Source organism: Mytilus galloprovincialis, chromosome 1 (assembly GCF_965363235.1).
Source record: "Mytilus galloprovincialis chromosome 1, xbMytGall1.hap1.1, whole genome shotgun sequence".
In the NCBI taxonomy this organism is placed as follows: Eukaryota; Metazoa; Mollusca; class Bivalvia; order Mytilida; family Mytilidae; genus Mytilus; species Mytilus galloprovincialis.
The window spans coordinates 68,934,877-69,079,055 of record NC_134838.1 but is presented as its reverse complement, the minus strand read 5'-3'; the positions used below and the strand labels follow the sequence as shown (position 1 = coordinate 69,079,055).

The following is a 144,179-nucleotide window of genomic DNA, read 5'->3' as shown; positions in this document are numbered from 1 at the left end:
TATGAGTGCCAATGAGACAGCATACCATCCAAGTCACAATTTATCAGAGTAAACCAGTATAGGTGAGTGTACGGTCTTCACCACGGAGCCTTGGCTTATACCTAAAAGAGAGACGAAAGATACCAGAGGGACAGTCAAACTTTTACAAAAAATAATCCTACAACAGTTTGCAACTGTGTATGCCCGCGATTTCGCGGGTGTGATCTAGTCAAAAATAAGCTGACAACGCCATGGCTAACAATGAAAAGGACAAACAGACAAACAATAGTACACATGACACAACATAGAAAACTAAAGAATAAACAAAACGAACCCAATCAAAAAGTAGGGGTGATCTCAGGTGCTCCGGAAGGGTAAACAGATCCTGCATCACATGTGACACCCGTCGTGTTGTTTATGAGTGGCCCCAACAAATGACCAGCCGAGTGTAAACCCATTCAAAGCATTAAAAACTTATACTATTCTACTAACATGGAAAAACAAATACTTAGATATCAAATAATTTTGTAAATGATCAGTATACATAAATACTTAATATTGTTTCTGGTGGTTGTGATTTTGTGTTATGCACTCCAGGATTACTTAAATTTCATTACACTTTATATTAGAGTAATGCCGTGAGAAATACACATTATATTCATTTAAACTCTGACAATTATAGCATGAAATCTATCTTAAATATAAAAATATTAAGAAGGTAGAACTAGGTTAAAGGAAATAACTAGGGATGGCAACAAGTACTCGAGTACTCGGTTACTCGATCGGAAGGCCGAGTACTCCGGTACAGTTTTAGTACTCGGGTACTCATTTGCCTGTTATACATCTTCAGATAGTTCTCTTTATATTTCCGCTCACTTTACTTCTGTAGAAATATCCCCTTCGCAATACTAATTGAAATCAATCAACAACATACAAATATTTATCCTGAGACTACTATTTGTTTCCGAGGGAATGTTTTCATGTTTCTACTTGTTTTTTTAAAACAGTCAAACAGTCTTTTGTCTAAAATTGTTGACCAGATATTATTTATAAATTAGAACAAAATCAAAGTCAAATTGACATTCGGTGAACCCGACGCAACTAATTAGGGACATTTTTAATGGTGTTTGTACACGGATCAACACTTTTATGGATTAATAATTAACTCATCACAAGCCGTAAAAACTTATCTTTGTTTGTTAATAAAGACTTCTATGTAAAGGCCCCTAAGTTAACGTGATTGGTATGAGATGTATATTAAAATAAATTTAATTACTCTGTATTTGAAACTTAACTAATATTGTTTAATTTACAATTTTAAGATATTCGAAATGCGAGAGCGACATTCGAAAATAAACTGACAACATCATGGCTAAAAAAAGAAAACCAAACAAAAGATATTGCAAAAAAAACAAAGAAAAAGTAGGTCAAGTTATTTGATGTTCACTATTGTTGTCGAAGAATAAATGGACAAGTCGTATTATAAAACATACCATCTAAAATTCTTCTCATGAACAGATAATACATACATTGTCTTATTTGTCGGACTTTTTATGCAAATATTTTTGATTTTATTGGAGTTTGCTTCATGAACATGTACACAGACAATAATTGCTGTTATTATAAATAAGGCGGTCGGTTATTCATGTGTAATTGACACACAAAAAACAATAGAGGAGCAAGCTATGTTTGTAGTACGCTTGTCTTTCGTTAATATGTTTAAAAAAGGTGAGAACAAAAATACTGCACCCACCTACACTTTTCACTTTCCAATAGACGTTTAAGATTCATCCGAGTACTCGCGAGTACTCGAGTATCATTACCGAGTATTCGAGTATTAAATTTCAAATCTTTTGACATCACTAGGAATAACTTTCAATAATGTTCATTGATACATTCTAAGCTTCTAGGTTACAGAGATTTTGTCCAATGTGTTTCAGTTAAAAGCTTATTTACTTATCATGATATTTTATGGATAAAGCCTCTTATCTTGATGAATAGCAACAAGATTTGTTACCTTTTCAAATGTAGTAAACAATGATAATAGTGATTTCATAGCAAACAAAAAAAAACTTAAAACTTGGAGTCTGCATGATTTGTTTAATCCTAAAATAAAGCTGTTGAAACCAGTGTTTGTTCCGCTCTCACTATTTTTTCTGCAATGCCGTTGTCATTTTTTTTTTTTAGTTTAAATGTCCCTTTTGTATTTTTTTCTTCTCTTTTATTTATAGCAACACCACATAGTATTTGTGTACATTCAAATATAGGCGCTGAAATAACTTGTTTTGTGTTTGTTTAATGATATTGAAAAGTTAAAACTCCCGAACTGACAGTTGATTTTTATCAGCCGGAGTAATAGACTAGTTCGAGAGGGAAACTTTGTAGATGGCATGCGCGATACAAAGAGATGGTGTCATAAAAACGAGTTGCATAAGTACCGGTCCCAGTCCTGTAAGGGGGAACATTTAATAAAAGAGGGAAGAAAGATACCAAAGGGACAGTCAAACTCACATATCAAAAATAAACTGACAACGCTTGGCTAAAAATGACAGAATACAAACAGACAAACAATAGAACACATGACACAACATAGAAAACTAAAGAATAAGCAACACGAACCCCAGCAAAAACTAGGGGTAACCTCAGGTGCTCCGGAAGGGTGAGCAGATTCTCCCCCACATGTGGCACCCGTCGTGTTGCTTATGTCATAACAAATCCGGTAAATAGTCTAATTCGGTAGGTCACATTAATGAAAGGGAAGGGGATTGCAGTTACGACGTAAGGAACATATCCTATATCATTTGTGAAACGGTTATTCCATAACCGTCAACCAACTTGTGATGGCGTCCGTAAAATTTACGAATGGATGATTTCAATTTTACCATTTGGAACTTTTGGTTTAAAAGCTTCCCTGTGAGCAGCAACCCCCTTTCAAGAAAATCATGATAGGAAATACAAGCACGGGAATAATATATACCCCGTATGCAGGTGCTGCTGGAATGTTGTTGCTTAGAAATAGAAAGTTCACAATTGGAAAGCTGAAATCAACTCTTTTGTCGTTAAGTTCTGTTTTCAACCGACCCTCATTGTCAATTTCTAGATGTAAGTCAAGATATGAGGCCGACTTAACTGAATCTGTTGCATCCTTTATCTCTGGTTCGATGGGATAGATGCGTTCAACATAGTCACCAAATTTTAAATTATTTAGGGAAAGAACGTCATCTATATAGTGAAAAGTAGAGTTAAAGGATATCTTTCTTCTTAGAAGTTCCTGTATGAAGTCAACCTCAAGAAGAGGGGCACAATTGGTTCCCATTCGAATGCCGACAGTCTGTTGAAAAACACGTCCTCCGAACGTATCAAATATGTTGTCGATCAAAAAATCAAGCATCTTGATAAAGTCAGTTTCAGATATTTTTTGTTTGAATCAGAGTGATCCTTTACATAGTAGGATTTATCCCTCCCTAAGACAAGATATCTATATCTACGTTGGCCATTATTTTTTTTGAATCAAAGCAATATCAACTCTTTCAATTTGTCTTTTAGTTTGGAATGTGGAATACTAGTGTAAAGTGTAGAAAAGTCAAAATTGTTAATACTATTGCAAGATGAAAGAGAGTTAGATTGTATGTACTCTAAAAGATCTTTGGAATTTTTTAGTATCCAAATCTGATTCACGCCACCTCTAGAATAGGCAGTTTCACAATAACTTTGAAGCCCGTCTTTGATTGCTGATAAAATAGATGTTAATAATTTAGAAAGAGGTTTCATGGAGCACTTGGAAGACCCACCAATATACCGTTGTTTGTAAGGACACTTATGTAGTTTAGGTATCCAATTCAGTGATGGAAGATCCAGTTCTTCATCTTTGGTTGAAATTCCAAAGGAACATAGAACAGACCTATGATTATCCAGGATTTCCTCTTTGGTAAGTGTCATGAGGGTATATGTTGAGTTTCCAAGTGAAGTGTCAATACCTTATTCGTTTATCAAGCAGTTAATGTAATGAGTTTTACACACAAAAACGATGTTGTTTGGGGCTTTATCTGCAGGGACAACAACATATTTGTCATGGAGGTAGGATAAGTGTTTTGCAATATTTTGTTCTTTATAGATTGACGTAGCATGGGCATTGATAGACCCATTCAGTTTCTTAATTCTGATTTTTATCAACGACTTCACCGCCTTAATCAATTCGAAAAGAGTGTCTACGTCTTCCTTCTCGCGCTAAGCCCATTGTCTGGCATAATCCTCGACTGAATCCATCAAAATGTTAAAGCTGTATTTCCAATTGATGGATTTAGGCTCACGATATTTCGGACCTTTCGATAACACAATAAATCAGTTCTACTCTAAAATTGTTAGTTGTGTAGGCTCATGTATTATAATACAGATCCAAAACACAGAAATTCCTCTTTGTGTAACAAGTATTAACGGTATTGATAAACACGACACCGTAGCAATACATAAAACAATTTTGTCTTGGAAACCACACTAGCTGCTCTTACTGCAAAATAAAAGATGGCAAACTGTTGTATTGTCATGAATACCTTCATCCATTGAGATATTATATAAAATGATTGTGAAATGAAAACGTTAAAAATGCGGAAAACTTCAAAATATTTAAATGGTATATAATTATTCTGTTCAGAGCTTATAAATACCACCCAAAATGGAATCATCTGAAACAGAATACCACTAAGCTCAAATAGAGCTTGGCATATCACAAATATATAATTATTGAAAGTCTTCTCTCTTTTGACAATTTTTACACCATACATATAAAGAACGCAAACGACACAACTACAAGTATGGGAAGTACATAACTAATGTATGTCAGTTCTGTTTGTGTTTTTTTGTTGCTTTGGCGCGTACCACACTCTCTTGTGAAGATCTTTGTGTGTTTGTAAGTGTTCTAAAAACTTCTTCAGTTCCGGAGTAGCTTTATCAACTGATCCTATTTTTATTCTGAAAAGATAATTATAAAAATAGTAAAATTGACAATGAGAAAATTCTCAACCAGATATGAGACCAATAACGTAAAAGTTAACTGTGACGAAACAGAAAATTTCCTTCAAAATATAAGGTCCAATTGGAAGAAATGTTCTGTAATATTATTCAACTGGAACACATATTACAATATTTATCCTTACGGATTAAAAGGTATAGAATATTTGTTAAAACCGTATTGTATATTATAACATTGTTTAAAACTAAATGCCCAAGGGATCTTAAAGCCATTAGGCGGAACGAATACACGTTGACAGTAGACCGTCAATAACGAACAAAATCAACCAATCTAAACAAGAAAACTAATGGCTTAATTCATGAAAACAAATACAATGAACAAAATATAAATATGATATACAACTACAAACGACATCTTATAGACAAATCTGCAAATTGATTTTTTGTTCATTTGACATACGTAATTGAATTTCTCAGCTTTGTGATGTGCCATTTGTAAAGGTTCATCAGTTCACCATAGATTAATCGAAATGTATTTTTAAAAACTACATACAGTTGATAAGATTCTTCATTTATTCCGAATTTGATAATCTAACTACCGTTAAATAAAATATTCAGTGAAAAATGATGTTTTCTCATGTAACGAAATATACATGTACGATTTGTAGCAATTGCATCATATTCTATGGCGCTACCTCTTAATGTTTATTAATAATCGTGAAATGCCATGATAAGGATTTGTGCAGCATCAAACACATACAGATGAGATAGTCTTAATTTTATAAAGTTGGCAGAATATTTAAATATAAAATAGTAACTGCAGTATACCGCTGTTCAAAGTTCTTTAATGAATAAACAACGGTAGTATACTGCTGCTTAATAGTAATAGTAATACATCGATTACGCGAAAACAAATATGGGACACAAAGCAAAACCACCTAAAACACTTCAATAATAAGTGGAAAACAACAGAATCACCGAACTGCGACAACAAACGTAAAAAAACAAAGACATGAGATATCAACTGCCAGTTTCCTGACTTTGTACAGGATATTTTAAGAAAAAAAAACAAGGTTGGTAGATATGCAAGGACGTCAATAGGATAGAAGTTTTCAACACTATGTGTCAAAAAAAGAGAAGAAAGAGTAGGTATAACAATATTTAAATCTACAGAAATAACAGTTCAGTCGTACGAAATTCCGCGTTGTTCAAGATAATATAAATGTGGTTTACTTTAAAGTCATTAACGTTTTTTAGAAACATTACCAGATTAGGTTAGTCATCAAACTGAGGGGAAGCATTACCGGAAAGAGTTTTAAATACGGTAGGAATATAATTTGCTGAAAGATCTAGAGAGGATAAAAACCTATAGAATATCGACAGGAAAACTACATAACTTTGAAATACTTATCATATCTAAAATGACATTTTAGATATCTCAGTAAATAAAGTCTTCACAGATACCAGGATCAAAAATTTAGATTTACGCCAGACGCGCGTTTCGTTTAAAAAAGATTCATCACTGACGCTCAAATCAAAACATTTTTAACTGGCCAAATAGAGTACAAAGTAAAACAACAAAGTTAAAGGCAACAGTAGTATATCGGTGTTCAAAAGTCATGAAACGATTGAGAGAAAACAAATACATGTCACAAACTAAAACCGAGGGAATCACATCAACATCAAGAAACCGGAACAACAGGAACACTGAAGTGCAGCAAAAACAAACGCAAGAATACATAAAAAAACGAACTATTTGATAACAACTGCCATATTCATGACTTGGTACAGAACATTTTAAGGTCAATTCGTTCTTAGAAATCAACTGGTATATACATACTGACAACAATTGTAATAAGGTTCGTGTTGCTTAAGAAATAATTTCTTTATGTCATGCTCTATGTTCATTTTAACATGGGTAGGCATTATATTTGTCGATATTTTACACTGAGCGAGGTGTAAAATGTGGTCAAATATAATACTCATTCATGTTAAAATGAGCATAGAGCATGACATGAAGGAATTATTACGATTCTAATAGGACAAATACAGTATTTTTATAGGTCGAAGCGTATGAAATTACCGTAAAAATGTTTGGCTGTTCCCATTTCTTCTTTGAGGAGTCTGTGCATTGCATTTCATATTTGATAAGTTTAAAAACTACGAGCAGGGTAAATATATGTTGTTTTATAAAAAAATAGATAAGAAAAGTTTATGTTAGCTGCTTCAATGTATGTATATATTTTAAAGGATAACGATGGAACTAACGTTAATATAAACAGTAAGTTCGTGTGCATGTGTCAAACATATTTTGTGCTAATTAGAACACGGCTTTGTTTACAAAGCGTAATAAGGACGTCATATTAGAATTATTCTTTAGTTTCCATATTGTGTGTGCTGTTGTCTGTTTGTCTTTTCATTTTTGGTCGTGGCGTTGTCAGTTTGTTTTTGATTTGTGAGTTTGGCTGTCCCTTTGGTATCTTTCGTCCCTCTTTTGTAAAATACTAAATAGACATTATCATTGATACCAGAACCTATTATTAATAAAATATAACATGAAGAATGCCATGTTTTGGCGAGAGTTAAACTTGATTGAAAAAGTAAGTTTATCTATAACATGAGATTCCAATACGCATTCTTTGTATTGACCATTAAATGCCAGTTATTTGTGGTTTTTTAAGCCATGGTAGGTAGTTACAATTTAAACTCCAATACAAGTGTTAGATTTGTTTGTATTTAATGAATATACAGCTGATAAAAGCAAATAAGGAATTTCAAAATGGTGTGGTAAAAAAAGAGAAGATCTTCGATGACGGCCAACGTGATTACGTAGGCTATCGTTCGGTCTTTAGCTATAAGTATATGCAAAAGTCATGCCACTGTGTGTAAAGTTTCAATTTGATTAAAATCGTAACTTTCACCTTACTGCATTTACATGCGAAAAATCACAAAACATCCAATAAACGGTCAAAGTCATTTTCATTTTTATCAACGAAAAAAAACAAAAATACCATACTCCGATGAAAATTTAAACCACAGCAAATGAATCAGTGGTATATTTAGTAAACCTACCTGTAGAAAATTCACCAGAGAAATTAACTCAAAACAATATTTTGAAGATAATGTGAAATACATTACCTGCCTTACACCTCTTAAAAAACGTTAATCAGTTTCAAAATACTTAAATAGTACACACGAACTCCTATTGGTATTTGTCTCTTTGATGCATAAGGATTTTGGTCTTGTTTACTTCACTGGTACCTGCATGAGATATAGCAGAGTAGAATGGATTGAGTTTGGACTTGATATGCTTGCTGATATGATAAGCAGTTTGTATATAGATTTCAGACTTCTGCTACGTATTAAAAGGAATATTTTATTTTTGTACTAAAGAAATATAAACATGTAAATATGCTCTTCGCTAAATGGTTGTTTTGAATTTCTATAGAAAATATATGTATACAAATATCTATATACAATCAACACTAAAGATGTATTTAGTATATGATGTATAGTTTATCATTGAGAGCCCAATATTTTATTAATTTGACGATAAACGTATGTTTATTTTATCATACAGAGTATAAAAATGTTGCAAAACTCTGTCTAAGATATTTGATAGAAGGTTAAATTAATAATTAAAAACTTGTAAGGTCATTAAAACGAAAAGATATTGAGCCATTATTGGAAAATAGGTCAAAAGAGTAAGTTCGCTAAGGGTTAACATTGACGATTTTGATATTTTGTTCAACAGCCCCTAATACTACAATTTCATGTAGAAATAGTTCATATAGTTATGATATTAATATTACTACAAAATAACATATTTGGCCTAATGTAAACCTTGTCCACATTTTTCATAGTTCAGATACAAAAATATAAAGGTATCTTACATTATTTTTTAATTCTGTAACATGCACGTATTTATCCTCATTTACAAAGTATATTTATATATATATATATTATCGAAAGTCTAGAACGTATAAAACAATACAGTAATTAATTAGAAACATATGATAAACGCGGGTCTCTTATATCATTTTCGTGCACAGACGTTTTACATTAAATTTGTTTATTTTAATGATAATTCATTGGAATTGTAGTTGACACCCGTTATAGAAAAATAAAACCTATATACAAACCTGCGATACACCTTTTCTCTTGAAAAATATTTTCCACTCATCATTTAGGATCATCTGGTTATTTTCGTCTGATATCAAGAATGAAATTTGATAGGATGTGAATAAGAAGATCCTGTAAGCTTTCAACTGAAAAAAAAAATAGATGTTATATCTAATTCGGGATTTTTTTTTAAAGAGATCAAGATTAAAGAACACATCGTCACCTGCATAAGGATTTTGGCCTTGTTTACTTCACTAGTACCTGCATGAGATGTAGCAGAGAAGAATGGGCTGAGAATTTCATATGCTTGCTGATATGATAAGCAGTTTGTATATAGATTTCAGACTTCTACTACGTATTAAAAGGAATGTTTTATTTTTGTACTAAAGAAATATAAACATGTAAAAATGCTCTTCGCTAAATGGTAGTTTTGAATTTCTATAGAAAATATATGTATACAAATATCTATATACAATCAACACTAAAGATGTATTTAGTATATAAAGTATAATTTACGAAAATGTTAGCTTACTGTATTCAAAAAGCTATAACTTTGTCATTTATGAGATATTCAGGCAACTGGAATACTATTAACTTATCATAGATTTCATCCTTAAGATTGTGTTCATCATAAACGGGTTTCATCTTCCAAAAACTCAACCATTCCGCTCGAATTGAAAACAAATAAAAGCCTAATATAGTCCGGAATATATCTAATTCGTAATTTTTTGAAAAAATGGATCAAAATTAAAGAACACGTCGTCAACTCTAACTCAAAATATAACTCATGTAAAGCCAAGTTTGACAGCTTGATCTGTACTGTAATTTTTGGGCCTTTTTGTATTTGTGTAAATTCATATCCTCACTCGCTTTTTAATGCATGAAACATGAAAAATAAATTTGTAATGAAAACGGTTAAACCACACAACAAAAATATAGAATATGTTCCATGTGACCTGAAAAGTATGAATATAAAATTGAGATTGCATTTGTAATTATCATTGAAGAAGGTTCGATTTGTGGCCTTCAATATGTTTGGTAGTCAAAGCAGCTTTTCCAACAATATATTAATGGTCATATAAGTGTTATCTCGAAGAAACCACGAGTACCAGTAAGCAAGCATTTCAGACAGTCGGATCATAAACTTGATAATTTTAGCCACATGAATGTCCTACCGATAGCACAAAACCACTGGCTTAGCGCTCAGGTAGTGTTTTTGGTAAATCTTCTAGATAAAGAAACTAAATGGACCTCATTCAAACTCCATCCAAGTTCTAAAGGTTTGATAAGGTTGCTTATCTATTTTTTATACAATCTGAACGAACTAACACATTTTGACCATTTTGGATGTATACATATGCATCTATGTTTATAAAGTTTAGAGTTTTTGTTTATGAAGTGAACCATTTTCGTTATTTAAAACTTTACCTGTGCTACTATTGAGAATTATGTTTGTCATATGAATGACACTGGGTGGTTTGTTGTTAAATAAAAGCGCATCTGGTGTGATCAACTATAAACTACATATATATGATGAATTTGACACATATTTTTAGAATATTTTGTATATATTCGAGTTTTCATGGATACACCATCGCGATTTGCGGAATAAAATTTAGCCTGGTTACAGGTATCTTTGATTTGGTATCCTACACAGTATTCATTGTGCAATATTCACTTTGGGTTTGTACTTGTATAAACAACACAACGAATGCCACAAGTTGTGTCATGTTTGCTTTTAAAGCACATCAACAATATCAGAAAAGAAGTCCTAGTTAAGAGTAAATTAGAATCAAATGCTGTCAGGATTAATGCTTATTAATCGATAATTTGATCTGAACAACCTTTGTACAAGAGTCAACGAAGTTGTACTTTAAAACTCATTGACAGGTGTGTCAAGAATTGTTTACATAACAAGAGCTGTAATGTCCGAAATGTCCACATGCTTGAGATGTCTTCCATTTTTTAAGATTTACTTGAGTTAAAGTGATGATTTATAAAATTGCTTTTCATTTAAAAAATACAGTTATAATTTTAGGTATGGATTTGTCATCTGTTAAATGGTGTTATACAGGGGTCTTTTACATATTTTTTTCATATTCGCAAATGTCTTCATTTTATGAACAGAGTTTCCTTAATATTTTCGCGGATTTAACGAGAAAGAAAAACTTCCGCAAAAATTTCCCGGTTTAGAGCAGAAAAATAAGCTTCACACCTTTCATGTATATTTGACAAAAATGTAAACTAAGTTTCCTGTTTGGAGTGAAATTTGTTTAATTCGTATGCTTGAAACGTTAAAAAACATGTGTGCCCTTCACTGTATTTGTTATTTATTCTATTTGCAATGTCCTAAGTCAACATTATGTTTGATTTGACCTTCCATCCGTGTGGATAGGAGCGCCATAGATGAACCATATATAATAGAAACACATTATAAGTATGGTATTTTTTATCATTTTTGAACTACTTGGTCGATGACACTTTCGTCCACGAGAAATGTCGACGAAAAACGTCCACGACACCATAAACAAGTTAGTTTTCCGGACTTCAGCAATATCAATAATATGTTTATTTCCAGTAAATTTTCCGATGAAAAAATCTTAAATGACTCGAAACGCTATGATTTGTTTGCCCAGGGAGTAAATAGATACTCTTCAATTTCGTACTTTATTTGACCTTTTAAACAGCTTTTGATTCGAGCGTCAATGATGGGTTTTTTGTTGACGTAACGCGCGTCTGGTGTAAACCAACTTAAATCGTGGTGCATAAACTTGATGAATTTGGCACACATTTAACAAATATTTTGTTTATATCCTAGCTAGCGCAACTTGTGAGTATGATGAAAACAAAAAGCGCGTTTGGTGTAATAAATGTAAGCCTAGTATATTTGATCTTTGATACAACAAATTAAACCCTGTGAGATATTCACCTTTGGTTTATTTTTATATGAAGCAGAGTTCCTTCAGATACCTGACAAAACCAAGAAGATCAAAGAATCAATGTCATTTAATTTCACATTCAGATATATGATGATCTTTCTTCCATTAAAAATCCAAACCTTTCTGATTCGATTCCATTGATATATGCCAAGGACTAGAAAAAGAAACAACTGACACGACTTTCTTCGTCAAATTTTAAGACCTCGAATTTGACATACACGGCTATCTTAGTACCATAATAAATGAAAAACAAGATGATTTAATTTTAAATTTATCAATTTTACCACCTTTGCAGCAATATGCCAACCTCACCTGGGGTATACATTAACCAACTTATTCGGTATTCAAGAGCTTGCAGCTGCTAGTCAGACTTATTAAAAAAACGTCACTAGTGTCTGAGCAGAAAATTGATGAACCAGAAACGTCTCGTCCTTTTTTCTAAAAAGGTTCATCGGAAGGTATCAAAACCTTTTTAACAAATATTCTGGATCAACTTCACAACTATTACATGAAAGTCTTACAGTATAGATTTTGGGTACTGGCGCTGTTTATTATCTAAATAACGTGTTATAGTAGTATTCTTTTATTTGTCTTTTTGAATATTCTTTTGACCATTCAGTCTTTTTATGGTTATATCCCTACTACGAGTCTCAGCACCTATACTTCCATTCGTTGTTTTATTATACTATTGTAAATTTTTGTATACTTGTCTTTCATTTTTACTAAGTGCTTTGTCTGTATAGGTTTTTTTTTTTTGTTTCTTTGTTACATGTTTGTTTGTTTTATAGTAATCAAGATTACATGTATGACACAATATTGACTGTTGTACCCCTATTTTTATCACTTTTACCAATTATATATATTGTTTTTTGTTTAGACATCGTTGTCAATATATGCGACTGTCATCCAAAAAAGAGGTTTACCTAGCTATACAAACAAATTTAATCCACCATTTTCAACATAAGAAAATGCCTATCCCAAGTCAGAAATATGACAGTTGTTATTCACTAGTTTTAGCTATTGATTTTGCAATTTCATTATGGACTTTTCATATTATTTTTTTATTTATCTTGGTGCTTAGTATTTTTGTGATTTTACTTTTTTAGTTCTAACATAAGATACACGACGGGTAACACACGTGGAACAGGATCTCCTTACCACTCCGATGCACTTAAGGGCATCCGATACAGTTTCAAGGGAGTTAACTCTTGGCACGACGTTAAGCATTTGAATTCCCACAAAACGTCACTTTTTGCGGGACGTAATGCGTGTAATTTTACGTAATAAGAAACGTAATGTGGAATTTCGATGCTCCAATTTCTGTTTCTCCCGCATGCTAACTTCTACGTCATTAGTATAAGTGCATTTGATTCTAACAGGATAACAGTCTAATAACATCATAAGAAATAAAACAAATTACTGTTTCTTTGAGATCTTCAATAAAATAATGTAAAGTGAGCAATCTCAAGACGACTGACCCTTTTGGTGTTACTACTATCATGCATGTCAATTATCTTTTTTATTATCATTCATCATCCATGAAATTTTATTGCAGCATAGGAAACCAATGATATTTTAAAACTAATACCGAAAATGTAGGTACACGCCGCTAATATAATAAAAGATAAAAGTTCTTATTTCCTCTTAGTTGCACTTACTTTATCTAACAAAAGGCAGTAGCCAACAATATGTTTATACACCCGTATTTCTTTTACGGGACGTATTATGGTACACAAATGTCCGTCGTAAACATGGAACAGCATATTATCCAAATTTCATTAAACTTAACATGGTTGTTTTTTCAGTCATGATGGTCAAACGATCGGTTTAATTTTTGGTGAACTTTTTCAGGTACAGGACTTTGTAACTAAAACAGATTTTTTTTCACAGTTCGCGCTGTAACTCAAAAACGATTTATGACTACACGGCCGACACTCGGCTAACCGAGAGATTGGTCGGTTAATCTATATTGAGTATGCGGCTATATCGGCGTTTGGTCTGTTAATCGGGTTGGCTAAAGTCTGTTAATCAGGTGTTATCGAGAAAATCATTGAAAGTTCAGCATGTTTCATTGTTTAACTTTCTAATTATATTTTCATCATAAAAAGTATTCATGTCTAACAAAACAATTCAATGTACTGAATTCAGTGGTGTAATTATTATTTTTCTAGCTTCGATGTACGATCTATAAAATGAAAAGGCGGGTTACTCATCAAAATGTTTATACACATTTTACACACATAAAATGTACACAAAATGACACATTGGTTAAATTTACTAGCATTCAATAATTTGAACATCGAAAAAAATTATGTTTGTTAACCATATTGATATCATTGTGTGAAAAATCTACACGAAAATCTGTATTTTGGTGACATAAATCAATCTTTATTTAAAACCTGGTCTGTTAATGGGTCGGATGTATAAAACCCGGTCTGTTAATTGGTCTGTTAAGAGTTATGAATGGCAATAAAAGTATAATTTTATTGCTATATGGGTTGTTATCGGATCAAATGAGTAGGCTCAAGACGAGCGGCTAAAATATACGAAAACAACACATGAGCAATGAAACATAACATATACGATCATAGACGGATACAACACATGAAATTGAAAATTGATAAAATGGTTTCAAAAAGTGTAATATTAAAGTAATAATAATTTCATCCAAGAATGATCGCATATATCATGTTGATTCTGTTGAATTGTCATGAATGACACAAATTTGTCATCTACATTGGTTACCAGTATATAAATCAGAGATAAACGTCGTAATGTAACTAAACGTCAGTAAGTAAAATATATTGGGATGACAAAATATGAAAAATGAAGAAAGAATAATGAGTAAGATCAATAAAATGTTGAAAAAAATGACAAAACAATTTAAAGAATACAGAAATAAACAATACCCCCAATCCGGACCCTCATGGTATACACGAGAATCTGGATGGAAACGCAGAATATATAATAATATATCAGGACAGTAGAGAGTGATACATTGCTAAAAACGAGAGAAAAATAATACTTGTTTAAGAATACACACATGAATTAAACACCGATGGCTGTTGAAACAGTAACGGATTGCGATATACTTATATTGGTGACAAATTCTAGAAGTTTACATGCGGACAACTATGGTGGCAGGTTAATGCCATTTTGCGTTTTAGCGCTTAAGCGTTTTCGCCTTACATATTCTATATGGCGAAAACGCGAAATTGCAAAGTCGAAAATGCGAAACCGATTTCTCGTTTTCGACTTCGCGATTTCGCCTTTTCGCGATTTCGCGTTTTCGCCCTATAGAATATGAAAGGCGAAATCGCGAAAACGCGTAATAGACTTCACCGGCCACCATAGACAACTGTAGTTTTCCTCTGCACTTATGTAGAAAGGAACTAAACGGAATAAAATGAATTGAAACTTAAAATAACCCAATGTAGCTGCATTCGCTCCTTTCCGTTTACTTCTTTAGAGTGATTTGTAAACAACGTATGATTAAGTATCAGAAGAAAAAAAAAACAATTGGATGATGCTGACGAATTAGGGTTTAAAGTCCAGTGACAAATATCATGTTCATTTGTAAATAACATATGATTAAGTAACAGAAGAAAAAAAAACAATTGGATGATGCTGACGAATTAGGGTTTAAAGTCCAGTAACAAATATCATGTTCATATGTGAACGAGAACACGTTATATGCACCCTGTGTTGTATTAGAAAGACACTTTCAGTTGGGGTTGAGAACATGCTACTACGAACAGACAAAAAAATTAAGGCTGATTGAAAACGTCAATAAAAAATTCATGCATATTCAAGAGGCCAATCCATATCACGCTATATTGAAGTGACACACCAATCAATAAAATGCAAAGAAAGTCAAAATAAAAATGCTCTTTCTATGATACTGTGGCACCGTATTGTCATTTTTGTTTACTCAGGAACATCTCATTCTTAAAATTTTCAAGGGGAAAATATAAAGGTAGCAAAATTATTGTCGTGGCTGAATAACTCTTAACCGACACAATTTCAATTGTCCAACCCATTAACAGACTTTATTCCCATAATTTTCACTAAAACGTGGTATTATTCACGTTATTTTACAATTATCAAATATTAGAGTTCTATTTTTTGTCCTTTAAATGATGTCTAAATTTGTTTGTTTCGCCTTTTATTAAACGAATTGCTATGCGTATAAGCATAAATACCACATACTTGCGCGACGCCTTTTAGTTTTACTGAAAACTGCGCAGACTAAGAAATGTTTTTACAAGGGCAAAATGTTCTATGATAGATATCATTTTGTCAGACACTTTTCTTTATTTGATTTGGTTCTTATAACATGTCAAAAATCTGTATATTTAATAGAGTTTAACATTAAATTAAGCGTTTTACTCTTAACAAACGTATAACCAACCCGATTAACAGACCAATCGCCCATATAGCCGCATTCTCAATATAGATTAACCGACCAATCTCTCGGTTAGCCGAGTGTCGGCCGTGGACTATTGCTTAAAAATTTACACACTTCTTAGTTATATTAATCTGAAGATATGTATATACTTTTTGAGGATGATTCAAAATTTGATTTTAGAGTTATTGAGTTTATGACAAAAAGTGGGGGTTTTTACATGTCGCGCCGTATCTCAGAGACTATTTGTAACTATTGCATAAAACTTCACATACTTTTTAGTTAAATTATTCTTAAGATCTGTATACTTTTTCGTGATGACTCTTTAATTCATTTTTGAGTTCTTGAATTTTTATTGAGCTTCAATTTGGGGATCATATAAAACATGTTGTGATATACAAACTTACTATTGAGCAAGAATAATGAACGAGTCAAGATATACTTAGCATGACTTCCTGTACAACCCCCGTGTTATTTTAAAAACATTTATAATGTTTTTTTTCATAACACGACGGGCGTATCATGCGCTCGTAGCGCAGCTGTTTATTTTGTTCTTTATATTTTTGTAAATATATTAGAGAAATGACGGAATGACAGCAAATACAATGCAATTTCCAATATAATCAATGTTTCCAAATGGCATAACTCTTTTAAAGAATACTTGATATGCACTGATTTTCGAACATACGATATCAGTTTTATAAAGAGTTGACAAGAATTGTTCATTTGAAAAATGTAATTAACCCAAAGGACCGGAAGGACAGACAGAGGAATTGACGTGCGATATTTTATGTACGCTCTATGGTGAAAAAAATATATAGTTATTTACCAATAAAATTACGCTATGAAAGAAGGATTTTAATCACAAGTAATCCAATCGTTTTTGCCAAATCAAAAATTTCAAAGTTATAGTTTCATTGTTCGCATGGACAAGAGCATTCTTTAGGAAATTGAAGATTCTCCTTTATACGAGTTTGCTTTTGTTTTCTGACCACATAAAACAGAAGATGTAGTATAATATAATTGCCAATGAGACAACTTTCAACAAGAGACAAACATGACACAGAAATTAACAACTTAAGGGCACTGAACGGTCTTCAACAATGAGCAAAGCCCATACTGCATAGTCAGCTATAAAAGGTCACGAAATGACAATGTAAAGCAATTCAAACGAAAAAAGTAACGGCCTAATGTATGTGCTGCAATTTATTTACAAAAAAAGAAGTTCCGTTTGCAGGATAATGCTGAGTTCACACGTAATTCGAATTCGATTCGCATTAACTAATTCGAATTAGTTTAATTCGCATTCTAAATGTTTGACGTCCTAACGTAAATTCTAATTCGAATTGCAATGCGCGTTAAATTTGATTTACTGTCTAAACGACGTGAACTTTTAATTCGTATCAACAAAAACGGATTTCTCAGTGATTAAAGCGTGAATAAAAGGATTTTAAGAAATATTTGTAATGAAACAGCAGCCCACCAAACAAAACAAAACAAATCTAGAGGTCAACAGACGGTATGAAATAATATACGAGTGTGTACAGTTAATGTACATGTATGTCAAGTTCTAAATTGCCGAGTCTTTAATTCTAAAAGCCGTAAAAATTATCAACAGTCCGTTATAACTTTTCTTGAGATGTTTCTCACTTACACCACAAACAGACAGAGGTATTTGTGATTTTATTTCCGGAAACAATATAACCAATTTATAGATAGTACTTTACAAAGCAATATTTATACATCTGAAAAATGTCGCCGGTAATTTGCAGAGATAACGTCGAAATTGTCTGCCAGCGACGTCGTGGAGTTTAGCGCTAACGTTGAGGTTACAAAGGGGAAACGCAATTTTTAGGATAAATCACGTTTATCATGGAATCAAGCACGGTGACCTATATTTTTTATTTGAGATTTGGAGAAAGCATGACAAAATGCAGTTTATGCAGAAAAATGATAAAAATGACATTTTCAGATACAGTTTATTTATTTATTTATCTACAGATCACCCCTAGTTTTTGGTGGGGTTCGTGTTGTTTATTCTTTAGTTTTCTATGTTGTGTCGTGTGTACTATTGTTTTTCTGTTTGTCTTTTTTATTTTTAGCCATGGCGTTGTCAGTTTGTTTTAGATTTACGAGTTTGACTGTCCCTTTGGTATCTTTCGTCCCTCTTTTATTTCCATTTTTTTAGGTTTAAAAAAATACCACTTTGAGCATCTCGTCCGCAATGTCAAGCAAGGCTTGAATAATTGTATAGTTATTCATGTAGTGGTTTATTGTTTTCCTTTTTGTCACTTATCAGAGCTTCAGATTGAACCCGATCTTAATAATTTACAACGAAAACTATCTACTCCAAAAATTTTATAACATTGCCTAATTGTTTTACAAAATTGCACAAATCCCCAATTTTCAGCCTCAATTTTCTCGAAAACAAGCACGGTGACCTATGTTTTATTTTGCGTTTTATTTTATAACTCGCCAAGGCCTACAACATATTACAAAATTATAAAAAATGACATTTTATCGAGAAACTGTATCGGATGCCCTTAAGATCCCCATTTTGTGTAGGGTTCTTGTTTCTTAGTCTTTTAGTTTTCTCTATGTTGTGTTTTGTGCACATTTTTTTTCTGTTGGTAAATTTTCTATGGCGATATTTTTATAATCCCATGATCGATTCTAACTTTAGATCATTTATACTTGGTTTTGACATAGCGATGTCAGTTTGTTGTTGACAATAAAATCATATGGCAAAAAAACGTAGAACGAACAATAGACAATGACCTAATTTATTCTGAATTACGCCATTTGACAATAGATGTTATGTTCATCATCTTATTATACATGTTTTATGAAACTAACGTGGAACAATTGTTGCACATGATACACAATACAACTTATATCATTTAACGTAAAACAGTATATAATATAGATAAATAGCATTATTTTTAAAGTTAACAGTAGACATTTTCTATATAATAGAACATACGAACATCGTTCTGATGTGAGATACACGAGTCCGTCGATAGAGATACGTTATGAGATACACGTTTTTATTAACAGGCAAAATTAATATGACGTACGAGTGTCATCAGACATTTGATATGAGATGTGTTAGTATGTCTCTAATTAGGTGAAACATTTGTAACTGTATATCATTCGAATATGGTTTGAAGAGTTTATCAACAAAACATAAAAATCAACAGCCTACTCCCACAAAAAAACAGTTTTATTAAAGGAGCACTAGCTACGAGATATATAAAAAATCTAAAGTTTAATTTTTGTTTTTTGTTCAATCAAATATAGTATAGTAATAATGAAAGTGAAATATTGAAATAACAATTCGCTTTTTGTAGCCAAAAAAGTTCAATATTGTCTAATTACGCTAAGAAACATTGATAATTAGTTATTCACTTGCAAGTGAATGAGTCGACCTCTTTAAATCCGTACTGATGTGAACTTTAACATCTAGCTAGAGATTGACAACGCATGCATTGTACGTGTAATGGTTATTTAAAGAAAAAGAATGTCAACAATGAAAGTGAAACTACGGTAAATCAGTTGATTAGTAATTCGATGCACATAAAATCATTCTTATACGGTTAAAAGCAATGAGAAACATCTATTTTTAATCTATAAAATAAAATCAAACAGACCTTTAAAAATCCAATTGCACGTGTTGATTTAATCTATTCATATCTCTATTTATGTTTACATCGCTTATATGGTCATCTGAGGTCAAATCGATAGTTAATCAGATGGCGTCTGGACTAAAATACACAAGAAACGAAAGTATTTATTATCTACCCCATGCTCTGTGAACTGTTTATTTTAGACTTTTGATAGTTTGGATAAATATTTTACATTGTTATAAATCAAATATGAGAATTTGAGTAAAATCAGTGACCATAAATTTGACAGCTAGTGCCCCTTTAAAAAAATATATAAAAACAGTTATGACGCTCTATCTTTTGTCAAGATTTTGCTTGAACCAAAGAGGTATGTTTATTAAAAACCCTTATAGTTTGATACCATGTTTGGTGTACACTATTATTGAATCCCTGTTTTACTTTATAAACATTTGTCAAAAACAAGTAACTTTATTCTTGAATTTAAAATCAAGACACAATTACAATAATTTATCCCAGAAAAGAAAAGAAAATACATAACCAAATTATGTTTTATATTTTTGACATTTTAATCTACTATGTCTGTTTGTTTCGTTCAGACATCGTTCAACATCAGAAAATGCCATTACATAGTCAGCAATATGACAGTTGTTATTTGGGTATTGTTATACTATTGATATTATGCGAATAAGACATAGTAAAAAAGTTAATGATGTGAATACTCAGGATATGATACATCTTAAGTATACTTTGGAATACATTAAATATATAATTATATTAAAAATAAATTTAACTAAATAACTTTCATAAATACTCCAGAAGTTTTTTCAAAAATTTAAGAAAAGCTTGCATAGATATTAACAGTCTGTCAAATTGCGTGTTCTTTACATGATTAATATAATACTTGAATACAGTAATTTAAAACTAAGTTATCATAATTCAATTCACCAAAAATTACGCTGTCTTTATTCAAAAGTATTTTAACTCCAAAAACTAAATACCACCAATCAAAATATTCTCTCCAAAATTGTTTTATTTCTGTATATTCAAAAAAAATATGATTTGTAGTATCTATTTCTTTACAACTGGCACTTCAGAATTTTTGTTAAATTACTTTTTAATTTTATAACAAATGGAATATCGACATGTCATGCATAAAATTGGTATCAATACTATTCTTTGAATACTAAAGTCATATCTTATTTATTTAAGAAAAATACAATAATGATAATGCCATGATACAACGTCTCAACGACAAGAACAAAACATGGACACTCATTTGTTTTATTTTTCTAATTCATCGAAGGCATGACATCAGTGCACGAAATTTGTTTATAAGTGTTTGTCTCATGTCTCTGTTTAAACATAGAAATACAGGTACAACAGTCGTGATGTTCATGAGCTGACAGACGGTTTTCAATACAGAAAGTGCAACAAAAGTATCCTCAATTTCGTTGAATGATACAATTTCTGTTCCAAACGAGTTTAAAACCACGATAAGATCTGCCACAAAATTCGGTAAGCATGTTAAAATAAAAATAAACGAACTAAAGTTTACAGCTTTTGCCAGGTTTTCAAGACTTGTATCTGTACTTTGATTGTTTTGTAACTGTCTTCTGCGAATCCTCCTCTTCTGAATTTGACAAGATAGTCCAACACCAAATCCTATATATGTTACTAACGGAAAGAAATCTTTTAAGACAAAAGTAATTAAATTTCTGTATTCACCGATTATTTGATAGTGAACAATTTTACAATAGTATTCTATGGAACCTGTTTCAGTATTTCTATAATATGCTTTGGCAAATTTCATGTCAAATTTTGTAACAACTGTTAACGGAATTAATAAGCAAGGAACTACAACAATGATTAACAAAATTCTTGTCTTAGACAGAATGCTTTTAGCTCTTACAGAAAAATAAAAGATTGCAAACTGGTGTATTGTCATGGATACCTTCATCCATTGGGATATTATATATAAGGATTGTGGAATGAAAACTGTGAACGTGCGGTACACTTCACAGTATTGAAAAGGTATATACTCATTCTTATCAGAGATAACAAATACAATCCAAAGTGGAATACAGTGAACTGTTACACCAAAAAGGTCAAACAGGGCTTGCAATAATAAAAAAATGTAAGAAAGGAAATTCTTCTCTTCTTTGACAATTGATACCAGGCATATCAGGAAACCAAGCGACACAGCTACCAGTATTGGAAGAACATAAAGAATATATGTAATTTCTGTATCTGAATATTGTTGCTTTGGAGAGTACCACAAATATTTGCGTAGATCTATTTTTGATTCATATATTTTCGCCTGTTCTAGGAAAATTTTAAATTCTTTTGACATCCAGTCTAGAGATCCCATACTCAATCTGAAACGACAAAGTAATATAAATAAGACTATATTTCATCGAGTAGTCATATGTTCATATGCAGATAAAATAAATATATGTATTAGAACTTCAATGATAAACAATGAGAGAAATTCCCAAGTTAGCAATAACACATGGCCAATAGGTATGACAATGAAAACAATAGCAAAAATTTCACAGCAAGCTTTAGATGTTGCAACACAAACCCCAAGTCACACATAATTGTGTTCATTTATTAACTAAATTTGGATGGCGTGCATAAAACATTGTATGGGAAGTTTTCAACTTCACCACTTGGAAAACGTCTTATAAGTAAACTCATCATAGATACCAGGATTAAAATTTTATATTTGCACCATACGCGCGTTTCGTCTGCAAAAGACTCATCAGTGACGCTCGAATCAAACAATGTTAAAAAGGCCAAGTAGAGTACGAAGTTGAAAAGCATTGAGGACCAAAAAATCCTAAAAGTTTAGCCAAATACAGCTAAGGTAATCTATTCCTGAGGTAGAAAAGCCTTAGTATTTCAAAAATTCAAAGTTTTGTAAATGATAACTCTATATCAAGAAAATTATAATAGGAATTATAAAGCTTTGAATATAGTATCAACTAGGAAATAAAAACTCAACATGCAAGCGCTGCTGTAATCATTCTACCAACAAATCATAACTGTTGTTGTTAACTTTAGTTCAAAACTGATCCGCTTTGTCTGTTTTTTTATGTTAGTCAAGATGCATAAAACCATCAACAACTAGAATATTATGCTTTCAAATTTATACGCCAGACGAGCGTATCGTCTTCAAATGACTCATCAGTGGTGCTTCAAGAAAAATAGGAGAAAAGTCGAATCCAATACGAAGATGAAAAGTTGTGCCAAATACGGCTCTCTATGGCAGGAATAGAAAAACCTTAGTGTAGTGATAAATTCAACATGTAAGGTGACCTTAACTGCTTCTATTGTATTTTCATTTCAAGTTCTTTGTGAAAGATACAATTACATAGCCATCAAACTTTGAGTTATTAAGTGAATGGATATACTCTTTATTGCGTAAAGTTTAATCCAACTTAAAAATAGAAGCTCCTGTACAAAGTCTACCTCGGAAGAATAAGGGAGCTAGTCGGCAAGTTGACGGACACACTTGGTTCCAATAGGTAAAAAAGTCCTTTAAATTTATCAAATATGGTTTCAATAAAACAAATCCAGTGTCTAGATGAGGTCCGTTTTGGTTAACTTTGTATGAATAAGTGTGCTTTATTTACAGCGGATGATTTGTCCCTCCCTAAAAACATATTTGTTTCTAAGTTTCTAATTCATCTGTTATGAAATAAAGTTGGAATCATTTTCAATTTTCAAATAGTCATTAGGTTTATAACGTAGAAAGGAAGAAATCAATGGAGCATTCCAAAAGTATAAGCCCAATAAAAAAGAACAATACAGTGACAAAAAAGAAAAAGATCGCAAAAGAAACGCAGAAATAAATAAAACCCTACACAGACAACTTGTACAGTAACGTTAACTTCCTCCCATATTGAATTGCTTCCTTAATCAGAAGTAAAATAACAAAAAAAAAACGAACTCCGCGGAAAATTTACAAGGGAAACTCCCTAATCAAATGGCAAAATCAAAAGCTCAAACACATCAAACGAATGGATAACAACTATCATATCCCTGCCTTGGTACAGGCATTTTCTTATGTAGAATAAACCTGATTTTATAGCTAGCTAAACCTCTCACTTGTCTAACAGTCGCATAAAATTCCATTACATTGAGAACAATGTGTGAACAAAAAAAAACAGACATAATACATGTAATAAGTAAAAAAAAAGTGTATAAAGATTGGTCATTGTTGTAAAAACAAGAATTTATATCTATTTTGGTCTGCTGTTCCAGAAAGGTAAGTTATTCATGTTTCATTATATATACAACTGGGTGTTCCCGCCAAGTCATAGTGAGTAAAAATCCGTTTATAATTCGCATTAGATAATTATAATATTACAATCGAGGAAAAGAGATCGGGATTGTTTTACTTCAGTATTGATAAGTAGCAATATACATGGTCAACTACAATTCAGATATTCTTTGACGGTCAGCAAAATCATTTTATCATCCGTACAAATTTTGAAGGGATGACCTCAAAATTACCATTGGTTTTAATATTATTGCACAAGACAGGGACTGTAAGTATTCAAGTGAATCTTTTTTAGTATCCATATGTAATTCATTTCGCTCCTTAAGTAGAAAGTATCACAGTAACTATAATGCCCAGTTTTGGTTGTTTTTTTTTAATTGATGAAGAGACATACTAAGTTGCCGAAATGCTCACTCGTAGGAGTAAAACTAGTACATTCAATGTTATGTTTTATAGATCATTCGTCAGATCCTGCAATATAAATGTGTTTGTACGAACACGTATTTAATTTCAGTATCCACATATGATTCAAATCGCTCCTAGAATATCCCCATATCATATGTGGATGCAAGTGGCATAACGACAAATCCAGCTCTGCATTTTTATTTCAAATTCCTTATGAAGATTAAACCGACCTATATGTGTTCAGAATTTACTCTTAAGTAAGCGTCATGGAGAATATGATTGTTATTCAAGTAAATTAACATCCTTCCTACAGCAGCCAATATAATGCAATTTACAAACAAGACGTATATTGTAGAGGACAATATAAAAAAGATGTGATGTGATTGCATGAGACAAAAGACAATAGCAATTCCTCACTTTGTTGCAACATGTAAAAATTGTCGCCAAGAAAGGTTTTTTAAATGCACAGTAATACACAGGGATTGTCTAAATGTGCATAAGTCCACTAATGTCAATTCAAACTTTGCTAATGAGTTTCTTGAAGGCGTGTTGTAAAGATTAATGTCCTTTATAATTTGATAACATTTTTAATAAAAGGAAGGTTTTCAAAACACAACTGTAAAAAGATATATGTGTTCTTGCAAAAATTGAAAACAGCGCGTTAAATAATTTCATGCGTCCAGGCGCTTTTCTGGATTCACCTTATTCATGAACGCTCAAAGCCGATTATTTCAAGGCCGAGGATATATAAAAAACCGAACCAATTGAAGAGCAATATGACAAAAAAAATAGCCAAATCCGTCTATAATCAAATTTGTCTGAGGCAGTTTAAACCTTAGTTTCTGTAACTGACTGCTTGCCTAGATGATTACTAAAACCTTTTTATTTTTTATTTTTGTATGTATTTTTTTCTATGTATTCTTCATTTTCAAAAGTTGTTATACAGCAGATTCAGTGTGTTTTACTGTGCTTTGTTCGATATGGATTCGATGTAATTTTGGAAATAATCTCGTTATAAAATAAACATGATTTTTTTGCAGTATGATTTTGGAAATATTTGCCAATTAACTATTGATGAAAAAAAGAGAAATACGACGTCTGTTCTAGTATTTCTTAAGACTTATGAACGATACTAAGATGTGTGTGTTGATATAAGTATTTGAACACAGCGTATTAGATTTTTATTATCACAAAATTCATGAACGTTTTGAGACATTGATGTTCATTTGGCCTTTTCTTGTTGTAGATTTCTAATAATTGATTTTAAGTTTGACGCAACATCTCTGGTGTTTTGGTGGACAACTGTCTCATAGTAAATCATACTTCATGTCGTTTTTCAACTTGGATTAGCTACATTCCCGTTGGCAGTTTATTTTTGACTTATGTCCCTTTGGTATCTTTCTCCTATCTTTTACATTCCAATTCTCTTTTCTTCTTTTATGAAATCACCAAAACCAACATATCGTCAGATTTTTGCATCATATATTGAATTGTTTGTGTGCCAAAATTGTAGCAGGAACAGATATCTCTTCCGGAGGATTTAGATTCACGATTAACAATCTTCATTTTAATGTGTACATGTTTAGATCACGGTAAAAGGCAATGTGTGTTTCTATTTTCTCATCTGGAGGTTTATGATTTTTATCTTTTTTTCCCCAATTTTTAGCTCTTTGAAAAGAGAAGCAATTCGATACTATTTAAGAATATGGATATTTTTTTTCCCTTTTCCTGCTGGTTAATGTGAATCTATGTTATTTATAATACCATTACATGAATGATATCCGACTTGCTAATTATATTATATTACATATACATTTGGAATTATTACAGTTGAACCATATTGAATCTGTCAATTATTTTAAAACAAAATTCATGTATAGCATTGAGATTCAGTTTTACTTTACTTACAATTTGAAAACATTATTCAAATAAATTCGGGTGTCGAAAAAAGTGGCAACGTAAATAATACTTGAACAAACCTTTAACTGCTTTCTGCTCAATGAGTTCCTTTGAATGGTATAACTATATTATGGGTTACTTGATCTTTTATATTATGTTTTGGACAGACGTTTATTCGACAAACGAACAGAAATGTTATATTGTTTAATCAAAACATAATACTTATATCACACCTCAAAAAAATCGTGAAACAGTTTCAGATTACGTATATAATACACACAAATTCATGAGTCACTGTAATTTCCTTTATGGACAAAACTGTTCTTTGATGCATAACCCGAATATTCGTTATATTCATTCCAAGAACTGGTGTACTTTGACCGTAGGAGGGAGCTATTTGAATCGAGTTATTTGATGCATGGTTCCTTCACGGGAAGAATGATTTTGTAGCTACAAATTAAAAAAGGGAATTATAATTGTTAATATGTCAATATGATAATTATTGTATTCTTAGTATTTCCTTTTGATTGTCAACTAGTGCAGACCATATCATTTTACTTTTTAAATTAAGTAATGTGCTAGATATAGTAGTAACAAATAAGAAAATAAGTTTAAAGTTTAAACAATGTTTTGCAAGAGAAATACACACAAGCAAGAACGAAAATGAATCCTATCGTCTCTGGGCTTCTAAAATATTGTAAATTACAAATTTTTCAAGAAAAAAATATCTCACAAACAGGCTTTGAAAATTTTGGCAAAATGCATGCTTCCAAAATGTCGTATGTGAACTTGAACATTTTTGTAAATAGCAGTGAAATAAAAACTTTGACATATCTGGATTATCCAAGAACTTAAATTATTTTCACAGAAATAACGAAATGTACAATTATTTTTTTCCCAAAGTCATTTTACAACGATTTTCAGGTTTTCATACAACATTTTGGAAGCAAACTTTACAAATAACTGACATTGGCAATTTTGTAATATGTCTTATTTCACACATTTTGATTGGTCTAACTCTATGCTATTTTGTAGTACCAAAGATTTCCTCCCGCCCAAACCATTGGTGTCAAAAAGTATTTTTAGCCAAAAAAGTCATATACGACATTTTAGAAACCAAGCGACGCTATCATTACCACTAGAAAAAAAGCTGTTGGGTTGCTTGAAACATACTTTACATCTGCGTTTCAAGACACAATCTAACAAAATTATTGAATGAATAAATGGGAATTTTATTTTTATTTTTAAACAACACAACTAAAAGTTATAACAACATAGTTGTGTCTTATGCAAACAATTAGCCGTTATTGTCAACTCCTCGGAAATGTAATTTGCAACTCGTTGTATCTCCCATTTGATTCGGCATTCCATTCATCCCGCTTATATTTGAACGTTATAGGATATTCCTATGTAAACGAAACACGCGTCTTGGGTAACATATGCTAATACATGGTATTTTTGATAAATTTTTAAAACGACTGTGTCGATACCTCACCTGGTGGAAGTATAACCACCGAGCTAATCGGCAGGCTAGTTGTCAAAACTTCCGCTGTCGACATACAATATCAAAGATTCGTTTATTTCCAGTAAAGATTCCGTTGACAAATCTTGAATGACTCGAAAAACTAAGGACACATTTCCAAAATATTTGTTTTCTATCACTCTCTTCGTATTTAATTTGGCCTTCCATCTGTTTAGATTCTTTCAAGTGAGAGGCTTAGCTAGCTATAAAACCAGGTTCAATCCACCATTTTCTACATAAGAAAAAGCCTGTAACAAGTCAGGGATATGACAGTTGTTATCCATTCGTTTGATGTGTTTGAGCTTTTGATTTTGCCATTTTGATTAGGGACTTTCCGTTTTGAATTTTCGTCGGAGTTCATTAATTTTATGATTTAACTTTTTCACCACTGATGAGTTTGATGAAGTTGATTAGTACAGTTGGCCTAATTACAGTAAGTATGGTATTTTTGATTTAATACCTACAATTTGATCACAAGAAGAGTTTTAACTTTCTTTTTCTGAACCAAACACAAATAAATTTGAAACAAACTAATTTCGGGGCCTTTTATATGTGACTATGCGTTATGGGCTTTGCTCATTATTGAAGGCCGTATAGTAACCTGTAGCTGTTAATTTCTTAGTAATTGTGTCTCTTGTTTTGAGTTATTTCATTGGCAATCATGCCACATCTTCTTTTTTTGTAATGTTATTTTTAAATATGAATGACAACTTTTAATAACAGGTTTATACCTCTGTATCAACATATTTTTGTCAAACGATACACACACCAGTTTTATCATTTAACATATAACTGAATATAAAATCAAATAAATAGCATTACTAAGGATTCATTTATTTTCGTGGGTATCAATTTTCGTGGAATTCGTGAAAACTTGCAAATTCGTGGATACTTGATTTAGTGGTTTCGTCAATCTCTGTATACAAAGCCTATTAAAAATATATTATTCGTTTAACATTTGAATTCGTGCTTCATCTGTACCCACGAAACCCACGAAATAGGTTTCCAACGAATAATAATGAATCGGCAGTATTTTTTTTAAGTTCAAACAGTAAACATCTCCTATATACGATAACACACGACAATCTGATATAAGATACATCTTTATATCGACAGACAAAAATGGATATGAGATACACATGTCTTCAGACAATGTCATACGAGATACATATGTGCAATGTATGTCTTTAAAATTTGTGCTTTAAAATGAAATTCCTCTAGACTGGTCCCCTCCCCTACACAAACAAATACCCCAACTGCAGGATGAAAAATGTAAAATATCTTTTACATCGTTGATGCGTTTCCCTCGGTTTTGGTTAGTAAGCCTCGTTTTGGTTTGTAACCCGGATTTGTTATCACTTGATTTATGACTTTTGAAAATCGGTATACTACTGTTGCCTTTATTTATTGACTAAACATATTTTGATATAATTATATATCTGGGTTCAATTTGATGTTTGCACCAAATAGTAAGAATAATTGCAAGATAATGTGGACTCAGTGTTCCCCTTCATAAAAATTTAGTAACGGGTGCTACATGTGGAGCAAGATCTGCTTATCCTTCCGAATCACCTGAGATCACTCCCAATTTTGTGGGGTTCGTGTTACTTAGTCTTTTTTTCTTTGTTAGTCTATGTAATGTACTATTATTTGTCTGTTTGTCTTTGTCTTTTTCTTTTTTAGCCATGGCGTTGTAAGTTTATTTTCGATCTGTGAGTTTGAATGTCCCCCTGGTATATTTCACCCCTCATATAGTAAAAATTGAGTAGACCTTTCGCAGAATATTCCTTACTATAATACAATCTGTAAATATGGCAATATATATATAAAAAAAACAATACTAGCAAATCGCACAAATAAATAGTATGAATAATACTCGTGGAACTCAAGTTATATTCCATCTCATAAAGAAGAATACGTAAAAAAAAAACGATATGCTTCAACGTTTCAACGACAAGACAAAAATAAACGTTCAATTGTTTATTTTCTTAGCGTAGGTACGGTACCAATGTACGAAATTTATTCATTAGCGTTTGCCTCATCTCTCTGTTTAAACTTAGAAATACAAGCACAACAGCCGTAATATTCATAAGCTGACAGACGGTTTTCAATACAAAAAGTGAAAGAAAAGTGTTCTTAATTTCGTTGAATGATATTTGTTCTGTTCCGAACGAGTTATAAACCGCAATCAGATCTCCCGTAAAACTAGGTAAGCTGGTTAAAACAAAAATAAACGCACTAAAGCTATTAGCTCTAGCCAGGTTTTCAAGACTTGTATCTGTACTTTGATTGTTTTGTAACCGTCTTCTTAGAATCATCTTCTTTTGAATTTGGTAAGATAGTCCAACACCAAATACTATATATGTTACTAAGGGGAGGAAATCGTTTACGACAAAAATAATTAAAATTCTGTATTCCCCGATTATTTGATAGTGTACAATCTTACAATAGTATTCTATGGAACTTGTTTCAGTATTTTTATAATATGCTTTGGCAAATTTCATGTCAAAGTTTGCAACAACTGTTAACGTAATCAATAAGCAAGTGACTACAACAATGCTTAATACAATTCTTGTCTTAGAAACCATGCTTTTAGCTCTTATGGAACAAAAGATTGCAAACTGGTGTACTGTCATAAACACCTTCATCCATTGTGATATTATCTATAAGGATTGTGGAATGAAAACTGTGAAGGTGCGGTACACTTCACAGTATTGAAAAGTTATATAATCATTTTTGTTAGAGATTAAAAATAACAAATGAATTGAAATATTTTGAACTATTATACCCAAAAGGTCAAACAGGGCTTGCAATAATAAAAATATGTAAGGCTTGAAAGTCTTCTCTTCTTTGACAATTGATACCAGGCATATGAAGAAACCAAGCGACACAGCTACCAGTATTGGAAGAATATAAAGAGTATATGTAATTTCTCCGTCTGAATATTGCTGCTTTGGAGAGTACCACAAATATTTGCGCAGATCTATGTTTGATTCATATATGTTGACCTGTTCTAGGAAAGGTTTTATTTTTTTTTTTACATCCAGTCTAGTGATCCCATACTCAATCTGAAACGATAAAATACTATCAATAAGACTAACGTATTTCATCGAGTAGTCCCACGTTCGTCAAATGCAGTTAAAATGAATATATGTGTAAAAATTTCAAAATTTAACTGTCTCGAGTGGATAAACATCGTATCACACTCGATACATTGGTAGAATCTATAAATATGTGTAAGAACTTCAATTATAATCAATGACAAAAGATGCTAAGTGGGCAATAAGAACCAAGTCCAATAAAAACAGATGACAACATGGCCAATAAGAAAGATAACGAAAACAATAGCAAAAAGCTTCACAGAAAACTAAAGATTTTGTAACACAAACCCCACGTAACACATAATTGCGTTCATTGATGAACCACATTTGGATGGAGTGCATAAAACATTATATAGGAGGTCTTAAACTTTAAAATTTTGAAACCTTTTTATAAGTTTTAACCCTCTATCAAAAAAAATATGATAGCAATTGCAAGGTTTTAAATGTTGTATCAACTGGGAAATTAAAACTCAACATGCAAGCACTGCTGTAATTATTCTACAAACAAATCATAAATATGTTGTTACAGTACAACCTGTGACTTCCTCTTAGTTAAGTCCACCCTCTTGTATGGTCACCATCGAATGGTGGCCATTTATTTGGGTATTCAATCTTGTGATGTTGACCATTTATTGGGGTCATAAAACATAGGTTGATGTTTTATCTAATTATGTGACAAGTTGAATTCAATCAAGGTTGAAATTTTCAACTTGCATGTTTTATTAAAGTTTACCTGTACAGATAACTCGGGTTTCTTCTCAAATTGACATTTCACCTTTTCTTGAAAATGTATAATAGAATGTTGTTTTATTCTTTGTTAATTCATATCATTTATGATTTTTCTGTCACTAAATTTACAGATTTTCCTTTTTTCTAATATTTTTATTTTTTTATGTTATTTTTTTATTTTCTATGCTATTTTTTTTTTTTTTTTGCTTCTTACTCTTTCAATTTCTTCTTGGAAAGAATATTGAGTAGAAATGACAAAATTCAACGACAAGTTATTGACTAGCATTTGAAACAAAACAGAGAATCCTTTAAATAATTATTGTTTCAGTAAAACAAGTTATTGTACATGATGTACATGGTATTCAAATGTTCGTTTGCATTATTAAATGAATCACTGTTAATTATAACTTATAATCATGCAAATGATATGTTTCAAGCAACCATGAAGCAAGTAATTTAACGAGCCTGTTTCGTAACAAATTAAAATTATCAATGTCATGTACATCAATCCTTTTACAATAAATTTTGTTAACAAAGCTGTACAATCTATTATCATGATTATTATTCAGGAAAACTACTAATATGGTATAGGAATAAACTATTTTTGTTTATCTTTTATATATTTCAAATCTCAAAACTGTATTTGTGTATGAAGAATCACTAAAGAGACTTAAATTTTCCAAATGGCTACCTTGTTATCATCAAATTTTGATAAATGCTAATCATAATGCTGATCCAAATAATAAAAAAAAATATTCTTATCTCTGAATAAAGTAAATGTTATGAAAAGAAATTATCTAAAGAAAAAAATGTCTTGCTTTTTGAAACATTTGTTAACTTATCAAATATGTTATCTTTAATTTGACTAATTTTGTCAGTTAACAGGCAAAATTTGTCTGCAGAAAAAATATTGTGACATTTTTATGGTCTATTAATTAAACCACTTTTTGTTATAGGTATTATATTGTCGAAACTGCAGGACTGGCATTTCATGATATATATTCTTGGGTATACATTTGCAAAGAATATCTCACTCAACCCATGCCTTTTAGATAAAGTTAATAATTGCAGGGACTTGCATAAATTAAATTCTTTAACAATGTTTAAAGCCCTTGATTAAAAATGAATTTTAAGAAAAAAAATAAGAATATTTTTGAAAATAAAATAAAAACTTATGATGATAACAGTAAGCTCAAATGCTTCACTAAGTAAAGAATTAGTGGTCATCATTATTTTGAAATAGAAAATGGTGGATGAAAGTTCCTATAAAGGATAGAATTGTTTGTAAAATTAACATAACAACTTAGAAATAATCTATTTGAAAATTGTTTAACTTCTCATAATAATGTCTCTGACCAGTTTATGAATAAAATCTAGAATCTTATGAATAAAATCTTAACCAAAAACAAAACATAAAAGAAATAACATGGAACAAGTTTAAATAGTGGCTCCTTTGTTAACAAAAGTCATTAGAACTGAGGGCAGAAACCTTTTCCAATGTGTTTTGATTTCTTTTAGAATTTTTATTTCTTTGCCTTATAATGTTTGTTTTGGGGTTGTTTTTTTTTCTGAGAAACTTAAATTGTAATATGTTTATAGGACAAGAAAAATATTATCAAATTTTTCTATAATGAATGGATTTTTAATATACATATATTTATTCAATAGATAAATAATGAATTGCCTAAATTTTATTTAGAATAAGTCCGAAAGATAATCTTAAACTTTTGTTAAACAATGTTAAATGCAGTAAATATAAACAATTTGGATTTTAGAAAATTAATTTTAGAAACACCTTTTCAATGGAAAAAGGCAGGGGTTTTGAAAGTTGGCATTATATAAAAGAAGATAGTGTTCATTAATTATTCACTTGCCAAAAAATACATGTAAAAAATAACTTAAATTGATAGAATTATTGAAAAAGCATATCATTAAAAGAAACAGTCATGAGCAAATGTTTACAAAATAAAAGTTAGTAGGTTAGTTAATTGATGAAGAGACATACTTATTTGCCGAAATGCTCATTCGCAAGAGTAAAACTAGTACATTCAATGTTATGTTTTAAATCATTCGTCAGATCCTGCAATATAAATGTGTTTGTACGAACACGTATTTAATTTCAGTATCCACATATGATTCAAATCGCTCCTAGAATATCCCCATATCATATGTGAATGCAAGTGGCATAACGACAAATCAAGCTCTGCATTTTGGTTCAAATTCCTTATGAAGATTAAACCGACCTATATGTGTTCGGAATTTACTCTTAAGTAAGCGTCATGGAGAATATGATTGTTATTCAAGTAAATTAACATCCTTCCTACAGCAGCAAATATAATGCAATTTACAAACAAGACGTATATTGTAGAGGACTATATAAAAAAGATTGCATGAGACGAAAGACAATAGCAATTCCTCACTTTGTTGCAACATGTAAAAATTGTCGACAGAAAAGGTTTTTTAAATGCACAGTAATACATAGAGATTGTCACAATGTGCGTAGGTCAACTAACGTCAATTCAAACTTTGCTAATGGGTTTCTTGAAGGCGTCTTGTGAAGATTAATGTCCTTTATAATCTGATAGCATTTTTAATAAAATGAAGGTTTTTAAAACGCAAATGTAAATAGTTGTATGTGTTCTTGCAAAAATTGAAAACAGCACGTTAAACAATTTCATGCGTCTGAAAAGCTTTTCTGGATTCACCTTATTCATGAACGCTCAAAGCCGATTATTTGAAGGCCGAGGATATATAAAACCGAACCAGTTGAAGAGCAATATGACAAACAAATACCTTAAAAAATAAAAAAAAAACCTTAATTTCTGTAACTGGTTGCTTGCCTAGATGATTACTAAAACCCTTTTTATTTTTTATTTTTTATTTTTGTATGTATTTTTTTCTAGGTATTCTTCATTTTCAAAAGTTGTTATACAGCAGATTAAGTGTGTTTTACTGTTCGTTCGATATGGATTCGATGTAATTTTGGAAATAATCTCGTTATAAAATAAAGGGGGAAAACAATCTGTTTTGTTTTTTTGTCTTTTTTTGTTTTTTTTTTTTGCAGTATGAATTTGGAAATATTTGCCAATGAACTATTGGTGAAAAAAAGAGAAATACGAAGTCTGTTCTAGTATTTCTTTTAAGACTTATGAACGATACTAAGATGTGTGTGTGTTGATATAAGTATTTGAACACAGCGTATTAGATTTTTATTACTACAAAGTTCAAACGTTTTGAGACATCGTTGTTCATTTGGCCGCTTCTTGTTGTAGGTTTCGAATAATTGATTCTAAGTTTGACGCAACATCTCTGGTGTTTTGGGGGACAACTGTCTCATAGTGAATCATACTACATATCGTTTTTCAATTTAGATTAGCTACATTCCCGTTGTCAGTTTATTCTCGACTTATAAGTTTGAATGTCCCTTTGGTATCTTTCGCCTCTTTTTTACATTCCAATTCTCTTTTCTTCTTTTATGAAATCACCGAAACAAACTTATCGTCAGATTTTTACATTACGTATTGAATAGTTTGGGTGTTAAAATTGTAGCAGCAACAGATATCTCTTCCGGAGGATTTAGCTACACGATTCACAATCTTCATTTTAATGTGTAAATGTTTAGATCACTGTAAAAGGCAATGTGTTGTTTCTTTTTTTTCTCGTCTGGAGGTTTATGATTTTTCTCTTTTTTTTCCAATTTTTAGCTCTTTGAAAAGAGGAGCAATTCGATACTACTGGTTAATTTGAATCTATGTTATATATAAGAACATTACGTCATAGATAATGCATATTTTAAGGTTTTTTCGTGTCGTAGAGCACACCGAGGGGTGTCAAGATTGATCAAATGAAAGACCGACCGTAGGTGTGGTCTACGACACGAAAAACCTTAAAATATTCATTATCTGACTTATATACCATCAAAAAAGTATTATTTTTTATAAAGACTTGCAAAATTTAGTATCTTATTTTACCGACCACACTAAAGTGGGATATTCCTTTCTAATGCGGTCAGGTTTTAATACGCTCTACGGCTCATTTAGAATGTGAAATAAAACTCACTTATTGATCTAGATAAAAACCTTTTAAAATTTATTATCCATACACAATAAAAAATATTACTGCAACTGCATGAAGAAACACACAAATGAATTGTTACCATCCGATAACAGTGTTTGACAAATACAAGGCACATTGTAAGTAAATTATTGTACCAACTAAGTTTATGGAAAAGAGGGGGGGGGGGTATTTTTTTTACTTTTGTGATGACATTTCTATCTGGGAAAAGTGGTTATTTTTTTCAACAATTTTAATTGAATGGAATGAAATATTCAGACAGATTGTCTTTTGAATAGCAATGCATTTTTTTAACATATAATTAGGACATAATTATAAATCCCCACCCGACCCTATTTGAGTTACGTGAATGTTATTCAATTGAATATACGAATATCTTATGAGTTGACACAGGTCATTATTTTATGCCTCGGAGCATATTTCATTGAAACATGGTATCGTCCGGGTTGATTCTGAAAAAGAATGACCTATGGTTCTGAAAGAAAATAACTCCATATAGGTATATAAACGAATGATATTCGACTTTTGCTAATTATATTTTATTACATATACATTTGAAATTATTATGTCTCGTACCATATTGAATCTATCAATTATTTTAAAACAAAATTCATGTATAGCATTGAGATTCAGTTTTACTTTACTTACAATTTTAAAACATTATTCAAATAAATTCGGGTGTCGAAAAAAGAGGCAACGTAATTAATACTTGAACAAACCTTTAACTGTTTTCTGATTAATTGGTTCCTTTGAATGGTACACAATGGGTTACTTGATCTTTTATATGATGTTTTGGACAGATGTTTATTCGACAAACGAACAGAAATGTTATACTGTTTAATCAAAACATGATACTTATATCACACCTCTAAAAATCGTGAAACAGTTTCAGATTACGTATATAATACACACAAATGCATGAGTCACTATAGTTTTCTTTATGAACAAAATTGTTCTTTGATGCATAACTCGAATAACACGGTCGTTATATTCACTTCAGGAACTGGTGTATTCTGACCGTAAGAGGGAGCTATTTGAATCGAGTTATTTGATGCATGGTTCTTCCACGAGAACAATGATTTTGTAGCCACAAATTTAAAAAGAGAATTATAATCGTTAATCTGTCTATATAATAATAATTGTATTCTTAGTATTTCTTTTAGATTGTCAACTTGTGGAGACCATATCATTTTAGTTTTTAAATTAAGTAAAATACTAGAAGTAGCAAATAAAAAAATAAGTTTAAAGTTTAAACAATGTTTTGCAAGGGGAATACACACAAGCAAGTACGAAAATGAACCCTATCATTACCACGAGAAAAAGAGCTGTTGGGTTGCTTGAAACATACTTTATTTCTGCGTTTCAAGACACAATCTAACAAAATTATTGAATAAATAAATGGGAATTTACATACTAGGTATTTTTAATCAACACAACTAAAAGTTATAATAACATAGTTGTACTTATTGACAAGTGTCTTATGCAAACGATTGGCCGTACTTGTCAACTCCTCGGAAATGTAATTTGCAACTCGTTGTATCTCCCATTTTATTCGGCATTCCATTCATCCTGGTTATATTTGAACGTTATAGGGTATTCCTATGTAAACGAAACACGCGTCTTGGGTAACATATGCTAATACATGGTATTTTTGATAAATTTTTAAAACGACTGTGTCGATACCTCTCCTAGTGGAAGTATAACCACCGAGCTAATCGGCAGTCTAGTTGTCAAAACTTCCGCTGTCGACATACAATATCAAAGATTCGTTTATTTCCAGTAAAGATTCCGTTGACAAATCTTGAATGACTCGAAAAACTAAGGACACATTTTCAAAATATTTGTTTTCTATCACTCTCTTCGTATTTAATTTGGCCTTCCATCTGTTTAGATTCTTTCAAGTGAGAGGCTTAGCTAGCTATAAAACCAGGTTCAATCCACCATTTTCTACATAAGGAAAAGCCTGTAACAAGTCAGGGATATGACAGTTGTTATCCATTCGTTTGATGTGTTTGAGCTTTTGATTTTGCCATTTTGATTAGGGACTTTCCGTTTTGAATTTTCCTCGGAGTTCATTAATTTTATGATTTAACTTTTTCACCACTGATGAGTTTGATGAAGTTGATTAGTACAGTTGGCCTAATTACAGTAAGTATGGTATTTTTGATTTAATACCTACAATTTGATCACTAGAAGAGTTTTAACTTTCTTTTTCTGAACCAAACACAAATAAATTTGAAACAAACTAATTTCGGGGCCTTTTATATGTGACTATGCGTTATGGGCTTTGCTCATTATTGAAGGCCGTATAGTAACCTGTAGCTGTTAATTTCTTAGTAATTTTGTCTCTTGTTTTGAGTTATTTCATTGGCAATCATACCACATCTTCTTTTTTGTAATGTTATTTTTAAATATGAATGACAACTTTTAATAACAGGTTTATACCTCTGTATCAACATATTTTTGTCAAACGATACACACACCAGTTTTATCATTTAACATACAACTGAATATAAAATCAAATAAATAGCATTACTAAGGATTCATTTATTTTCGTGGGTATCAATTTTCGTGGAATTCGTGAAAACTTGCAAATTCGTGGATACTTGATTTAGTGGTTTCGTCAATCTCTGTATACAAAGCCTATTAAAAATATATTATTCGTTTAACATTTGAATTCGTGCTTCATCTGTACCCACGAAACCCACGAAATAGGTATCCAACGAATAATAATGAATCGGCAGTATTTTTTTAAGTTCAACAGTAAACATCTCCTACATACGATAACACACGACAATCTGATATAAGATACATCTTTATATCGACAGACAAAAATGGATATGAGATACACATGTCTTCAGACAATGTCATACGAGATACATATGTGCAATGTATGTCTTTAAAATTTGTGCTTTAAAATGAAATTCCTCTAGACTGGTCCCCTCCCCTACACAAACAAATACCCCAACTGCAGGATGAAAAATGTAAAATATCTTTTACATCGTTGATGCGTTTCCCTCAGTTTTGGTTAGTAAGCCTCGTTTTGGTTTGTAACCCGGATTTGTTATCACTTGATTTATGACTTTTGAAAATCGGTATACTACTGTTGCCTTTATTTATTGACTAAACATATTTTGATATAATTATATATCTGGGTTCAATTTGATGTTTGCACCAAATAATAAGAATAATTGCAAGATAATGTGGACTCAGTGTTCCCCTTCATAAAAATTTAGTAACGGGTGCTACATGTGGAGCAAGATCTGCTTATCCTTCCGAATCACCTGAGATCACCCCCAATTTTGTGGGGTTCGTGTTACTTAGTCTTTTTTTCTTTGTTAGTCTATGTAATGTACTATTATTTGTCTGTTTGTCTTTGTCTTTTTCTTTTTTAGCCATGGCGTTGTAAGTTTATTTTCGATCTGTGAGTTTGAATGTCCCCCTGGTATATTTCGCCCCTCATATAGTAAAAATTGAATAGACCTTTCGCAGAATATTCCTTACTATAATACAATCTGTAAATATGGCAATATATATATATATATCGTTGTTTTCAAACTTCAAAGCAATACGAATGATTAATGTTTTTATTTCAAAATCAGTAAATACTTAGTTTATTAAAATAATGAAACACAGAAAGATAAACCATATAAATCAACCAATTAAGTCTCACAATACTAATGAGGTGAGTAACTACTACGTGATAACATGTTTTGTAAAAAAAAACAATACTAGCAAATCGCACAAATAGATAGTATGAATAATACTCGTGGAACTCAAGTTATATTCCATCTCATAAAGAAGAGTACGTAAAAAAAACCGATATGCTTCAACGTTTCAACGACAAGAACAAAAATAAACGTTCAATTGTTTATTTTCTTAGCGTAGGTACGGTACCAATGTACGAAATTTATTCATTAGCGTTTGTCTCATCTCTCTGTTCAAACTTAGAAATACAAGCACAACAGCCGTAATATTCATAAGCTGACAGACGGTTTTCAATACAAAAAGTGAAAGAAAAGTGTTCTTAATTTCGTTGAATGATATTTGTTCTGTTCCGAACGAGTTATAAACCGCAATCAGATCTCCCGTAAAACTAGGTAAGCTGGTTAAAACAAAAATAAACGCACTAAAGCTATTAGCTCTAGCCAGGTTTTCAAGACTTGTATCTGTACTTTGATTGTTTTGTAACCGTCTTCTTAGAATCATCTTCTTTTGAATTTGGTAAGATAGTCCAACACCAAATACTATATATGTTACTAAGGGGAGGAAATCGTTAACGACAAAAATAATTAAAGTTCTGTATTCCCCGATTATTTGATAGTGTACAATCTTACAATAGTATTCTATGGAACTTGTTTCAGTATTTTTATAATATGCTTTGGCAAATTTCATGTCAAAGTTTGCAACAACTGTTAACGGAATCAATAAGCAAGTGACTACAACAATGCTTAATACAATTCTTGTCTTAGAAACCATGCTTTTAGCTCTTATGGAACAAAAGATTGCAAACTGGTGTACTGTCATAAACACCTTCATCCATTGTGATATTATATATAAGGATTGTGGAATGAAAACTGTGAACGTGCGGTACACTTCACAGTATTGAAAAGTTATATAATCATTTTTGTTAGAGATTAAAAATAACAAGTGAATTGAAATATTTTGAACTATTATACCCAAAAGGTCAAACAGGGCTTGCAATAATAAAAATATGTAAGGCTTGAAAGTCTTCTCTTCTTTGACAATTGATACCAGGCATATGAAGAAACCAAGCGACACAGCTACCAGTATTGGAAGAATATAAAGAGTATATGTAATTTCTCCGTCTGAATATTGCTGCTTTGGAGAGTACCACAAATATTTGCGCAGATCTATGTTTGATTCATATATGTTCACCTGTTCTAGGAAAGGTTTTAATTTTTTTGACATCCAGTCTAGTGATACCATACTCAATCTGAAACGATAAAATACTATAAATAAGACTAACGTATTTCATCGAGTAGTCACACGTTCGTCAAATGCAGTTAAAATGAATATATGTGTAAGAATTTCAAAATTTAACTGTCTCGAGTGGATAAACATCGTATCACACTCGATACATTAATAGAATCAATAAATATGTGTAAGAACTTCAATTATAAACAATGAGAGAAGATATCAAGTGGGCAATAAGAACCAAGTCCAATAAAAACAGATAACAACATGGCCAATAAGAAAGATAACGAAAACAATAGCAAAAAGCTTCACAGAAAACTAAAGATTTTGTAACACAAACCCCACGTAACACATAATTGCGTTCATTGATGAACCACATTTGGATGGAGTGCATAAAACATTATATAGGAGGTCTTAAACTTTAAAATTTTGAAACCTTTTTATAAGTTTTAACCCTCTATCAAAAAAAATATGATAGCAATTGCAAGGTTTTAAATGTTGTATCAACTGGGAAATTAAAACTCAACATGCAAGCACTGCTGTAATTATTCTACAAACAAATCATAAATATGTTGTTACAGTACAACCTGTGACTTCCTCTTAGTTAAGTCCACCTTATTGTGTGGTCACAATCGAATGGTGGCCATTTATTTGGGTATTCAATCTTGTGATGTTGGCCATTTATTGGGGTCATAAAACATAGGTTGATGTTTTATCTAATTATGTAACAAGTTGAATTCAATCAAGGTTGAAGTTTTCAACTTGCATGTTTTATTAAAGTTTACCTGTACAGATAACTCGGGTTTCTTCTCAAATTGACATTTCACCTTTTCTTGAAAATGTATAATAGAATGTTGTGTTAGTCTTTGTTAATTCATATCATTTATGATTTTTCTGTCACTAAATTTACAGATTTTCCTATTTTCTAATATTCTTATTTTTTTATGTTATTTTTTATTTTCTATGTTATTTTTTTTTTTTTTTTTTTTTTTGGTTCTTACTCTTTCAATTTCTTCTTGGAAAGAATATTGAGTAGAAATGACAAAATTTCAACGATAAGTTATTGACTAGCATTTGAAACAAAACAGAGAATCCTTTAAATAATTATTGTTTCAGTAAAACAAGTTATTGTACATGATGTACATGGTATTCAAATGTTCGTTTGCATTATCAAATGAATCATTGTTAATTATAACTTATAATCATGCAAATGATATGTTTCAAGGAACTATGAAGCAAGTAATTTAACGAACCTGTTTCGTAACAAATTAAAATTATCAATGTTATGTACATCAATCCTTTTACAATAAATTTTGTTAACAAAGCTGTACAATCTATTATCATGATTATTATTCAGGAAAATTACTAATATGGTATAGGAATAAACTATTTTTGTTTATCTTTTATATATTTCAAATCTCAAAACTGTATTTGTGCATGAAGAATCACTAAAGAGACTTAAATTTTCCATATGGCTACCTAGTTATCATCACATTTGGATTAATGCTAATTATCAAAATAATAAAAAAAAATATTCTTATCTCTGAATAAAGTAAATCTAATGAAAAGAAATTATCTAAAGAAAAAAATGTCTTGTTTTTTGAAACATTTGTTAACTTATCAAATATGTTATCTTTAATTTGACTAATTTTGTCAGTTAACAGGCAAAATCTGTCTGCAGAAAAAATAAAGTACACTTCTTTATCGATTGTGACATTTTTATGGTCTTTTAATTAAATCACTTTTTGTTATAGGTATTATATTGTCGAAACTGCAAGACTGGCATTTCATGATACATATTCTTGGGTATACATTTGCAAAGAATATCTCACTCAACCCATGCCTTTTAGATAAAGTTAATAATTGCAGGGACTTGCATAAATTAAATTCTTTAACAATGTTTAAAGCCCTTGATTAAAAATGAATTTTAAGAAAAAAAATAAGAATATTTTTGAAAATAAAATAAAAACTTATGATGATAACAGTAAGCTCAAATGCTTCACTAAGTAAAGAATTAGTGGTCATCATTATTTTGAAATAGAAAATGGTGGATAAAAGTTCCTATAAAGGATAGAATTGTTTGTAAAATTAACATAACAACTTAGAAATAATCTATTTGAAAATTGTTTAACTTCTCATAATAATGTCTCTGACCAGTTTATGAATAAAATCTTGAATCTTATGAATAAAATCTTAACCAAAAACAAAACGTAAAAGAAATAACATGGAACAAGTTTAAATATTGGCTCCTTTGTTAACAAAAGTCATTAGAACTGAGGGCAGAAACCTTTTCCCATGTGTTTTGATTTCTTTTAGAATTTTTATTTCTTTGCATTATAATGTTTGTTTTTGGGGTTTTTTTTCTGAGAAACTTGATTAAATTGTAATATATTTATAGGACAAGAAAAATATTATCAAATTTTTCTATAATGAATGGATTTTTAATATACATATATTTATTCAATAGATAAATAATGAATTGCCTAAATTTTATTTAGAATAAGTCCGAAAGATAATCTTAAACTTTTGTTAAACAATGTTAAATGCAGTAAATATAAACAATTTGGATTTTAGAAAATTAATTTTAGAAACACCTTTTCAATGGAAAAAGGCAGGGGTTTTGAAAGTTGGCATTATATAAAAGAAGATAGTGTTCATTAATTATTCACTTGCCAAAAAATACATGTAAATATAACTTAAATTGATAGAATTATTGAAAAAGCATATCATTAAAACAAACAGTCATGAGCAAATGTTACAAAATAAAAATTAGGAAGTTAGTTAATTGATGAAGAGACATACTAAGTTGCCGAAATGCTCATTCGCAAGAGTAAAACTAGTACATTCAATGTTATGTTTTAAATCATTCGTCAGATCCTGCAATATAAATGTGTTTGTACGAACACGTATTTAATTTCAGTATCCACATATGATTCAAATCGCTCCTAGAATATCCCCATATCATATGTGGATGCAAGTGGCATAACGACAAATCCAGCTCTGCATTTTGGTTCAAATTCCTTATGAAGATTAAACCGACCTATATGTGTTCAGAATTTACTCTTAAGTAAGCGTCATGGAGAATATGATTGTTATTCAAGTAAATTAACATCCTTAATACAGCAGCAAATATAATGCAATTTACAAACAAGACGTATATTGTAGAGGACTATATAAAAAAGATTGCATGAGACGAAAGACAATAGCAATTCCTCACTTTGTTGCAACATGTAAAAATTGTCGACAGAAAAGGTTTTTTAAATGCACAGTAATACATAGAGATTGTCACAATGTGCGTAGGTCAACTAATGTCAATTAAAACTTTGCTAATGGGTTTCTTGAAGGCGTGGTGTGAAGATTAATGTCCTTTATAATCTGATAGCATTTTTAATAAAATGAAGGTTTTTAAAACGCAAATGTAAATAGTTGTATGTGTTCTTGCAAAAATTGAAAACAGCACGTTAAATAATTTCATGCGTCTGAAAAGCTTTTCTGGATTCACCTTATTCATGAACGCTCAAAGCCGATTATTTGAAGGCCGAGGATATATAAAACCGAACCAGTTGAAGAGCAATATGACAAACAAATACCTTAAAAAATAAAAAAAAAACCTTAATTTCTGTAACTGGTTGCTTGCCTAGATGATTACTAAAACCCTTTTTATTTTTTATTTTTTATTTTTGTATGTATTTTTTTCTAGGTATTCTTCATTTTCAAAAGTTGTTATACAGCAGATTCAGTGTGTTTTACTGTTCGTTCGATATGGATTCGATGTAATTTTGGAAATAATCTCGTTAAAAAATAAAGGGGGAAAACAATCTGTTTTTTTTTTTTTTTTTTTTTGTTTTTTTTTTTTTTGCAGTATGAATGTGGAAATATTTGCCAATGAACTATTGGTGAAAAAAAAGAGAAATACGAAGTCTGTTCTAGTATTTCTTTTAAGACTTATGAACGATACTAAGATGTGTGTGTTGATATAAGTATTTGAACACAGCGTATTAGATTTTTATTATTACAAAGTTCAAACGTTTTGAGACATCGTTGTTCATTTGGCCGCTTCTTGTTGTAGGTTTCGAATAATTGATTCTAAGTTTGACGCAACATCTCTGGTGTTTTGGGGGACAACTGTCTCATAGTGAATCATACTACATATCGTTTTTCAATTTGGATTAGCTACATTCCCGTTATCAGTTTATTCTCGACTTATAAGTTTGAATGTCCCTTTGGTATCTTTCGCCTCTTTTTTACATTCCAATTCTCTTTTCTTCTTTTATGAAATCACCGAAACAAACTTATCGTCAGATTTTTACATTACACATTGAATAGTTTGGGTGTTAAAATTGTAGCAGCAACAGATATCTCTTCCGGGGGTTTAGGTTCACGATTCACAATCTTCATTGTAATGTGTAAATGTTTAGATCACTGTAAAAGGCAATGTGTTGTTTCTTTTTCTCTCGTCTGGAAGTTTATGATTTTTCTCTTTTTTTCCAATTTTTAGCTCTTTGAAAAGAGGAGCAATTCCATACTACTGGTTAATTTGAATCTATGTTATGTATAAGAACATTACGTCATAGATAATGCATATTTTAAGTTTTTTTCGTGTCGTAGAGCACACCGAGGGGTGTCAAAATTGATCAAATGAAAGACCGACCGTAGGTGTAGTCTACGACACGAAAAACCTTAAAATATTCATTATCTGACTTATATACCATCAAAAAAGTACTATTTTTTATAAAGACTTGCAAAATTTAGTATCTTATTTTACCGACCACACTAAAGTGGGATATTCCTTTCTAATGCGGTCAGGTTTTAATACGCTCTACGGCTCATTTAGAATGTGAAATAAAACTCACTTATTGATCTAGATAAAAACCTTTTAAAATTTATTATCCATACACAATAAAAAATATTACTGCAACTGCATGAAGAAACACACAAATTAATTGTTACCATCCGATTACAGTGTTTGACAAATACAAGGCACATTGTAAGTAAATCATTGTACCAACTTAGTTGATGGAAAAGAGGGGGGGTATTTTTTTTACTTTTGTGATGACATTTCTATCTGGGAAAAGTGGTTATTTTTTTCAACAATTTTAATTGAATGGAATGAAATATTCAGACAGATTGTCTTTTGAATAGCAATACATTTTTTTTTAACATATAATTAGGATATAATTATAAATCCCCACCCGACCCTATTTGAGTTACGTGAATGTTATTCAATTGAATATACGAATATCTTATGAGTTGACACAGGTCATTATTTTATGCCTCGGAGCATATTTCATTGAAACATGGTATCGTCCGGGTTGATTCTGAAAAAGAATGACCTATGGTTCTGAAAGAAAATAACTCCATATAGGTATATAAATGAATGATATTCGACTTTTGCTAATTATATTTTATTACATATACATTTGAAATTATTATGTCTCGTACCATATTGAATCTATCAATTATTTTAAAACAAAATTCATGTATAGCATTGAGATTCAGTTTTACTTTACTTACAATTTTAAAACATTATTCAAATAAATTCGGGTGTCGAAAAAAGAGGCAACGTAATTAATACTTGAACAAACCTTTAACTGTTTTCTGATTAATTGGTTCCTTTGAATGGTATACAATGGGTTACTTGATATTTTATATGATGTTTTGGACAGATGTTTATTCGACAAACGAACAGAAATGTTATACTGTTTAATCAAAACATGATACTTATATCACACCTCTAAAAATCGTGAAACAGTTTCAGATTACGTATATAATACACACAAATGCATGAGTCACTATAGTTTTCTTTATGAACAAAACTGTTCTTTGATGCATAACTCAAATAACACGGTCGTTATATTCACTCCAGGAACTGGTGTATTCTGACCGTAAGAGGGAGCTATTTGAATCGAGTTATTTGATGCATGGTTCTTCCACGGGAACAATGATTTTGTAGCTACAAATTTAAAAAGAGAATTATAATCGTCAATCTGTCTATATAATAATAATTGTATTGTTAGTATTTCTTTTAGATTGTCAACTTGTGGAGACCATATCATTTTAGTTTTTAAATTAAGTAAAGTACTAGAAGTAGCAAATAAAAAAATAAGTTTAAAGTTTAAACAATGTTTTGCAAGGGGAATACACACAAGCAAGTACGAAAATGAACCCTATCATTACCACGAGAAAAAGAGCTGTTGGGTTGCTTGAAACATACTTTATTTCTACGTTTCAAGACACAATCTAACAAAATTATTGAATAAATAAATGGGAATTTACGTACTAGGTATTTTTAATCAACACAACTAAAAGTTATAATAACATAGTTGTACTTATTGACAAGTGTCTTATGCAAACGATTGGCCGTACTTGTCAACTCCTCGGAAATGTAATTTGCAACTCGTTGTATCTCCCATTTTATTCGGCATTCCATCCATCCTGGTTATATTTGAACGTTATAGGGTATTCCTATGTAAAAGAAACACGCGTCTTGGGTAACATATGCTAATACATGGTATTTTTGATAAATTTTTAAAACGACTGTGTCAATACCTCTTCTAGTGGAAGTATAACCACCGAACTAATCGGCAGGCTGGTTGTCAGAACTTCCGCTGTCGACATAAATTATCAAAGATTCGTTTATTTCCAGTAAAGATTCCGTTGACAAATCTTGAATGACTCGAAAAACTAAGGACACATTTTCAAAATATTTGTTTTCTATCACTCTCCAACTTCGTATTTAATTTGGCCTTCCATCTGTTTAGATTCTTTCAAGTGAGAGGTTTAGGTAGCTATAAAACCAGGTTCAATCCACCATTTTCTACATAAAAAAAAGCCTGTATCAAGTCAGGGATATGACAGTTGTTATCCATTCGTTTGCTGTGTTTGAGCTTTTGATTTTGCCATTTTGATTAGGGACTTTCCGATTTGAAGTTTCCTCGGAGTTCATTAATTTTGTGATTTAACTTTTTCACCACTGATGAGTTTGATGAAGTTGATTAGCACAGTTGGCCTAATTAACAATAAGTATGGTATCTTTGATTTAATACCTACAATTTGATCACTAGAAAAGTTTTACTTTCCTTTTTATGAACCAAACACAAATAAATTTGAAACAAACTAAATTCGGGGTCTTTTATATGTGGCTATGCGTTATGGGCTTTGCTCATTATTGAAGGCCGTACAGTAACCTATAGCTGTTAATTTCTTAGTAATTTGGACTCTTGTTGTGAGTTATTTCATTGGCAATCATACCACATCTTCTTTTTTGTAATGTTATTTTTGAATATGAATGACAATTTTGATAACAGGTTTATACCTCTGTATCAACATATTTTTGTCAAACGATACACACAACAGCTTTATCATTTAACATATAACTGTATATAAAATCAAATAAAAAGCATTACTGTGGATTCATTTATTTTCGTGGGTATCAATTTTCGTGGAATTCGTCAAAACTTGCAAATTCGTGGATATTTGATTTCGTGGTTTCGTCAATCTCTGTATACAAAGCCTATTAAAAATATATTATTCGTTTAACATTTGAATTCGTGGTTCACCTGTACCCACGAAACCCACGAAATAGGTATCCAACGAATAATAATGAATCGGCAGTATTTTTTTAAGTTTAAACAGTAAACATCACCTATATACGATAACACATGACAATCTGATATACGATACATCTTTATATCGACAGACAAAAATGGATATGAGATACACATGTCTTCAGACAATGTCATACGAGATACATATGTGCAATGTATGTCTTTAAAATTTGTGCTTTAAAATGAAATTCCTCTAGCCTGCTCCCCTCCCCCACACAAAAAAATACTCTAACTGTAGGATAAAAAATATAAAATATTTTTTACATATTTGATGCGTTTCCCTCGGTTTTGGTTAGTAAGCCTCGTTTTGGTTTGTAACCTGGATTTGTTTTCACTAATTCGATTTATGACTTTTGAAAATCGGTATACTACTGTTGCCTTTATTTATTGACTAAACATATTTTGATATAATTATATATCTGGGTTCAATTTGATGTTTAAACCAAATAGTAAGATTAATTGCAAGATAATGTGGACTCACTGTTTCCCTTAATAAACATTTAGTAATGGGTGCCACATGTGGAGCAAGATATGCTTACCCTTCCGAATCACCTGAGATCACCCCCAATTTTGTGGGGTTCGTGTTACATAGTCTTTAGTTTTCTTTGTTATGTCTATGTAATGTACTATTATTTGTCTGTTTGTCTTTGTCTTTTTCTTTTTTAGCCATGGCGTTGTAAGTTTATTTTCGACCTGTAAGTTTGAATGTCCCCCTGGTATATTTCGCCCCTCATATAGTAAAAATTAAGTAGACCTTTCGCAGAATATTCCTAACTATAATACAATCTGTAAATATTGCAATATATATATATATATATATATATATATATATATATATATATATATATATCGTTGTTTTCAAACTTCAAAGCAAGACGAATAATTAATGTTTTTATTTCAAAATCAGTAAATACTTAGTTTATTAAAATAATGAAACACAAAAAGGAAAACCATATAAATCAACCAATTAAGTCTCACAATACTAATGAGCCGAGTAACTACTACGTGATAACATGTTTTGTAAAAAAAAACAATACCAGCAAATCGCACAAATAAATAGTATGAATAATACTCGTGGAACTCAAGTTATATTCCATCTGATCAAGAAGAATACGTAAACATAACGATATGCTTCAACGTTTCAACGACAAGAACAAAAATAAACGTTCAATTGTGTATTTTCTTAGCGTAGGCACGGCACCAATGTACGAAATTTATTCATTAGCGTTTGTCTCATCTCTCTGTTTAAACTGAGAAATACAAGCACAACAGCCGTAATATTCATAAGCTGACAGACGGTTTTCAATGCAGCAAGTGAAACAAAAGTGTTCTTAATTTCGTTGAATGATATTTGTTCTGTTCCGAACGAGTTATAAACCGCAATCAGATCTACCGCAAAACTAGGTAAGCTGGTAAAAACAAAAATAAACGCACTAAAATTATTAGCTCTAGCCAGGTTTTCAAGACTTGTATCTGTACTTTGATTGTTTTGTAACCGTCTTCTTAGAATCCTCTTCTTTTGAATTTGGTAAGATAGTCCAACACCAAATACTATATATGTTACTAAGGGGAGGAAATCGTTTACGACAAAAATAATTAAAGTTCTGTATTCCCCGATTATTTGATAGTGTACAATCTTACAATAGTATTCTATGGAACTTGTTTCAGTATTTCTATAATATGCTTTGGCAAATTTCATGTCAAACTTTGTAACAACTGTTAACGGAATAAATAAGCAAGTGACTACAACAATGCTTAATACAATTCTTGTCTTAGAAACCATGCTTTTAGCTCTTACGGAAAAAAAGATTGCAAACTGGTGTACTGTCATAAACACCTTCATCCATTGTGATATTATATATAAGGATTGTGGAATGAAAACTGTGAACGTGCGGTACACTTCACAGTATTGAAAAGTTATATAATCATTTTTGTTAGAGATTAAAAATAACAAATGAATTGAAATACTTTGAACTATTATACCCAAAAGGTCAAACAGGGCTTGCAATAACAAAAATATATAAGACTTGAAAGTCTTCTCTTCTTTGACAATTGATACCAGGCATATGAAGAAACCAAGCGACACAGCTACCAGTATTGGAAGAATATAAAGACTATATGTAATTTCTCCGTCTGAATATTGCTGCTTTGGAGAGTACCACAAATATTTGCGCAGATCTATGTTTGATTCATATAAGTTCACCTGTTCTAGGAAAGGTTTTAATTCTTTTGACATCCAGTCTAGTGATCCCATACTCAATCTGAAATGATAAAATACTATAAATAAGACTTATGTATTTCATCGAGTAGTCCCACGTTCGTCAAATGCAGTTAAAATGAATATATGTGTAAGAATTTCAAAATTTAACTGTCTCGAGTGGATAAACATCGTATCACACTCGATACATTGGTAGAATCTATAAATATGTGTAAGAACTTCAATTATAATCAATGACAAAAGATGCTAAGTGGGCAATAAAAACCAAGTCCAATAAAAACAGATGACAACATGACCAATAAGAAAGACAACGAAAACAATAGCAAAAAGCTTCACAGAAAACTTAAGATTTTTCTTGAAAATGTATAATAGAATGTTGTTTTAGTCTTTGTTAATTCATATCATTTATGATTTTTCTGTCATTAAATTTACAGATTTTCCTTTTTTCTAATATTTTTATTTTTTTATGTTATTTTTTATTTTTTATTTATTTTCATTTTTTTTTTTTTTTTTTGCTTCTTATTCTTTAAAACTTTTCTTGGAAAGAATATTGAGTAGAAATGACAAAAATTCAACGATAAGTTATTGACTAGCATTTGAAACAAAACAGAGAATCCTTTAAATAATTATTTTTTCAGTAAAAAAAGTTATTGGGTATTCAAATGTTCGTTTGCATTATTAAATGAATTATTGTTAATTATAACTTATAATCATGCAAATGATATGTTTCAAGGAACCATGAAGCAAGCAATTTAACGAGCCTGTTTCGTAACAAATTAAAATTATCAATGTCATGTATATCAATCCTTTTACAATAAATTTTGTTAACAAAGTTGTACAATCTATTATCATGATTATTATTCAGGAAAACTACTAATATGATTTTATGGTATAGGAATAAACTATTTTGGTTTATCTTTTATATTTTTCAAATCTCAAAACTGTATTTGTGCATGAAGAATCACTAAAGAGACTTAAATTTTCAAAATGGCTACCTAGTTACATGTATCATCAAATTTTGATAAATGATAATCATAATGCTAATCAAAATAAAAAACAATAGTTCTTATCTCTGAATAAAGTAAATGCTATGAAAAGAAATTATCTAAAGAAAAACATGTCTTGCTCTTTGAAACAATTGTTAACTTATCAAATATGATATCTTCAATTTGACTAATTTTGTCAGTTAACAGGCAAAATTTGTCTGCAAAAAAAATAAAGAACACTTCTTTATCGATTGTAACATTTTATGGTCTATTACAGTGACTTGACTGTTAATGTTGCTATTCACCAATTGCAACTCATTCAAAATTTTGACCCAATTGCAATTTGTTTTATTAAATCAAATTGTTCAACTGGTCAAAATTTTGAACAAACTGTTCAGCCAAAATGTGAAAGTGCAAAGTGATAAAATAAATCATACTTACAATCCTATAAGTCTGTAACTCCACTGTATTGATGTAATTCCTAAATCAGTCTATCAATCTGTATAGTTATATTACAGACATTACCATACTAAAGGTGAACTGTTTTATTTTGAATTGCTATAAAAATGTCAAAACTAAGCTTTTATAGAGTTTTTCTTTCGAAAAGTATTCTATATTTATACGAATCACACATTATGTGAATAAAAACATTTCATATTCAGTAAAATAGGTATGAAATAACAATATGCTTCCTTGGGGAGATAACCTAAAATACTATTCTTTTGAATAAAGACTTTTTGAAACCAAAAAGCGATTATCTCCCCTTCCTACAAACATATTGCAATTTCAAATATTTTACTGAATATGAAATGTTTTTATTCACATAATGTGTGATTCTTATAAATATAGAATACTTTTCGAAAGAAAAACTCTATAAAAGCTTAGTTTTGACATTTTTATAGCAATTCAAAATAAAACAGTTCACCTTTAGTATGGTAATGGCTGTCATATACCTATACAGATTGATAGACTGATTTAGGAATTACATCAATACAGTGGAGTGACAGACATATAGGATTGTAAGTATGATTTATTTTATCACTTTGCACTTTCACATTTTGGCTGAACAGTTTGTTCAAATTTTTGACCAGTTGAACAATTTGATTTAATAAAACAAATTGCAATTGGGTCAAAATTTTGAATGAGTTGCAATTGGTAATAGCAACACTAACAGTCAAGTCACTGTAATTAAATCACTTTTTGTTATAGGTATTATATTGTCGAAACTGCAGGACTGGCATTTCATGATACATATTCTGGGGTATACATTTGCAAAGAATATCCCACTCAACTTAGGCCTTTTAGATAAAGTTAATAATTGTATAGACTTGCATACATTAAATTCTTTAACAATGTTTAAAGCCCTTGATTAAAAATGAATTTTAAGAAAAAAAAATAAGAATATTTTTGAAAATATAATAAAAACTTATGATGATAACAGTTAGCTCAAATGCTTCACTAAGTAAAGAATTACTGGTCATCATTTTGAAATAGAAATTGTTTACCTTCTCATAATAATATCTCTGACCAGTTTATGAATAAAATTTTGAATCTTATGAATAAAATCTTAACCAAAAACAAAAAGTAAAAGAAATAACATGGAACAAGTTTAAATATTGGCTTCTTTGTTAAAAAAAGTCATTAGAACTGAGGGCAGAAACCTTTTCCCATGTGTTTTGATTTCTTTTAGAATTGTTATTTCTTTGCATTATAATGTTTGGTTTTGGGTTTTTTTTCTGAGAAACTTGATTAAATTGTAATATATTTATAGGACAAGAAAAATATTATCAAATGTTTCTATAATGAATGGATTTTTAACATACATATATTTATTCAATAGATAAAAAATAAATTGCCTAAATTTTATTTAGAATAAGTCCGAAAGATAATCTTAAACTTTTGTTAAACAATGTTAAATGCAGTAAGTATAATCAATTTTGATTTTAGAAAATTAATTTGAGAAACACCTTTTCAATGGAAAAAGACAGAGGTTTTGAAAGTTGGCATTATATAATAGAAGATGGTGTTCATTAATTATTCACTTGCCAAAAAATCCATGTAAAAAAATAACTTAAATTGATAGAATTATTGAAAAAGTATCACATCAAAGCAAACAGTCATGAGCAAATGTTTACAAAATAAAAGTTAAGAATCTATACATTTATATGTTCAAGTAGTTTTATTATTTCATTTTATTTTAGAATTTTCTTGTCATAATCACAGTTATTAAATTTAACAAACACATATCTTCTACCTGAGACATTTTATCTGTAAGTTTCATAATTTAAAAACTTCAATGTAGTCATGATTTCCCTTTATCCTTGGCTAGTTTTTGATTAATACCTTGTGTATTAATTAAGCAACAAAAGGTAAAATGATGGACATTGGGTCATCATGGTGGCCATATTATTTATGGCCACGATTAATAAGATAATGTCACAGGTAGTACTGTAACTTTAGTTCGAAACCAATCCGCTTTGTCTATTTCTTTATGTTAGTCAAAATACAATAACTCATTGAATACTAGAATATTATGCTTACAAATTTGTATACCAGACAAACTCCAGCAACTCATCAGTGGTGCTCATAGAAAAATAGGAGTATTAAAGTTGGAAACATTTTTAATATTCAAATTGTCTTTAATTTTAAAATGTATAGAGAAGAAACCAAAACGGCTTTCAAGAAGTATAAGACCAATAAAAAAGGAAAACACAGTCACAAAAAAAAAGAATAAAACGATCACAAAAATGCAGCCATAAACAAATAACTACACTGAAATCTTGATCAGAGACGCGAACCCCCTCAAACATTGAATTCCTTTTTATATTCGGTCATTAACAAATGATATTCTAGCGGACAATAACAGATTTGTCATGGTTGTAAAATCAAGTGTTTATACTTATTTTGGTCTGTTGTTCCAGAAAAGTAAGCTGTTTATGTTTCATTATATATACAACTGGGTGTTCCCGCCAAGTCATAGCGAGTAAAAATCCGTTAAGTTATATTTCAATTGAGTAAAAGAGATCGGGATTGTTTTACGACAGAATCGACAAGACGCAATATCCTAAGTCATCTGCGATCGACTCCGATATTCCTTGACGGTAATTAAAATTATGCTTTCATCCGTACAAATTTCGAAGAGATGACTTCAAAATTACCACCGGTTTTATATTATTGTACAACACAGGGACTGTAAGTATTCAAATGAATCTTTTTTTTTTTTTTTTTTTTTTTTGAGTATCCACATATGATTCGTATCGCTCTTTTATTAGAAAGTGTCGCAGTATTTATAATGCCCGATTTTGGTTGTTTTTTTAAATAGATGAAGAGACACTATAAGTTACCAAAATGCTCATCCGTATGAGTAAAACTAGTACATTCAATGTTATGTTTTATACATCATTCGTCACATACTGTAATATAATGTTGTTTGTACGAACACGTAACTATGTAATTTCAATACCCATATATGATTCAAATCGCTCCAAGGATATCCCCATTTAATATGTAGATACTAGTAGCATGACACCAGATCCAGATCTGCATTTTGGTTCAAATGCATTAGGAACAATAAAGCGATCTATATTTTTTCAGACTTTAGTCTTAAGTAAGGTTCATGGAGAATTTGATTGTTATTCAAGTTACCTGTCAACACATAATTTCTTTCTAAAGCAGCAATTATGATGCGATTTACAAACAAGACATATATTTGTTTTCTGGGACAATAGCAATTCATCATTATGTTGCAATATGTAACATTTGTCGCGAGAAAAGGTTTTCAAATGCATATTTACGTTTTGAGATATCGATGTTCTTTTTATCACTTATTATGGTGCTTTAATCTCTTAACTTATAAGCTTTTTCAGTATGTTTGGAATTGTTGATGTAACGTTTTACGCCACTCCTAATGGTGTATTTGGTGGACATGGGAATCATACTACATCTAGGTGTTATAATGATGTTTTCAATTTGGAGAAGCTAAATTCCCGTTGTCAATTTATTTTCTACTTATAATTTTGAATGTACCTTTGCCATGTTTCGCCTCTCTTTTACATTCTCATTCTCTTTTCATTTATTACATCAACGAAACCGGCTTATCATCCGATTTTTGCTTGATATATCAAAAGATGAGCAATTCGATGCTATTGTTTTTTTGGCCTTTTGGAAAATGTTGTTTGTGCTGTTTTTAGACCCTTCTACAACGAAATTTGTTTTACATGCACACCTATAAAAATTGCGGTTTTTATCCAACGCAATCATAGGTTTGAACGTAGTTTTCAATTTAGAAGAATATACTGAATATAAGAGATTTCTATCTCTGAATATAACTGCTTTGGAGGGTACCAAAAATATTGCGCAGATCAATGTTTGAATCATATATTTTCATTTGTTCTAGCTTTGAACTTCTTTTGACATCCAGTCTAGTGATCCCATACTTAATCTGAAACGATAAAATACTTTTAATAAGACTTATTCATTTTATCGAGTAGTCACATGAACATCATATACAATTAAAATGAATTGTTCTAATTCTTACACGATTAACCCCATCACAAACCTTGACTATATTTACGTTATCAACGTGTGGTTCTTTTAATCACAGTTTTTTATGGTTAAAATTCGATTATGACCTCATATTTTTTGCTTTTCTCGGAATATCCTACTCTGACCGGTACGTCTAAACACCACCTAGGCCGCCTTGGTGCACTAAGCTCCAGGAAGTGCACTAAGCCCATGATGGACCAGTCAAATAAGCACCAAGGTCATTTAGTACGATACAGATTTGAATAAAGAGCATATTTTTAAATTTTGGTGTAAATATATTCAGAAATAAAAGAGTTATTAACATTTTATATGGCACGCGCCGATTTTGTGTAATGTGTCCAGTTGTCACATTGTTAATTGAATCCAATGAAGCTTGACGAATTTATAAATACTGCACTAAGGATATGAAGCAAAGGTTAAATATGCACCAAGATCATTAATTAAGATAAATCATTATTTAAAAAAAATATGTTAAAAGTTGGTTCGATGATATAAAGAGATTTAAAAGTTATTAACATTTTTAACGTGACACGCGCTCTACTTGTGTCATGTCTGATCACATTGTTAATTGGTCCAATCAATTCCGATGAATTATCTTTTAACTAGTAAATTATATTCTTTGTTCTTAATTAGTAATGATAAAAGGGCTGTTGATCTTTTCTTTGATGCTATGTTGAAAAAAAATATTTGGAAAAAGTGTTTGTTTGCGCTTTTGGAAATAAAAGATTTGCGGAAATAATAGTAAACACAATAGAAATTGGCTTTTACTCAAAGCGGAGTATATTGTTGTCTATTTCTTTCTTTTTATTCTTTCCCATTTACTGTTTCAATATTAACACGAATAGACACGAATCATAATACAGACTTACTTCAAATATAAGAGTTAAAAATGTGGCGTCCTTGGGGTTCAATGCAACCCATTTTCAACAAGTATGACAGATCGCTTGAAATTCTACAAGAGGTAATTATTATTAAATTTATATTTCATATAAATAGATAGTTAGTGTATAATTGCAAATAAGACAAATATCCACCACTGTCCAGAGATCATAGTGGAACGGTGAAGATAAAAGCAAATAAAGGTCGCGCAATACAACCTTAAACGATGAGAAAACGCATACCGTTTAGTCAACTTAATTTTTCAGATTTAGCCCAAAAGTTTAAATCAAAATTAAATAGTAGAAGAATTTTTTTTTATATGCTGGATTAATAGTTATGTTTTTACAGAACTGAAATAATTTAGGTTATGTCGTTATATGGTTTTACAGAACGGAAATGTTTTAGAGACATGATAGTTATATAGTGATAATTTACTTTAATTTCTAAAATCCCGAGTCAGCTCCACGTGATCATCATCAAATCCGCAATCTTGCTTACAACCAGAAAAAAAACATAAATCTGCACCTCTTGGCAATATAGCAGACGAGATTGTTCATATCGTTTCTCTTGTAAACAACTCAGACTTTGTAAAAGAAGTAGTATACACAGAAGGTAACAACAAGCCACCATCAATAATCTGCTATACAAAAGACATGATGAAGGACATGACACATTTTTTAAAGTCTGACAATGACCGTATACTTGGCGTTGACAGGGCTTTTAACCTTGGTGCTGTCTTTGTTTACAAGAACACAAAAGTTATTAGAAAAGAAACTGGTGAGCATCCCATATTCATTGGTCCATTATTTCTGCAATTGGAAGGCTCTTATTTAAATTACCATACGTTCTTCTGTCATGAGTCCATTTTGCTGATTTGAAAAGAGCGTTATATGGGACCGGTAACTATGAACTTTTCGGTAATTACATAAGTCATAAAGTATCACTGCAGTGTTGGTTGTCTAAAACACCAGAACAGAAAGATAGACTTTTTCACAAACTTGTGAACGACTGCTAAACAGCCAACAGTGTCCGAGTCGTTCGAGCAGTGAACACTAATTTTGAAATCCCAATCCCGCAAAGACTAGTAAAAAAAACAAATCAGACCAAAAGACCAAGAGTGTGTCGTACAAAACCAAGATACTAAATCTTTGATGCGTATATAGACAAATCATGACTTATATTTGCTTGTGACTCTTTGTTATATTTATTTATTGATAATGTCATCCATACTTACTTACTTACTTACATATGTTTATAAACTATATGTTTCATATCTGTTGATAGTTATCAAAATGAAATATTAATAAATGAATTGATGATAATAGTCGTTTATTGTGCACTTTCGAATTACAACGAAGTATTGATTAAAAGCAAATAAAAGTATAAAGCCAAAATAACATATTAAAAAATACATACAAAAAAGAAAGAAATACAAAGTTTTGTTTTAAATCCTACAAAAACAAAATACACGCAATAACACGACAAACAAAAAGGTGTAATTATATATAAGCCGTGTAATTGTTGTTTCTTTATTTCTTCATGGATCAGTGATTTTATTACCTGGTTAATTACTTGCACGTGCCGTCGGACAAAACCTTTGATGACAGAAAAAATCAAATTACGACTCAACTACAATTTTTAATGACTAAAAAATTTAGATACATTATCTTCATGAAAAACTACGTCCGATGGTATGGTTTTTTCATTCATAGCACCACCCCATCATTGGCTTAGTGCAGTTCCTGGAGCTTAGTGCACCAAGGCGGCCTAGGTGGTGTTTAGACGCTCCCTACTCTAACGTCTTTACAAAAAGCCGAACATGCCCAATGACGTCACCTAGAATGAACACATCTTTTTGCAGATCTATTTAAAGTAGGATTGAATTTGTCTGCATAACGTTTAAAATTCATTTGATTTATAGTTAATCGGCTCTTGAACGTTAGTATTAGGTTCCGGGTTTTAAACATTTGTACCACGAGCATCACTGAAGAGTCATTGTAATTGTCGAAATACGCAAATAGTGCCGTAAGAAATTGAAACGGATTATATTATTATACCCAGCAAAAAGTAAAATAAGAAAATACCGAACTCCAAGGAAAATTCAAAACGGAAAGTCCATTATCAAATGCCAAAATCAAAAGCTCAAACACGAATGGAAAACAACTGTCCTATTCCTGACTTGGTACAGGCAATTCCGTATGTCAAAAACGGTAGATTAAACCTGGTTATATAACTGACGTAAACTATCACTTGTCTGAGAGTCTCGTAGAATTCCATTATATTGACACCATTGTATGAGAGTCTCGTAGAATTCCATTATATTGACACCATTGTATGAGAGTCTCGTAGAATTCCATTATATTGACACCATTGTATGAGAGTCTCGTAGAATTCCATTATATTGACACCATTGTATGAGAGTCTCGTAGAATTCCATTATATTGACACCATTGTATGAGAGTCTCGTAGAATTCCATTATATTGACACCATTGTATGAGAGTCTCGTAGAATTCCATTATATTGACACCATTGTATGAGAGTCTCGTAGAATTCCATTATATTGACACCATTGTATGAGAGTCTCGTAGAATTCCATTATATTGACACCATTGTATGAGAGTCTCGTAGAATTCCATTATATTGACACCATTGTATGAGAGTCTCGTAGAATTCCATTATATTGACACCATTGTATGAGAGTCTCGTAGAATTCCATTATATTGACACCATTGTATGAGAGTCTCGTAGAATTCCATTATATTGACACCATTGTTTGAGAGTCTCGTAGAATTCCATTATATTGACACCATTGTATGAGAGTCTCGTAGAATTCCATTATATTGACACCATTGTATGAGAGTCTCGTAGAATTCCATTATATTGACACCATTGTTTGAGAGTCTCGTAGAATTCCATTATATTGACACCATTGTATGAGAGTCTCGTAGAATTCCATTATATTGACACCATTGTATGAGAGTCTCGTAGAATTCCATTATATTGACACCATTGTATGAGAGTCTCGTAGAATTCCATTATATTGACACCATTGTATGAGTAAAACAAACACACATAATAGTTAAAAATGTCAAAAATTGGAGTACAGGAGTCAACATTATGTTGTAATCTTAAACACTATAAACAAAAAACAATTATTTCACCAAAGGAAATAAAAAAAAGTACCGTATATCGGGTTTTTTTCGCGTCGGCTTTTTTTCGCGATTTGATGACAAATGGGCAGGTTAAATTTTCGCTGTGTATAATTTTCGCTAAATGTGTTTTGACATCTTTCCTTTTTAAACTGAAACTAAATGAAACTTTTTATTTCTCAAGACCCCTCAGACTTGCAATCGATAATTTAAAACTGGTTCTTTGTCAATTACTTTTAACAGGTAAAAAGCACACGTTTCTCGGGAACCAGTCTTACTGATTCCATTCAACCATGCGCTCTATAGATAATGTAACTTTAAAAGACAGTTCGTCACCAGCATGAAAATGATTCGGAAAAAATACCGAATTGTATTGTTAAAGATGTAAAGTAAAACATAACTGTAAATGAGAGATAATCGATTACACATATATATATACATATGTGTACTACAAACTAAAATACACATATTCGGAGATATTTCAATAATTGTTCAAATCATGTCCATTGTGGCATGGTAAAAAAATAAGTTTTTAATCAAGTGCGTGCTAATATAACAGATCATTTTGAAAGCATATTTGTGTAAATATCCGTTAAATGCAAAATGTTCCGGTTATGACAACAATCAATAGGCGTCGGTAATCAACATGTTTGAACATGTAACTAATTTCTGTGTTGTCAAAAGATATGAAATGTGTGATTAGCAAATTGAATTATTATAAAAACAGATATCTCAATTTATTATACACACTCTTTTGATCTACCAATCAACATAAAAGACTGATTTTATATAAAAATGAAATGTCAGCTTTAGGGTAAAATAAGTGTACATATATAAATGTAATGTAAACTCGATTATTGGCAGTTTTATCTATGAAAACAGCTGTGAATCAAGGAATAGGCAGGGAAACTTACGCGAGTCAAATTTTCGCGTTTTTGTACGGGCTGCGTACAAAGTGAAAATTAAACACACGCGAAAAAAAAACGATATACGGTATATAGACACTTTATAGACAAAGCACTTAAGCAAAAATTAAAGGCAAGAATATGAACAATGATCCATAATAACACGTTTATATACCGAGCCACGCCTAAAGGATATTACCAAAAAATGACTAAACAGTAAAGGTATAATATAGTTTGTTAGAACACTTATAATTTTGAAGTCTACATATGATTCCTATTTCTCCTAATATATCATTTGTGAATACCAGTGTAGTGAAGGGAGATCCAGTTCTTTATATTTGGTTGGAATCCTCAAGGAACATAAAACAGACCTATGTTTATTCATGATTTACTCTCAAGTAAGCGTCCTGGGAGTATAAGATGGGTTTCCATATCTACTCTCAAAACTTGATTGTGTCCTCAAACAGTTAATATAATGTGATTTACAAACAAGAACAATGTTGTAAAAGACTATATCAGATTTGTAATGTGGATGTTAAACAAGTTTTGATTGATAATCTGATATTTGAAGAGAGATATAGCACAAGTGTTCATGGACTGTGATTTGTGCAATATTGATTCGACTTAATTTAAAAGATATTCTTATAAAGAACGATAGAGATCTAGAGGATAAGAAATAAGAGGTCCGTTATTATAATTGTCAGCATGAGTTAGGAAATATTTTGACAATAAACTATTGGGGAAAACAATAGTAAAATATGACGTCTGTTCTTGTACTTTATAAGCTGTGCACGTAATTATGATTTGTTTATAATAAAAATAAAAATAAAACAATAATCTATAATCTAAATCATGCGTTCGAAGCGTGGTTCTGTGTGGATCTTCATCGAAAACGTCCACAGCCGAATACTTGAAAGCCAAAAGCAAATAACCGTAACAGTTTTTATGACCAAAAAGACTAAAGAATGACAGACAAATCCATCTACGGTCAACCTTGCCTGGGAGAGTTGAAACTTTATTTTTTTTAATTACTAAATTAATAAACGGACAATTTACGAAAGGTCTGTTATTGGTCATTTCAGTACCGAGGTGATGTTCACTCGGCGACTGATAGGGATATAAATATTTCGTCGGGGTTAGTTTGGTCACGTCTAATTGTGTGTAAATTTCCCAACGTGTTCCCTGTGTCACTACAACTTTTAATTTACTGATTGATCAAGTTTAACACCAGTTCCTCAATGTGTTTGTGTTTTGGTAAAAAAAACCTGTCACTTTGGCAATAATACTACATAATAGTGGTGTAAGGATTTGTTTCCATCGGCGTAGCTCCATTCCTGTTCTCATTTCTCAGTTTATGGGAACATTGGTTCGTGATTTACAATATTTAGTATAATTGGTTAATGTGTAGATCCCGGTAAAGAGTAATCTCGATTGTCTGTTTGTTTTTCTGTTGTCTCTTTGCCTTGACATGATGTTTATGATTGCCCTCCATGTTGATTATTCCATGTTATACCTTTTTAAAATTAGACAATTCTGTGCTATTTACGACTCTCGATATTATCATTTTTTTCATTCTATTCTGGATAGTTCTAATATTTATTAATAAGTCCGATTACATGTTTGAAAACCGAATTTTACTTATATATATAAAATTGAGAATGGAAATGGGGAATGTGCCAAAGAGACAACAACCCGACCATAGAGCTTATAGTTACTTTGGTTTTACATTTATGATTACTAAATCATTTATTACGGGAAATCAATGTCAATTAAAAAATCATATCGCTGTCTCGAAATATCGCATAAGTCGAAGTTTTCTAGTGGTTCCGAATTTTGTTTCAAATAAAAAAAAATCGACTCTCGATGAGCTGAAATTAGATAAGTCGAAATTCGAGTGATTCGAAAAAAAATTACGCACCAAAGGTTAAAATATTCAAATTGGCTTATTTATCATGAACTAATACACAAACATATCCGCATGGATTCAAATGGATTGAGATATTCATCTGTCAATACACCTGTAACTATATAAATTTCCGGTCACTGTATTATGTATTGTTTTATGTCATTCCTTTTCCACGGTTGTTTACCTAAGATTATCTTTGATCGCAATAATAAATGATTAGTGATACATTGTTATATTTTATGAAATTTTGTTTTGAATGTTTTAAAAAAAATCACCGTAATCATACACTAACGAAATTGGTGTTTTTTAGCTATGTCAGTTCATTTTTTATTTATGATGATGAATGACCCTTTTATATATGTTGCGTCTCTTTTAGAAATAAAAGAAACTGAAAAGAATTCTTAATTTTCAAAAAACCTCTTGTATACGAGAATAAACAATTTTGTCAACTTTGAATCGCGCTAAGATAGATTGGAAATTTCTCTCTCGGCTAAAAACCAAAGGTGCTAACTGTATAAAAAGATAGCTTTAAGTGACGTAAAAAAAATACAGTAATAAAACCCCATTACGTACAGTAAATCGATCTCGGACCAGAATATTGATCCCTCACCCATTTTCATCTGGATTTATTCAAGCCTTTCCAAGCTAAGCAAGAGTTGTATCTATTGCAGTGTCAAAATTCTAGTATCTGTTTGAGTGAAACTAAAAATGTACGGGTATCTCGAAATATTTCTCTGTCTCAGCTCATTTCGAGATATCGAGAGTCGATTGTACTTAATTAATTTAATTCAGTTTTAATTTGATTTTAGAAACTTTGATTTGAAAACGTTATTCAAATAAAGGCAGCTGTATTTATACTTAAACATTATTTGAACAAACCTTAACTATGTCTTTGTATGCTCCCTTCTTCGTATGTTCCCTTTAATAATACACCTACAAAATCGGGTTACCTGATCTTTTATATTCTATGTTTTGGGCGGATATTTATTCGATAAACTAATAGAAAATCACTATAAATGTTATATTGGCAACAATATTTTAGAACTACGAGTGTATTTTAATCAAGAATAATGTTATACTTATATATCATATAACTTAAAGTCGCTAGACAGTTTCAGAATACAAAATCCAATACTTCATTTACTTCATTTGCGCAACAAGTCTATGTTTCATTTGCGCCTACAAGTAAAAACTATATTTGCACCATTTACAGATAAAATATATTTGTTGCCCATTTTTCTACTTATGTTAACCTTGTCCAGAACCACATGCATTGCTACGGTTAAATTGGTACTCTTACTTTAAAACAAAACATTTATTTTATTTACACATTGAAAATAAATTATGAAAAAGCATTTATCTTAAGCACGCGAAAAAGAGCCGCTGATTTGCGCAAATCATACGGTATATTTGCTATTCTCGACGCAACATGTCAATGATCAATGAATGAATAAAGGGCTATTTGTATGGATCATTTTAGACAAAACAACAAGACTATCTGTAAAGTTATAGAAGCATGGTAGTACTTATTACCACGATTCTCAAGCTCCCATTTTTTTTATTTCTGTAACATCGCCGTTTTAATACCGACACAAAAATAAATCCTGAACTTACAGATACAAAATATACATGTAAGTAACAAATGACCAATCAGGTCCTTTCAGCACTGTCCTTTGATTTTATTAATATAATTTTCATCGGACGCGATATGCATCAAATACTTTCTATTGGACGTTAGGCAAATAACAATCCACTTTACTTTCATTTTTATATAATTGATTATATATTTAGGGTAAAATGTTGAACGTCATCTTTAAGATGTTCTGTTTGATAAAATTTTTGGGGAGAGGGGGTGCACAGAAGAACGGGGCTTACATTCCGACTAAAAAAAAATGTGTATTTTTGAAATATCGGTCTCTGAATTTTTATTTTAACCTTGAACTTCTTGTGCGTGTTTGATTATTTCAATGCCTCCTGAAGATAGCGGATAATTATTGTTGATAAGCATTACTTTGTGTTTTTCACGACTGACAGAACTAATCATGCTTATATTATAAAGAAATTCTATGCCATGACAAACAAGTATTATTTCATTATTCAATATCTTTTTAGCAATCCGATACTGATAAAGTATTGTTATATCTATTAGTAACATACCTTGCTGCTTTTCTTTGAAACATCTCGCCAATAGGCACTCTCTCTCGCGTCGAGTTAAAACCAGAATTAGAACCTTCGATGTACGAAACAAATACAGATCTCTGGATGCCATTTTGCTTATATTTAAAAAAAAATTAACACCAAAACAAACTGACACTGGTTAATAGGTTAGTTGAAAATTTGTATTGGAATACCTTAAACATGTTACATAGACATGTTCTTGTAATAAAAACAAATCTTAATAATTTTTTAATTGGTGGTTATGGTAGATCTTTCTTCAAATCTGAAAAATCATCAAAAGTTCGCATTATATGTTGTTATATCTTAGCTGCTGCTCGTCATGATGTTGTTAGTTTTCCTTCATTGAATGTGATTGAAATGTCATATTACATTTCAAAGCATTAGAGTAAAAGGAAAACAAATACCCTCGACACTGAACGTAGTAAGAAAAAAAACCTAAAAGTGACAATGACATAGAAATGGTTAAAACTGAAGTATTACAAACTTTGAAAACAAATGTATTAACACATTAAAAACAAGTTAATAGTTTGTACAATTTCCGGGGAAAGGTTGAAAGAATGACATTATTCTATCATTAACATGAAAAAATCAGCTGAATTGTGGGGAAAATACTTTATATCTGCGTTTTAAGACACAACCTACCAACATCAATGAAAGACTTAAGGGAATTTTGATAGATATGTATCTACGAAACAATAAGACTCTCTGTACCGTCATGGTAAAATGGTTATACTTATTGTCATAGTTTTAAACCTACAAATTTTAATTTCTGTAACATTGTAATTTTATAACCAACACAAATTTCAATCTTGAATTAACAAAACAAATGTAAGTAACAAATAAATTTTTAAAAAACGTTCAAAAGGAACAAAAAAAATGGTGCTGACAAATTGCTCTTATTATCTGTGCTAAAAACTAACATAATGACTAGTCATTTCATATTTCTCTTTTCCTTTTCCATGACATATGATAGCATAAGGGCATTCATTTCTGTTTTATTTTTCTGATGGTTACCAGTAATAAAGAGCATAACAAACAAAGTAATTAAATTACAATAAACAGCTTCGCCATGAGCGCGTTATCTGCCCATCTCTTTTTCAAAGATTAATATTCCATAACTTCTCAATGTCCTATCAGAAATGTATCAAAAACAATCTAAAGGGACGTTATTCTAAAAGATATAAACCAGTCACCAAAGTTTCATGAAAACTGCACAAAGAACTTTTGAGTAATTGTCCAAAAACAGAAAAATCACCCCTCTATATTGTACAAAACCTCATAACCTAGAAATGTAAAATCTAAAATGTATATAAATCAAAAGAAAGCTCACGTCAATAGATATAACAAATCACCAAAATATCACGAACAAATGCTTAAAGCATTTGTGAGTTATTGTTTTTTTTAATGAATAAAATCCAATAACTCTGAAACGTAAAATCTAAATTTGATAAAAATCGAAAGAGAGCTCACGCCGATATAAACAATTCACCAAAGTTTTATGCAAATTGGTGAAAGTCTTTTTGAGTTTTTGTACCACATGTTGATGATGGACCGATGGACGTACCGAAAATGCTTAACATATATTTACAACAATGTAAGCAAATAGTATATAATGCATTGTTTTGCAAGTAACATAGGAAAAGTCAAAAAATTTTCACCAAAACTTAAATACATTGCTTAAAATGTTTGATTCAAATTTGTATTTGAATGCCTAAAACATATTACATAAACATGCTCTTGAAATAACAACTTTGTTTTTGTTTTTGATGTTCATGGCAGATCTTTGATAAAATATTAAAAGTCAAATTGATCACTTATAATCCTGACAACAAATTCACTTCAGAAATATTGGTATATCTTGCATTTAGCTTCTAATATCCATTTGAAGTGGATCGGTACTTATACATCCCGTCTTTGTGCGATTGTGCTATGGTGAATTTTTGTATTCTTGTCTTTCGTTTTTGCTAATTTGCTTTGTGTATATGCCTTTTTGGTTTTCTTTTTTGACATATTTGTTTGTTTTTATAGTGATTACCATTATAACATAATAGTGACTGCTGAATTCCTATTTTTGACATTTTTATCTATCATGTCTATTGTTTTGTTCACAGATTATTGTCAAAATAATGGAATTTTATGCGACTGTCATACAAGTGAAAGGTTTAGCTAATTATAAAACAAGGTTAAATTCCCCATGTTTTAAATAAGACAAGAAGTAATTGTAACAGGATGCTGTTACGAAGTCTCCCAAACAAAGCTCCGATAACTCCCCATTCATATGGTCCCATGTTCATTTGATTTGATTTTTTGTCCCATATAAGAATATATATGGCTTACAAGTAGGGATCTCAACCATTTACAAGTTTTCAAACAGAAGGGGGTGGTGGTGACCCCCAGGGACTTTACCTACATTTCATTTGATTTGTTTTATTGTCCCCTACAAGATAATATATGGTTTAGGGGTGGGGATCTGGACCGTTTACAAGATAAAAGTACATTCTCAAATTGAACAGGGTGGGGGTGACCCCCAGGAACTTCCATCTAATTTCATGTGATTTGTTTTATTGTCCCATACAAGAATATATATGGTTTAGGGGTGGGGATCTGGACCGTTTTCAAGTTTTCAAACAAGAGGGGTGGGGTGACCCCCTATGGACTTCCCTTTTATTTCATTTGATTTGTTTTATTGTCCCCTACAAGAATATATATGGTTTAGGGGTGGGGATCTGGACCGTTTACAAGTTTTCAACCTAGAGGGGGTGGGGTGACCCCCTATGGACTTCCCTTTTATTTCATTTGATTTGTTTTATTGTCCCCTACAAGAATATATATGGTTTAGGGGTGGGGTTCTGGACCGTTTACAAGTTGTCAACCTAGAGGGGGTGGGGTGACCCCCTAGGGACTTCCCTTTTATTTCATTTGATTTGTTTTATTGTCCCCTACAAGATAATATATGGTTTAGGGGTGGGGATCTGGACTGTTTACAAGATAATAGTACATTCTCAAATTGAACGGGGTAGGGGTGACCCCCAGGAACTTCCATCTAATTACATGTGATTTGTTTCATTGTCCCCTACAAGAATATATATGGTTTAGGGGTGGGGATCTGGACCGTTTACAAGTTTTCAAACAAGAAGGGGTGGGGTGACCCCCTAGGGACTTCCTTTTTATTTCATTTGATTTGTCTTATTGTCCCCTACAAGAATATATAAGGTTTAGGGGTGGGGATCTGGACCGTTTAAAAGTTTTCCAACAAGAGGGGGTGGGGTGACCCCCCAGGGACTTCCTTTTTATTTCATTTGATTTGTTTTATTGTCCCCCACAAGAATATATATGGTTTAGGGGTGGGGATCTGGACTGTTTACAAGATAATAGCACATTCTCAAATTGAAGGGGGTGGGGATGACCCCCCAAGGCATCCCCCTATATTTCATGTGAATTATTTTATTGTCCTATTATCATTTCTGAAGACTGTATGTATCTATCACTTATAGTTTTCAAGTTATATTCATTTAAAAAAATTTGAAAATAAAATCCCATAGGGTTCTATAGTAAAACCCTCCCTGCTTTCTACCCCCCAAAATACCCCTTAATAGACCCCAATGCACAAACGAAAGATTGATGGCTCACCTAGACATATTAGTCTACCATTTTATGAAACCCTAAGTAAATCTGACAAGTGGTTTTGGAGAAACGCTGCGGACAAGTTCATTTTTTAAAGTGGCGGAAGAAAAAGAAAAAGAAAAAGAAAAAGAAAAAGAAAAAGAAAAAGAAGAATAATAAAAATAATAAGAACTGAGCAAAAACAATAAGTCTCCAAACTTTGTTTGGGAGACTTAAAAATGCCTGTACCAAGTCAAGAATATGACAGTTGTTATCCATTCATTTGGTGTGTTTGAGCTTTCGATTTTGCCATTTGATTAGGGATTTTCCATGAACATGATGAATGCTTACAAAACTTCAATTAATTTGTTTATTACAAACACATTACCGATTTAAAGAATTTTCTTTCTTGACACAGCCCTAATCTCTTATAAATGAAAACAAAATTGTTTAAGAAACAGTAATGTTGCAGGATTTTCTGATCAGTTTCTATCTGGTCCAAGTTGAGAAATATAAAAAGGTGTGTACTTAATACAGCAAAACATCAAAACATTTACAACAGGAAGAACATCACTGATCATCACTTCTGTGGATTTATTCATTTTTCGTAGATACCAATTGTTATAGATAAAGGAAAACTTATATTGTCCAAGATTTTGAGCATTTGCAACAAAAGTGTGTATACAAGTCTTTACAAAATGTGCACAAAGGTTCCTGGTTCGATTCCGTCTGGGATGAAAATTTCAGGGACTTAATTTTCAACTCTCCCTTGACACCATTTGCGAGTATGGTCTTGAGGAAACGATGATAGTCTGTCGGATGGGGACAATAAATGGCTGACCAATGTTAAGAGAGAGCCATATCTCTTGCACGTTAAAGACACCCTTGTAGATTTCGAAAAAAGCAGGCTAATGCCGCTACAAGGCAGCACTCGCACCTGCAAAGTGGAAAGGGATTAATATAAGTTGCAAAACTTGTTTCCCAATCCACTATAAATAAATATGTTTAAAGTAAACTTTAGAAAATCTGTATTTTATTGAACTTTTAACTTTGTGGTTTACCTTTTACTACCAATGAAATTCAAGAAAAATTGTTTCCCTCTAAAAATAATGAATACATGGCATTTAAAATTTTTAAAGGAGGGCAATATTCATAATTTCCAAGGGCAATAATCATAATTATCAAGGTCAATATTCATAATTCTCAAGGGCAATATTCATAATTCTCAACAGCAATATCCTTTATTGTGTGGCAAATCTTTCATAATGATAAAAGTAAATAAATGATTTACATACACATTTCTCATACTAAACAACAATGTCATACTTTTATTGGTTTAATTTTCACTAAATTCTCATTGACAGATTTTCGTTTTTAAAATTAACCCACAATTTGTTCAACTATACTTTGAATATGCAAAAGATAAAACTATCAACCTAAATTATAAACTCATTTAACATTTCATTAATCGATTTTTCCCCGTAATTGCAAACTAAATTTGAAGTCAAAATAACCTCATAGACTGTATTTGCAACTATAGGGAATGGAGGCAATATGGCACTTTATTATATACTTAGCAGTAAATACAGATAAATTGTATGTGTAATACAATCAATGGCAAGCGTGCTGTATCAGCCACCCGTGATGATATCGATATCAGTGTACGGTTGCAAAAGCTTCATCACACCTTTAATCTGTATGACGTCACGTCATCGATTGCAGTCACTGTTGCAAAGGCTGTCAAATCCATAATCTGTATGATGTCATGTCAAACCTATAATCTGTAGAACGTCATTTCAAACCTCCTTATCTGTATGACGTCATGTTACATAAAAAAACATCTACTTGAGGTATATGTATATAATAAAGTGTATATGATATGACTTTTTCAATATCACACACCATATCAACCCTCAACCAATATAATCCCTCGAGCAGAGCTCTTAGGATTATATTGGTGTCTCGGGTGGATACGGATGCGATATTGAACTAGAGGCTCTAAAGAGCCTGTGTCGCTCACCTTGGTCTTGTGCATATTAAACAATGGACACGGATAAATTCATGACATAATTGTGTTTTGGTGATAGTGATGTATTTGTAGATCTTACTTTACTGAACATTCTTGTTGCTACAATTATCTCTATCTATAATGAACTTGGCCCAGTAATTACAGTGGAAAATATTTTCTAAAAATTTACAAAAATTTATGAAAAATGTTAAAAATTAACTATAACGGCCAATAACTCCTTAAGGGGTCAATTGACTATTTTGGTCATGTAAACTTATTTGTAGATCTTATTTTGCTGAACGTTATTGCTGTATACAGTTAATCTCTATCTATAATAATATTCAAGATAATAACAAAAAACGGCAAAATTTCCTTAAAATTACCAATTCAGGACAGTAACCTAACAACGGGTTGTCCGATCCATGTGAAAACATCAGGGCAGATAGATCTTGACCTGATAAACAATTAAACCCTGTCAGATTTTCTCTTAATGCTTCGGTTTTTGAGTTATAAGCCAAAAACTGCATTTTACCTCTATGTTCTATTATTAGCCGTGAAAGCCATTTTGGTTGATTGGCCAGGTCACGCCACACATTTTTTAAACAAGTTACCCCAATGATGCTTGTGGCCAAGTTTAGTTTAATTTGGCCCAGTAGTTTCAGAGAAGAAATTTTTGTAAAAGATTACTAAGATTTACGAAAAAATGGTTAAAAATTGACTATAAAGGGCAATAACTCCTTCAGGGGTCAACTGACCATTTCAGTCATTTGACTTATTTGTAAATCTTACTTTGCTGAACATTATTGCTGTTTACAGTTTATCTCTATCTATAATAATATTCAAGATAATAACCAAAAACAGCAAAATTTCCTTAAAATTACCAATTCAGGGGCAGCAACCCAACAACAGGTTGTCCGATTCATCTGAAAATTTCAGGACAGATAGATTTTTGTAAAAGATTACTAAGATTTACGAAAAATGGTTAAAAATTGACTATAAAGGTCAATAACTCCTAAAGGGGTCAACTGACCATTTTGGTCATGTTGACTTATTTGTAAATCTTACTTTGCTGAACATTATTGCTGTTTACAGTTTATCTCTATCTATAATAATATTCAAGATAATAGCCAAAAACAGCAAAAATTCCCTAAAATTACCAGTTCAGGGGCAGCAACCCAATAACAGGTTGTCGGATTCATCTGAAAATTTGAGGACAGATAGATCTTGACCTGATAAACAACTTTACCCCCATGTCAGATTTGCTCTAAATGCTTTGGTTTTTGAGTTATAAGCCAAAAACTGCATTTTACCCCTATGTTCTATTTTTAGCCATGGCGGCCATCTTGGTTGGTTGGCCGGGTCACGCCACACATTTTTTAAACTAGATACCCCAATGATGATCGTGGCCAAGTTTGGTTTAATTTGGCCCAGTAGTTTCAGAGGAGAAGATTTTTGTAAAAGTTAACGACGACGGACGACGGACGACGACGGACTACGACGACGGACGACGGACGCCAAGTGATGGGAAAAGCTCACTTGGCCCTTCAGGCCAGGTGAGCTAAAAAGCCATATGATATTTTCTATTTATTATCTTGTGATTACATTCTATTCAGGAGATATTATCAAAATCTGTCCAATGACTGTTACATTCTATTTTCTATGCTAATAAACCATGAAAATACATATCATTAAATTTCTAAAATCTACATACAACTATTAAAGACAATCATTAACAAATTAAAAACATTATTAACTTCACATGTATGTAAAATATGGCAAATTGTGTTTATAGCACCTTTTTTTATACAAGTTGAGTTATTTTGAAATTATCATTTTAACTAGAATCTGTTCTGGTTATACACTCAAAAAGTTTGCATTTCAAATTATTCAGTTAATATCATCTTAAATAAGTTAGTTCTACAAACTTAATACAGTAAATTTAACAACTAATTATATCTAAATACTGAAGGTTTGTATATTTTTCTATGGCATTTATTTTTGTGGACTAAGGAATATAATACAGTAACTGATTGAATTTTCTGTATTAACTTTGTAGAACTAACTTATTTAAGATGATATTAACTGAATAACTTGTATGGAGATAAAAAAAAATTGTGTCATAGTTACATTGCTTCTGTCAAGCAGGGTCAGATCCAGACATTTTGAAATGGGGGAGGGGGTTACTTTTTGTCTCCATTCAAATGCATTGATCATCCAAAAAAGGGGGTTCCAACACCAGGAATCCCACCTCTGGATCCATCACTCCAAAGGAGTGAAGTGGTGGTTTTTTTTTTATATTGTGAATCAAACTAAATGTTTAGCATTATCTGATCTTTTTCTCAGAGTTAATTTTTCCTGACACATTTTTACACTCAAGCTTCATTCTCCTATCAAATAACCCCTCATTTATAGATTATCAAAGTACTGTATATTCAGAAATTATTGCGATGTTTTTATTATTGTGATAAATGCTACAAGGTTATAATCACAATAATTAAAACTTGCATTTTAATTTTTTTTTCATTTGAATTGTTCTGAATATTGCAAAATTAAAAGCGCATTTTAGTGCAAAATGACAAAATTGCAAATTATTATAATTAATGCACGCATTAATTTCTGAATTTACAGTATACAATAAGTATGCAGGTAGCCATTCAATTTGACAACTTGAAATTGCTACATCAATCTTATCAAAAGCCAAATGTTATAGCAACTGAACTTTCACATTTTCCTAATAACTTGAATAACTTAGCGATATAAGTTAAAATATTTTGACCAAAAAGGGTCCGTAAAGCTCTAAACCCTTGTAATATATGTATAACATACAACCTCTTAGAATAAAATATGCAAATATTCAATGTTGATATAAAATAAAACAACAATAAAAATGTTATATGGCCCCTTGCTTATATCATATGCAAACACTGGTTATTTATAAGGCACTGGTTAAATTTCATATAAAAAAACTGACACTCAAAATACAAATAAATTAACAAGTACAGTGTATAATTTTTCCTTACAAACTGATGTAAACATAGTTCACATTTTTATATTTATAAGCACCTTTAAGTGAAATGGAATGAAAAAATTGCCCTCTAGACCACAATACATTTACTTTAATATTGAAATTCTTTTTTGTATACTTTATCATTCAATAGTTGTTAACTTCAGGACTGTGTTTGGCATGAATAACGCTTAGAAATATTATAATGAAAATATTATATACAGCTAAATGTTTCTATATAATTGTGTGTACTTTTTTTTATTTCTTGTTTGGTTTTTTTGCCATTATGACCTATAGTTGCCAACCTTCTACATTATGTGTTTTCTGTTGGAGAGTTGTTACATTGGCAATTATACTCCATTTTATTTTTTAAATTATTTTCAGTTTTTCTTTGACTTTTTAGTTTTAAATATCTCTTTGGTATCTTCTCTTTTTTTTTAAGGTGGTACCTAACACTACAGGGAGATAACTCTGTAAATTCAGCTAAACGTTTTGATTACGTTGTGTTGTAAATGGAATATTAAGCTTCTCAATGATCAAAATTGGTGTTTCTCAAACTGCTATATAACCAGTGTAAATTTTCTGACAAAACGGTTGGTTCAAAATTTTCAAAATATTTATATTTTTGTTTAAGGGTCAAAGTAAATACTTTGTCAAAATTTTATGAAAATTAAACGGCCAAATTAATTTTAGTGAAAGTGTTGGGTACCACCTTAAATGTCCCATTGAAGAATCTGTGCAAGTTTAATTAAAATATGTAAAGTTGCTGATTCACAAAGTGCGACTCAAACAACTACAGAAGTACTCCTTTTAAGTATTACAGCTAAGTGCATGGTCAGCAGACGACAGATAAAGAAATCAATATCAAAATACAGTGAAACCTGTTTTAAGAGACCACTTAAGGGAGAGCAAAAAAGTGGTCTCTTGAGACAGTTGGTCTTTTAATACAGGTTCAATCTATATGATATGTACTAGAGAGGGATCTAAAATTGATGGTCTTATAATACAGGTGGTCTCTTAGCCAGGTTTTACTGTAGCTTGTACCATGTTTGGTAAGTATTGTTGTAAGTGGTCTAAATTTCAATTCTGCATTCCATTGAGGTTAAAGTTAATCAAATTGCATTCTTTCAAAATCACATGGTGTTAGAAGTATTTTTATTTTGGCATACCTCTGCTTATCTTGAGGTTTTGATTTTGTTTGTTTTCTTTCATACTTATTTATATTATCATTATTTGTTTTCAAAAATAAAAAAAGACTTTGATTCAATGGTTTAAATTTTAAATTTCAGACTGCTTATATATCAAATCATATGTCTTCTTCTTTTTCACCCAACATACAAAAACTAGATTTTCCATAAAACTGGTTCCCACAAATAATAATACTTAACCAAAAAAAGTCATATAAAATTGATTGTACAGGTAACAGTTGGGTCATAGTTCATCTTTAACATTGCTGTATTTTTCCTTCCTGGCTTGGATAAATGAAGGATGATTTCTAACATGGTCTGCTGCCTTTGAAACCAGTCTCATGAACTCTGACACATCAAACTCATAGTTAGTAAACTTTGCATGGGCACCTAAGGTAGGATGGTGACCCTGAAAAAATAACAAGCAAACTATATACATGATATACAAATGATATAAGACTTTTCAAATCTTAGTGACCAAATTATTTAATAAATGTTTTAAACATTACAGAAGCTCTGTCCCATGTTTTTCTCTCTTTTCGTTTTATATTTTTATATACCACTTCTTTTTAATTGTCTTTATAGGACATATAAATTAAATAGAATAGAATTAAAAACAAAATGGTCAAGGGTGATAATTCATTGATCTCCATTGACTTTTTTCCTTCTTTCCAGAAAACAGTCTTCTATAAAAAAAAAACAAAAAAAACAACAAAAACCCACAAAAAAAACCGGCAGTATAATAAAATTACATATTTCATAATTTCTACCCAATAATAACCCAATATAGAAAATTAAATGTAACCGAAAAGAAAATATGTTTCTCCCACTAATTCAAAAAGCAATTATCTTTAAAACTGTATTCTGGGTAATTTTATACCTCATCTTCTTGAATTAATTTGTCTTTTTTCTCCCATGTCATGTATTTGACACCTCTAAGTCTGGCCAAGTCACTGTAACATCCATCATCCTCACAATTATATCTAAAAAAATTTCATCAACTAAATAAATCATTTATAAGTATCAATGATATTTTATAAATACATGTTTCATTAGAATTCCATCATTATAAATTGGCAGTCAAAAGAGTAGCAAAAAGGCCTGAGGCCACCAATGGGTTTCAATACATGCAGGCTTCAGTTGAAGCTGTATGGTTGCCTATAATTGCTCACATCCACTTCATTTGAACTTTGGTGGATAGTTACCTCATTGGCAATCATACCATATTTCCCTATTTTTATAGATTATTATAAAGAAGGTTTGTATAAACCTTGCGCAATAGAAGATTTCCAGCTCAATTCTCACACCCAATGAGCATTGTAAAAGCTCCATAATTGATACCATACTTACATTTCCATGACAACACCCCAGTCTGGTTGAAAAAGGGCATGTGTGAGACCTGCACCATGTATACCAATAAATATATCACTGTTGTGGGAAACCTGTTAAAAAAAATAAAAATCAAATTAAGGAAAGGTTCAATGAGTTCAAAGATTTTTTTTTAATCTAAAATTAAATATATTAAAATCGACAATTGATCTAAATATATGGGTTAACAATTAGGATGTTAATTTTAAGACACCTGGGGTGGTACTCCGCAAGTATGACAACATAATTACACACAAATAATCTGAATTGAAGATTTTTGGCTATTTTTTTTTAAATTGATATACATTCAAACATATTCATGATATTGGGTACATGTTAGGTCTTGAAAATCTTTTCTTACAAATAAAACATACAAACACAAATATGTATTCACTATAAATCAATGCAAGAAGTATTAGATGCATTCATTTGAACTTTAATTGAAACTTATTTGTAGTGTTTTATTCATTTCTAAATTTCAGTATTTCCATTCGCTACAAAAAATTTAAAACAAATACCAATAAAATACTTTTATATGTAGATATCTTTAAGTGATTTTTTTTTGGATTGTGTCTCACACAAGGTCTTTTATTCATATGTATTATTATTCCATTAATTATAATAATTACAAGAGGCTGTCACAATGACAGCAAACCGGATTTATTAATATTTATTTGTGTCCTGGCAATATCACAAGAACCATTACTGATGAATGGTGAAAGAGAAAATCGTCAATATCAAATTTGACCTCCATTTTGTCATCAGTATCAACATATTAAAATTTGAAAAGCTTAGATTGAATGGTTCATGAGTAAATGCAACAACGTGAATGGAAACGCCATTTTACAATCTTTCAAGAACCATAACTCCTGAACGGTAAAAGTCAAAATCGTCTTTATTGAACTTGACCTCTATTTTGCCATCAGTAACAACATATAAAAATTTCAAAAGCTTTGGTTGAATGGTTCATGAGAAAATGCACGGACACGACTGGAAACACCATTTTTCAATCTTTCAAGAACCATAACTCCTGAACGGTAAAAGTCAAAATCGTCTTTATTGAACTTGACCTCTATTTTGTCATCAGTAACAACATATTAAAACTTGGGAAGCTTTGGTAAAACAGTTCATGTGTAAATGCACAGACACGACTGGAAACTCCATTTTTCAATCTTTCAAGAACCATAACTCCTGAACGGTAAAAGTCAAAATCGTCATTATTAAACTTGACCTCCATTTTGTCATCAGTAACAACATATTAAAATTTGGGAAGCTTTGGTAGAACAGTTCATGCGTAAATGCACATACACGACTGGAAACTTCATTTTTCAATCTTTCAAGAACCATAACTCCTGAACGGTAAAAGTCAAAATCGCCATTATTGAACTTGACCTTCATTTAGTTGTCAGTAACAACATATTAAAATTTTAAAAGCTTTGGTTGAACGGTTCATGAGTTAATGCACGGACAACATTTGATTGCCGCCCGCCCGCCCGCCCGACTGCCCGACCGCCCGCCCGCCCGCCCGCCGTACATCCCCAAATCAATAACCGACATTTTTGTCACAAAAATCCGGTTAAAAATATAATTTACCTTAATCTGATCCAGGAATGATAAATCCCTGCAAAATAGAAGTGTGAATTTATTTAACATGTTTCACATACATTACTAGCGTTTCCACATCCAATTTAGTTTAAACATATTTCATTTGCTAAATTAAAGCAAAATGATTTAGACACAAGTAAATCAGACTTATGAAGTATTCTCCATATTACAATATAAATAAATACAATAATAGTATAATGAGAAATGCTTGTAAGTCAAACAGTTCATAGAATATAAAAGGTTAACAAGAAGAGAGAGAGAGAGAAAAAAGAAGGAAAGGTAAAAAAGTCATTTTATTCTATGATGATGACGTGGGTGTTGACGATGATGTCTTGTACCAGCAGCATAAGGTTGTATGAAGGTAAGAGAAATCTGTTTGACCTTTTCCTGAAATTTGAACATATGTTTGTAAATTCAGATATTTTTTTCTGTTTTAAAAGTTCCAAATTGAGACAAGTTAATAGTTTTGTATCTAAAAAAAAGTTTTCCACATCCTACTACTCTTTAAATTAACAATTGTAATACTAATTTTCATAATTTATTGAAAAGTCTTCACCATATTTTATAACGCTTTTTTTTTAACATTATATTTTCTTTTTAAACAACAGGGTATTTTTTCCCACAGCGCTGCCACGACTAAAGTTATTTTTTTTCTTATTAATTCTCTATATTTTCATGCTTATGACTTTAAAAAGACTTTTTATGATCAGTTACAAGCTAAATACAGATAAGGGAGGTACAAGTACATACAAACTGGAGTGATTCAGGTTAAAAACCTGTCTACTGTGGAGTGAATTATTTTCGTTGGTACAAATTTTCATGGGTTAAAAACAAATATTATTTTCATGGCTTTGACATAGTCTGCATGCCAGCCTTCAGAACAATTATATTTGATTCACATATACCCACAAAAATTGGTATCCCACAAGTAATAATGAATACCATAATATGTGTGAATGCAAGTGATTTTAATTGTTCACAGAGAATATCTCTTTGTGTATTTAGCAAGTATTACAGGATGGAGTTGTTAGACAAACTGTGAAAACCTTCTATCGCCAGGAAACCATTGCTTTACAGTGATTCACTCAAACCCCAGGACCACCTTACCTGAACTGTACAAATTCTGGATTAAAAAGAACATATATATTGTTTGTTTTGTTGGATAAAATTGCTATATTGGACAACTATCATGACAAATAATTTTATTGGTGGTCAAAACATTTTTTTAGAAATAAAGAATATGAGTCTTTTGTATCATCATAGAAGTGATTGATCTACTGCTGACTTGACCACTCTGGATCTGTGCATAAGTCATATTGACTAATTTTTATAGTTTATTGAAAAGTCTTCACCATATTTTATAATAATATCAAAAGAAGTACTGAATACTACATTCAATTCACTAAAGTATGAGCACAAATTAAAGCTTCTACTTTATAACTGACTCATTAAAAGTTGTTTCCTTATTATCCAGTCTCAAATATTACAAGCATATACAAAACAAGCTACACAGATAAAAAATATAAAAATACCAATATGTAAAATATGAAAATCAGTTTTTAATTCTTTGTACACATCAGTATATAACAACAAACCATTCCATCTAAGATGGAAAACGAAATTCTGGCCACAGGTCAATCAATATTTGACAAAAATGTCTGAGATCAGACTAAAAACAGGTAGATGAACAAAATGATTGATCGATTGGTTACTGGTGTTCAGCATTCTTTCCTACATTATTTGGCCAGTTTTTATTGGGAGAGGGGCCTGGAGTACCCTGAGCAATCCTGGCACTAACCTCTGCACCCCTTGAGGAAAACTGTGTTAGATTGTGTCGGTTTTTTAATCAGAGTTTGATCTTTATGACATTTTATTTTCTAGATAGGCAAAGAGGATGGGGCTTACACAAAATTGGTTGAACCTAACTATATTTTCTTTCGTTACCAAAACAAACTATCTGAACCATGTGTTTCAGAAAATCCACATATGAAAATGTCTGTACCGAGTCAGAAATGTGACAGTTTTATTGTCCATTTGTTTAATGTGTTTGAGCTTTTGATATTGCTATATGATAAGGGACTTTCAGTTTTGAATTTCTTTGGAGTTCAGTATTTTTGTTATTTTACTTTTTCATTGTTCTTGTTGTTTTTGGTGTTTGTACCAGTTTATATATGTCTAATTTTTTTTTAGGAATCAGATGCTGGTATATTTTGTTGTAATGTTCATTAAATACTTACAGATTAAAGTCAACCTTTCTCACATCAAATTCACCTACAGTTTTCATGGCATTTACTAACTGTAAAAAAAATACAAATAAATACTTATATACTGTGAGGTCATATTCTTTATATTGCAGACAATTGTACTCATTGTCATTTTGTTTAGTTTCCTCTGTTTTCTATTCTAACATCGGACTTGGACCTCTTTTAAACTGAGTTTTTCTGTGAGTAATGCTGAGCGTTTTTTTTTTATTCTACATTGGTATAGGAGGAGGGTTGAAATCTCAAAAAACATGGTTCATCCCATTGCATGTTTGGCCTGTTTCAAGTCAGGAATCTCTAGCCTTTGTTAGTTTTGTATGTTTTTTTTAAATTTGGGTTCATTTATATGTTTCTGAGTTTAGTGTGACATCCATTTTGGCTGAACATGTAAACATTCTGAAGCCTGCCTTCCGGTGTTGGATTTTCTCGATGTGTTGTAGACTCTTTGATGGCCTTGGGCTGTGTTCTGCTGTTTGGTCGGGTTGTTGTCTCTTTGACACATTCCTCGTTTCAATTTTCAATTGTTAGACATGATGTAAAAGTGTTTATTTGGGAATCAAGTGTAATCTTTTCATTTGCTGGACTTTAATAGTTTGCAAGATTTCATATTTCTTTTTCTTGTTCCTCAATCAGAAATTCCTTATAGAATAAATCTTTGGGGAGCATTATTTTCACCATTTTATTAAGCCAGGAATTAAATTATTTTTATCCTTTGCAAAATAGTCCTAATTTACTGTTATCAATCACATTCTGTAATACATTTATTATATACTTAGTCTTAGTAGTAAATACAGATAAAATGAAATATAATATGGTCAACTTGTTGTATCAGCCATCCATGATGATATCAATATCAGTCACGGTTGCAAAGAATTTATCACAACTTTAATCTGTATGATGAAAAGTCATTGACATCATTCATTGTTGCATTAAGGCTTTTTCGAACCACTTATCTGTACGAACTCATGTCACATAAAAAACATCAATTTGAGGTATATAATAAAGTGTATATGATACTGTAAATTCAGAAATTATTGCATGCATTTTTATTGCGATTTTGTCATTTTAGACTTAAATGCACTTTTAATTTTTACAATTTTCATCAAAAGTCTGTTTAATTCATATAAAATTATTGCGTTTACAACTCTGTAACATTTTTTGCAATAATAAAAACCTCACAATAATTTCTGAATTTACAGTATTTGCTTTATCAATATCACACAATTTATCAACCCACAGAGCTCTTGGAAGTATATTGGTGTTTCGGTTTGATACAAATATGATAGCTAGTGAAAAAGCCATATGATATTCTCTATATATTTAATCTAAATTTAATAGAGAGGCGGAGTAACAGTTTGTTATACTCCACCTACCCATTGAATTTAAGTGTCAATCTTAATTACAATGTCTGAGCAAACAACCAAACAAAGTTGGCAAGCAAGGCATTTAAACTCTTGGTTTGCATGCTTTTTTATTTTAACTGTAATTCAATATAAAAGTTGATTTCACCTGGATCTCATTTAGAATCTTTCTGTATTTTGTACTTCTTGATAAAAGTGTAACTCTTATTTTTTCTTCCTGAAAAAAAAAATAATATGCCAAATACAATGTATTAATACGTGCTGCATCCTTGCCTTTTAAAATTAGTCTTATATTTGTAGGTGTTGAATGTACACAAAAGGTTATAGCTTATTTAAATTTATTTAACTACTATGAATTAATTATCATTTGTCGGATATCAATTTTCATGGATTTCACCAGCAAAGGGGAACTATGAATTTTAAATGGTAAACAAAGTACAAATTTTCTTGAGGCTTGTATGCAGACTTTGACAAAACCATGAAATCAAATATCTATTAAATATAGTTTCCCCTCAACCCATGAAAATTGGTACCCACAAAAAATAAATGAATCCAAAGTAGGCTTAAAGACCACAATAAGGTAAGTGCAATGCTTATACAGTGCCCAAACAGAATGCTTGTTTTGGTCCTCTGACAATGCTCTTCAACTTCATACTTTATTTGGCCTTTTTAACTTTTTTGGATTCGAGCGTCACTGATGAGTCTTTTGTAGACAAAAAGCGCGTCTGGCATATTTACTAAATTTAGTCCTGGTATCTATGATGCGTTTATCTAATATTGTTGTACACACTTCTATGTATCTTTTGTTTTTCCCTAAAAGTGTGAGAACATAAAAGAAGTCTCAGTGTTAAAGAATTAATTAAGCAAAGCAAAATATACATATCCAAAGGCAGTATCTTGTCAATGGTTGTCTTAAGTTATATTTAAAGTGTTTTTGGTTCTTTTATAAATTGGTATTTATGGCAGATCTTTGGTAGTCTCTATTAGATTATATTCGGTACTCAAAGTGATCTACATGATTAAAACTTGCCTAATGTTGAAGATCACTTGTTAACAATAAAATAGAGTAAACAAGAATGTGTCCATAGTACACGGATGCCCCACTCCCACTATCATTTTCTATGTTCAGTGGACCGTGAAATTGGGGTCAAAACTTTAATTTGGAATTAAAATTAGAAAGATCATATCATAGGGAACATGTGTACTAAGTTTCAAGTTGATGTAACTTTAACTTCATCAAAAACTACCTTGACCAAAAACTTTAACCTGAACTTTGCACTATCATTTTCTATGTTCAGTGGACCATGAAATTGGGGTCAAAACTATAATTTGGCATTAAAATTAGAAAGATCATATCATGGGGAACATGTGTATTAAGTTTCAAGTTGATTGGACTTCAGCTTCATCAAAAACTACCTCGACCAAAAACTTTTACCGGACGGACGAACGGAGGCACAGACGGACGGACGGACAGACGAACAGAGGCACAGACCAGAAAACATAATGCCCCTCTACTATCGTAGGTGGGGCATAAAAATAAATGGATTCGTAATTAAGGACATTAAGAGATGACACAATATATAAATCAACGGGAAAAATACACGAAATGTTTTGGCTTACTTGTGGTTGTTGTCTTTTAAGAATTACATTAGATGTATGTTTCATTATAATAATACGTTATTCTGATTGGCTACACTGCAATCTCGTGTTATTCCTTAGTCAATTGCATTACACAGTAAAATTTATCATTCATGATGACACAAGGTCCCACAATAAAGTGCACAGGTAAATTAAATAAAAATTTGATAAAATTGTGTTTTCATGATCCTAGCTAAAAATGTAATTATAAGTATTGAATGCTTCTTTTTGTAACTTCATAGGGTTGTATATATCTTTATTCTGACAAACCTTTGTCAATACAATGGTATACAGAAGTTACATCTGCACTTCATACAAAATGTACTTCAGTCAACGCTTTTACACCCCAATAAAGTTACAAAAAGAAGCATTCAATTCTTAAAAAAAATTTCATATTTCTTTTATTCATTTGTATTCTACATAACAGAATTTAAAACAAAATAGTTATTTCAACTGACTTCAAAACTGATTGTTTTATATATTGATTGATTGTTAGTTGCTAATTAACATTTAATGTTCTTTTAGAGTTCATGTAGTTACATTTGAACAAACAAGTCAACCGAGATGACAATTCATAATATGATTGGTTTATTCAACACATCCAAAGATATATGTTTGATGTAATGGGTCTATGACCTGAATATGCTTGAAATATTTGTAAATGGCAGTTTAGCAAGCAACACAAATCATTTAGAAAATTTAACATTTTCCAAATAACCAATCACACACATGCACACTTACCAAGGGACCCTCTTGTTGGACATTTAGCCTATGCATCAGATGCTGATTAAATGCCCTGAAAAAACTGCTACTATGACAACCAGGGATCTACAAAAGTATAAGGGGAAATTCAGCACATCACATTCAACATGTAAAACACATAATAACAAATAAAATAGAACTCCAAACTCTTAAAATTGCATAATTTTCATAAGCAGAATATTTAGTAATACTTGATTGACATATCTAAATAAAGCTGATAGTGTGTCAAACTATTCTCAGAAATTCAATATTTGCATATATTTATGAAAGGGCAAAGCAGTAAATACTAATTTTAAAGTCTTTGGTTTGACCAGCCACAACCTCAGCACCAGGGTTTCCGCTGGCGGTCGCCATTTTCGCAATTTGCGAAAAAATAATAATTGTGGCGATAAAAATTCGACATTTGCGAAAGAATTTGGCGAAAGAAATATATATAACGATTTATTTTCCTCCATCTTATTTATTTACTTTTTTTCGAGTTTCTCGGACTTTACCCAATTAGACAATACTTGGAATTCACCTTGACCTCATTAAAATTTGGACGGAAAATCAATAATCAGCTGATTGCATTTTATAGCTATCGACAACAAAGGACTAATTAATAAAGGAGTTGATTGAATTATTTAACAAAATGATATGGTTAAATCGCTTCCGCTAAATGTCACATATAGAATTTATTTACCACTTTGCGACGCACGTGTTGGAAGCAAACTTTTGACGTCTCCTCTCCTTTTAAGGATAGTTCATTAGCTGAGAAAAGAAAGCTCTTGTTGTGACGAAAAATGTTCAAAAGCCAGAAAAAATCTCCGATTTAAAACTTTAATTCTGGTATTTGATTTAAAGGGAGACTACTTTAAAGTCGTTTGAGTGACACACGTGCTTCAAGCATAGTTTTACGTCTCAACTTTTTCATTTACGATGTTCAAGAAAAAAAACCTATCATAATGAAGAAATCTATCTAAAAGGTTGAAGACAACCCCTCGAATGCAAGTAACCCTTCAATGGTATGACTGAACATGAAATGAGGGATCAATTTCATGAGATAAAAGCTTTTGTTTTGTTGTAAAAACCACTTCTTAGTACAAAAGGGCACATCAGTATTTGTCTTTGAAAGAAACTTTCCCTACGAACTATACTGGTATTATATGATCAAAACATTTCCATTAATTTTGTTATATCCAGGACTTATATCTTCTTTATTATTAAAAGTATAGTGGCCCCCTCATTTAGAAAAGTTGTTTAAAAAACAATAAATATTTTTCCCTTTTAAGTTCAACAATTTCTGTTGTTTTAGATAAATGTTTAGTGTTTATTCATTAAAATGTAGACTCTAATAGAATAAGTTTGAGGGAATAATCATAGAGACAATGGGGACAAAATCATCTTATTTAAGGGAGAAGGGGGGGAGGGGTAGAAAAAAGGTCAATTTTAAACAAAAAATATATTTGTTACTTGGCGAAAAAAATGATAAAGTGGCGAAAAATATATTGTTTTGGCGAAAGAGGTGGCAAAAAAATAATTGACCCAGGGGAAACCCTGCTCAGCACTGGAGGTGAACAACCTAACATGGTAGAACACAGAGGTGGTAATAATATATATATACATTACACTTTTTCACCAATGATCTCTGAATTATTTTGAATTAAATTTAATAAAGACATATCATAATCAAGAGTTTTTTTGTTCGTCTTCTGACCTCTTTCATAATTTATATGTATTATAAGTTGCAGTTTATGGAAGTTGAAATATGGATGAAATAAAGTTACCAGTTAAAACTATGTTAAATTTTAATAGAAATGTTTAATCAATTTGTAAACAATACGTCAGTACTAAAAATGATTGCATTTTACATGCCTAGTCCAAATACAAAAAAAATTTAAACAACATATTTGTCCAACTTTTAATTTAGTTTGTGCTAATTAGATAAATTTTCATGTCTGATTTATCTTTTATCATATATATTTCCCTACAGCTATACTCAATTGGTAATTGCAATAAAAACCTTAATTAGTCTCCTACCTGTCAATTCAAAGTTGACAAAAATCACAAAAATTAACAAAAGATTATATTTCAGGGTTAATGAAAAGTATTACTTGAATATATAACAGTTATTATCAAATATTAATATGAAGATCATTTTAAAACAATGAATATACATGTATGTACAATATCTTTTACCAAGATAAAAGGTATATAATTGTATTATATGTCTCTTCTTAGGCTAATGATGACTTTTCAATACTGTAACAGTTTACTGTTTACTGAAGTAGACCTGCTTAAAGTATCCAAACCATTTTAGTATGTTTAAAATTTATCAAATATGAATAACAAAGACGTTCATTTAATGACCAAAAACACATTTTTAGATTTTTTTCATTGTAATCAGAATGTAATCAAAAAGTAATCATGATTACAGGGTATTTTGAAAAGTAATTGATTAAATTAAATTACATGTAATCAGATTTTTGGCTGATTAATGATTACACTGATTACTTGATAAATTGTAATCAATTACAGCTGATTAACGATTACAATTACAATTACCCCAAGTCTGTTTATGATTAATACAGAAATGTTCTTGAAAAATTTCTTTCAAGAGAACAAAGAACAGATGACAGTAGAAAGCCAAAGAATAATACATACCAATGGCATATTGTAATATAATCCATATCTAATAATACATACCAATGGCATATTGTAATATAATCCATATCTCATTCTAGGTAATAAAGAAAAAACAGCATCTTTGAAGCACACCTGTAAAGTAAAAAAAAATAATACAGTTTTATATACATCACATGAAAATGATTGTCTGCAATAAAGTTAACCTTATGTATTTTTTTTTAACTTGGTTGCGTCTTTTTTTACAATGACTGCCATTTAACAAACATGAAAACATATAACCAACATTCTGATTACAGCATAAATCATTCGTGTTCAACCAGTTTTTTCTTCTAAGAGGTCGCCTCGTAGCAAACATTTCTGATATATATACAGTACCATGAGCTTTAAAAAAAATTTGAAAACTGTTAAATTAAATATTACCGCTTAATCAGAAAAGAAATATTTACTTTGACAATTAGATGATACATAGGAGCAATTTTATTGACTTATTGTTGGTGTTTTAACACCACTTTTAAGCGCCACTTTTGGGCTATTTCATGGCGGTCAGCTTTTATGAGTTGAGGAAGCCAAAGAAAAACAAGACCTTCTATAGGACAAGAGTGGAAACGCTGAAATTATTTGTCGCCTTTTTTTTACTAATCATTGATATTATGTTGATAGTCTTAAATATAAAGTTTTACTACAACTATCACATAAACTTAACATGATCCAAGAAAATGAGGTCAAGGTATTATAAACCAAACGAGAAATACATTTACACCTTTAATACAATCATTCAATACACTAAAAATAGTTGACCTATTGCTTATAATTTCTACGAAACAGACTTCACCAAGAAAACTAAACATAAACCAATAAAGCATGAAAATGAGGTCAAGGTCAGATAAACAATACCATGCAGACATGTACAGCCTACAATCCTTACATACAACAAATATAGTTGACCTATTGCTTATAGTTTAAGAAAAACAGACCAAATCACAAAAACTTAACACTGGGCAATGAACCGTGAAAATGAGGTCAAGGTAAAATAAAACCTATGAGACTGACATGTACATCATAAAATATTTCCATACACCAAATATAGTTGACCTATTGCATAAAGTATTAGAAAAAGATAAAAAACCTCATAACCCTAACTTTAACCACTGAACCATGAAAATGAGGACAAAGTCAGATGACATCTCCAAGCTAAGAATACGTGTACACATTACAATCATTCTATACACCAAATATAGTAGACCTATTGCATACAGTATAAGAAAAATAGACCAAAATACAAAAACTAAACAACAACCACTGAACCATAAAAATGAGGTCAAGGTCAGATGACATCTGCCAGTTGGACATGAACACATTACAGTCCTTCAATACACTCTTAAATGTCACTGAAATAAATCACTTACAGAAATAAGTTAATTTACAGAATAATAAATCTTTTTTAAACGCAAATTCACAACACAAGTCAAATGGCCATGAATCTACATAAATTAACAAGATAAAACAAATACTGTGTAATTGATTGATTACATCACAACTAACCTTCTTACCATCATACTGACTCAAGCGAAGGACGGGATAATCTGTAAATGCCTTCCATGTTACATCAAAGAAATCTCGATAAATTAAATCACTCTGAAATATAAATAAATGTCTTCCATGTTACATCAAAGAAATCTCGATAAATTAAATCACTCTGAAATATAAACAAATGCCTTTCATGTTACATCAAAGAAATCTTGATATACATGATATATTAAATCACTCAGAAATTATAAATCACCTTTAAGGAAAAATCATATACATCAATAATTTCAATGAATGATACAAAAATAAGAAGATGTGGTATCAGACAACTATCCACGAAGCATGTTAAGATAAAAGGAAAATGGTGTGAACAATAGCAGTCAGTATATGACCAAATCATTATTTTACTATAAATACTTGTTTTTTTATTCAAAACTGTAAGTATTGCACTTGGTCATGTTCTTAAACTATCCTTCCAGTAGCCTTTCAATTTTTTTTATAGAGAAGCAAAAAAAAAAGGTCAGAAGGAAAACTGTCAAAGAAAAGGACAAAACCTCAATATTCTTGGACAAATCCCAAATCAAAGATGCTTTTTTATATTAAAGTCACAGTTGAGGATTTGAATTTGCAACTAAAACCTTATACCTCATTGCTAGCTAAAGATGATCGCCAGTTTAATTGGAATCATTTTCTATATGTCCATTATGTTATTCTACAGATCTAGAGGTCTGCAACTTTTGGCTTTTATATTTTCCATCATTGAAGTAAGTACTTACAGTATCCCACATAACTATATATACATCTGTAGAAAATGAGTTGTTTACATGTTGTGCTGCATAAATATTCACAAAATCACAGAAATGATGATAAAGGTTCACTCCTGTAAATGAAAAAAAAATCATATACAGACATGCAACTTTTAACATTTAATATATATATATGTATGTTGAGTAATATTTTTCCTGTGGTATTTACTTATTATATGTAGTATTGTATATTTTTTTTATATGATATTTTATTATAGATGTCATTACTGTTAAATTTATTAAACATTTGCATTATTATCTAACGCAAGTGCATATGTCATATCTGAATTGTGTTTAATATGTAAAAAAAAAGGGGGGGAAGGAATTTATGCTTTTTCAGACTTTCTTCCTATATTTTTTCTGCATAAAATTCTTTTTTAACAACATTTTGTTGATACTTGATAAAGGAATTTGAGAAAACACAAGAAGTTCCACAAGATGCTGAGATAGACATTTTAAATTCCTGCATGATAGATACAGACACCAATTTCAAAGATGATAGAACAATTCATAACAGAAAATTTACCAGTTATATGCAGTTCAGCTTGTCTGTATCCTAAAAATTCCAAAAGGCAATGGAGCCTAAATGAGGATTATTCTTTTTTTAAGAAAAGACCTGCATCATTTTTTATATTTTCTTAACTGGTTTGACAAGATCAAGGACTGTTTAAAAATCATTTAGGAAAACATTATAACTTAAAATGGAAAACTACAGCTGAACGCGGAATTATGACATAAGACTTCTACAGAAACATGAAAGACCTTATAATAATCTTTCAAACACTTATCAAATTCATACCTGCATCTAATTTAATGAGTATGGATGGTTTATCTATGATAATATCACATTTATTTTCTGGATGGAATGGTAAGGACGTATAATGTTCTAATTCTGCATACCTGAAACAAGAGACACATTGTAAAAAAATGATTCTGGTATAAAAACAAGAGGCTCAACAATTCAGTAATGTTTACAGTGCATACATTGAATTGCTTGGAAGTGTTTTGTTAACCACAGAAAATGGAGTCTTAATAGAACACAATTCCAAGAAATTGAAACTAAAAATGTTTTGGATCATAATAATATAGTCTATGTTTAAAACACAAGGTCAAGCAGATTTCTTCTATTCTCAGGCTGTTAGACTTGCCGATATTTCAAAAGACTGTTTTTTTTCCAATTAAATATATAGACTAAGAAAAAATTTTGAATGCATATTTTTGTACTGTTACAACACTGTACATGCTGTATAACAGTATTTGATGCAAGTAGAAAACAGCTTATATATACAATACAATACAAAACAGCATTTTTAGTAAAGTAATATTTCATCATGAAAAGCATTGTAAGAAAAAACTAGAGGCTCTTAAGAGCCTGTGTCACTCACCTTGGTGTATGTGCATATTAAACAAAGGACACAGATGGATTCATGACAAAATTGTGTTTTGGTGATGGTGATGTGTTTGTAGATCTTACTTCACTTAACATTCTTGCTACTTACAATTTTCTCTATCTATAATAAATTGGCCCTTTAGTTACAGAGGAAAATATTTTGTAAAAATTTACAAAAATTTTACGAAATTAATGAAAATTGTAAAAAAAATGACTATAAAGGGCAATGACTCCTATAGGTTGCATTTCTGTAAAAAGCAATTTCCCATAGGAACTCCTTTTACGGCTAAAACTGTACTACTTTTACTATGAAGTTTTGAAAGAAATCTTATCCTAGAATTGAAAGTTCATATGCACAATTTTTTTCAAAGGTCAAAATATAGGGCTGTATGGCATATTTTCAACGTTTAAAATTGAGAATGGAAATGGGGAATGTGCCAAAGAGACAACAACCCGACCATAGAAAAAAACAACAGCAGAAGGTCACCAACAGGTCTTCAATGTAGCGAAAAATTCCCGCACCCGGAGGCGTCCTTCAGCTGGCCCCTAAACAAATATATACTAGTTCAGTTATAATGAACGCCATACTAATTTCCAAATTGTACACAAGAAACTAAAATTAAAATAATACAAGACTAACAAAGGCCAGAGGCTCCTGACTTGGGACAGGCGCAAAAATGCGGCGGGGTTAAACATGTTTCTGAGATCTCAACCCTCCCCCTATACCTCTAGCCAATGTAGAAAAGTAAACGCATAACAATACACACATTAAAATTCAGTTCAAGAGAAGTCCGAGTCTGATGTCAGAAGATGTAACCAAAGAAAATAAACAAAATGACAATAATACATAAATAACAACAGACTACTAGCAGTTAACTGACATGCCAGCTCCAGATTTCAATTAAACTGACTGAAAGATTATGATTTCATCATATGAACATCAGGCACAATCCTTCACGTTATGGGTTTAGTATCATACCATCATAACATATATGAGAAGAACATAACACGTGTCATGCCAACAACTGGTTTTTGAATAAATGTGTTTAGTTCCGATGCAAAGACCCTATAAGTGAATCAATATTAACGCCAAAATATGCAATCTTTAATGACCTGACAACAGTATCTTAACTATATCCCTTCTTAATAAGTCTATTCAAAAGTTTTGTTAGTTTTTGAGGTGAATACTGACACCTTTGTGCTTTATAAAGAATATTTCCATAAAAAATTGGATGTGAAATACCTGAACGTATAAGAAGTCTGCATGTTGAGCTATATTTACGAATGATGTCCTTATACCGTTTATATGCCCTGAACTTCTCAGAGTTTAAACTCACACTAACTTTCTTAACTACCCCTACCTCGAATAAAAGGTTACCACGGATTTCAATGTAAACAATATGCACATGCTTATTTACTGGTAACATTCCCAAGTTATGTCTCTGTGAGATGGAACACAGAGAGCATAACTGGGAACCAGTATGTAAACAAAATTAATTTTCTATGAATATTCAAGATCTCCCCAAAAGAGGCGTGTTTTGAGAAACAGATGTATTTACAAAGTGCAACATATAAGGGGTCAACTGACTATTTTGGTCATGTTTGACTTATTTGTAGATCTTAGTACTCAAGATAATAACCAAAAACGGCAAAATTTCTTTAAAAATTACCAATTGGGGGGCAGCAACCCAACAACCAGTTGTCCAATTCATCTGAAAATCAGAGCAGATAGATATCGACTTGATAAACAGTTTAATACCTTGTCAGATTTGCTCTAAATGCTTTGGTTTCAGAGATATAAGCCAAAATCTATATTTTACCCTTATGTTCTATTTTTAGCCATGGCGGCCATCTTGGTTGGTTGGCTGGGTCACCGCACACATTTTTTAAACAAAATACCCTAATAATGATTGTGGCTAAGTTTGGTAAAATTTTAACCAGTAGTTTCAGAGGAGAAGATTTTTGAAAAAGATTACAAAAATTTACGAAAAAAAGGAGTCAACTGACCATTTTGGTCATGTTCACTTATTTGTAGATCTTACTTTGCTGAACATTATTGCTGTTTACAATTTATCTCTATCTAAAATCAAGATAATAACCAAAAATGGCAAAATTTCCTTAAAATTACCAATTTAGGGGCAGAAACCCAACAACCAGTTGTCTGATTCATCTGAAAATGTTAGGGCAGATAGATATTGACTTGATAAACAATTTTACTAAATGCCAGATTTGCTTTAAATGCTTTGGTTTTGAAAACAGAGTTATAAGCCAAAATCTACATTTTCCCCCTATGTTTTATTTTTAGCCATGGCGGCCATCTTGGTTGGTAGGCCGGGCACATTTTTAAACTAGATACCCCAATGATGATTGTGGCCAAGTTTGGTTAAATTTGGCCCAGCAGTTTTAGAGGAGAAGATTTTTGTAAAAGTTTACGGATGTCGGACGCCAGACGCGAAGTGATGAGAAAAGCTCACTTGGCCCTCTGGGCCAGGTGAGCTAAAAACATTTTACCATGATTGTAAGGGACTTTTATGTTCACTTTGGTCTCTCAGTAGAGCTTGGTTCAATGTACACTTTCCCCCTATCTCTCCATCTTTGAACACATCTTCACGAAATCTGAAAAATGAAATACGAACATTTAATTATCAATAACATGAATAACAAAATTTACTTTTTCTAATAAAAGACTTTTTTGCAACCTCAACTTGTTTGATTGCTGTCTTGGTGATCTTTGCATAGGTTAATGTCAATATCAATGTCAGCAAAAATAATGCATAAATGTCTGTGAATGAAAGAAAAAAAGTTATTTTTACAGTAGAATTGTAAAAGAGTATAGGCATGATCATATTGCTTGCTATTCAGTGTGAGCAAAATCTCCCTCTTGAAGACCGTAGTTAAACCTATAATGGTTTACTTTTATAAACTGTGATTTGGGTGGAGAGCTGTCTCATTGGCAAACATCTTCTTATATCTATGATAGGAAGACGAAATTATATTAAGGAAAACCATTCATTTAATTTATATATTTTTAAAGCTCAGTTTGTGTTTACCATTTAAAATGGGTGACACCTATTGATATGAATCTGCTTACCCTTCCATGGTGCATGAAACCAGCATAGTTTTTGCAGGTTTCATCTTGAATACTTTTTATATTTTTTATGTCATGTTTTGTTGACCGGTGTTGTTTTTGTTTTCGTTTGATTCTGCTTTTGGTATTTTTCAACTTTTCAAACATATATCACTGTCTCAGTTTGAATTCATTTAATTTCAAATTGTGTAAATTAATCCACCTCATTTACCCATTTTAATTACTTTCAGAATATTTACCTTTCATTTCCCTGTTTCAGATGAGCATTAGTAAAATCTAGAAAGATGTTTCTAGCTCTACAGTAACGTGTGTATCTACAGCATTCTAACAGAGAATCCTCCTGAAATTGACAAAATACCAAACATAAGTATTTCTATTGAAGATGCTTTTTTTATTCTTTTTATTTTTTTTATGAATGTAAAGACTTTTGTGTCTGTACAAAATCTGTAATTAAGGCCAAGTTCAGATGGAACTAGAGTTCTGACTAGAGTTCCATATGAACGGTAAATAATTTTGAAGAGTAAGGTCTCTAGATTACCGGAAGTACAAAGCCCCTACTCTGAATATGTTTACATTCAAATTTGATTGGATTGACATCATAACATCCAGGATATCGAGTCGATCTCTAGGAACCCTGCCACAATCCAATCATAACAGGTGTTATATATGACCATGTCAATTCAATCTACTCTAGATATCCATCCGAACTTGGCCTTATTGTCATTGGTTGCTGTCTCCAATACCGGTTACTGTTTTTCATTTATTGTTGTACATGTAGTATAAATTAGGACGCTGGTTTTCGCTTTGAATTGTTAGCCATTTTGTCATAGCTCACTGAAAGGTATGGGTTTGTTCATTGTTGAAGGCCATACAGTGACCATTAATGTCAATTAGTCATTACTTGTCTTTTCCACAATAACATCACATCTCAATATATTCAAACTAGTAATTTGTTGGCTAAATGTTCTTGAAAACATTGGATCTAGGTAAATCATACCCCTTTCCACACTGGTATTTTCATTAATTTGAATTCAAGACCATGAAGACAGAGCAAAGTTTTAATTTAAAAATTTCTTAGCCCTGATTTAGCAAAAAACAATAATATATCATATTAAAAAGGGGATGTTGATTGCGTAAGTCAAAATAAAAGCATGTGTTCTACTTGTTAAAGAAACTTTGTAACTGGATTATTAATTTATTTATTTAATCTGAATTATCATAAGCATTTGCGAAAACTTAAGTTAAATAATTCGACAAATGAATCGTCTATCTTCAGATAATATTCTCCTGTCTGGTTTGTTGATCTACCTGAACAAGCTCAGGTACAAGTGATTAGCGATCTTAATCCAGATGTCCATCAGGCGTTAGAACTGTATTGGATTATACTATAAACAAAAGAAGCTCCAGGGTTATGCAATTACATGCACTTGATTATAATTGCTAAAAAAATGGCGTCAGGCTATAAAAACAATCACAGTTTTGAACGATGGCGGAAGAAAATTGAACGATGGCGCGAGTCATTTGACGATGGCGCAAGACATTTGAACGAAGGCGGGGCGCCATCGTTAAACAGGCCATGGAGATCCCTGATATGTCACAATTTTTTTTAACATTTATAGGGTAATGGGAAGTGGGAAATTATATGATAATCGATTCCATAGGCTGAATTAATGTAAATACCCATTTTTTTGTCAATAAATTGGGTGAAAATCTTAAATGTCACAAAAAATGTATCATCTTGGTTAAGATCACATGAATTTCAAACTTTTGAAATTAGGTCATAGATATGAAAGGCCAGGCCTGCTTACACAGTTTCATGAATCTATAAATAGACTTAACATAAAAATTGTAAAAAAATTCAAAAAATCTGAGTTTGCAAGCATTTGACCAAATGGTAACAGAGACCTATTTAAAACAATGTTAAGATTAATTTCTGTATGTGGCTGTTACTAGTATTGTGTTCATAATATGAGGTTAATGTAAATTAACATATTATACATTCGGCATTTTTAGACAGAAATCGGTAGGAGTATAAGGATATTTTTACACAATTTATTTACTCTTTATCAAGCTTAAGGATGCTGAATGTCACTGAGTGACACAGTTCTAACAATAACACAATACTAAAGGTCTTTGAGCTTTAAAACAAAAAGTATATCACCTTATAAAGGTTAGAGACCGCATGGTCAGAATTATAATTTTTTCATTTAAAAAAAATGCATAAGTATTTTTACAAAAATTATTATTTTATAACCAGGTGCTCCGCAGGGCACAGCTTTATACGACAGAAGAAGTCGAACCCTGAACAGTTGGGGCAAGTATGGACACAATATTCAGGCTTGATACAGCTCTGAATTTGGATTGCGATAATATTTTTGACATAATATCAGTTTCTGACACAAAACAAATCTTACAAGATCTTACAAATCTATTTATTTTCAAAAACTATGGAATTTTAGAAATTTGAAGAAAAAAAATTGAAATCACCTACCCTCCCCCTTTTTTGGCAATTAGTCCAAAACCTGAAATTTCTTTATATATAATATATACAAGAAGTGGAAGGGAGGTAAATCCCAACATACCCATGTTTTAGAATTACCTCCCTTACACTGCTTTTAAATTGTTTTAATTGTCCATTGACCAAAAATAACTAGTTTTCCTCTTTTTTGCCCAATATTCTGAAACATTTTGAGCCATATTCCCCAAAGTCAATACTAACAATCCCTTCATGGTATGGAAACTTGTGGTTTAATTTCAGAGAGATTCATAAACTTAAAGTTATTTGTTTGAAAACTACAAAAATTATTATTTTGGGCCCCCTATTTGGCCCCTAATTCCTAAACTATTGAGACCATAACCCCCAAAATCAATCCCAACCTTCCTTTAGTGGTATTTAACCTTCTTGTAAAAATTTATGGAGATCCATACACTTAAACACAAGTTATTGTCTGTAGAGTAGAAAAATGCTTCTTTTTTGCCCTTTTTTGGCCCCTTATTCCTACATATTCAGAAAAATTAACCCCAAACTAAATCAAAGCCTTCCCTGTATTATATGGAAACTTGTAGTACAATGTCAGAAAGATCCATACAGTTATACACAAGTTATTGTCTTAAAACTAGAAAATGTTTGTTTTGGGCCCTTTTTGGTCCATAATTCCTAGACTGTTTTCCCAATCACCCCTTAAAATAAATACCAAACTTCTACTTATGGTATTAAACATTGTGGTACAATTTCAGAACAATTGAAATACTAATACATAACTTTTTGTCCTGAAACTAGATAAATTCAGTTTTTGGCCCCTTTGGGCCCCTAATTCCTAAACCTTTGGGGCTATAACCCCCATAATCAATCTCAAGCTTCCTTTTGTGGTTATAAAAATTGTGTTAAAATTTTATTGATTTCTTTTTACATTTTCAAAAGTTATCATCCGGAAACAATCTGTGTTCGGACGACGCTGACGACGCTGACGACAACGCAGACGACGTGATACCAATATACGACCAATATAAGGCCGTATAAAAACTGTTGAATGTTACTGACACTGTTTTAACAATGACATATTATTAAAGGTCTTGAAGCTTTGAAACAGAAGCTGTCAGCATTCTTCTGACCTACTTTTTTGTATGCAATGATTTATTCTGACGAAACCCTTTATCTATAAATAATTGCCAATGAGCCAACTTCAAACAAGAGACCAAATGACATACCCAGTAGATGTTTACAATTATAAGATGTCTGTTTTGTATATACATGATATATGTCTTCAGAAATTCATTGCCATGATTTTTCAGTGAAAATGATGATTGACCTTTCAGAGTCCTATTGTTGACCTTTCAGTGAGAGAGGACAGTTCATCCTACAGTGAGAAGAATGGTTGACCTTACAGTGAATAGAATAGTTGACCTTTCAGTGAGAAGAATGTTTGACCTTTTAATGAAAAAAATGATTGACCTTTCTGAGATCTTTTGTTGAATTTTCAGCAAGAAAAATGATTGACCTTTCAATAAGAGTTAGTGTTGTTTATGGTTGAACTTTCAGTGAGAATAAGGGTTGATTAGGGTTGACCTTTCAGTGTCATCAGAGCAGGATTGTTGACCTTTCAGTTAGAGAGATGAGAGAACTTGTCACTTAAATATTAACACATTTAATTCAGTTAATGTGAATCTAGAGAAATCATTATTAGTGAATGTGAAACTGTTGTGAATATTATTTATTGAAGGTCTATAACATCCAATACATTCACTGTTCATTATTATTTGTTGGATACCAAATTTGTGGATTTTGTGGGAACAGGTGAAAAAACGAATATAACTGATCAACAATGACAAATTTACTACAGGCCTGTATGAAGACATTGACAAAACCGCAAAACTAAATATGTAAAAACAAGATATCCCTGTATCCAAGTCAACGCTATCTAGATGTAGATTCTACTTATAATGACCTAAAATTCAAGCCAGAATATTTACCGAAAGTCAGTACCTCACTTTCAGGCTGACAAATAACTTTGAGCTCATTTCTTCTTTCTTTCATGTAACCAAAGTCTGCTGCCTTCCAAAACTCATGTACCTGAGTTGCTTTATCTTTTGCCCTGGAAAAAAGTAGAATTATGATGAACAGTTTCTTAAGGTACCAGTATTGTACAGTTTCTTATGATACCAGTAATGCATCTTAACCTTCCTATTAAAAATATTAATCACAGTATACCCATTATAACTAAAGGTTCATTTGTGAGAATAATTTTAAAGGACTTTTGTGGGTGAAGGTCAACCACAAACCTAAATGTTTAACCATTTTTCTTCAGGCTTGTATACAGACTTCCACAAAATCACATAATCAAATATCCATGTAAAATGCAATTGTAGCTCAAACCCTGGGATTTTATTTACTTAAAAATAAAATTAAATCATAATTACTTTGCTAATTTACTGTAATTGATTACATTACAATTACACCTTAATTCAAATGTAATTGATTAAAATGTTCATTACATTACTTTTCTTCAAACTAAGAAACATATTAGTAATCTGATGTCACTGAAGTTTCTACCTACCATCCTCGACTTCCACCTGGACAAGACGGTGCAATCATTCTCTGATCTGAGGGACATTTCTCCTCATATCCCCAGCACTTCTGAATCGATAAACTGTCCTAAAACATACCAGGTCACAAAGTAATTTGTTATTTACATTGTATAAAAACAAAATTAACAAATAAACAAGAAAGCAAACTATGAAAAGTATATATCCCAAAATGAAAAAAGAAGCTGATTTGGTACTAGCACAAAAATGTGGTGTAGTTAAACCAGTGCTAGGTGCATGTCTGTGATATGTACAGAACTCAATAATATAAAATATCTTATCATTCCTCAAAACAGAAGCTGAGCAAAAAATCCTCAGTTGGTACATGTATAATAAACTATAAGTTGTAAACAGTATTTCAAACAGGACTAAGTGACTGCTTGACAGATCTGAAATTAAATCTTCGTTTTTTTAAAATGCTAACAAAAAAAAAACCTCAATTTATTGAATACATACAAAATTTTTAATAAAAGATTAATAATTACAAGCTGATTATATTTGTAATGGAAATGACAGACAGACGGACAGACAAAGACATAGCAAAAGCAATACTCCAACTACTCTAATTTGTACACCAACATTGAGATATTTTTGTATTTGTGTGTCTGATAGTAATACTAATACTTTTCCAACATATAGAATTAATATTTGAATATTTTTGTAAAATCTATTATTTTGTAATAGATTTTTCACATAGATTTTTTTACTGTATGCATTTTATTTACATGATTTATTTACATGTCCCGAAGTCAGGGTTGGCAAAAACCCGGGTTTTATGAGTATTGCCCAGCCCAGTGGGAAATACTGGGAAAACCCGGGTTTTACTGGGTTTTAATGGGTAATACTGGGCAATACTGGGTAATATAAGATACTGGCCTGAATTTTAAAGAGGATTCAGTGATCAAACTCAATTGCAATACATTTAAGATATTTATAAACACATTTTGATTTATAAATTAGTTCACTTGTTTGAGAGTGATAATACAAGTGTTTATACATTTGAAAAAGTACTATTCTTGCAACTATGAGACAAATAAACATGTAGGCACACATTACACAAATATTAATGGAAAAGGCCTGTATCAATAATTCTCTTCTGAAAGTCTATTAAATCACCCTCTCGTCTAGATTGGTCAAACTGTTAACATAAATTCAAAGAATTCATTTTTCAAATGTATATAACTTACATTAAGAATTAACAAGAAAATGTAAGAAAAATTATTTTTGCATAATTTATATGTAGAGTGGGGGGCCCATATTCGCCGGGGACACAATTTCGCCGTTTTATGATTTTGAGGTGTAAACACTTCAAAGGATGGCTGAAATGGAAGAAATATGCCGATAAATAATAATTTTATAACCATTATGATTATTTTTAAAACTTAAACAAAATTACGGCACTTACTGCAAAAGATCGAAAAACGGACAAAGATTTTCGGTCAATTTCCTGAATGAAAAACAGGATTTTCAAAGATTTTTTTCTTAGTAATTTTTTGACTGATTGGCCTAAATTTCTGTTTTTTACACCTTTGAAATGTCTGCTGTTCATCTATAATGAAATTTATTTGATAAATATTATATAAAGCTGCAGTTATTTGGTTTTAAATAGATGTGTAAAAACGGCGAATATGAGTCCCCCGTTGACAAAAAATCAGGAAATTTCAAACACCCTTTAATCCAACTTTTCAGATGATTTTTCTCAAAACAAACACGTTTTCAAGCTAAGAATATTTTGCATTTGAAGTTATCTCCATATAGAAATATCAGTATACTTCAAAAACATAAAGACCTGAACATAAACTGAAGAAAACATGGAAAGATATGGCGAAAATGAGCACCCCACTCTACATCACTAATTAATAAGTAATTATTCAGATTAGGACATTGATATGTTTATATAACAATATTCAGCCTTTTCATTTCTATAAGGGTTAATGACTTGACCCTGTAGGGTGTTTATTTAGCAATATGATTGCATAGACTTTTAAATTTATAATTCACATAAACACTGCTATAAAATGCATTTTTTTTTTTAAGTTTGGATAGTTGAAACAATACATGGAAATTAACAAGTTATTAATAATCCTAAAACATTCAAATTTTGTATTCTGCCTACATAGAAGTAGTGGAGAAAAGAATGAAATTGAATTTTCTATCTTCTAGAAACATGACTCTCAATGGTTATCTGTATAAAATGGGGCGATATCTTTTTGCGCCAAAAAGTAACTCATTTGCGCCACAACTTAATTGCGCCAATACTTCTTTTGCGCCACCTAATTTTCAAAACTATAGGTATCATTTGCGCCAATAAAGTAATCATCCTCATAAAATTATCCCGCTTTCTGGCTCGTTACACAATACAAAGTCATCATCTTTGTTTGTAACAACACCAATATCATCCAATATTCTGTGAAATTCTGCTTGACTTTTAGGTTGAGCCCGATGCAGTTTTATTCTCTGCATATACATTGACTGACGCACATATCTTAAATCTTTCTTTTCTAAATTTTCTTTTTCAATTTTGAAGAGCTCTGATTTTTTTTATTTTAGAAGGTCGCTCTGGCAACATATCGGTTGCTTTTCTTTTGCAGGCAGTTCTCAAAATTTGACGTTCTTGTTTCTGGATTTTTGTTTCATGACATATAATCTAATTCTCCATTCGAAATAATTGTACACGATTCATCTGTGAATAACCTACCACAACACGACTTAACTGTACATCTCCACCTTATTTCTCCAGTTTTCCTTAACTGTTACATCTCCACCTTATTTCTCCAGTTTTCTGTACAAATGCCTGACGGAATTTTGTATTCTTTAACAATGATGACCGGTTTTTCCTCTATCAGACTCTATTTACTTGAATGGTATATCAGACACTCTTGACTCGTGAAAAAATATTCTATTACTAAACAATTTATTTTTTTGGTGAGTTTTCTTAAATTTGATGAGTGTTCAATTAAATCTTTAATGGAAATTTTAATATAAATAGTACATGTATGCTATAGGTAAAACATGTGCAGGTAGAATATAAGTAAAAAATATTTACAGGTAAATGTGGCGCAATTTCATTTCATTTATTGGCGCAATTAATACCATCAAAATAAAAGAGAGTGGCGCAATTAATACCTTTTCAAAACTGCCATTGGCGCAAATTGATTCTGTCCATAAAATGTATATATTTAGCTATAATACCATGAAACTACAACAAGACTTAACTATTTTGTGTTAAAATAAGCTTAAAAAGTCTTATTGCCCAGTATTACCCAGTATTACCCATTTCTGGGAGTATTGCCCAGCCCGGGAAAACCCGGGAATTCCTGTCTGGGTTTTCCCGGGCGGGTAATACTTTGCCAACCCTGCCCGAAGTAAAATAACAAATTGTCTTAACTGCCATGAGTAAGCCAATATACTGTCAATAATAACCATGAATCCTTGAGAGAAACTAGTAGCACTGTAGACATATCAAACTTTATTGATATTAACTCATTGCTCATTGATATATGGTACCAAAAAAAAAATCAAACCCACATAACAGCTTTTTGTTGTTAATAATTTACTGATTACCATTTTATATACATATATGTGTATCAAATTATGAGAAATTGTCATTTTAAACCAAATTCCATGTAAAAAAAAGGCCAATTTCTACTGTTTTTTAAGTATGGGTACATTATAAGCACATGCAAGGACAAAAATTGTCTTTAAATTGTAACATTCAGTTTATTAAAAAAAAATACTTTTCTGAATTGAACATCAGCTACAATGTACATGCTACCTAGGCCTAAATGGTGGTTGAAATCCTAAAGAATTTGTATACATTCACTAAAATTTCTATTTTTGGCTGACTTTGGAAGTGAATGTTATTCTTAATCACTTTCTCACATGCATGAACTTTACATGCCTCTCAACAAGTTTTTTTACTTAATATTTTGGGCAAAATATAGCCCTTTTCATTTGAACAACTTCTTTTGCATTTTCAAATGAAATAAAATGTCTTCTATTCTAAAGAGAAAGCAAAAAAGTAAACAATGTACGTAGAAAATAAACCATCATCTGTAACATAAACCTCCAAGGGTTGATTGGGGCTAATCAAATTAGGTTATTTACTCCTTGGTTTCTATCATCCAGCAGCTTAATTTACCCTTAATAATAAAGAGGGGCATTCAATAAGCTATGCAGTGTGTACAAATACCAACCTACTTTTTGTCAGAATTGGGTTTAAAGTAAGATGCCTTGTGTATGACTCTTTGATGCGTCTGTTACCATGGTAACATAGCAAAATGACTACAGGGTCGAGTTCAATATCGTAGCAGCTACGTAGCTGCTATCAATATCTATGTAACAACTAGTATATAGCTACATGTTCAATAGTCAAAATCTACGTAGCACTACGTAGCCACTACGATATTGAAGGCAACCTGGTGTCTGTCCAAGATACCCTTACTTTATAGTGGCAATGAATTTTCCTGCTTTTATACAATTGTATAAATTGTTAATTTCTTCCTCTTGACTATGAATGAAATATTTGACAAACAACAAGCAATCAATCTTAAAAATATTTTTTCACATTACTCATTTCACGCATTTCAGGAACATGATTGCTTTCAAAATGTTTTAAAGAGCTCCTTAATTGAAATGCATAAATGGGCAGTTTTCCCGTTTGAATGGTTTTACACTAGTAATTTTTGGGACCTATTATAACTTGCTGTTTGGTGTGACCCAAGGCTCGGTGTTGAAGGCTGTACCTTGACCTATAATCAGTTTTTATAAATAGTTACTTAGATGGAGAGTAAATGTCCCATTTGCACTCAGACCATATCTTCCTATTTCTATTTGATCAAACCACTTGATAAATCAAAAATCTTTGAACAATTTTTTTTTATCTGAGCCCTTTTCAACATTCTTCTTTGAGAGGGAAAATTTTGTGAACAAAATTACAGTAAAATGGGGAGAATGATTTTTCTCTTGATATGAAGACTTACAAAAATTCATATGAACAAATTCAAAGACCCAAACACTATGTAATTAATGGACTTTTCATGTATATTTTTAGTATCAATTTATGGAATTCAAAATAAAAATTCATCAAATTATTTCTTTTCTGTCTAAAAGGTCTCAATTAGGAAACAACCGACATACATGGATAATAAAATAAACAATTAGTCATATTATGACAAGTTTTGTTATCAATAGAAATAACCTCTCATTGACCTGACAATGTTTATATCTGAACTCGTTATAACCTTTTACACCTACATAAACCGGAATTTAAAGGTAAAATCAATGTACATGTATTATTAGATTATGACCTTATTTCAGGATAAGATTTATAGGGATAATCTGTAATCTGGAAAAAGTCTTACACTCTATAATTTGTGACCTAGCTCTGCTGATGTTTTTTCCCCCTTGTATTCAATATTTTCATCATCAATACGAGCATCAATATGACAATGTATGAGGTAATAAAATATATAACAGATTATACATGTTTTTTTAATATTCATGATATTACCTCATTAAAATTTGAAACTCGTTTCCATGGCAAAGATTATGCATCTACATGCTATAATAATTAAAGCATTAATAAATAGGATTTGAATGCATGATACTAGCTAGATATAGGTATACTGCATGTACTGAAACAATCTATTCCAAATTTAATTAGAAATTAAGCATGTTAAGTCAAACATTGCCAAACATTTTTTATAATTAAAAAAATTTAAAATATGGACTCACCTGAAAGGGACATTTTTCATCTCTTTTGCATTCTTCTTTAATATCAGGATTATTGTTGAAAAAATAAGGAATGTGTTCCTTGGGTAGATTTAACGTATTCCAACTAAAACAGATCACTGTGTCGACTGTTAAGATGAACAAGTATATACAATTCTTAAGATCTACATCATGACTTTTCATCCTAGAAGAAATATATGGTACATGTGTATTTTTAATCACTTTAACTAAGAAATGTGTACAATTACATGAAATTGTGATTTTATAGGCAAACACATGGTTATCGCTGCATTAGCAAATTCTATTATTTAGTAAGGTGCATTTTAAGGAGTTAAAGTCAAACTTTTTATAATATAGGTTGTAACAAACTAAAGATAGATCTTAGTCAAAATTTAATTTTCAAAATTTGGCTGTATAAATTTTAAAAAAGAAACGTCATATTCCTTTAAATACAAAAGTGATTTTTTTAATAAATGGGGGTGAAAAGAGGGTAAAAGAAACAAAAGTACCCTTATTCAACCCTCTTTCAATGATAAATGTTATGCCTTTGTCTTGGAGCTATCTCGATAAGTAATAAGTAATGTCTCCGTAAGAATTATGACTCAAATGCAGAATTATATTACTACTATTATGATGATCATAAATACTGAGAAAAAGCTCAAGGCAAGAAGTGGTTCAACTATCTTTCTGAAGTTTGGTGATTTAAAACTTAAACTTTCAGAAGCATGTAACATAAAATATTCTGCAAATTACTGTGAGCAATTTAAAGTACGTTTATATGCACTGTAACTAGAGTGAAATGTCTTTCTTCTAATTAAAATGTGTTTTATTAACAGCTTGTGGTGCATGTTAGGCCAAGTAAATAACGTGGCTGGTTCTGGACAAAATTCTACTTTGTTCGAGATTACGGACGTCCACATCTATTTTGCTAGACAAGCTGGACATCCAAGGCCCCCTAGCTTGTCTGGCAAAACAGCCTTTGGACACAGAGTAATCTCAGACTAAATTCTTTCATGGTATATGTCCTTTACACTATAACACTATAACTAAAGACTTTTTTTTTAACCAACTCTTGCATTTAGTCCTTTCTAGCCAATTCATAAGGGATTGATTTCGATGATTCACAACGCTTTAAAATCCTATTATTCAGCCACCTGTAAAACTCGTAAAAATAAGTTGGTTTACATATATTCTACAAGTAACTAATGATATCATGTCAAGAAAAAAATATGTAAAAGCTAGCTTCCACTTGCTTGAACTAAATGCTTAACTTATGAGTTATGGCACACTTGTCAAGCATAACATGTAGGTCAGGATGATTAAAATTTCTATTTTTACAAGATGGATTGGTAAAATATCAATCATGATGTAAAGTTTCACCACTGTTCCAGGTTAGGGGAGGGTTGAAGACTAAAAAAGAATTCAACCCCAACACATTCTGTATGTGCCTTTTGCAAGTCAAGAGCCTGTACTTCAGTGGTTGTCTTTTGTTGCCGCTCATTAAACAAGAGGCTCTCAAGAGCCTGAATTGTTCACCTGTATTTCAGAGGAGAAGATGTTCAAATATTAGCAAACTTGACGAACAAATTGTGTAAAATTGTCTTTAAAGGGCAATAACTCCTTAAGGGGTCAATCAACAATTTTGGTCTAATTAAATTTTTTATAGATCTTACTTTGCTGTACATTAATGCTGCTTTATTTGTTACATCTTATATCTATCTATAATAATATTCAAGATAATAACAAAAAACTGCAAAATTTTGTTAAAACTACCAATTTAGTGGCAGCAACCCAACAATAAGTTGTTCGATTCGTCTGAAAATTTCAGGGCTGATAGATCTTGACCAATTGAACAATTGTCAGATTTGCTCTAAAAGCTTTAGCTTTTGAGATATAAGCCAAAAACTGCATTTGACACCTATGTTCTATTTTTAGCCATGGTGGCCATGTTTGTCGATGGATCAAAACCTTGGATACAATTTATAAATGAGATACCCTAAGGAACATTTAGTTAAAGTTTGAAGGTATTTGGTCGAGTAGTTTCAGAGGAGAAGATTTTTTAAATAGTTTACGACCCCAGATGACGGACTAAGACGCACGCCAAATGATGACATAAGCTCACATGGGGCCCTTTGGGCCTCGGTGAGCTAAAAACGGTGACCAATAGTTGCTAATTTCTATGTCATTTGGTCTCTTGTGGAAGTTATCTCTTTATAAATCATACCACATCTTCTAATCTTATATTGAAAAGTCTGACTGTCATCATGTAATCCTAGTCAATATTATAGATTGCAGACAGAGAAAATGATTAATCACTCAAGCTGGATATGTAGGTTAAGACGACCCAAATAAAGTTAATCAATATTGTATACATGCCGATGATGGTATATTTAATTGTTTGTGTATATGCCGATGATGGTATATTAAATTGTTTGTGTATATGCCGATGATGGTATATTAAATTGTTTGTGTATACAATAATTAACCAGTGGTAAAATATAATTAAATTTGAGAAATGGGCTCAACACAAAACTTTATCATTCTGCTAATCTAGATTAACAATGGAAGTTTTATGCACACAAAATACTTTTGTTGCTGGCATTCAAAATAAACATGATGAAGTAAATCATTACAAAGCAAACATGTATAAACCCGCTATTTTTCATGATGACATCAGAAAACTAAAACTACATTTATTACTTGTTTTAATGGTTAAACTTGACCGTTAAGCCAAATGTACACACGTTTATAATGCAATTTATGCATGTAGTTTTTTGTAAAAAAAAACACACATAAAAAAGAAATTACAAAATTTACTGCATTTATCAATTTGATATACTTTCATCAAGAGAATTGACCACATTCATCTTTGCATTAGATCTTTTTCCTTTAAGCCTCTGATGTTTTTCCAACAAAGAAAGATGTTAAAGTTTATGATATGTCAAATATTGCAGGTATTTTTATTTATCTATTCCATGATTTCAGAGTTAGTCTTGTTAACTAAATGTATGCATCTGCCTTAAACTGCTCTTCATTTCATTGTCCAATATGATTTGATTAAGGGGAGTTAACCCAACCATATTTAACTGCAAGAAATAAGAGATTTGATATATTTCAATTGAAGACCACTATATATTAAAGTGAACTTAATTTATTTGGTTTTTATTCTCTAAATTTTTAATTTATAGGTACCGGTATTAATTTTACATGTTATTGCATAACAATACACAAAATTCCATTTTTGTTAAAAATCTTAACTAAAGGGGAATCACATTGATAAAGAATAGTATTAAACTATATATATGACTGTAAGTGTTTCCTGGTGATTTAGAGTGATAACAATCTGATTTATGACCTAATATTACATGTCTTATCTTATAATTGTCTTATCATACTCCATTCATAGTCATACATATATCTATTGAAAGTAAAAAGGGGTATTCTGGAGTGAATCCCCATATATATAAATATCATGTTAAAATATACCACACAGTGATTTTTTGCTTTAAAAAAACCCCAAAGAGCTATTTTAATAGAATAAAAAAAAAGTCGGATTTTGTCTGAAAACAAAGCTACCCAGAATACTTAGTTATATGAAAAAAACTACCAAGAATTATTTAAACTAGAAAAGTCTACCAAGTGATTTACATTGTAAATGAAATAAAACATTACCCAGTGTGATTACATGTATAACTGAAAAAACAAATTACTAATATAGATTTTAACTCAAAAAGCCTACCAAGAGCATGAAGAGTGATATTTACTGGGGACAAAAATTACCAAGCATAAGTTTAATTGAAAGAAAGTGAAAACTTCCTAACATTCAAACTGTAGGAAGAGTCATCTAAAATAACTATGTACCCATACCAATAATGGGACAGACGGACAGACAGGGGTATAACAATATGCACCATAACTTTGAGTTGTGGGGGCATAAAAATACCCAGTGAGAAGACCAGTAATATTTACTGAAAAATATATCTCCATAGTTATCCTTACTTCATGTCTATACTGGTACCCTACATATCTTTTCATTCTTGTATCATTGTCTACCCTAAGGGAAGTACTTCTAATTCAAACTGATACCTGTTGAAAATTTGAATTTATAAAATTTGTTATAATTATAGTTCAAATGATAAAAAATATCTATAACATTCAATCAATAACAGAAACACTTGATTTATGATTTAATTGCCATAAATGGAATGCAACTTACCTCAAATACCTGAAATTATCTGTGCAAAGTAGGAATATGTCATAAAGTCAAAGAAAAGTTTAAAAACACCCAGTGTCTAGTCAACTCAAAGGAAACTGATTAAATTCTAATTGCTTTGATATCCTAACAACCAATAAGGAGTAAACACATTTATAGATTTAATGAAATACATATCATGTATATCAGAAAGTCATATTTATATCATCAAGTCAACATGAACATTTAAAAAATGTGTTACAAAAGTATTTAAAAAAGCATAAATATCTAACCATAATCAGAGATACATGTATACACTTTTAGTCTTAAATACAGATCTATCAATTCATTCTGTTTACATAACTTAAATTTTGTATTTAAAAAACATGTTTAAAAACAATTTATTTTTTGTTTTAAATTGATGAAAAGTTTCACGTCAAGATAAACAAGGATACACCTCTTTTTCTAAGAGTAACTTTTGTGATGGAAAGTCAGACAAAAAATTTGGAAAATATAGTTATTTTCAAGATTTCCTGGAGTTATATGCCCCTTGAAAGAGCAAACCAATAACTGCTTTTGGATATAATTCCTTAAAACCTTTTCCAGTTATTTGAAGAAAAAATAACTATTTGATTTTTTAAATTAGCTGTTCAATAATGTTCCTGACTTAAAATAATGACAGAAATGTTACTTTCATTGTTTTCCTATACAAACCTATTAAAGGTTAGATCTATTTAAAAAAAAACATAGATCTGTGAAACACTTATTTTATACAATTTCAACTTTAAGGGAGCATATGTAATTTTTTGGGGCTACAAATTATGAATAAGCTCAATTATCAATAAAATCAGAATTTTACATTCATGTATCTGTTTACCCTCAAGAACATAATCTGTCATGTTGGTAAAGCAAATATTCTGTAAAAATATACAAAATCTTTTAGCCGGTTTTATCAAATCCTATTTTTATATAAGGGATACTATTTTCTAATCTATATTGTGCGGTCTACCAGACAATGTACTTTCGGATATTTCTTAAATTAAAACCCTAAAAAGTGTTTCATTCACATCATATCAATGATGATTTTTTTATAAATCATTCATACATGTATGTCATATTATTTGTGCAATATTAATTTAAAAATTGGTTGCTTTTGTAGATTCGAACTCAAATCATGCAAATATCAATAGCGATAATTACCATGTAAGAACCACTAAACCTTAAGAAATAATGCAAAAGATGATCATAATTAGGTGATAAGCTTACTCCTTTTTATTTTTGATATAAATTTTGTTAAAACTCCAAAGTTATCATATATACACTGAACAATTTCAACATCAAAAATCATCATCAGGTCTTTTCAAAAAGTTATAACATTATTTTGCATGCTCTAAAGTAAATGCTGAAAGGGTAGATAACTCAATAATCTGCAACCTTAAAACATGTTTTATACAATCCAATTTAAATGTCATGCTGATTTTTTTCATGATCACTATGACATGTATGAGCATCAGGCAGTAGGAAAAATATCTTTTTTTTTCATCGTGTATAAAAATAAGTCAATAAAACATCAAAATTATAAATTTGTAGCCATCTTTTTTTTAGGTGAATAGCAATTTTGTTCAATTTCATGACTGAAGATATATGAATGTCTATTTAACAAACTTATCATTCCCCTCCAAAGACAACAAAACATGCTATTCATATACTATTGATTTTATTTTATATTCAATGACCTAACCCTGTACATTTTACTCAAGTGACCATTATATATACATAGTGATAGATTAATTGTTGGTGTTTAAATGCCACTTTTAAGAGCAACTTTTAGGCTATTTCATCGTGGTTTATAAGGTTTTATGAATGGAGGAAAATGGAGTGCCCAGAGAAAACAACTGACCTTCGTTAGGAAAACTGACAATCCTTGTCAATTAAAGTCATATGAAACCGCAATTTCAAAAAATTGATGCAAATGTTTTTTATATGTCACCAGTCACTCGTTCATATGACTTCAAGATTGGATTCAATGCAAGTGCACCTGCACCTGAGAGGTTCCAACTCACAACCTCAGTGTTGACTGGCTAGTGATTACAATAGTGGAACTACTTCGACCACTTGGCCACAAGGCCCCTTAAAGTGATATAGATAATTCTGTCTGCACCGTTAACATGGTTAACCACTAGTCTGATGCCGCTGACTACTCTAGTAAAATTTTATTTAGACTTGTCAGTTTTAAAAAGTTTGACTTTAGTATAGAAATATATATATATCTTGCAGAAAATTCCTATTATTGTAATTGTTAATTTTAATTGTTTTTGTCCTGAAATAGTCATTGGTATGTTAGCTAATCATGCCATTTGATGAGGGTATTATTGAGAAAATATACTTGAGTGTGGTTTTTTTTGTTTGTTTGTTTGTTTATTTTTGTATTTATATTTTGTAAATGTCGGCTGGTATCATTTATGTATAGAAATTTACACCAATAAAATTATTTGATTTGATTATTATTTGAATTTGATTTTGTGTATATCCCTGTCGCAGGAAGGGATCAAAGCAATAGAATTAAAAAGTCATCCAAGATGTCATAATAATGTGAACTACTAATACTACTGAAAATGCATGAAATATTTGCCACTGGATGTGAAGCAAAAAACAATTTCATTTATCAATACACCTTATCGCTATTTGTCCGCCATTACTGGATATCACACATGTTCCCGTAAAATGTTGATGTCTTACAACAAAATATCTGATGCCACAATGGAAAAGTGATTGTTATATGCGTCAAAAGTTCAAGCGGCCGGGACAGCTGGGATTAGCGATAAGGTGTATAGTTGCGCAGCAGGTTCATATTTCAAATTATTTTAAAGCGATACTTTAAACTGCACAACATGTTTTTCTATATGATAAATTTAAGTGAACTTCAAATGGTTGAAATATATGTCAATGGCAAGGAAAAATACAGTTGTCTGTCCAGATTTAATGTCCTTCCTCGTCTTACAGTCTTCAGATTCTACTTTCGGGTTATTTAGATATACCATATAGATTTGTTAAGTCTAAAGATTTATATCCCTGTTAGTTATTTGATAATAATTGGTATTGCAAGAAGGTTTTTTAGTGTTATATACGCGGTATTGTTATCTTGTATGAGTTGTTATGCTACTCACATAAAGAAAATCACTTGTTTATGTTTTCACTGGAAACGTGGAACAGTGCACTTCCTGTTTACTGCGCAAGAACAGGTGCGCTTGCCCTTTTGTGATGTCACGCTGGACCAATGAAATTGAAGAATTCAGGTGCGTCGCGAGGTGTAGGTCACAACCCTTGACCTTTATACGTCTGGCACGGAGTTCCAAGTTGATGTTGACATTTACCGGCCAAGAAATAATTTACATTCTTCAGTTGTAAGTATACCATATTTCTAGTGATATATATTTTCAGAAACATCAACCCTAACGTTTTTAAAATCTTACATGTGGCCGACAAATAAGATTTTGTTCGCGAAGCCATGCCAGCCGCCATTTGATAGATTTTCTACGAATTTTTTTTGTAAGTTTCTTTACATGCTGGATTCTGAAATTGACACCTGTCTACGTATTTTAATAATTACATGGATCGTTTAAAACTTCAACTGTTGTAGTGTCGAGCTTTGTTTCTGCAGTAGACGGACTGTCATTTTCGGTGTAAACATAACCTTTCAGTTTGTTCCATGTGAGGGAAGTGCATGACCTTTCGATGTTTCGTTCGATTGACTCGGTCAGGGGTTTCATTTCGCTATTGCATTAGTTTCTCCGTTATAAATTATCACTCTTAAAGATACTAATTAATCAATTCATATTTTATTTAATTTAATCTTATAGTAAAAGAAATGAAAAAGTAAGAGTTAATAAAATAGGCCAGACACTCGACAAGCCATCGACCTTTGTCCTTTTGCATATGCACTGTACCGGCTGGAAAATTGGGTCATTTGCATATATTATTTAAATGAGAACTGTCTGGCATTATTGATTACAATGCATGCAACAGTCATAATCAGTTGCTTATTAGTTTTACATGTTTGTTTCCTGTGCAGTCTTGAAGAAAATGGGTTTTCTTTTATACATGTTATAAGAAATTAATTGAATTGATAATTAAATAATTCTCAATGAGGTTTATTGTGAATGTCATTGATGTTCAGAAACAAATATTGTGTTCAGTGGCAAATATTTCATGGTTTTAAGAGATTCAGGATTCAGAGAACAACACAATGCTACAAGTACTATACATTATTATTATTATAAATAAATTGTTAATGATATTTCCGTAAACTGTCAAAGAGGTTGGTTGGAATTCAAATAAAATAGTCTTCAATAAATATTATCTCAACAGTTACAGTCGACAAGAGTGACTAGTCATGTCACAGTTCATTTTGGTGCCTTCTGCAATAACAAAAAATAATATAAGGGTCAATTTGAATCTGAAGTATAACGAAAATTCTTAAGCTTACAATAACATCATGGTTATCAGCTGGTGTTAAATAAAAACCCAAAAATGCTTGAAACTTGATGCATAAATCAATGGAGGTGTTGTAGTCCAAATAATTTACCTAGAGGTGTTGTACATGTATAGCATTTATACTACATCAGTCAGTCATGTCAGTGCTACAGCAACCCATGTCAACAACACAAACATAACAACATGAACAAAGGACACCTTCATGTCCAGCATACTCTGTAGTATGAAGTGGGGGTAAAGACTCAAGATTTTTAATAAATGTACCATATCCAACAATGGTACTAATAACATGATTTGTGTCTTTGGGTTGCTGTCATATTGCCCTCTGTGTTCTCATCCTTAAAATCAACACAAAAGGAGATATCAGGCGCGGATCCAGAGGGGGTTCCGGGGGTTGGAACCCCCCTTTTTTTTTGACGATCAATGCATTTGAATGGGGACGTGTAATTGGAACCCCCCCTTTTTAAAATGGCTGGATGCGCCCTGGATATTGTTCTTTTCTTTTTATTCTGTAATGTGCAAGCTTGTTAATTTGAACCTTTTATTGTTGTAAAATGAAAATATGAACATGTTCCTGTACTTTAATTTTTCTACTCTTTAAAAACACATTTTACTGGACATGACAAGTATTTTAGTGCACTGTTTAGAGGTCAGTGAAAAGTAGACACTTTGTTCACATCACTGGAAAGTTTTCAGGCTTTTGAATTTCTTGTTTTAATAGATTCATCAACATATACATGATAGAGAAATGAGAGTGTGTACATTTTTTGTTTGTTTCAGCTGTGGATGCATGTAAATGTCCTCCCAGGACGAAGGAAATTCTTCCTTGACGTCACCAGGTGCAGGGGCAGTTAATCCTGCCCGATTCTTTACAATGGAAGGTGGCGGACTAGGAGAGAATATTATACATGTGATAAATCCTGCATCATTAGGATCACTATCTGGAGCTACAACTGTTGCTAATTCTGCTCTTCAAGCAGGGAACATGCAGACCATAACAATACAGCCAGGAACCTTTCCTATACCAATCAGTATAGCTCAACAAATGGCAAGTGCTAACCAAGCAAGTAATGTTCATGTTTTAAGAGAGAAAAAGCACAAGTAAAAATTACGGAATTGATTTCTTTCAATATCGGTGAATATTTGTATAGAAAACACATACCACCAGCGAGAAATCTTCTTCAAATCATCAAACCTCTAATTCTACATCTTAGATTTTTCTTAAAAAACTATATACTGTTGATACATACATGTAAATTTCTGTTCTAATAATATAGAATAATTAAATGGTCACCGACTTCATTTTTAGTCTAATAATCCATTTATTGCCTTGTTTGTAGAATTGTAGTGAAAAACCTCAAAAATCAACGTATTACAGCCTTCAACGTGATAACATTATGATCATTTCCACATTTTGTTGAACCATTTTGATTGTTATTTACCGTAAAACAATGTTGGTGACCCTTTTTTATTTCGTATCCCTAAATGCATTATTTTGGAGATTTTCAGTTAAAATTCATCTATCCATATATGCAAAATTTTACTAAAATCTGTGACAAAGCCCATTTACCATGTGTACTGTTACTTGAGCTTAATCATGTTATTTAATGCATATTTTGAAGAACCAACATTTTTAAAGACTTCATCAATAAAAGAATGTGAGTTTTAACACTTCCATTGAACTCCAAATTCTTTCATAGTAGCATCAGTATTAACTATTTGAAGTTATCTTTAGAGTTTTCATGCTCTTTGCGGCCTCTAGCAAGTCTAGTTTAAAGATAAAAAGGGCAAGTTTGTATTATCAGATTATATGGACAAAGATCATAGGATAATGAAGATTTTTTTATCCAAAATTATTTTTTCTTATTCTAAAATTTTATATTTCTTTACAGATTGGTTCACCAACAACAGTTACCAATGGTGGACAACAACAAATTATCATGTCGTCTGCTGACCTGGCAGCTAAATTGAAGGATGGATTACCTACACAAGTTCTACAGGTACCAACTGGTGGCTTCTCAGCAGCAAATGTTGACTGGGCTGCTAAACTCAAGGTACTCATAGTGCCAAAAAGCATGTAATGTAAAAACATAGATATAAGATAGAAGATTTGGTATGAGTGCCAATGAAACAACTCTCTATCCAAGTCACAATAAGTAAAAGGAGACCATTATAGGTCGAAGTAGGGTCTTCAACTCAGATCTTTGGCTCACACCGAACAGCAAGCTATAAAGAGCCCCAAAAATGACAATTGTAAAACCATTCAAACCATTCAAACAGAAGTATTCAAAGTAATCCAAAATGGCTATATGCATCTGACGTACAGAAATAACTTGTTAAGAAAAGAAAAAAAGAAATTATATTGTGTTTAATTATCTTTTAGACATGTGTCCGATACAACATGTACAATGTACTAAACATGCTTTCTTTCGTGATGCCAAAGGTAATATCTTTGGTTAGCTTGTTTGTTAGCTGAACCATGAAGTCATTGTTAGGTCAGGCAAACTACCTTTCTTAAAGAATAGACTAGTCCAGCAGATAACCCATCTGTCTGTTTGTTGGACAAGGCTACTTCGAAAGGAGGGTAGTATGCATGATTTAATGACGTCTCGGTTCAGCCAACAAGCAAGCTAACCAAACTATTACCTTTGGCTACACACTCATTGAAAATTGCTGTAATGTATACTTATGGTAAGATTCAAGTTTGACTTATTCACAATATTTTTTATGCACAAAAATCATTTAAATGCATTGGTTTTAAGTAGTTGTTCAGCAAAATAAGGTAAAATTGGGTTTCCAAGTATCATTATGATATTGTTCCTCATTCACAGGCTGAGAGTTGTATAGATATAGATAGAAAGTTTTTTGTTTAGCTTAGTAATTAAAGTGATAATTAGTATACATTTATATATGGCAATATACATATCTTTATTTTCAGGAATTGCAACATGCCCAACGAATAGACAGACTGAGAGATGAGCAGATTCAGATTAGACAGAGGACACAGCTCAAGATAGAGACTAAGTTTGATCCGTGTGTAGTATGTGGAGACAAGGCTTCAGGTATGTTTGATATTATATACTGATCTATGACTTGTAAGTTCATCTGAATAAATGGCATGAAATCAAACCATAGACATAATGTAGTGGATTCATTTATTTTCATTTTAAAGAAGCAATTTTTGTGGATCGAGGAACATTTTGCATTTTCAAGATATGGTATGATTGCCTGGCTGTGAGACAACACTCAATACAAGACCAAATGACACATTGAGACAACACTCAATACAAGACCAAATGACACATTGAGGCAACACTCAATACAAGACCAAATGACACATTGAGACAACACTCAATACAAGACCAAATGACACATTGAGGCAACACTCAATACAAGACCAAATGACACATTGAGACAACACTCAATACAAGACCAAATAACACATTGAGGCAACACTCAATACAAGACCAAATGACACATTGAGACAACACTCAATACAAGACCAAATGACACATTGAGACAACATAGGTCATATATACAATGAGTACATGAAGTAAAAGACATATGTGCACAGTCAGCTACATGTATAAAAGGCCCAGAAATGACATGTAAAAAAATTCAAACCAGATAACTAACAACTTATGTATGTACTGTATTAAACCATAACTAAGTCTAATATGAACAAGCTTAGCTTATTAAGACATACATACTTTGTTGAACATGTAAGTATGTGATTTACCTGAACTGATGATATCAATGAAAACTAATATCCAACAAACTAACTATTATCCACAGTAATTGTTTTAATGACTTCCAGTATTATTTAAATGGTAAAACCTCATTATGATTTGAAGTAAGAATCAAGATATAATTTATAAACAGTCAATAAGAATTTATAAATGTCATGGTATTATTTTTTTGTATGCTCTGTTTTTGAAGTACCTACATAAAGTTCAGTACACACTATGTTTTCAGATATATATATATATACAAAGGGACACAATCCAATCTAAGTTATCCAAATTATACAAGTTTACTAAACTGTAGATTATGCTTCATTTCAGTACAACAAAATTGGATAGAATAAGATTACAAAAAATAGTGACTTTTTAACCAAGTCATATGTTTATCTCCTTCAATACCTGAATACTTGAAAATAAGAAATTACAACTGCTTTGAATAAGAAAAAATGATTGAATGTAATAATTTTATGGATTTTATGCTGCTTTTAGTAATCAAGTCTTATTGATTAGCTCTCAGTATTAGCAGTGTATTGATTTTTATTAATATTTTACACAGGACGACATTATGGTGTGATAAGCTGTGAAGGATGTAAAGGTTTCTTTAAGAGAAGTATACGTAAACAACTTGGGTATGCCTGTCGTGGTGGAAAGGATTGCCCAATTAACAAGCCACACAGAAACAGATGTCAGTACTGTCGACTACAGAAATGCTTAGCTGTGGGAATGAGAGCTGAATGTTAGTATATTTATGCAACTACCATACAAGTGAGAGGTTAAGCTAGCTATAAAACCAGGTTTAATCCACTATTTTCTACATAAGAAAACTTTGGTACTAACTTCGGAATGAGACAGTTGTTATCCATTCGTTTCAAGTGTTTAAGCTTTTGATTTTGCCAAGGGATACATACATGTACTTTCCGTTTTGAATTTTCCTCAGACAGCTCAGAGTAGTTTTTGTTGTTTTACTTTCTAATGCTATAAAAGTTGTGTACCCTTAATTGTAAAGAAATATTGAAAAAATTATATTCAGTAATTTTAGATTTGTTTGCACAAGAAGTTCAATTTTTTTGACACAGGCTAATGTTTTAAACTGCCAGCTGTTTGTGTCCATCAGTTTGTAGTTAATATAGAAATAAGAAGATGTAGTAAGAATGCCAATGAGACAGAATGATGTGGATATAAGCAACTCAAGTCCAAAAGATAGCTTTGTTAGACCATGACATAACAAAATTTGAAAATTCTAATGATAAAACTCCATCCATATTTACTTACTAAATGATCAATGGAAAACAAAACAAACAAACAAGATGGACAGTGACCAACTACAAAATATTAGAAGGATTGTTTTGTCTTTACATGCCTGTAGTTTTTTTGTAGGTTTTTATTACACAATTATGACTATGAAAAATTCACTCATTTGGTAAAAGCATACATTATACCTGGATTAAATATTTTAGGATTGAACATATAAAAGAAAAAACAATGTTTCAATATAACTTTTTCTCTTTTTTTAACTTTACTTTGTTTACAATTTATAACAATGTTTTGACTGCTGAAATTATAAAACTAATTTGATTGGCCTTTACTCTATTTACAGCTGTTCAGCAAGAAAGAAAACCTCCACCTGAAAAAGATATTAGGCCTCCAATGGCCGTTTCCACCTCTACACAGAAGATTTACATTCGTAAAGATTTTACCAGTAATTCAGCCTCTGTTCCTGTTTTCAGTCCTAAGGTAAATATTTATGTGATAAATTGTAACTCCTTAATTAAGTTCACACTAAGACATCTTTTGGTATCAAATCCATTCTTAACATGCTTAAGGAATAGGATCTACAGAAGGAGGCGATGATAAAGAGAAGTTACTTATTCACCATAATGCACACAAAAGAAAATTTAATCTGCACATGAAAAGGGATTTTTATAAAAATTAGGAGATGTGGTATGATTGTCAATGAGACAACTATCCACCAAAGTTTAGATGAAATGGGTGTAATCAATTATAAGTAATGGTACAGCCTTCAGCAATGAGAAAAACCAATACTGTAAAGTCAGCTATTAAAGGCATGAAAAGAAAAGTATGAAACAATTCAATTCAGAAAACTAGCCGTCTTATTTTTAACAAATGAAGCATGCTGGAGGGAGACTGAGTTTTCAAAAATAAGACTTAAGCTTTCATCAACTTTAGGATAAACAGTATTGCCAAGTAGTTACTTAAGATTGACTAAAAGACAAAGTTATAGAATTTATATTGATTTAGGACCCATGCAATGTTTCCTGAAAGAATATTGTAATAATATTTACAATTTAATCATGAATAATATAAATTTGTTTATACATACAGTTTGAATACAAAGGAGAACAGCAACAGAATAACAGTGCCTCATCAAATTTACTGGCCAACCTTCAAGAAAGGATTGTTGAGACAGAACATGGGACAGTCTTGCTAGGGTCAAGTCAAGCTGTCCCAACTACTGCCAATACAGGTAGAGGAAGAATAAATAAAGTATAAAAGATTTTATGGTTAACTTAACTGTCTTAAATATATAAGGACACCAAAAAAACCAGAAAGATAATAAGACACTGCCAAATTTAAGTTTAAGTTGTAGTAGCACCTAATATATATTCAGTTATCTTTTTTCAATGTAATTTTATTTTCGTATTTTAGTAAAATAGACTTTCAACCTTATACATTTATTTCAACAGACTCTGACAGACAAATCATTAAAATCCTAAATTAACAACTTGTCTCCTGAAACATGGCTAACCCATACATGCTTTTATTCTTCATCCATTTGAAACATTTACATTTCTTACAAACTTTTATTGATCTGAGCACCCTTGCTATCATTCTATCAAAACATGACAGAAAATATTATTTTTTGCAGATCTGAGCACTCTTGCTAATGTTGTCACAACTTTAGCAACCATGGGTAAAAACAATGAAGAAAATCAAGATCAGAATCTCTCTCAACAACAGCCACAGATACAGATCCCTATCAGCTCGTCTGCTGGTCCAGCACAGAGCTCTGTCGCCAAAGCGTTTGACACTCTGGCTAAAGCTGTTAATCAAACAAGTCAGGTATTCACACAGAGTGAACCTAAAAATATACAGAATTTGTTGTCTGCTATGGTAATTATGTTGTTTTTATTTTTATTTTTTTCTGTTGAATAGTTATGATTTGGAGTAGATAACTTAAATTCTGTATAGATAGGTTTTGATTAACACAATATGAGCAAGAGTTACTTCCCTTATTTGATGGTTTGCATGCTCAAATTATACTGACCACTAGACTAGAAAAAAGTTCTGACAATTTTAATTTCTTTTAGGCCTGTGTGTGATTCATCCCTTAGATCTATTAGGGGTCTTGTATTAGACTTTTTTGTACAAATTTGTTTGGTCCTATTTGAAAATCAGCCATTTACCCCTCTACAACTGGGACCTAGGGAGATAACTCAAATGATGTCATATTGAAACCTATCTATTGAGGTGAAAATCTGAAATTAACTTTGCATTTGATTAATTAAATAAAAAATTAAGCATGCACCACAGAACACACAGAACAAATGGCATTTCAATTGCATGCATTTTTATAATTTATTAACCTCTATTTCACCCGTTAGTTGAATTTTGTTTACTGTTAACATATTATGCTAACATTTTAAATTTTGAATCATTGAAAATTTATTCAAATCAAAATTTGTTATATTACAATCACATGCTCATGTTATCATTTCTATTTATACAGCAATTGAGTTATATTAATTAGATGCTTTTATAAAATATAGTCATTAAAATTCTAAGCAAAGCCACTAACAAAATGTTAATAGATTTAGTATCAAGTTGTCTTGTGGATAATTACTGTACTTTTTTTTGCTATTTGGCTTTTAGAGATTATTTGGAACATGTGTTTTTATTTATTTGTTAAATCAGTTCAATTTTTAGTTTACCTACTCAGAAAAAGCTATTATATCCCATGGAGAAAAACCTGCACAGTATTTAAAGATGAGTTTACTGCAGCAAGAACAGAAAATATTTTGATTTCTAAGCACATCTTTCTATTTATTTTTATTTTCAGTGCTACATGTATATCAAAATTTTTGGGTAAGGGGGGATAGAAGGCATTTAAAATTAATTAAATATGAGTGGCTAGATTTTGTTATAATTTTATAAGAATTGATGGTATACATGGTATAAGTTGCACGACAATGGAAGAAAATGCTAAAGTTTATAGGCAAAATATGAAAACAAGTATTTGAGAAATTAAGTTGACTTACAGTTATAGGGTGTGTTTGGATATTCGCCTGAGGCGGCCTATGGTTACCCATAGGTAGCTATGGTTTGATATTTTGTGTATAAAATATCAAACCATAGGTACTTATGGGTAACCATAGGCCGCCTCAGGTGTATATCCAAACACACCCTTAGAGTTAGGTTAAGACAGGTCAATGTATAATAAATATAAAGATAATCAAAAATATTCCTGTTCTTGCTGTTTAACATGATAAAGGGACATGTGTTTGTCTTTATGGGATAGTTTTAATTAATTTGTAAATGAAGTATTTTCACTATTTAAATTTGAAAAAAAAATTGAACCACAATTTCCTTCGATTCGCAATAGAATATCTTGACAGACTGGAATGTTGTGAGTTATGTTTATTTACAAAAGCTTCATTTTTACTGGTCAAAATTTTCTTTCCGATTTTAGTGGGTGAGCAATGCTAGTATCCATACCCTGCATGTTTTGGTGTTATTTATCTGCTTAAAGAAATTTTGCCTTGCTTACATGCAGCCTTTGGAAGGTTCATTTTAAGCAGTTCATGGTAAAATTAAATGATATATTTCCAAATTTATAACAAAGATTGCAATAAAATTGTGTCGTCTTTTAGTATTCAGCCATCTTTGATAAATATTGTTTCATAAAAATATAAATTTTTTAATGGAGCTACTCAGGAAATGATTTTATCTTATAGTTGTGTAGTATTTCCCAAAGGACTTAACATTAACATCGCACAAGTGCGAGTAAAGCCTCAAACTCAATATTATTACTGACAAAAATATGTTTTAAACAATTTGTTTGACTCTACCTCTAAGTGCAAAGGATATTAAGTGGTACCCTTGTCTTTCTGTGCATTTGTCCCAAAAAAGATTTCTGTTTTTCAAATTTAGTTTGCCTCAAACAAATGTATTGAAACTTATACACAATAATAATTACATTACATGTATGTTTCATTATAATACGTTATTCTGATTGGCTAACTAGCAATCTCATGATATTCCTTAATCAATTGCATTACACAATGCAACTTTTCATTCATGATGACACGAGGTCCCACAATAAAGTGCACAGGTAAATGAAATAAAAACTTGATAAAAGGCGTGTTTTCATGATCCTATAGGTAAAAATGTAATTATAAGTATTGAATAAAATTGAGAATGGAAATAGGGAATGTGTCAAAGAGACAACAACCCGACCAAATAAAAAACAACAGCAGAGGGTCACCAACAGGTCTTCAATGTAGCGAGAAATTCCCGCACCCGGAGGCGTCCCTCAGCTGGCCCCTAAACAAATATATACTAGTCCAGTGATAATGAACGCCATACTAATTTCCAAATTGTACACAAGAAACTAAAATTAAAATAATACAAGACTAACAAAGGCCAGAGGCTCCTGACTTGGGACAGGCGCAAAATGCGGCGGGGTTAAACATGTTTGTGAGATCTCAACCCTCCCCCTATACCTCTAACCAATGTAGAAAAGTAAACGCATAACAATACGCACATTAAAATTCAGTTCAAGAGAAGTCCGAGTCTGATGTCAGAAGATGTATGCTTTTTTTTGTAACTTTATAGGGTTGTAAAAGCATTGACCGTGCACACATTTTGAGTATGAAGCGCTTCCACGCTTTATACAAAATGTACTTCAGTCAACGCTTTTACACCCCAATAAATTTACAAAAAAGAGCATTCAATTCTTAAATGTTAAATATAAAACACAGAACAAGTTTAGATTGGGTTAGAATCACCTTTACAGTTCTCTAGTTATGTCCCTTGCATATATTATAACATTATAACCTTACATGTTAGAAGGGGCATCATCTGTGTTCCATGGACAGATTTTCAGTTTATTTTTCCAGCTTTGCTATACAATTAACGGGTTATTCCATAACTATTAGTAAATATTATCCCTTAGCATAAGGTTTACATTTGTTTCTGCAATAACCCTATAGCAATGGCAAAGTCAGGTTCATATTACTTTTCATTTATCAATGACAAAGCATCAATTTTTATGTCCCATTTTTGGGAATTATCTTTTCTGGTCTGTGCTTCTGTTTGTCCGTCTGTCTCTCCTGATTCAGGTTAAAGTTTTTGGTCAAGGTAGTTTTTGATGAAGTTGAAATCCAATCAACTTGAAACTTTGTACACATGTTCCTTATGATATGATCTTTCTAATTTTAATGCCAAATTAGAGATTTTCCCCAATTTTCACAGTCCACTGAACATAGAAAATGATAGTACGGATTGGGCATCTGTGTACTGGGGACTCAATTTTGTTTTACATTGTATTTAAATTGTATGGGTGGGGGTATTAAAGGGAAAAAGTGCCTCCCAACCAGCCTTAATTGAATTAAGGTCAAGCCCTTACGTTTTGTTGTCATATAGTCCATTTGAGCTGAAATTAACTTTTGAAAAACCTTTACAGAACTCTCCGAAAATATTAAAATGTATTCAGAAAAAACTAATTAATTAATTTTGGACCAAATTAATTTATTTTTTCTTACAGTATATATTTTTTTCTAAAATTGTGAAAAAATTGTTCTAATTAATATGAAAATGAGAACTTTTTTATCATTCTTTAATGTCCCATTCTGTAAATTCCACTTTAACTATCACATTCATGGTGTGAATACAGTATTGTGTCTCTTGGCAATGGTTTGAATGAAATAAAAAATTTAACCCAGATATTGTTTTTAATTCCAGAACTTTTCATTACAGAATATGGACCATTCTAATTTGGTGAATGATAGCTTGGACCAATCAGTATCCAGTTTGGACCAGTCTTCATCAAGTTTGGACCAATCATCATTGAGTATGGATACGTCTGCTATGACTGCTGATTACAACAGAGATTATGTAGAAATAGAGGGTAACATTACTTTTAATGACTTAGAGAAGTGCTTGAAGAGAAATATGCCTTAAGTGTATACATTGACATTATCAAACTTATTATGAAACTTATACACAATGCTTAACTTAAAATACAGACCAAGTTTAATTTTGTTGGTGTCACTTTTGCCATTCCAGATTTAATATACCATTCACAAATGGAAATATTGATGAATTTTCCCTTTCCGTTCTCCAACTTTATTTTGCATCAATCAATTTTTTACGAAACTTTTGCACAATGCTTAAATTAGAAATTTTGAATTTTATGCATTTTTAATGCATTTTTTATTTTTTATGTATATTATTTTTTAAACTTCTCTGTAACCTTTGTACTTGCATGGTTTTATGAGAATAAACTATCTATCTATCTTATAACCACAAAACACAGATTAAGGTTGAACTTTGGTGCTATCACTTTTACTGTTATGCCCCTTTACAAATAGAAAATTGCTGGATTTTTTGCTTAGGTTCTCTAACTTAATTTCCTTGAACTAAATGTTATAAAATGTATACACAATGATTATTACCACAAAACTCTGATCAAGTACTAATTTGGGTAATGTTATTATTACAGTTCTTCATGTACATTCCTTTATAACATTATCTGCAAGTGTTGACATCATCTGTGTCCCATGGACTCATTCCTTGTTTATTTATATTCATTATTGATTTTAATATTTTTCAGGTCCAATTCTGTCATCATCCAATTTCCAGTTTAATTTGACCACACCTTCTCCAATGCCTGCTTATTTAAATGTACATTATATTTGTGAAAGTGCTTCTCGGTTGTTGTTTTTATCAATGCATTGGACAAGATCTATACAGGCTTTTCAGGCTTTAAGGTGAGGCTTGTGTATCTTGATGAGTGAATTGATTTGGAATGTAAAGAAATAATTAATTTCTGTCGGATGTGGAATAATTCATATTTCTAAATAAAAACATGAAAAAACAATAAATGAAAAATATGAAAAACAACAATATAAGTTTTAAAGAAAAAAAAAGAAATCAGATCACAAAATCCTCGATAGAAAACTGAAGTTATTGAGCAACATAAACTCTGTCAAAATTAGGAAATGAGCCCAACAAGGGTAAATAAAACCTGCTGTGTCCACACAATATATATATATTACAGCAGATTCCATTGTTAGGTAAGGTAAATAACCCTACTTTAAGAATAGACTAGTCCGACAGAAAACCAATCTATCCGTCTGTTGGACTATGCTACTTTGAATGGAGGGTAGTATACCTGAACCAATAATGACTTCACGGTTCTGCTAACAAGCAAGCTAGCCAAAGATATTACCTTTTCGCTACACACTCAATGGAATCCGCTGTAAGCACTTATTGATTCCAATATTAGAAAAAAACAAACGAATAAAAGATCTGCCATCAACATCAAATTTCCTTGAGAAGAAAAACAGAATGGTTCAACTCAACACAACCACTTATTGTCTTTTATTATGACCAAGTCTGTCACATCTCTCATATAAAAAAGAGAAGTAGCTTCCTCCTTAGATTCTGAAGTATTGAATGCTCTGTAAAATTATTTTAATCAATTGAATATTTTTAGTCTTCAGCTTGCCTGATGAAAAGTATGGAAGAAAAATGTGCCAGTAGCACATACATATCAATTATATATTATTTTAATTCTGTTTTGTAGTCAGGATATACAGACTGTTTTGGTAAAGTCGTGCTGGAGTGAGTTGTTCACACTTGGTTTAGCACAGTGTTCACAGACCATGTCTCTGCCGACCATATTAATGGCTATTTTAAATCATCTTCAAACAGCTTTGCATCAAGGTAAAAGGCTTCTAAATGACAAATGTAAAACGAGTTAATAAAAAAACAAATGTCCATGTATGCACCAAGATGGGTTCATGTGATTACTGTGAATGAATCAGATCTTTCATAGAAATGTCTTTTTTGCATTCCTGATTGAATTGGTAACTTCATTGCATGAGAAATGTCAAGTGGGTCTTAGTATGTTTATTCCAAAATGGGAACCAGTTCTTTTACAATTTCTTATGAATTTCAATTTCAATATAGATTTATAAATTCCCTTTCTTGGAAAGTGGTAACTGATTAGAATCAAATGTTTCACAATGATGATTATTCCAAAATGAGATCATTCCTCTCATAATTGCTTTTAATAATATAATACTGTGGATTCATTATTATTCGTTGGATAGCAATTTTTCGTGGATTTCATTGGTAAAGGTGAACCACTAAATTAAATGTTTAACGAATGACAAATTTTCTATAGGCGTGTATGTATACTTAGGCAAAACCACGAAATCAAATATCCACAAACATGTAAGTTTTCCTTAATCCACAAAAATAACTGAATCCACAGTATAGAAATAAGCATCTTTGATTTACCTGACAATAGTTTTCTTTTTATGCATGATTTATACCTAACAGTAAAATGCTGTTTAATAAATAAATTTGGTGTATTTACTATCTTCTGATTGGTTAAAAGAATTAGCTTTATTTTCAATGTTATCAATTTTTATGGCGACACGCCCACTCTAATGTTGTGTATTCATACGCAAACATATGTGTACGTTGTTATTCGTATTAATATACATCTTTGAGCCTTATTTTTGATAGAAATTTATTTATAATGAATGGCAATAATTTATTTTGAATTTATTGAACCATAAAATTAATTTTTGACTCTTCACATTTAACATAATCCGCTTCGCGGATTATTCAATGTAAAGAGTCAAAAATTAATTTTATGGTTTAATAAATTCAAAATAAATAACAGCCATTCATTAAATGATAAATCTATTTATCACATTTATGTTGTTAAGACTATAATAAAGCTAAAAACAAAACACAAGTTTGTTTTTTTTTCAAGTACTCTATAATCTGCACTCTGACTGGCATTTTTAATCTTATAGTAAAAGACTGTGATTAATACACAACTGCATTTAGTTTTTGCACCATATTTAAGAAACCTTTAAATAAAGGTTTGGTAGTGAATCAGTGATTTTTCAAGTCAATAGATCACTTGTAATCGTTCAACATTACTTTTTTAACATTTAAGTTATTATTTGAGCCTTTTCTCAATTTATTTCTCATGTACTGCATCCTAGTCTCATGAATATATATGTACTGGTCATCTATATAGCTAATGCATGAGAAATTTCAAGTCATGTGTTAATTTTTTTCTTTGTAGATAAGACATCAGCGGAGCGTATTAAGATAGTTATAGACCACATACTAAAGTTACAGAATTATATCCAGTCCATGCATCAGTTAAATGTAGATACTGAGGAGTATGCTTATCTTAAAGCATTAGTGCTATTTTCTCCTGGTAAATACATATTAAAACATGGCTCTATATTAAGTCTTTGATTTTCGTGTCAAGTTTCTCTATCTCTTATAACATTTTTCTAGCCATTCCAATATTTTAGAATTCAATTTAAAAAAATTGTAGATGTCAATTAATTTTTTTTATCAACCATTGAAATTGTATTTCATGTGTTTTATTAGAAAGTTCTGCTGCATACCCACTTAAAATTAAATATGACTCTAATGATTAATTATTTCTGATTCCTAATTATCAATTAATTTTTAACCGGATTTTTGTGACAAAAATGTCGGTTATTGATTTGGGGATGTACGGCGGGCGGGCGGGCGGGCGGGCGGCAATCAAATGTTGTCCGTGCATTAACTCATGAACCGTTCAACCAAAGCTTATAAAATTTTAATATGTTATTACTGACAACTATTCGAAGGTCAAGTTCAATAATGGCGATTTTGACTTTTACCGTTCAGGAGTTATGGTTCTTGAAAGATTGAAAAATGGAGTTGTCCATGCATTTACGCATGAACTGTTCTACCAAAGCTTCCCAAATTTTAATATGTTGTTACTTATGAAAGAATGGAGGTCAAGTTTAATAATGACGAATTTGACTTTTACCGTTCAGGAGTTATGGTTCTTGAAAGATTGAAAAATGGAGTTTCCAGTCGTGTCCGTGCATTTATGCATGAACTGTTCTACCAAAGCTTCCGAAATTTTAATATGCTGTTACTGATGACAAAATGGAGGTCAAGTTCAATAATGACGATTTTGACTTTTACCGTTCAGGAGTTATGGTTCTTGAAAGATTGAAAAATGGTGTTTCCCGTCGTGTCCGTGCATTTTCTCATGAACCATTCAACCAAAGCTTTTGAAATTTTAATATGTTGTTACGGATGACAAAATAGAGGTCAAGTTCAATAATGACGATTTTGACTTTTACCGTTCAGGAGTTATGGTTCTTGAAAGATCGTAAAATGGCGTTTCCATTCAGGTTGTTGCATTTACTCATGAACCATTCAATCTAAGCTTTTCAAATTTTAATATGTTGATACTGATGACAAAATGGAGGTCAAATTTGATATTGACGATTTTCACTTTCACCATTCATCAGTAATGGTTCTTGTGATATTGCCAGGACACAAATAAATGTTAATAAATCCGGTTTGCTGTCGTTGTGACAGCCTCTTGTTATTTTTTTAAATTACTGATTAAACTATATATAATCTTTTAAAACGTAAATTTATACACACTATTAATTTTATATTCATCTATCTACATCCAAAGTAAGTACAGGGATAGAATTGTGAATTCAAATGAATTAAAAGCAATTGAAATGGAAATTAAAATGAAATGTCAACAGAATTTGAAAAAAATCAAGTTAAGGGAACACTGCATCTTTATCGTGTAAAGTAGTAGTGAGACCTTTGATACAAACCTAAATCTCACATCTCACTGCAAGATTGCTATGAAGCCTATCATTTGCTCTAGGGGAAGTCTTAAATGCAAAAATTAGAAGATGTGGTTTGATGGTCAATGAGAACTCACCACTAGAGATCAAATAGCCTAGAAGTAAGCAACTAAAGGTCACACTATGGCCTTCAATGACAAATGTTAAGCAATTTAAAGGAGAAGAAATGGCAAATATAAGACAAAGGAGGAAAAGAAATGTCTTGATTTATGTTGAAAAAGAAATATTATATGTCAGTAACCAGCAGCAACAACCACTGTTTGTGGAAAGATGTCTAACCAAATATTAGATATTTGAACTGTTATTTAACGTAGTACATGTATTTCAGATAATCCTTCATTACTGAATGCTCCACAAATAGAAAAAATCCAGGATATGATTCAACAGGAATTAAGACAACATGTGGAACGGACACATCCTTCAAATCCCGACAGACTTCCTAAACTACTACTGAGACTTCCTCCTTTACACGGAATGACTCCTAGTATCATGGAGGAACTGTTCTTTGCTGGTCTGATTGGTAATGTCCAGATCGACAGCATTATACCATATATTCTTAGGATGGAAACTGCAGAATATAATTCACAAATGGCAGGACAGGGTCTGTTAGGATCTGCAATGTCGAATGATGGAAACGTGACAATGGCTGAGCCAATTGTGTCTTCAGTGCTAACCCGACCAGCATCATCGAAATTAAACTCTCAGACTTCTACGGAACAGACAGAATCTCGTCAAGGTTTTTATGTGGATACTTCGCATGCCTTATCTGACAAAAGTATAGCCACTTCATTAAATCAGCTGGTTACATCAGCTGGACATAACATTGAGGCTCCACAGTCGTTTTATGTGGATACTTCTTTGTCTCAAAACAATGAGCATACACAGAATCAGTTCCCATCACAACAACAATATGTTGAAATTACACAAGCTTCTAATATGGATAGTGCTCGATCTGAACTGGCGCAGAGTGTGGAAGCTGCCATTGGCTCCCATGCTGCTGTGTTGCTAGGGGTACCTGTTGCCTTGGCTGCTGAAACCATGGCAACCCTTCAACCAGTGCCACATTCATCCATTTCTGTTTCATCAAATGGTTCTTCACAGAATTAAATTGTTAAAGATATGAGATTTATATATTGTTTTCATTTTTATGTCTATTTTTTGTTATTTTATGTTTCCTTTGTCAAATCCAAGCATTTTTTATAGTGATAAGTGTCACATTTTAATATAAAATCATCTGAAGCTACTCTTCTGTCATAAGGGTGTTATATTTTCTATATACAGTGTCAAATGTTTAATGACTATTAACATGATTAGACGATTATAAAGAGAGAAGGAGATATGGTATGGATGAATCCATTTCAGGCCTTGAAGTCATAAAACTTTCGAGTCAGTTTTTTGTACTTGTACTCCAAAATCAACCAATCAAAATGCTGGATTTCATGTTTCGAGCAAGATTTTTGTGCTCCGAGCACTGAGCAAAGTTTTATGTTTAAATTTGTTTGTCCGTTAAAAGGACCGTCTACATCTAAAAGGAAAGAAATATTGACATTCAACCTAAAATACTTTTGTAATTAGACTGAGGTTACTTTCCCAGTTTTTATAACTAAGTGAAATATAAGATATTTCAAGCCCAAGAGCTAAGTTCTGAAGGATGTTATTTGATGGATTTATAATACTTTTTAATTTTCAAATCTAATAGCAAAAGAGTTTACCTAACCTATCTTCTCCTTGTTGGGTAAAAATTTAAAGGACAAATGATTTTCATGTTTTACATGGTTTTAATGGAGACAAATATGAAATCACTAGTATTTAAAATATCATATTGGACCATGTCTACCAATCATGATTTGCATACAATTTATTTTTTATGCCCCCACTGTAGCATAGGGGACATTAAGTTTTACCCTTGTTCATCTGTAAATATGTACGTCCTGTACGTCCACAATTGGTTTCCTTTCTCTAACTTCAGTTTGTCTAAATCAATGTTTTGAATCTTATACACAATGCTTATTACCACTAAACATAGATCAGGTTTGAATTTCGGTGGTGTCATTTATACTGTTCTTAAGTTGTGCCCCTTGACAAATGGAAAAATAGCTGAATTTTACGTTTATTTTCTCTTTCTTGAGTTTGCCCTAAACAAATGTTATTTAACTTTTACACAATGCTCCTAACCAAAAAACACAGATCCAGTTTGAATTATTGTATAGTTACTTTTACTGGTTTAGAGTTATGGCCCTTTACCAAATTGAAAAATTGCTGAATTTTTCGTTTCCATTATCTTACTTTAGTTTGCCTCAACCAAATGCTTTGAAACTTTTATTGAATGGAATTTGATAATAAATAAAAATCCTAATTGTATGGTAGTGCCTTTCAATCTCCCTTCTATTTTTGTATTATTAGAATGCCAGTAAAAAAAAAATTGTTTGTTGTTCTATAAATGTCTATAGTAAAATAAATATTTCATTGATATTATCCTTTACAATCTTGTTTTGCTTCAGGAATCATTTATTTTATGAAATACTGTTTAGTAAAGGTTATTGTAATAGTGTCCTTTTTAATTTTGAGAGGAATACACTTTGTTTAAAGATACCATTGAAACCACATTATTTGTTTTAAGAACAAGATGACCTAATTGTTCCCTCTTGACTATATGATAATGTGGCATAAAATTGAAAGGAAGGAACATTTTGTAAAATGTTCTTGCTTCAGAATTTTTAAAATAACATTTTCATAAATTTTCTATTTAAGTAGATAAATTTATTAAAGCATTTAATGAATAGATTAGTTTAAGGCCCAAAGTTTAGAATTTAATACAATTATGGAATAATGTAGAAAGGTTAATGAAGTTTTACAAGCATAACAGAAAAAATAGAAAATTTTGATTGATCTTATCACGAAAAGATATATCAAAAAGTACATCTACACACACACACACACATATAAAAAAAATTCAATGGTGTTCTCAAAATTAGTGTAGACTGTTCATAGAGTTAAAAATTGTGATGAAAGGAAATCAAAATATTTTTTTTTTTATGCTGCAATAAGATATTTTTTACTTCATAATGAAAGATCATTGTTTTTGTATAAAATGAATCATTACTCATTAAATGAGGAGAATATTATAATATGGTATTTTTTAGCTTTTGTAAGTTTTCTGTGTAACAGAATATTTTGCTTGCTGTATAATGCAATTTGCTTATTGTACCAACAGCTTATTTCATTATATGATTACATGTTTTCATATTGTGTTCCCTGAATGTACCTTTGTTTGTTTCATTTGAGAAACAGTGTGGGTGAATTTAAGGGGTTCAAATTTTCTTTAGTTTTGCTGAAGGATCTTGGCTGACACTGAAATATTTTTCATTTTTGTACTTCTCCATTGTCAAACAACTAGGGATGTTGTTTACAGTTATCATAACATTTTCTAAACTTGAATATTTAGGTGAGAAAATAAACAACCACATCAAATTTAAAAAAAAATAAAGATAAGCCTGTATGCTTGAATTTGTAATGAAACACAATTTTGCTAGAGAAATAAAAGAATTTTCAATGATAGAATGTAAGAAAAGTATTGATAGAATAACAAGAATTAGCAACTGTTTGCCAAATGTGTAAGCTAGATATTTCTATGTAAAAAATTAAAAGAAATGAAGGGATTCATCAGCATTTTTTTGTGATTATGAATTGCTACTGAAAATTCTCAAGGAGTTTGTAAAATTACTGAAATGCCATAATTTTTGTTAGGTTAAAAATCTGAATGACAAACATCCTTTGACAAAAGCTGAACGTAAAATCAGGTGTTTTTTTTTTCATTACTATTTAAACCAGCTGAATTCTGTATCTCTCACCCATGGTGATATTACAAACACAAAAATTGATTTTTGACCAACACATTTTTGAACTTATAACCATAATAGATAAACATCTTCATTGGAAAAGAATATCTGACAAATTATGATATACATTGTGACAAAAACTGATTTATTTAAACCGTTTCACAGACAAACAAAAATATATAAGGGACAGATAAAAAATAAAGCAAAACTGTCTTAAAAGTTTTATTTGTAATTCCAGTATTTAAAAAAAAAGACAATAAAACAAAAATAGATGCCTCTCAGAGGTGGGAGAGTGAACTCACAATGTTTTATGGAATATTTTGTTTTGAGAATTTTTTTGAATTTCAGTTTGTTGTGTTGTATATTTAAATGTTTTTATCACCATATCAGTACATGGTGTTATTAAGTTTGTTGTTTTATGTTCAATGTAAAATCCAAAACATAAAGTGATGGGGGTCAAATTTTTCCTTTGTTTAAAGGTCTTAGACTTTCCTTTAATAGCTTACAAATCCATAGTTTATTGAAACATCATATAATGTATTTAACAATTAGATAATGGTTTATTTAATATTTTCCATTGATACTTAATATTTTTCAAATATTAGCCACTTTGGAAAATTAATTTACACAATATAGGAATGGTTCTAAACATCTTTTAGTTTTAACTCTGTTTAAAAAGAAATAGAAGTCCTGGGTTATTTTGGGTTTCCGCTGATTGGAAAGATAACTTTGAAAGTTTTAGATAATTAGGATGAATATTTTGATGATTGAAAGAAATTTAATATTAAATTGAGAAATTGAGGAAATACTTTACAGTTTCCAAAAAAAAACTTGTTAGTGTTGTTCATAATGGTGGGCAGTATCGTCTCATCTACGTTTAGTAAAATCATGGGTGATAAAAATAGTTATATAAGCTGCTTATGTTTTAAAGAGAATTATGACTGGAATGAGGACAGTGATTTTTATGAATGAAAGATGGGCTTGAATCAGATTTTTTTTTATAGTTGAATGGTAAATTATATCAAAACTTACTACTGTCAAATTAATTCATCAGAAAGGATTTTTCTCCCGGACTCTTTTGGAAAGATTTAAGAAATCCACTGTTTTAATTTAATTAAGAAATAAAGTAAGGGACCAACAGTTGAAATTGGAAATTATACATATTTTGAATAGTTTTTTGGTTGAAGAAAAAATTCAGCAGGCATGATAATAGCTAATAAGTAAGTTCTTTACAATATTGTATGGTTCTAAATTGTGTACACATAATAGTTATTAATTATCACAAAACATATTTGTATTTATTAATAAGATAGGAAAACTGAATGGGATGTTGGTTAAGTTATTACTGGTAAATGTAAAAAATCAATAGGTGAATATATGATTGTTGTCTTTGTTAAAGAAAGAGAGACAAGTATAAGGTGAATGAAATGTGCTATTTCTCACTGTTAATGCATTTTCTGGCAATTCTTGCCATTGTTCTGTTTGTTGTTAATTTTCAGAGTATATTATTGTCTAAGCTGCAGAAATAAAAAGAGAACATTTTAACATTGACTTTGTTTCTTTGGATTATACCTGGTATGCTACTCTGAGCAGAGAGTGTGTACTCAGTGACCTATGTTTGTTAAAAAAAAATCCAAATCACATTTTTTAGGATAACCACAAATGTTTATTGGAATCAAGTTTCTTAAAGCTTTAAGTATTTACAGATGTTTGTATATTTTGTTTAAAACAATTTTACGTACTATTATTATTTGCAAGTTCTTAAAACAATATTTTGATGGTGAAACTTTTTTTTCCTTTTCTGAAAATTGGGTAAAGTAGTTCGTAAATGAGTGAGTCATTCATAATCGCTCATCTATAAAGTCAGGGGAAATCGGTGAAAAATCTTATGATTCCCGACAATTAAGGTTTTTCAGATGTCCAGTTGCAAACTCCCCCAAGGCTGAGCAATAGAATTCGGTTTTTACAGTCTTCCAACTGACAGTATAACCCTTTTTGGCGTCCTTTGGGCTGTGAGGAATGTAAAAGTTTGCAGACATGTCTGGGCTGAATGGTGACTTTAAAGAGATTGCCATGGTCTTTGCACTTTGAGAACCTTTGCAACACCCCTTTAAGTGGTCAGAAGGTGGCCTGTTGTTATGCAAAAAATTCACGAAATAGCCAATTGTGCATAACATCCATCAATCAATCAATCAACATCAAATCACTCCAACCTATTAATACTAGTAAATACAAATTGAATGAACGCTGTCATTTTGAGCTGAACAGCTCTTTAAAGACTGAACAATATATTCTTGAGTTATATTCAGTCTTTCACTTACAGTTCAGACTTATCCATTGCGGTAAATCAGACAATACTCATACAATCAATTCAGCTATGTTTATTTGTATTCAAGCCATAAAGTAGCTGCTATTTACCTGTACCCAAACACTAAATTCTCTTAAAAGGTAATTATCAATGAAGGGTTCAATAAAACCAAAATGTCAGACTTTTCAGAACTATTTAAGATCAAAATGACCTTTTAGACCAAAATGAATTTAGACAATGTGAAAAGTCAAATCACGAAAATCCTGAACTCCAAGGAAAATTCAAAAAGGAAAGTCCCAAATAAATTGACAAAATCAAAAGCTCAAACACATCAAACGAATGAATAACAGCTGTCATATTCCTGACTTGGTACATGTATTTTCTTATGTAGAAATGGTAGATTAATCCTGGTTTTACAAACCTCTTGTATGACAGTCGCATCAAATTCCATTTTATTGACAACGATGTGTGAACAAAACTAACAGACATAATAGGTAAAAATGTAAAAAAAAAATAGCAGTACAGATGTCAACATTGTGTTATAATAGTATTCACTATAAAAACAAACAAATATGTAAGAAATAGCACATTTTAGATTCGTATATTTTGTAGTAATAACACTGTTTACGAGAAAATATACTCAATATTTCTAATCCGATAGTGGAATTACATTTTTGACAAAAGACAAACAAATATATTCTAGACACAATATTGAATATAAGAGATTGAGGAGCACCCATCAATAACCGGTAATGACTTCAATTGCGTCAGAGGTATTAGCACATTAGAATACTGACTACTGAAATGATGATACTTTCAGAGGCTTATAGTCCACTAGCAGTGGTACCAACCAGCTATGAATGAAAATAACACTTCATAAACTTGCTGTGCGTCTGTAGAATATACCGGTATATTAATAAACGTAGATCGACAAAAAGAATCATCGATGCCACAGGTGCTTGGGTATATGATACATATATTTTTTTTTAATTTTATTTTGTTGATTAAAATATTCAATTTTCTATATTTATGTGAACGCTGCCATTGTTTTTGAGAATTCTTTAATATAGTTTTCTTGACAATCATCATTAGTGAAGTGTTAACATCTTACATTAAGTATTTATCAAAATCATAGGATGAAACAATAAAGGATATTTGAATAGAATAACCCTCTAAAGTAATTTTTCTATTTTTACAAAATTACACAGATATAGTCATAAGCATGAAACTTTAAGTGAACAAAGGAGAAATAAATAAAAAAAATGTTTGCATGATGTAAACAATTTGATGAGTGGTTTCAATGTGATAACACTTTATCATAAGCCCGTATTTGTACTTATTTTTTAAATATATTCTATTTTTAAATCATTTAAAATGGCGGAACCTTTCATTCACTGTGGACAACATACAACTGAAATCCTAAATCTCTTTTGCTGTAAATGTGAAGAAGTTATATGTGTACATTGCTTGATCGAGAGTCACCAAAAGCATGAAATGAAACATTTATTTGACGCAAAGGAAGTGATTCATGGACAACTGAGTCGAATTCTTACTACGGACGATGAAAATATCACAGATAAAATTAAAGAAGCTAAAAACTTCGTTTCAAACGAATTGTCAGATTCTGACACAGATGAAAAGCAAGTTTGTAAACAGATTGAAAAAAGTTCCGAATCGGAAAAGGATAAAATTGAGAGCCAAACTAAAGATCTAACTGAAATTTTGCAGACTAAATATGCGACATACAGACAGACGGCTCAAGCTATCGTTGAAACTGTAATCGAAACTGAAACTAGAATTGCAGAAATAAGAAAATCAGGAAATGGCATAGATGATTTGGAATGGACGGAGCAAGTTGAACTATATTCAAATATTAAGAAATCTATCAATAGTTTAGAAACAATGGTGAAAATTAAAAAGGATATGAAACCTAGGTTTGTTCCTACAAACGACATTAATAATAGAGAAATTATTATCGGATTTATAGAAATTGGTGAAAAGGTTGCTACTTCGAACGAACTGTCTGAAGTTATCTCACAAGGAATATACAGCGATCTGAATACAGAAAGAACCCCTTTAAAGCAAACGAACACAAGTGACACTCATGAAGAATCTTCCTCGGATGAGGTTCGGAATGAATACCCAATAACTATTGAACTTAACGCCTCTGTAAAGAAACCTGTGAGTAAAATTATTCCAATTTCTGATGAAGATGCATGGATTATTTGTGATAACAAACTATGCAAATTAAAAAACTGTATATTAAAAGATACTATGTATACAGAGAGGGTCGACGATATGACCATTTTGGGAGATGGAAGCATATTGCTGTTGCAAAGAAAGACAAACTACATTAAAAGACTTTTTGGTAAAAGAATATCAAATTTTGCACACCCAGGTTCAAACATTCCACAATGTATTTATGTTACACCTGATAATAATGTGATAGTGTTGTTAGATTATAGTGGAAACGTCGGTGTAAATAAACCACATAGAAAAAGAGAAGTTTTACAACTAGACAATCATGGAGTTGTAAACGCTGAGTTTAACTTTCAATACGATAAAAATGCAACAGGTATTGAAATGATTGTAAGAAATAATTCTGATTTCTATATACTTTTCCATAATAATTATTATTTGCAACACAGAGGAATTATTGCTAGAATAGATTTAAAGACAAAGAAGCTTGATACAGATAAAGCATTTACTGGGGCCGTCGGCATGACTGCTTCTAAACAATTCTTTTGCCATGGGTTATGTTTTGAACCGAGTGGTAAGATTCTTGTTTCTGATCAAAATCATCATTCCGTCTTACTAATTGACAATATGAAATATGTAAAAAGTGTTTACTTTGCTGACCACGGATTGGATTCTCCAGGTGCACTCGCTTTTTGTAATGGTATCCTGTGGATTGTGGATGGAACCAAAATACATAAGTTTAGGTACAAATGACGAATAAATATTTATGTATGATCATGTATACAATATCATTTTATATTATACTTATATGACTTTACGTATATATATTTTAATATCAATCCCAAAAAGGATTTTATTAAAAACATTCAGATTTCAAATGTATAGGGAACTGTAGTTTCTATTGTAATTCATGTTACTCCTTTTGCTTTTCCTGTAAATAAAATAATATATAGCTATTAGATTTGTTTTAAATGCCGGTGAAAAATACCATTTAATCGAGGGAAATATTAGAAAGTACTAGTCAATACTGACAAATACCGGTCATATGAACTGTTGATAGAACATTACTATAATGACCAGTCCCTGTCTAGTAAATTACTGGGTAAATCTATAAATGTGATTAAGGGATATTTATAAAAATACAATAATCAAAAAAAGGATGTATTTCTTGGAACTATAGTCATTGGCGATCGACTATATTGTACATAACAGCAATATTTATTTATGGGTTTTTTTTTATATATGATTTAGTTTTAAAAAGATTTAAAAAAATGGTCTTTTCTTAAGCATCGATAAAGTTCAATCAATGCTGAATATAGTTATCAAAGGTACCGGGATTATAATTTAATACGCCAGATGCGCGTTTCGTCTACATAAGACTCATCAGTGACGCTCAGATCAAAATCTTTATAGAGCCAAACAAGTACAAAGTTGAAGAGCATTGAGGATCCAACATTCCAAAAAGTTGTGTCAAATACGTCTAAAGTAATCTATGTCTGGAATAAGAAAATCCTTAGTTTTTCGAAAAATTCAAAGTTTTGTAAACAGGAAATTTATAAAAAGGACCACATTATTGATATTCATGTCGATCAACAAACCCATACTACTCATATCAACGGCCTATTTCTATAAAACTAAAATTACACACTTAAAAATCTTGTCTACGTCAGAAATGCTCAAACCCCAAAATTTAAAGACAGTATGATGTATAAGTGCCATGACATATAAAAGGTTATATTCAGGCAATAGGGTCATTAAAAGAATAGCAAATGATATAAGGTAAGCTCTTTAATAATTTCTAAATTTATCAACGGTACATTTTAGAAAGATAAGTTAAAAATCATGTCAATACGGAATAACTGACTACTGAAATGAATTGATCCAAATCATAGTACAAAATAATAAAGGATATTTGAATAAAATAACTCTGCAAAAAGAAAGTAATTTTTCCATATTTACCAAATTACGCAAATATAGTCATAAGCATGAAACTTTAAGTGTATTAAGATGAAATACAAAACAAGTAATGTTTCTATGAGGTAAAAAATTATTATGAGTGTTTTACAATGTGATAACACTTTATCATAAGTCCGTATTTGCACTTATTAATATATTCTATTTTTAAATTATTTAAAATGGCGGAACCTATAATAAACTGTGGACAACATACAACTGAAATCCTAAATCTCTTTTGCTGTAAATGTGAAGAAGTTATATGTGTACATTGTATGATCGATAGTCATCAAAAGCATGAAATGAAACATTTATTTGACGCCAGGAGAGTAATTCAAGAACAACTAAATAGAATTCTTACTACGGAACATGGAAATATCACTGGTAAAATCAAAGAAGTTAAAGACTTCGTTTCAAAAGAATTGTCAGATTCTGACACCCTTGAAAAACAAGTCTGTGAACAGATTGAAAAAAGTGCCGAATCGGAAAAGAATAAAATTGAGAGCCGAATTAGAGATCTAACTGAAAATCTGCAGAAAAAATATACGACATACAGACAGACGGTTCAAGCTATCGTTGAAACTGTAATCGAAACTGAAACTAAAATTTCAGATTTTAGAAAATCAGAAAATTGCATAGCTGATTTTGAATGGACAGAACAGGTTGAACTATATTCAAATATTAAGAAATCTATCAATAGTTTGAAAACAATGATGAAAATTAGAAAGGATATGAAACCTAGGTTTGTTCATACACACGACATTAATGATAGAGAAATTATTATCGGATTTGTAGAAATTGGGGAAAAGATTGCTACTTCGAACGAACTGTCCAAAGATATCTCACAAGGAATATACAGCGATCTGAATACAGAAAGTATCCCTGTAAAGCAAACGAACACAAATGACACTCATGAAGAATCTTCCTCGGATGAGGTTCGAAATGAATATCCAATAACTATTGAACTTAACTCCTCTGTAAAGAAAGTTGTCAGTAAATTGATTCCAATTTCTGATGAAGATGCATGGATTATTTGTGAAAACAAACTATGTAAGCTAAATAACTGTAAAGTAGTAGATACTTTGTATACAGAGAGAGTTGACGATATTGCCATTTTGGGAGATGGAAGTTTATTGCTATTGCAAAGAGAGACAACCTACATTAAAAGACTGCTTGGTAAAAGAATATCAAATTTTGCAAATCCAGGTACAAAAATACCACAATGTCTTCACGTTATGTCTGAAAATAATGTAATTATATTGTTAGATCATTCCGGTAACGGAAGTGAAGATCAATTAGGACGGAAAACACGAGAAGTTGTACAGGTAAATAATCATGGTGTAGTCCAAGTGGCGTTTTCGTTTCTATATGATACAGACGATATACCTAATGAAGTAACTGTAAGAAATAGTTCTGATATGTATATCATTTTCCATGATACTTATTACACCCCAGAAAGAGCACGTATTGTAAGAATAGACTTAAAGACTAAAACACTTGATGAAGAAATACAATTTACTGGGGCGATCGGAATAGATGTCGATTCACAATTTATTTGCCATGGGTTATGTTTTGAATCGAGTGGTAAGATTCTTGTTTCTGATCAAAATCATCATTCCGTCTTATTAATTGACAATATGAAGTATGTAAAAAGTGTTTACTTTGCTGACCACGGATTGGATTCTCCAGGTGCGATCGCTTTTTTTAATGGTATCCTGTGGATTGTGGATGAAACCAAAATACATAAGTTTAGGTACAAATGACGAATAGATATTTATGTATGATCATGTATACAATATCATTTTATATTATACTTATATGACTTTACGTATATATATTTTAATATCAATCCCAAAAAGGCTTTTATTAAAAACATTCAGATTTCAAATGTATAGGGAACTGTAGTCTCTATTGTAATTCATGTTACCCCTTTTGCTTTTCCTGTAAACAAAAAAATATATAGCTATAAGATTTGTTTCAAATGCCGGTGAAAAATACCATTTAATCGAGGGAAATATCAGAAAGTACTAGTCAATACTGACAAATACCGGTCATATCAACTGTTGATAGAACATTACTATAATTACCATTCCCTGTCTAGTAAATTACTGGGTAAATCTATAAATGTGATAAAGGGACATTTATTAAAATACAATAATCAAATAAAGGATGTATTTTTTGGAACTATGGTCATTGACGATTGACTATGTTTTGCATAACACCAATATTTATTTACGGTTGTTTTTTGATATTTGATTTATTTTTAAAAAGATAAAACAAAAAAGGTCTTTTCTTAATCATCGATAAAGTTCAATCAATGCTGAATATAGTACCAGGATTATAATTTAATACGCCAGATGCGCGGTTCGTCTACATAAGAATCATCAAAATTCCAAAAAGGTGTGCCAAATACGGCTAAGGTAATCTATTCCTGGGATAAGAAAATCCTTAGTTTTTCGAAAAATTCAAAATTTTGTAACAGGAAATTTATTTAAATGACCATATAGATGATATTCATGTCAATACCAAAGTGCCGACGACTGGGCTGGTGATACCCTCCGGGACGAAACGTACCCCAGCAGTGGCATCGACCCAGTGATGTAAATAGTTATCAAAGGTACCAGGATTATAATTTAATACGCCAGACGCGCGTTTCGTCTACATAAGAATCATCAGTGATGCGCTCAGTTCAAAAAAAGTTATAAAGCCAAACAAGTACAAAGTTGAACAGCATTAAGGACCCAAAATTCAGATTTCAAATGTATAGGGAACTGTAGTCTCTATTGTAATTCATGTTACTCCTTTTGCTTTTCCTGTAAACAAAAAAATATATAGCTATAAGATTTGTTTCAAATGCCGGTGAAAAATACCATTTAATCGAGGGAAATATCAGAAAGTACTAGTCAATACTGACAAATACCGGTCATATCAACTGTTGATAGAACATTACTATAATTACCATTCCCTGTCTAGTAAATTACTGGGTAAATCTATAAATGTGATTAAGGGACATTTATTAAAATACAATAATCAAATAAAGGATGTATTTTTTGGAACTATGGTCATTGACGATTGACTATGTTTTGCATAACACCAATATTTATTTACGGTTGTTTTTTGATATTTGATTTATTTTTAAAAAGATAAAACAAAAAAGGTCTTTTCTTAATCATCGATAAAGTTCAATCAATGCTGAATATAGTACCAGGATTATAATTTAATACGCCAGATGCGCGGTTCGTCTACATAAGAATCATCAAAATTCTAAAACGGTGTGCCAAATACGGCTAAGGTAATCTATTCCTGGGATAAGAAAATCCTTAGTTTTTCGAAAAATTCAAAATTTTGTAACAGGAAATTTATTTAAATGACCATATAGATGATATTCATGTCAATACCAAAGTGCCGACGACTGGGCTGGTGATACCCTCCGGGACGAAACGTACCCCAGCAGTGGCATCGACCCAGTGATGTAAATAGTTATCAAAGGTACCAGGATTATAATTTAATACGCCAGACGCGCGTTTCGTCTACATAAGAAACATAAGAATCATCAGTGATGCGCTCAGTTCAAAAAAAGTTATAAAGCCAAACAAGTACAAAGTTGAACAGCATTAAGGACCCAAAATTCAGATTTCAAATGTATAGGGAACTGTAGTCTCTATTGTAATTCATGTTACTCCTTTTGCTTTTCCTGTAAACAAAATAATATATAGCTATAAGATTTGTTTCAAATGCCGGTGAAAAATACCATTTAATCGAGGGAAATATTAGAAAGTACTAGTCAATACTGACAAATACCGGACATATCAACTGTTGATAGAACATTACTATAATTACCATTCCCTGTCTAGTAAATTACTGGGTAAATCTATAAATGTGATTAAGGGACATTTATTAAAATACAATAATCAAATAAAGGATGTATTTTTTGGAACTATGGTCATTGACGATTGACTATGTTTTGCATAACACCAATATTTATTTACGGTTGTTTTTTGATATTTGATTTATTTTTAAAAAGATAAAACAAAAAAGGTCTTTTCTTAATCATCGATAAAGTTCAATCAATGCTGAATATAGTACCAGGATTATAATTTAATACGCCAGATGCGCGGTTCGTCTACATAAGAATCATCAAAATTCCAAAAAGGTGTGCCAAATACGGCTAAGGTAATCTATTCCTGGGATAAGAAAATCCTTAGTTTTTCGAAAAATTCAAAATTTTGTAACAGGAAATTTATTTAAATGACCATATAGATGATATTCATGTCAATACCAAAGTGCCGACGACTGGGCTGGTGATACCCTCCGGGACGAAACGTACCCCAGCAGTGGCATCGACCCAGTGATGTAAATAGTTATCAAAGGTACCATGATTATAATTTAATACGCCAGACGCGCGTTTCGTCTACATAAGAATCATCAGTGATGCGCTCAGTTCAAAAAAAGTTATAAAGCCAAACAAGTACAAAGTTGAACAGCATTAAGGACCCAAAATTCAGATTTCAAATGTATAGGGAACTGTAGTCTCTATTGTAATTCATGTTACTCCTTTTGCTTTTCCTGTAAACAAAAAAATATATAGCTATAAGATTTGTTTCAAATGCCGGTGAAAAATACCATTTAATCGAGGGAAATATCAGAAAGTACTAGTCAATACTGACAAATACCGGTCATATCAACTGTTGATAGAACATTACTATAATTACCATTCCCTGTCTAGTAAATTACTGGGTAAATCTATAAATGTGATTAAGGGACATTTATTAAAATACAATAATCAAATAAAGGATGTATTTTTTGGAACTATGGTCATTGACGATTGACTATGTTTTGCATAACACCAATATTTATTTACGGTTGTTTTTTGATATTTGATTTATTTTTAAAAAGATAAAACAAAAAAGGTCTTTTCTTAATCATCGATAAAGTTCAATCAATGCTGAATATAGTACCAGGATTATAATTTAATACGCCAGATGCGCGGTTCGTCTACATAAGAATCATCAAAATTCCAAAACGGTGTGCCAAATACGGCTAAGGTAATCTATTCCTGGGATAAGAAAATCCTTAGTTTTTCGAAAAA

General features: G+C 31.2%; 2 protein-coding genes across 8 annotated transcripts; one reads left to right on the top strand and one right to left on the bottom strand.

Moving 5' to 3' along the window:
* Positions 1 to 74,696: 74,696 nt before the first annotated feature.
* On the bottom strand, positions 74,697 to 105,641 carry LOC143082601 (EGF domain-specific O-linked N-acetylglucosamine transferase-like). Its single transcript, XM_076258364.1, has 17 exons — positions 105,491 to 105,641; positions 104,418 to 104,598; positions 98,654 to 98,751; positions 98,083 to 98,191; positions 93,839 to 93,939; positions 93,023 to 93,127; positions 89,921 to 90,021; positions 89,092 to 89,195; positions 88,331 to 88,423; positions 86,849 to 86,920; positions 84,143 to 84,229; positions 81,912 to 81,980; positions 80,379 to 80,437; positions 78,130 to 78,157; positions 76,519 to 76,610; positions 76,049 to 76,151; positions 74,697 to 75,577 (listed from the first exon to the last, which is right to left on the bottom strand). Coding segments are annotated over exons 1-17 (1,569 nt in total). The 5' UTR covers positions 105,493 to 105,641; the 3' UTR covers positions 74,697 to 75,412.
* A 6,239-nt stretch (positions 105,642 to 111,880) lies between these two features.
* LOC143082567 (nuclear receptor subfamily 2 group C member 2-like) lies at positions 111,881 to 134,175 on the top strand. 7 transcript variants are annotated; one of them, XM_076258351.1, is made up of 13 exons: positions 111,881 to 112,010; positions 113,881 to 114,148; positions 114,993 to 115,100; positions 116,039 to 116,162; positions 117,400 to 117,579; positions 118,441 to 118,577; positions 119,187 to 119,328; positions 119,731 to 119,975; positions 123,825 to 123,990; positions 124,696 to 124,852; positions 125,671 to 125,810; positions 127,195 to 127,332; positions 129,120 to 134,175. In XM_076258351.1, exons 2-13 carry the CDS (start codon positions 113,897 to 113,899, stop codon positions 129,896 to 129,898), a joined length of 2,568 nt encoding a protein of 855 aa, XP_076114466.1. In that variant the 5' UTR covers positions 111,881 to 112,010; positions 113,881 to 113,896; the 3' UTR covers positions 129,899 to 134,175. The 7 variants fall into 7 exon arrangements, with proteins under 7 accessions (XP_076114466.1, XP_076114432.1, XP_076114448.1 ...); XM_076258317.1 differs by having other exon boundaries at positions 114,993 to 115,154; XM_076258333.1 differs by having other exon boundaries at positions 113,881 to 114,163.
* Positions 134,176 to 144,179: the final 10,004 nt, after the last annotated feature.

Bases quoted from the DNA above. Each gene is read 5' to 3' on its own strand.
- LOC143082601 (XM_076258364.1), bottom strand. The intron at 93,940-98,082 runs GTACTGACTTTC...TGTCAATTTCAG, and splicing joins TTTGTCAGCCTGAAAGTGAG to GAGGATTCTCTGTTAGAATG. The intron at 76,152-76,518 runs GTAAGTATGGTA...AAATTTTTTTAG, and splicing joins TGGGGTGTTGTCATGGAAAT to ATATAATTGTGAGGATGATG.
- LOC143082567 (XM_076258299.1), top strand. From the start codon at position 113,897: ATGTCCTCCCAGGACGAAGGAAATTCTTCCTTGACGTCACCAGGTGCA. The intron at 114,164-114,992 runs GCAAGTAATGTT...ATTTCTTTACAG, and splicing joins AAATGGCAAGTGCTAACCAA to ATTGGTTCACCAACAACAGT. The intron at 127,333-129,119 runs GTAAATACATAT...CATGTATTTCAG, and splicing joins ATTAGTGCTATTTTCTCCTG to ATAATCCTTCATTACTGAAT.